The 108,052-nt window shown below is 55.8% G+C and overlaps 1 protein-coding gene across 1 annotated transcript; it reads right to left on the bottom strand.

Moving 5' to 3' along the window:
* Positions 1–6,846: 6,846 nt before the first annotated feature.
* Positions 6,847–83,948, bottom strand: BICRA (BRD4 interacting chromatin remodeling complex associated protein). The gene is made up of 14 exons (XM_075536877.1): positions 83,827–83,948; positions 28,057–28,157; positions 26,118–26,163; positions 25,968–26,010; positions 22,192–24,144; positions 21,433–21,609; positions 14,877–15,476; positions 14,589–14,769; positions 14,294–14,388; positions 13,510–13,571; positions 11,291–11,439; positions 9,984–10,078; positions 9,789–9,891; positions 6,847–8,719 (listed from the first exon to the last, which is right to left on the bottom strand). Exons 3-14 carry the CDS (start codon positions 26,156–26,158, stop codon positions 7,641–7,643), a joined length of 4,578 nt encoding a protein of 1,525 aa, XP_075392992.1. The 5' UTR covers positions 26,159–26,163; positions 28,057–28,157; positions 83,827–83,948; the 3' UTR covers positions 6,847–7,640.
* Positions 83,949–108,052: the final 24,104 nt, after the last annotated feature.

Genomic DNA, 108,052 nt, shown 5'->3' on the forward strand with positions numbered 1-108,052 from the left:
CACCTCCGTGCATGCCTTCCTGATTTTCTGTCTAGTGAACAAGCCCCACCTACCCCTTCTCCCTGTTTTCTTTTCTTTCTTTTTAAGTCATTTTATTAGGGGCTTATAAAACTCTTTTGACAATCCGTCCACACATCATTAGTGTCCAGCACATTCGTACATATGTTGCCATCATCATTCTCAAAACACCTGCTTTCTACTTGAGCCCTTGGTATCAGCTCCTCATTCCCCCCCTCCCCACTCCCCCATCCCCTGAACTCTTGATATTTATAATTATTTTCTCATATCTTACACCATCTGATGTCTCCCTCACCCAGTTCTCCGCTGTCCGTCCTGCAGGGAGGAGGTTACATGTAGACCTTGTCATGTTTCCCCTTTCTCCCTCCCCCTCCCTCCACCTTCCTGATATCGCCACTCTCACCACTGTTCCTGAGAGGTTCATCTGTCCTGGATTCTCCATATTTCCAGTTCCCATTCACGCCAGTGTACGTCCTCCGGTCCAGCCAGTTATGTAAGGTAGAATTGGGATCATGATAGTGGGGGGAAGAAGCATTCAAGAACTAGAAGAAAATTATGTTTCATCATTGCTACACTACACTCTGACTGGTTCGTCACCTCCCAACAGCCCTTCTGCAAGGGGATGTCCAATTGCCCCCAGATGGGCCCTGGGTCCCCACTCTGCACCCCACCTCATTCACAATGCTATGATTGTTTTTTTGTTTTGTCTTTGATGCCTGATACCTGATCCCTTCAATGCCTTGTCATCTCACAGGCTGGTGTGCGTTTTCCATGTGGGCTTTGTTGTTTCTCAGTCAGATGGCCCCTTGTTTATCTTCCAGCCTATGGGACCCCAGATTCTATATATTTTGACAACTGGGCACCATCAGCTTTCTTCACCGCACTTGCCCATGCACCTGCTTTGTCTTCAGTGTTCGCGTCGGTGTAGACTGGTGTGCTTCTTCTTTGTGGGCTTTGTTGTTTCTTAGCTAGATGGCCGCCTGATTGTCCTCAAGCCTTTAAGACCCCTGATGCTATATCATTTGATAGCCGGGCACCATCAGCTTTGTTCACAACTTTTGCTTATGCGCCCACTTTGTCCTCAGCGATCGAGTCGGGACAGGCCGGTGTGCTTCTTCCATGTGGGTTTTGTTGTCTCTCAGCTAGATGGCTGCTTATTTACCTTCAGGTCTGCTTTATCTTTTGGTAGCCGGACACCATCAGCTTTCTTCACATTTGCTTGTGCACCCATTGTCTTCAGTGACTTCAGGTGCTACATCTTTTGGTAGCCGGACACCATCAGCTTTCTTCACCACATTTCTTCACGGTCCCCTCTCCATCCTAGAGAGCTCCCATTTCTGGGCCTGTGTGTTTGGCGGCCTCCTGAGATCAGGGGTCTCACCAGGGCAGGGATTTCTGAGTGTGTTGCTTCCTAGCTGTGTCTTCAAAAATCCCATACTCACTCTTGCTGGATCCTCGGCACCTGGCACAATGCCTGGTCCACCAGAGAGGCTCAGGAAGTGTTTGTGAAAGGACAGCCTAGCATTTAACAGCTTCCTATGAGAAAACACTGCTCTAAGCTGCTTACATGGATTATCCCAGGGAATAGAGACAGATAGATGATTGATAGATAGATAGATAGACAGATAAACTCAAGCCAAACTCAATGCTATCAAGTTAATGTCAACTCATATCAATCCCATTGAACAGGTAGGACTGCACATGAGTTCCCATGACTGTAACTTTACAGCAGTAGAAAGCTGCATCTGTCAGACAGACAGATGGACGATAGATACACTCGAACCAAACACTGCCATCATGTTGATGCCAACTCATATTAATCCTATAGGATGGGGCAGGACAGACCCTGTGAGTTTCCAAGTCTGTAACTTTATGATAGTAGAAAGTCTCTTCTTTCAGATCGATGGATGATAGCTAGATGGACAGACAGACAGCTGCAATCAAGTTGACTCTGATGCAGGGGCAGGGAATTATTCAATGTGGCTCTGCCACCCAGTCTCTTAACTCCTAAATGAGCTTTCCCTGCGTGGGTCTGGTAAGAAGGTGGGGGAAAGAGACGGATAGGATTCACCTGTGAGGAACTGTGAACAGGATTCCCTGGAGTGACATCTGTGTAAAAACGAGTCCTCTGAGAAGCAAGAGGGGGGAAGATCATTACCAGCAGGAGCCAGGAGTGGAGCGTGTCCTCTGGCCCCCAAGATCCCTGCACAGTGAGCCTCCTGGATGCAGAGGCTCCAGGAACCAACACATGGGACAGAGTGATGAGCTTTCCCAACCCTGGAGAACTAAAGCTGAGTGCTTCTGTGTAGGAGCCTGGCTTGGAGAGTAGGTCGCCTCTGGGCACTTAATTGGGGAAGTTGGACTTTCTGACTTGTGTAAGTGGAGCTGAGTGCCTATGGGCTAACACTTACTGGAGAGGGGTGCCGCTGGGTACTTACTTCAGGGAGCTGGGTTTGCTGATCCGAGGAGGAGCTTGAGCTGAATGCCTTCAGGTGGAAGATTACAGCACAGCGGTGTCCTGGTAAACAGCTACCCTGAGCATTTCTCACTGAGATTACTTGTTAACCTCCTTGTGGTAGTTCCATAATCTGGTGTCAACTTGAGACGATTAAGAGCGAAGGGGTGGGGGTTAGCCTGCCAATCAGGTCGCAGCACAATGACCTCATTTGGAGGCACTACAGAGATAAATAGCTCACCGAAGGCCAGATCCAGACTCTCTGCTCTTCTCTTCTGCTGACAAGCCACATGGAGCGACACTGATGGAGCCAGAGCCTTGGAGCTGGAGGAGCCACGTGGAGACCCACGCCAGCACTGCGATGCTCCCACGGTCACTGGATCCACAAGACGTTCCACCCACTGGCCTGTGATCTTCCTGCATTCGGCGTCATTGCATGTGTTGCGTGAGTCTGAAGAGGAATTTGTAGATTGGTATCGGACCTATGGGCTAATATTGGACTTATGGATTTGATCTGGACTGGGCGGGGATGCTGCTCTTTTATATAAAGCTCTTTCTCACACACATATGTCTCTGGATTTATTTCTCTAGTCAAGCCAGACTAACACATTCCTTAATAAACCCTTTCACCATGAATTTTGTCCGTGAGCTTCTGTGTAGCCGCCGCAACAGATATTAGAACCCGGAGAAGTAAAATCAAGAACATCAATTTTTGCCAAAAAGGAGGTGTTGTCAGCAGGTTCAAGGCCATCACTGCAGCTATGTCAGCCTATCACACTGAGGGCCTTCCTCGCCCCCCTGCTCCCCTCTTCCTCCAAAGGACGGCGCAATCCGACAATATTCTGATGTGACCCACTGGGTCTTACCATTAGTTAATTTTTGCAAGCAGCTTGCCAGGCCTTTCTTGGTCCTGAAGCTCCGTGGAAACCCGTCCAGCCTCAGGGCAACATACAAACCTCCCTAGCAGACAGGTGGGGGCTGTGCTTGAGGTGCATAGGCCGGGAATCGAACTGGGAAAAGATCCTACCACTAGGCCACCACGGCTGGCTCTGGAATTAATTAACAAGAGAGCCCACCTGCAACTGTGTTGGGGAGTCAGTTCTGGGGGGTGGCAGGGGGGAACACAAAGAATAAACGTGCTTGACTGCCAACCACGGGAAGGTTGAAGGTCTGAGTCCACTCAGAGGCAATCCACGCCCCAGAAGGTGCCCTTGAAAACCTGAGCTCAGGAGCACGGGTCTCCTCTGTCACAGATGGGGCCACCAGGAGTCCGATTTGTCCAATACCGACCACCATCCTTCAGTGTCATCTGCTCCCTTTGCCACCCCCTGGGTATCATTTTAGGGGTCCAGCCGCTGAGTCAGAACTGACTCAACGGCAGAGAGTGGTTTTATTTTGGGGGTGCACAAAGGTGCCCTGGGGATTAGTCGATTGCATGCCGGGGCTACTTTACTTTCCTCACGTTCGTTCGGCACTTCCAAACCACCAGCTGCTCCGAGTCAGAAAGATGAGGCTTTCAACTCCCGTAAAGAGTTACAGTCTCGGAAAAACGACAGGGACAGTGCTACCTTGTCCGAGGGTCACTTTGTGAGTCAGGATTCCCGACTGGATGCGGAGAGAGTTGAGTTTTGGGGAAGTGCAGAGATTTAAGCATTTGGCTGCTAACGGAAAGGTCGGCAGGTTAGACCCAGGGAGATTAATGGAACCGGCTGCCCCTGTACAGATTTCATCTTGGAACCCCTAGGGGGAAGTTCTAGTCTGTGCCACTAGGCGTTGGTATCACTCACCCCCTACACCAAACAACGCAGTGCTGTAGAGTCGATTCTGAGACGGCCACAGATGATACCTCTTCCGGCCTCAAGTCCTTCCCTCTGGAAAAGTAGGCCTGGCTGACCCTACAAAAGGCCTGCTGTGGACACCAAATGCAGTGATCCAGGGAAGGGTTTGGGGCAGGGCACCTGGTCAAGTGGCTCGATAAAACGTTGGGCGTCTCTTGGGCTGCAGCCAGCCCTTCCAGAACGAGGGTGAAGTCCCTGGGTGTCCTAGGCAATCCCTGCGGCTACACTGCGGGGGGATTCCAAGTCTCCATCTCAGGAAAGGAAGGCTCTGTGGTCTTCCTTCAGCCCCCTCTCTTCCCAGACAGAAGATCCAGAGTGAAGAAGGGTGAGGGGCCATTCCTCTGCGACCCCCTAGGGCAGCTTCTGAAGCACAAACACCCCCAGAGGCCTGCCGAAGCAGAGAAAGGAGACTCAAAGGATTGGCTCAGCCACCCTGCGGGGTGGGGAGGGTGGGGGCTTAGATTTTCATCACAATCAATCCTTCCTGGGTCTCTGGCCTTCTGTCCTCGCTTCCTCCACTCTATCCCCCGCAGGATCGCCAGAGGGCACCAGTGCCCATCGAAGGCCGCTCAGGTCTTGTCTGCTCTCCCAGTTCTCAAGGTGTGTTCGCCCTGGGCTGCCAGAGGATGCGCTGATTAGCACCCCAGTTCGCTCAGTCCTCTGTCCAGAGCCCTCGAGGTCAGGGGGGGCTCCCCGTCGTCTCAGAAGCCAAACCAAGTCCTCACTGTGACTCAAGTGGCCCCACAGGCCCCTCGGTGGCCTCAGCTCCAATCACGGGGTTCTTCACAACTCCAGGCCATCCTCTCTGCCTCGGGACCTTGGCACAAGCCCTTTGGTCCTCATGCGGGGGGAGGTTCTTTCTCCAGGTATCTTCCCGGCTCCCTCATTTCCAGGGGGCCCCAGCGGCACAATGGTTAAGTACTCTGCAGCTACGCAAAAAGGTGGGCGCTTTGAGACTACTCCCACAACAACTCGGGGTTAAACTCGTTCCTTCCTGGGTAGATTACAGTTTAGGAAACTCCGCGGGGCAGCTCTGCTCTGTCACATGGGGTCGTGGTTGAGTAGCAATCCACGCGACGACACACGACAACCTCCTTCACTTTGTGCATGAGTTTCCGCGTTCCTTCTTCAGAGAATTCTTCTCCATCTAGCCGGGGGATGTGCACTGCACAGGCAGGGAGGGGCTAGGACCCCGTTCACGCCCTGCCCTGCAAACCCCATCCTCAGGAGAAAGGGGTGTGTCCCAGAGGCTGCCTTGCCCACCCTTCTCCTTATCAGACATGTTACCACCTCACCTCACACGTGTTTCCTGGTGCACTGTCTGCACCCCCACCTCCATGTGCGGTCAGGGACCCCCAACAGCCTTCTTCATTGGTGTGGTCTGTGTTTGCGCAGCGACCACAGAACGGTGACACCCCCTGTGGGAAACTCACACTGAGGGAAATAGGGCGAGGACCCTAGTCCCTCACTTATCACAGAGGGAATCTGGAAAGCTGGTATTCCACGGCAGGAAAACCTCCACTTTGGTTAAGTCAGAGGCAAAGTTCAAGTACATCAAGTACATTCCTACAGTCTCCCCTCACAGCTATGCTGCCTTAAAGTGAGCACATGATTACATCTCCCTATAGAAGCAGACATGATCCTTTAGCTCTCTTCCCACCGTGTCACTCCCTTCTACCCCCCAATATCTTCCCCCTGTGCAGGTATTAAGTCTCCTCACCTGTGAGCTCAGGGACCTTAATGTAGATTCCACCCACCTTGTGACGCATGTAACCACTGAATATGCGTGTCTGACGGGTACCTGTAAATGTCCCAAGATAGTAAAGGTCCTCTCTCACTTCTCCCAATTCCACGTGGTCCATCAAAAGGAGTTGAGGTGAGCATGCTACCATGACACGTGTGACTCCTTTATTTCACCCTCCCTCTTATCTCTCCTAGCCTTTTGCCTTTAATATCCTCTTTATGTATTACGGCCATACAATTGCGCCTACGGACCCCTCGTTTGTTGAGGGCTGCTTTCCTCTCACCCCTGAAAGAGCAATGCAGAAGTCTTAACCCCTGCACCTGAGAACCTGGCTTTGGTAAGAAACCGTCTTTTCTGTCAAGGGGCTAGTGGGAAAAGGTGACTGAGTACTTTGTAGAAACGGCATCCTATTAAAAAAAAAATGGGCAGGGAGGGAGTGGAAGGACATCGTGCGACACTGCTCCAATCAGCCAAGGAACGGAAAGACCCACTTGAGGCCACCGGAGGCCAGGAAGAGGCCTGGAAGGTTCTGCCTCAGAGCTGGGGGAGGAATCGGCACTGCCCAGACGCTGGTCTTGGCCTCCCATGTCCCAGAGCGGAGACAGACATTTTGGTTGTTAGAAGCCACACACCTTGTGTGGGGGCATTTTGCTATGGTGGCCCCTGGAAACCACTTCGTGGCACCCTCCCCACACAGCATCAGCCCTGGACCCCAGGCTCCCGGCATCCCCCAGACCCCAAAGCAATGGAGCGGAGGGGCCGTGCGTACAGTTTTAAAAAAAGGATTGGTTTTTAATTTACAAGAGTTCTAAATGTACAGAATTCTCCTTTTAAAAAAATCGTTATACACAATAAATACAGTACAAAAAAATTTATCTTACAGTACTAGTTTTGTCTCCGAGATTTCAAAATCTGGCAGGGGGGGGCGGCCGGGGGCCGGAAGAAGAGAGGGAAGACTGGCAGAGGGCGGGAGAGGAGGGGGACCTGGCTCCTGACGTGAGCTGAGCACTCAGAGGCTCGCCTTCCCTTTCTCACGGGTGCGCGCGCAGACGTGACTCCACGTTGGACGCGCGCACGTACTCACGCACGCGCACGCACGGCTGCGCCAGAGGCCAAGGGCCCGGCCAGCACACCTGCACTTCCCCTCTCCGCCTGCAGGGGGCGCGGAAGGCCCCGCCCCCCCAGGCTTGGCCCAGGGCGCCCTCTGGTGGCTTGCTGAAGCCACGACACGCAGAGACCAATTCCCCGGACACAGGTGAGCGTCCTAGTCCCCCCCACCCCACCCCCACCGCCACCACAACGTGCCCTCCACGCAGAGGACGTGGGGCGACACGGGCAGTGACACCGAGGACCGCCCCCTCCTTTCGTGGGGTGACATCTTACATTACAGCCCCCTCCCCTAAATCCACGCGGCTGCTCCTGGCCGCCCCCCAGCTGAGGCAGGAGGCGGGGTGGGGTGGGGGAGGAGGAGGCCTTTGTGACTTAATAACTTAGGCAAGAAACACGTGTCAGGGGTCCCGGCTTGTGTCCCCAGGGGGCTGAGGTCAGAGGCCCCGGCGGGCAGGGCGAGCGGGGCGGCCCGCTGTTATCTGTTCAGCGTCCGGGCGCCCAGGCCCCCGTTGTGACTGGAGGGCGGGTAGGCGTCCGGCCTGTGCAGGGGGGCGGGCGCGGCGGGCCCCGCCGCGGCGCTGTGGCTGTGGGGGTACGGGGGCGCCGGCGTCCGGCCGGGGGCCTGCTGGAGGTTCAGGATGCTGTCGATGGCACTCTGGAGGTGCTCCGTCAGCGTGGCGTCCTGCGGGCTGTCACTGGAGAAGCTGGCCTGGTCCACGTCCGGGGACTCCGACTTGGGCCGCTTGGCGGGGGGCAGCGGGGACGCCTCCCAGCTGGGGTCCCCGCCGCCCCCTCCCTGCCCGGCCCCGGCCGGCGGCTCGGGAGGCGCGCCCTTCAGCATGCGCTGGTACAGCTCGTCCTCCACGGCGGCCAGCTCGCGGATCAGCCCGCTGGTGGCCTCGTCCACTTTGGTGGCCGGCGGCGCTGGGCTGCAGCCCCGGGCCCGGCCTGTGCCCTCGGCGGCCCGGCCGCCCGGCGCGTCCACGTTCTCGCGGTACGTCTTCCGCAGCGGCAGCCGGGGGCAGTGGGGCGCGGGCGGCTTGCGCTCGGGGGCGCTGGGCGGCGGATGGTCCACCGTGCCGTTCATCTGGCTGGTGCTGGGCGGCGGCGGCGGCCGCGGCGGGGGGTCGGGCGCCCGGAGCGCGGCGGGGGGCGGCGGCGGGGGCTGGTGCACTGGGTCCAGAGCCGTGTTGTGCACGACCTTGCTGAGGCCCGCCTCCTGCTTGATCTTGAGCTTCAGGCCGATGCGGCTGCGGGCCTCGTACGTCTTGATGGGCGGGCGGTTGCGGGAGGGCATGGGGCCGTCTTCGTCGGCGTCCAGGGGCGAGGCCGCGGAGGACGAGGACGAGGACGACAGGGACGACGAGGCCCGCGCCCAGGTCACCGAGGGCGAGCCGCCGGCCCCGCCGTGCCGGATCACGAGCTTGGTGGGCAGGTGCGGAGGGGGCTGGGCTGCGGCCAAGGGGGGCGGGCCGTGGGGCGGGAGCCGGTGGCCCTCGGAAGAGGCGGCCGCGATGGGGAGGCCGAGAGAGCGGGAGGAAGACACGTACTCGTCTGCAGAGAGGAAGGGGTGGGAGGCCGAGACGCGAGAGTGAGGCCTGGGGGGAGGGGGGTGGGGGCTGTGCGCTGAGCCCCCCACTGGACCCGCGCCCAACTCTGCATCAGCACCTCTCCAAGCCCATTAGGGCAGCTACTAGCCACCTCGGGCCGGGGGCACAAGAGTAAACGCTCAACTCATAGCTGAAAGGCGGGCAGTTCTAACCCCACCAGAGCTACCTCCTGAGACTGGCCTGGCCCTGGGCTTCTGAAAGGTCAGAGCTTTGAGAACCCTGGGGGGGACAGTTCTGCTCTGCCCAGCACTGGGGTCACAGGAGTCAGAACCGACTCCCACGGGGTGCTTAAACTCCAAATGGACTGCTTGCCACAGTGGGAGGAGTTGAGGCCTTTGGCCGTGCACATAGGAGACGGTTCACCGGGGCACTAAACTCTGGGGCCTTGTGCTAAAAGCCCGCGGAAATGGACGCCGATTTTGTGGCTTGCTGGATGTCAGGATCGGAGCTGAAATGTGCGCTTGCTGCTGGGCACCACTGGTGCGGTCTGAGAAGGGCCGGCTCATGGGGCTGCCTAGGCTGTCGATGTGACAACGGGGGAAGTCACTGGGGCCCTTCTCCTCCAGGAGAAGGGTAGGTTTGAACTACCAACCTTCTAGTTCACCGCTGACAGGTTAATGTCCAAAAGGCCCGCAAAATCATCAATACCAGCTAACATCCCACACCTCACATAAGAACAGCGGTCCCAGCCCGTCACATGAGGGTGAGTCAATTACAATGGCTGACCAGTATGGCCTGTGAATGAGGTGATAAATCTCCAAACGGGGCTCTCACCCGTTCTAGGCCATTCCAACCTACAGCGACCCTACGTGACGGAGCAGAGCGCCCTGTGGGGTTTCAACGGGAAGCAGTCTGCCTCATCTTTCTCCCGAGGGGCGGAGGGTGGGCTTGAACCGCTGACCTCAAAGCAGTTTGCGGCTCCTCTGAGAGCAGTGGGCGCCTCCTCGTGGTGCGGCGAGGTAAGGCGGCGGGGCCAGAGCCCCTTTCCCCTCTCCTCCTTGCTCCCCTCTTACCCGGCTTCTCCTTGGCCAGCTGCTTATCCAGGGCTAGAGTGGTCTTCTCTTCCTGAATGAACATGCGGTCGATCATCACCATTTCGGCCGAGGGGCTCACCCTCTGGGTGGAAGAGGGAAGGTCGGAAGTGAGGAGGGAGGTGGCAGCAGGGTGGGCCTGCCTGGAGCAGGGGCCGGGGCGGGCAGGGCTCTTACCCGGGACTCCTCCAGCAGCAGGAGGCGGTATTTGTTCAGCATGGCCTGGGTGCGCTTCAGCAGCTGCGTGGAGACCGTCTCGAACTCTTCGTCCACTAGATGGGGGAGGAGGAAGGGGACAGGGGCTTGGACTGGGCCCCACTAGGGCCTGTAGCACCCAGTGCTGAGCGAATAGTGCTATGAGACCTGAGAATCCCGTTGTTTTTAGCTTTTATTTATTTTTTTTGGGGGGGGGGGCATCACCGCTGGTCCAGCACCAGCCTCACGGCTTGTGTGTGTGTGTGTGTGTGTGTGTGTGCATGCAAGGTTACAGCTGCTGGGCAATCCACCCAGGGCACATCCAGCCGCGGCTCTAACGCTTTTCGCTGTCCTGACACTTGACAAACAGGAAGTCGTTCCGTCTGGGCGCTGCCCTCTCTGCCCCTTGCCCGCGGTCTCTGCACCCCTCCGTTTACACAGCTCTGAAAGGGCAGCGCTGGCATCCACCAAGGGGCTCCGGTCCCTTCCTCTGAAAAGCTCTTAGGGTTCTGGGGCAGGGGCAGGAGCTCTCCCAGGTAAACCCTCCAAGGGCAGCCCTGGTTACCACTGAGAACTGAGCAGCTAATTGCTGGGAGGAGGCTCCCTTCCTGGCTTTTTACTCACTAAGGCTTTCAATTTTCTTACAACCTCTTTATAATAAGGCCGGTGAGTGGGAGGATCTGTCAAGGTGACTCCTTTGGAAACCGCCCCTCCCCCCAACAGTCAGCCCCTGGGGCCCCCCAGCCACTATCATCTTCTGAGCTTTGAACAGAACTGGCCCAGGAGATCCGCAAGAAGTCCCGGCTTTGCTTGGGCCTGTCTTCTTGAGAGGCACCCAGATAAGACGCCAACAAGTGCGCGATCAGGGGGCTTGCCTGCAGCCGCCCACAGACGGCAGAGGCATGGTCCAACCCGTGTGTGGAACCAGCCTGTGTCTGGAGGAATGGGGACCCTCGTAGCAGTGCTTGTTGAGGGACCCTCTGATATAGGGGTGAGTGTGCATGCACGTGCACATACTCACACACACACACACACACAGTGTTGAGCTCAGGGGGGAGTGTGGACACAGCCGAGTGGGCGTACCTGCCTGTGTGCTACCCACAGTGTGCAGAGTTGAGTGCAGAGCTGAGAGTACACATACAGTGGGTGCACACACGGTGCTGTTTGCTCCCGCATTCAAGCTCACACACGCACAGTCGAGTGTCATCACTTTTTGCCAAATGCCCACCTGGGCTGGCTGTCGCCAGGGCACCTGGGAACCCCGCAGGGCAGCCCTGGGGAGGCCTCACCTTTGTGGTAGTCGCGGGGGGAGGGGAGGGCACCCTGGTAGACGTGGTAGGGCAGGAGGCGATGGAGGGCGTCCTCGAAGGAGGGGAAGGCTGTCTTGTAGTCGGGGTGCAGGACGGAGCCCTGATGTTTGTGCAAATGCTCCAGGAAACTGGGTGCAGGAGAGATACACACACAACAGGGTGGTGAGTTCTGGTCCACATCCTAACCCAACCCTCCGCAGCAGGTGGTGGTGCCTGCCTCTCACCCCAGGCCCCTGCCTCCCCCATGAGACTGGCACTTCCAGAGCAAGTGCTCACGCCTGCTGCTGGGCCTCAATGGATCCCCATGTCACAAATGAGGAAACTAAGGCTTGGAGAAGTGAAGCCCACCCCCGCCCCACCCCCCTTCCCCGGAGAGAACTCAAGGAAGAGACAGAACGGGGAGTGGATGCCAGAGTTTGAAAGTTCGTCTGGGGTGTCCTACTGGCTCCTGCCACTGGGGGTCAGTCTGTCCCCACTCTGCCCCTGGCTGGAGGGAGAAGGCAGGCCAGGAGCTGGCCGGCAGGTCCCCAGCTCTTCCCTGAGGAGGCTGCTTTTCAGGCTCCTGAGGGAAGGGGCCTGGTGCTCATCCCCACCCTTTGCTGAAGGCCAGCAGGTCCCACACGCCTGGGGCAGGGTAGGGCTGGTTGTATTTATTACTCTGTCCTGAACCTCGAACAGGAGGGGTACTGAGGAGTGCTCAATGCTCGTGGTGGGGAAAAGGCAGGGCGGCGGCACAGCCACACCTGCCCACCCAGTCCTGCCCCACCTGCCCGTCCAATCCTCTCTCTACCCATCTGCCCGTCCAACCCTCCCTCCCCCATCTGTCCAACCCTCTCTCTACCCATCTGCCCGTCCAACCCTCCCTCCCCCATCTGCCTGTCCAACCCTCCCTCCCCCATTTGTCCAACCCTCCCCCCATCTTCCCATACAACCCTCCCTCTCCCATCTGCCTGTCCACCCTTTTCTATACCTATCTACCCGTCCAACCCTCCCTCCACCCCTCTCCCCATCTGCCCATCTAACTCTCTCTAGCCATCTGCCAGTTCTTATCTATCCATCTGCTCACCCAGCCCTCTACACTCCATCCATCCAAATACCCATCCATCCCCTCAAACATCCATGTATCCATTCAACTACTCACCCAAATATTTATCCAATATCTTTCCACCTACCCACCCAGACATCTCCCCATCGAAATACTCATCTATCCATTCATCCAAACCCCTTCCATCAACCAAATAGTCTCCTCTATCCATTCACCTCCCAACACTCATCCATTCATCTACCCACACAGTATCCACCCCCCTGCCCATCCAGACATACATCCAACTCACACCCACCCAGATACCATCCCTCCCAATCAAGCCAAACCTCTACCCGCCCAGACCTCTACCTGCCCCAACTTCCACCTACCCATTCACCCAAACACCCATCCCATCATCCTCCCAACATCCATCTGTCCAACCACTCACCCACCCACCCAGTGACCTGACAGGCACCCATCTCCCACCCTACTCACTTGTACTCCTCAAAACATGCCTCTTTCCATCCACCCCGCTCTCCAAACCCGTACCCGCTACTTCAGATGCCCGTTTGTGCTGGATTACTGTTTCACCCATCCCTCCGTGCCCCCACCCGTCCAGTGACACGCGGCCCCGTGTGCTGGCCTGGTTGACATGCTAAGGGGGAGGAGGACAGGGACCAAAGCCCTCTCTCAGCAATAGGGGCGGATATCCCACACAGGCCCCTGTTGCCACCACCAGACCGTTCCGACGTGCGTTGCAGAAAACACACCCAGTAAAGCAGATGACGGCTAAACCACCTCGGTGAGCACGATGCAGTGACACCATCGGTGTGTCCCGCCCTTTCCCACGCCTTCCTCCTGTCCCCATAAACGTGCTGACCCCGTGGCCCAAGGCTTAGGGCACCCACTCCCTGCTTTATAGACTTCAGGGGGTAAAAGTTTAAAGCCAACCCAGGTGATAATCCTGAGGTTTCCACTAGCTCAGAAATGCTGGATTCTGTGAGAAAACTGGTTATGTTCCTCATTCCCCCACCCTTTTGATCAGGCACCTTGGATCAGAAAGTTCAGCGATCATGACCAGCCCGTTTCTGAGAGGGGCCTGCCTGCCTGGTCTCTGAGAAGGCGCTGGCGTGAGGGAGCCTGGGGTAGGGGCCTGCAGTGGGGACCCACTCACCAGGCTTCTTTGCTGGGCTGCAGCGACAGTGGCTTCTTCAAGCTGCTCAGCTTGCTCTCGTACTGGGAGGAGAGAGACAGTCGGGTTGTCGCCGGGAAGCCTTTCTTCCCTCCGTGTCCTGACCAACCCCTTCTCCCTTCAGCCAGGGGTGGGGCAGCAGGGTCCAGGCTGGGAGGGGAGGGGGCTGAGGGCAGACCCTGCTTCATGTGGCTCGCCTTCGTGTGACACCCAGTGGCCTGTCTCCTGCCCCACGGCCCACAGTGCCTGGTCCTGGTTTACAGCCCCACCCCCACCATACAGCCCTGACCATCATCTATTGCCCAAGCCTCTGATGCCCCTGCCGGGCACCCCTCCCCCATCTGCTGTCTCTGTATGACCTCCCCAGACCCTCCTGTCTCTAGTAGACAATGCTCCCTGCCCCTACCCCCTCTCAGGTCCCCTCCCCGTCCGAGCATCTCCCTGCTGTGTCTACCCGTCTCAGCTGCCCTCACTGTCCAGGTCAGGGCCGTCACAGTGCCTGATGGTTGCCATCCCAGAATGCCTGGCGGCTGGCTGTTCTCAGTAGCCCCCATGCCCCCTCCCGCTCTTGGGCGGTCAAATGTGCCACGTGACTCGGATCCACACGTCTCACTGTCCACCGACTATGGCACAGGTCTCAGGAATGTATCCTGGTGCCCCTGAGATGGTCCGTGTGACTGCATCACAAGACCACACGGCTCCCGTGGTGACCGCCTGCCTGGGCACCAGGTCCCCACTTGCCCTGGTGCCTGCAAGGGCCTCTTACCTGCAGCCCGGAGGCCTTCCCTGGAGCGGCCACACTCAGGGCCGGGAGGTTGCTTGCAAAGGCTTTGCCCTCAGCAGGAAGCAGAGGAGGAAGGCCTAGGGGCAGAGGCAGACAACACTCAGGGCTCACTGGACAGACCTCACACGTGACCCCGGCCCTGCAGCACCCTCTCCTCTGGCAGCAGGATGGGAGGGGGGGTTGCCGCAGACCTGCCTGGGGTCCCCATCACCCCATCCTGTGAAGTCAGGCCCGCCACCCACTCAGGGCCCCTCTCCTGAGGGGCTATCTCCCCTACCTGTGGTGGCCATGGGTGCCGGGGCAGGGGCGTGGCTGGGGGTGGCTGGGGTCACAGGTGGGGCTTGCCCGCTGACCAGCACAGAGGCAGTGGGGGTGGCGAGGGGCCCCAGGCTGACGGAGGTCTGCGGGGCTGCGGGGGCTCCCCCGGCCTTGCTCTGGAGAATGATTCCGGACGGCACCTGAGAAGGGGACAGGTGGTGAGGGGGGCCCAGGTGGGGCATAGGGGCGGCCAGGTGGGTCGGGCTCTGGTCAGACTGTGGGGGGAGGGCCAGGCGCCGGCCGTTACCTGGTGGAATCTCTCGAGCAGAGGCTTCGGCTGGGGCAGCGCCGGGAAGGGGGTGGTCACCACCTGGAAGGTCCGAGGAGGCGGTAGGGGGGGCGCTGCGGGCTCGGGGACCAGGTGGAGGGCCAGTGGGGGGCTGGGAGGCTGGGGGGTGCCCTGGCCAGGTGGGAACTGGAGCTGGCAGTCAGGCGGCGTGGGGGCTGGCAGTCGGGCGGGGGTCTCTGAGGAGGAGGCCATGGCGGTGGTGGTTGTGGCATTGGCTGGTGTCAGCGGCCCCTCAGGAGGCTGGGCTGGGCCTGGAGCAGTGGGGGCTTGGGTGCTGGTGGGTGGAGGGACACCCAGCTGGTTCTGAATGACAAAGATGCCAGGCAGAGCTGGGGGGACCTGGGGCAGGGTGCAGGGGTGCAAGGTGGGTTCAGAAGGTGGGCGGGACAGGCTCTGAGGCTGAGAAGGGGGGCGGGAGTGGGGGCGGGAGGGTGGGCGGGAAGGGGGCCGGGCGGGGTGTGGCGAGGGCAGATGGGGGCTATCCCCCAGAGGGGCCTGGTGAGGTAGTGAAGGGGATGAGGAAGGGCCGGGGCCCTTCAGTGGAGCCGCTGCAGGGATCTGGGTTGGGGGGGGGGCGGGGGGGAGGTAGAGGGGAGGGCAGGTCAGAACCAACATTGGCTCCTCACGCCCCAAGCCATGGGGGACCCCAGTCCCCTTCACCCCCTCCCTGTCCCTATCTTGAGAGAAAGGACCACACAGGATTCTCTCTCCCTCCTCCCTGCCTCCCCCTCTCACCACCCCACCACAGCGCCTCCATCCCTCACCGCCTTACCTGTCTGCCCCCGTGCTCCCCTGTACCTGTCCCCTCACTTGTACCCCCCACCTTACCTCCCCTCATCCCTTCCCCCGTCTTCTCTGCTCTGAGCCTGCTTTTCCCTCCACCCCCCATCTGACCCCACCCCACCCCCCAAGAAGGCAGCCCTGCAGGGTAGGGGCAGCAGCAGGGAAGCAGCAGCAGCAGTGACCCCCCCCTCACCCCGCCAGCTAAGCGGAGAAGGCGGAGGGGCAGCAGGGGAGCAGGGGGCTGGGGGGCAGCAGGACCAGTGCCCGCCCTGCCTGGTGTCCCACTAACCAGAGGGAACAACTCCCGGTGCAGATGCTGGTTCTGCTGGTACCCAGCATGGGGATAAGGGGTTTCTCAGTAGCCAGCCAAGGGGCAGGTCAGCTACCCCCCAAGGGTCTCTGGGTCAGTATCCCAGGTCCCTGCCTCCTAGTCTGTGGCTATAGCTGTGGAGCCATGCCAGCCTGCAGTGTGTTGTGTTGTGGGGTGTGTGTATGAGTGAGTGATGCTGGCGGAGGTCTGGGCCAATCTGGCCCACAGAGCCTGGCCCCTGGGTTCGCATGTCCGACCCCAGGGACTGCGCCCGGGGCTCGTGACACTGTAAGCATCATGTCTGTGGTGGGTGGAGCCGTGGCCTTGGGGGAAGACACGAAGGGCTTCGGAAGGGGATGGATACGGGGTCCTCCCACAAGCGTGCCTAAAACCCCTGAGCGTGCCACGCCCTGAGGGGACAGCGTCACTGGGCGAAGAGGCTGTGGGTTAAGGTGAGCTCACACTACAGTGGGGTGGGTGCCTACAGAGGGGACACACGGGAGGGGGGACCCAAAGGGGACGTGCCGGAGAAGACTCAGGGCAGTCTGAGGAACGCCAGCAGACGACGCCTGGGGATAGGACCGACTCCTGGACTGGACGGACAGACGGACTGAGAGAACAAGTCCTGCCTGGCCTCCAGACCTGTCGCCACCACCCGGAGCTGCCCGTCCCAGCCGCTGGGTTTACAGCACTCTGCTGCTCAAAGACAGCCCTGACCAGCCGCGCCTGGACGCCTGGACAGCACGTGCAGGGCCAGAGGGTCAAGCCTGCCACTGCTCCGTGGGAGAAAGACGGGGCTCTCTGCTCCGTAGTCTCAGAAACCCAACATGAAGGTAGCGAGTTGGGGTTCTTAATGGAAAACAAACCAAGCCAAACGGAACAGCCCAACTAAACACAGACCTCTGAAGTGAACGGAAGGGGGTGGGCAGGCAAAAGTGTAAGACACGCGCTCCCATCTCGCCAAGGGCTGCTTCCCTGGGGCTGAGCGGATGACCACCCCTGGTCGGGCGCCCAGGGCTAAGCCATTTTGAGAAGACTGAAACCACGCTTGTGTGGAGCGTTCGGAACATACAGGAGACAGCCGGGATGAGAGGGAGCTGCCCGTCCTGCTTGAGGCGGGCGTGTCACCCTGTCTGCACCACAGGGCTCGCCCTGGGTCTCCCAGTAGATGAGAAACTGAGGCCAGTGAGCCAGAAAGGTCAGGCCCCAGATCTCCATGGAGGAAGGACAGAGGAGTTCTGCCACCTCCCTGCCTCAGGGCCACTCAGGCCGTCCCCTCACGGCTGCTTCTCAGAGCCAATGGGGGGCACTCAGGTTCTGGGGGCCACCCATGGCTGCCAGGGCTCTGCTATGTGGCTCCAGAAGGGGGACATCCTGTGGTGGTGGGGGGGGGGGTGCATGCATGAAGAGCTATTTTCAGCTCCAAGCCCCTGGGCCCTCTAAGCACATCTTTCAAACCTGGCCGGAATACCGTACATAATGTTCAGAGATTACAAAGGAGCCTGGCTACCTGTTGGCACCGCCCCCCTCCTGGACTGGGGGGGGGGGGTTGCCTGTTGCCATCACACTGACCCCAAAAAAACTACCCTCCCCGCCATCGAGTCGATGCCGATGCACAGAGGCCCCCTGGACAGGGTAGAACTGCCCCTGTGGGTTTCGGAGCCTGGAATGCTGTGCGGGGGTAGAAAGCCTCATCTTTCTCCCGTGGAGCGGCTGGTGGTTTTGAACTGCTGACCTTGCAGTTGGCAGGCCAATGAGTAACAAGTTACGCCCCCAGGACGCCCGGGTCACACGGAAACCCCTGGTGTTTCACATGGCCACAGGGCCCCCACTTGGCAGACAAGGTTCAGTGGAGCTTCCAGACTGAGACAGACTGGGAAGCAAGGCCTGGCAAGCCGCTTCTGAAAGTGAGCCGGGCGGGGGGGGGGGGGAGCCGGTGGGACCAGCAGGACGCTGTCCGAGGTGGTAAGGGAAGCCAAGCCCCGGAGTAGAAAGCACCGGGTGGGATGGAGACCCTGCAGGTGGCCCGGGGCTGGGCGAGGTCTGCTGTGTGCAGACAAGTAGCAGTTTGTGAAACTTGTCTTCCTGGTGTGGAAGGCAGCCTCTGGGATGGTCCCTGGTGACCACACCCCAACACACACCACCACCACCCTCATGCAGGCATTTGGTCCTCGCCCACCAGGCGGTACTGGAGCTGGGCTCTGAGACAAGGAGCTTGGATCACGGCAGAAAGACTGGCTGTCCGCATCCGTGTAGACTGATAGCCGCAAAACCCCACGGGGGCAGGCCTTCCCTGTCCTGTGGGGCTGCTAGGAGTCAGGACCGACTCGATGGCCGGGAGGGGGAACAGAAGGATGCTGGCACCTCGGGTGCAGGCCATCCTCGTGAGCGTGGCTGAAGCCCCCGGGCCAGTCGTGCTTGCTGAGGGCCCTTCTTCCGTCTGGCTGCCCTTCTGCTTTCCCAAGCTCGATGGCATCGTCCTTGTGGGGACCGGCCCCTTCTGACCACAGGTCCAGAGTTTGTGTGACGGAGTCTCGCCGTGCTCATGTCTGATGGCTCCCAGGGAAGGTTCCCAAACAGGCGCGTGTGTCCTCTTGGCATGTGTGTGGGGGCACGTACTCTGTGCTTCACCGGCCCCACCATTCAATGGCGTCGCTTTGCCTCCACCCCGAGTTATGGCCTAGCTCTCGCTGGCACACAGCGGCGTGAAATGCCATGGCTTGGGCCAGGCAGGAGCCCTGGTGCCACAGTGGGTGACGTGTTGAGTCTCAGCCCCTGGAAGCCCAGAGTGGCAGTGCCACTCTGCCCCACAGGTCCACAGAGAATCGGAATCGAGTGGGTGGCAGTGGCTCTGGTTTGGCTTTTGGTGTGTGTGTCCACCGGCTAGGCTGTTGGTTGGACACTTGTGGTGGAGAGTGGGGGAAGGGAATCACCGTCCAGAATGGAATATAACATCGAGGACCACCTCACCTGAATGAGGTCGGGGGTCTCGGGGCTGGGCGGGGGTTAAGCTGGGAACCTTGATGGTGTGGTGGTTCCGCGTTGGGCTCCAAGCTGCAAGATCGGCAGTTCAAAACCACCAGCGGCGCCTTGGGAGACAGACAAGGTTTTCTACTCCTGGGAAGATTTACAGTCTGGGCAGTTCCACCCTGTCCCATAGGGTGGCTCTGAGTCGGAACCAACTTGATGGCAGTGCATTTGGTTTGGGTCTCCAAGGGGTGCAAGGAGCCTCAGGGTGCAGCGCATGAAACGTGGGGCTGCTACCCACGGGGTTGGGGGTGCAAGCCCACGGCGGCGGTGCTCCTCTGTGCTGCAGGTCCCGAGGAGCTGGAGTCGACTCCGGGGGCTGTAGGTTTGGGAGCCGCGATGCTCAGCTTCATCGGGTTAGAGGAGAAAGATCCAGGAGAGGTGTCCGGTGGAGGGGAAAGAGGGTGTCTTCCTCGGCCCGACTCTCAGACTCCTGAGGAGCATGCAGGGCACCACGGTGTGCTCTGGCCTCTGAGTGTTAGGAACATAGTGTCTCCCTGCTGCCGGGAGGGGAGCTGGGCTCAGATGCATCCTGCAGTGCCACAGAAGTAAGGCCTGGCAACCTGTCACCCACTCCCGTAATGTCACACAGCAGAGAAAACCCCCTGGAGGGCCGGTTCTACCCTGCCATCCAAGCCACCACCGTGAGTGGGAATCAGGGCCTCGTGGTGGGTCTGATCACAATGACTTGTTCACAAATGGTGTGGGGCCACTTCAGCTGGGGCTGTGTGCTCCTTGCCTGAGCCCCAGTGTACACAGGGGCTGGCCACCGCAGAGTTTTCAGAAGCGGAACGCCAAGTCTTGCTTCCTAGTGCCATCGCAGCCGGGCATCCTAATGATGCATTAGGCCTCTGCTGACAGGACTGGGGTGGGCCGCACATGAGGTACACCGGCTAGGAACTGAACCCACGGGGGGATGAGAGTTCTACCACTGAGCCACCATGCCCCCACCAGGTAGGTCATCGGCAGCAGCTGCTGTAGTTTACACCAGAGTGTGGCCACAGGTCAGAGCCCACCCACCTACCTGTCTGGCCAAGACAAGACAAGCCTGAATTCTAAGGTGGATTTTGATTTTTCTTTTTAAGTGGCTGGAAGAGCCAACATGGGAACAGCCTCCTGTGACTGGGGAGAGGCGCCCGCAGAGGGCCTGGGCCCATCAACACATGGCATCCTTGGAACATGCCCGCTCAGGGCTGCTTTCCGCTCTGAAATCTCAAACATCCACCATCTGGCTCTTGAGAGAAAAATGTTCGCTGGCTGCTGGCTTATTTTTACTCACTTAGCACTTTCAACATTTCAGACCCTGTTTTACCAGCCCTTAAAATCCACCCAGCCGCTTCCAACGGGCGGCTACGGCCAACCTTTCACAGGTAAGGTGGCCCGAGGCATCTCGGAATCTGTCAGAGGACAGCCTGGGATTTGAACCTGAAAAGCTGCCGGGTTCCAGACTCTCTGTGGGTGTCCCTACCCTGCCGAGGGCTCAGGCTGGGGCCAGTGGGCTGTGACCAAAGTCTACAGAGGGAGGGAGAGCCCGGCCAGATGGTGGGGACCATGGCAGTGGCGGCGGCCCATCTGAGACTGAATGCTGCTGGGCCAGACAGAGCAGTGAAGTGTGACACCCAGGGGCCAAAGTCAGTCACAGAAGGACAGGGCTGCGTGCACCCCCTGAAGCAGTCTGCGGTCGTCCCAGGACCACGGGGCGCACATTGGTTATGCGTTTTGGAAAAGGAAAGGAGAGAGAACGTGGGGGCAGGGAGACCAGAGCGTTGGCTCACTCCAGGGGCTACAGTAGCCGCTATCTCCATCGTATCCTGGATCAGGCGCGTTACATAAAGGAGACTGGCAGCAGTTACCTGCAGTTTGAAACTAGCAGCGGCTCCATGGGACAGAGACGGGGCTTTCTACTCTGGTAAAGGTTCACAGCCTCCCACCCAGTGACCCCGCAAGAAACTCTTGGCCATCTGCTCCTGCCCAGGACGGCAGTCTGTCTGCACAAGACCTTCATGCCATCGTCCCGGGCTGTCGGAGTGGAATGCACGCAGCAACACATAAGGAGGCGGAGACAGAGGAAGCTGCTGTGGGCGGGGCCTTCCCTGTACACCCTCCCAGGCTTCCAGAGCAGGGACCCACCGTGCACGCACGTGTGTGTGTGTGTGTGTGTGTGTGTGAGAGAGAGAGAGAGAGCTCTTAGAGCCAGTGAGTGTCCCGTGTGTCTGTGCCCGTGGCCTGGGCTGGCCTCGAGCCCTCACATCTGCCTGGCCGTCTCTGAGGAGGGTGAAGGCAGCGAGACAGGCAGGCGGGCAGGCGGAGCGGGGAGCGGGGAGCAGGGAGGCAGGTACGGGAGCGAGGCTTGGCTCAGCTGAGGAGGGGCTGCGGGGAGAGGGGGGCATCTACCTGGGGGGCCGGAGCCGGGGAGGCCTGGTTGTCGGGGGCCTGAGGACCCAGGCCAGCTCCTTTGGCGGCAGGGGTGGCCAGGGCTGGGTCTTGGGTGGGAGGCGGGGCGCTGACTATGACCGAGGCGGGCACCGAGAGGTGGGGACCCTCTGGGGGGAGGGGCTGCTGGCTCCTCTCCTGCAATGGGCACCCGCACAGGGTCAGCAGGCCACCTCGAGCACTCCCTCCACCCCCCCACCCCACCTTGCACCGATAGTGGCCAGGACTCTCGACCAGCTCCCCAGCACCCTCGACCACCCCTGCTCCACCTGTCTGTCCGTGTCCACGACAGCCCCTCCAACCGCCCAGCAGTCTGTCCATCAGCCTCTCCCCGTCCGTCGCCTGTCAGCCAACCAGGCTGTGTGTCAGCTCTTTCATCCATCTGTCCAGCCAGCCCCTCGCCTCAGCTGTCTTGTGCCTGCCACTCAACACTTTTCTGTTTGTCCATCTGTCCCTCCCAACTGTTGGCCAGCCAGTTCCACTCCATCTAGCTTTCTGCTGTCCGTCAGTCCATCTGCCCATCTGTCACTCACCCAGCCTGTCTGCCTGTCAGCCTCCCTCCCAGCCATGCTGGCAGTCTTTCTCCCTGTCCATCCGTCAGGATCACTGTCCCAGTCTCCCAGTGCCTGGGCCTTCTCTCAGGGACGCCTGCACCTGGAGCACACTCTTCCTCTAGCCCCACCGGCCCAGCAACAATGAGGTCCCCCACCCCCCAGTTACCTGGGGCAGGAACATCTGCATGGAGTCCTGAGGGAGGATGGCAGTGGGGGCGGTGGGGGTCGGCTGTCCCAGGACCATCTTCTCGGGGCTGGATGCCAGGCCCGGGCTGGGCTGGGGGGTGCTGGCCTGAGGGGGGGCCGCCACCTGCGGGGCTGGGGCCTGCGGCTGCACCGGAGGCTGCTGGATGCCCAGAGGCAGCGGCGTGCTGACGGCGGGGGGCCCCTGAGGGGCAGCCTGCGTGGCAAGGACCGATGTGGCTTCCCCAGCAGGGGTGGGAGTAGGCGTGGCTGGTGGCACCAGGCCCTCAGGGGTGTTGAGCATGGCCACGGCGCTGGGTGGCAGGGTGACGCCCTGGAGGACTGTGGTGCCGGCGGCGGCCGGCTGGCTCTGGGTGGGCAGGCTGCTGGCGGCCAGGGACACAGGCATCTGGAAGAGCGCCGGCTGGCCCACCTGGATGGGGGCGGCTGAGAGGATGTGGGCTGCGCTGTGGGCCCCAGAGTGGGGGGCCAGCACGGGCCCCAAGCTCAGTGGGCCGGCCAGGTTCTGGTTGGTGAGGATGGGGTTGGCGATGAGCTGTCCGCCGGCATGGGGTGCTGCAGCCGCCAGGATCTGCCCACCCACATTGGCCGGCAGGGCAGACAGTGACTGGGGCAGCTGGACGGCGGAGGCTCCGGGGAGCAGGAACTGGTTCTGGCCGGGCAGCACGTGCTGAGCAGGGATGACGATGCTGCTGCCCTGGTTCAGCAGGTGGACGCTCATGGGCTTGCTCAGTGCCCCAGGGGGCTGGGGCGGCACCGTGCCTGGCGTGGTGGCGGGGGGCTGCTTGAAGACGTTTGCCTGCAGGGCGGGCGCCGGGAAGCCTGACAGGACCACATTCTGACCCGCCTTGCCTGCCGCGGCCATGAAAGTCAGGTTCTGGGGTGTCTTGGGCTGCTGCGGGAGGCCCCCCGCCTCGCCCTGGATCGTGAGCGTGGCACCTGCTGGCGGGAAGGGCTTGGGCGTCAGCTGGTAGAGCTTGGGGGGCAGCACACCAGCCGGCTTGGGCTGGATGGGCGTGGGCGTCCGGTGCAGGATCACGTTGGGAGCGGGCACCAGAGGCGATGTGCCCAGGCCGGGGGCTACCGCCAGCGGCTGCCCCGAGGGTGCCCCACCGGCCGCTGCCGTGGCGGCCCCCGTGCCCCCGAAGACTGAGTTCCCATTGAGTGTGGTGGCCACGGCGGCTGACAGGTTCTTCTGGATCACCAAGCCGGCCCCCTGTGGGGAGACGCCAGCTGACGCCAGTGTTACTGGTTCCGAGGGGCCAGCTGCCGAGGCTAGGTAGCCGCTGACGGGCACCTGCTTGGCCAGGAGCTGGGAGGTGGGCGGGTTCAGTGCCATGACAGGCTGGCCCACCACCTGGATGGGTGCTAGGCCGAGTGTGGCAGCCGTTGCGCCCCCAGGGCTGCCATTGGGCAGGCCCTGGAGGCCCGGGATCGGCTGCAGCGTCACGTTGCCCAGGCCCACAGGCTGCAGGAATGGCTGCACACTCAGGGCCTTGTTGACCACGTCCTGGGGCGGCACCAGGGCCTGGTGAGTCAGCACGGTGGGTGGTCCCTGCAGCCCCAGCAGGTCAGTGCTGCCTGGGAAGAGGGCCTGGGGCCCCGTAGCCACGGCCGCCCCACCGGCACCCGCCGGGCCTGCCCCGCTGTCCGCTGGCTGCAGGGTGGGCAGCTGGAAGGGCCCCAGGTCCAGCTCGGCCTCGGCCTCGAGCGTCTGCTCGGTGATGTTGGCCTCCTGCAGGCTCTGCTGCAGGATGTCGCAGGGCTGGTCCGCGCCCCCGCCGGCTCCGCCGCCGCCGCCCCCTGCGGCGGGTGAGCCCAGGATGTCATCTTCCAGGAAGTCGAGGTCCACGCTGGGCGCCGGTTGGCTGGGTTCGGGGTTCAGGTGGTTGCCGGAGGCTTCTTGGACATGGAGCTGGGAGTCAGGTGAGCGAAAGAGCAGAGGTTAGCAAAGGGCCCATGGCCAGGTACGACTACCCTGTGAGCAAGGGGCTAGGCCCGGGTTCGATTCCCACCTTGCAGCCTGGGGCTGGCTTAATCTGCCCTCAGTCTCACCACGTGGACAAGCCACACTCCCAAACTCACTGCCACGGAGAACCCGGCCCTATGTACAGGACAGAGCTGCCCCTGTGCCTTTCCGAAACACAAGAGTAGAAAGCCTCCCAAAGGGCCCACATGGAAAACGATGGCAACGTATGTATCAATATGCTTGATACAGTTGCTGCATGGGCTGTAAAATGATCTTTTAAAGAGCAGGAAGCCTCATCCTTCTCCTGTGGCCTGGCTGGTGGTTTCAAACTGCCGACCTTGTGGTTCGCAGCCTAACGTGGAACCCACGAGGCCATCAGGGCTCCAGGGACTAAGGGTGCAAATGCGGAGCCCAGTGCTCTGAGCACCGGAGGGAAAAGGGGCTCCGGGGTTCTCTTGGCAGCAGGGCGTGCCCGGAGCGGGCCTGGTGCTCTTGGTGAAAGGTGATGTGACGACTTTTGAGCCTGGTCACGGAGAGCGGGGTGGTCTCCCTGCCACGGGCACGGGGAGGTGGGGGCAGGGGCAGGGGTATAATTATGAGCTTGAAACAGGTCAGGCCCCAGAAGCTTCCGACAGTAAAAGGGAAAGAAGTCAAACACCGGAGAGGAGGCCCTGCCTGATCCCACTTCTAGGAACTCTGTCGCCCAAATACAGCCTACCCAGAGGCGACTCGGGAGACAGACCGGGGACACATGTCTTCCTGGAAACCCCATGGGGCGCAGTTCCACGCGGACGCACGTGGAGCCACCACGAACTGGGATCCACGAGCTGGGCACGGGGTTTGTTCAGACACCCCCGGTGGTGTGGTGCGTACGCTGGGCTGCTCACCCCAAGGTCAGCAGCGAGAACAAAAGCAAACCAAGCAACCGTCTCCGGAACCACAGGGCAGTTCTCCGTCCGCAGGGCTGCTCGGAGTCAGAACTGCCTCGGTGATAGCAGCGAGCTTGGTTTTAATTTTTCTTTCTTAACTGAGACGTGGTGAGCACATACAAAGGGTGAAAACGGGGTGTGTGTGTGTGTGTGTGTGTCCCCGTCCGTCCCCTTAGGAGCATGAACAACGATCACGGTGAGAATAAGGATCCGGGAAGGTCGGATTGGATGGTATTTTGGCAATGTGAGCAGATCGTGCCGGCCCACCTGCCCTTCTGGGTAGGGAGTGGGGTCGGTAGAAACCCAGCCGCCCCTGACTCACAGGGACCCTCTGGGGCAGGGTCCCAGGGCTGTCCATCTGCAGGGGCTCAGACGGCCACCTCTTTCTCTCAGGGAGCGGCGGGTGGGTTTGAACAGGCAACCTTTTGCGGTTGCCCAGCACTTTAACCACGGCACCGCCAGGCCCTCTGGCTCCCGTGTTCAATGTCACCTCCTTAGAGGGACCTTCTCCGGCCACACTACCCAAAGGAGGTCCTGCCCTTCATTTCCTTTTCAACTCCTTTTGCTGGGCACGTGACTGTGACTTAGCTCACCCCAGGGGTGCTTTCCCACGGCCGCCTGATGAGTTACCGAGGAAATGCACATGGTGGGAGGGCAGGGATTCAACTCCAGCTGCTTCACTCCGGCCCTAAGTCCAGGCAGCGCCTGCCTCACAGGATGTGGTGGGGTGGATGCTACTGAGCTGAGGGACCTCGCTTCTGTCTCTCTTGCTCCCCATCTGACCAGTGCCGCCACGCCCCCCTACCCCAGGGGATGTCTTTCCCTGCCCCCAGCACTTACCTTCTCGGATCCATGTAAAAAATCATTGAGGGCCTGCGGGTCACTGGAAGAGAGAAGGGGAAGAGACGGTGAGGAGTGGGAGGAAGAAGGGGAGGGGGAGGGGAGAGAAGGGGGAGGTGTGAGACAAGACAAGGAAAGCCTGTTACTCACCAAATCACGTCTAGTAAGCATCTCCCATCCTCATCATCCATCGCCACTGAACAGGTGGGCCGGGAAGAGGGCGAGGGAGACAAGGTTAGATGCCTGCAGCGGCCTGACCCCCTCCCTTCAGGGATGACTTCTCTGAGTTCCAGCCCCATCGTGGCTGGAGTTTTGATGTCTTGAGCCGGTGGATCTAGGTGGGGGGGCATGGCGCAACTCCCAGATACCCACCCCCAGTCACCCTGCCCCTAACATCCTCATCTCTCTCCAGCACCGTATTTACGGGGACATCACCCGAGATTCCCGAGCCCTGGCCTCGCCCAGGCACAATGCGCTTAACCCTCGGTCCTCCTCGAGGCAGGTTCCGGCCCAGCTCCCAAGTAGCAGCAGGCGGCAGAGCCTGGCCTTGAGCCCCTGTGGGCTCCCATAACGCTGCCGGGGGAAGTGCGGGGGGAAGAGGGGTGTGTGGCAGACCTACTCTGTGAGTGCAGGGCCTACCGCTGGGAGGGGTGTGTCCCACATGCATGGGTGCAGGAAAGGAGGGGCCGGGGATGGGGAAGAGAAGGTGGCCAGAAGCAGAAGGGTCTCCAGTCCAGTGAGGGAAGGATGAAACCTCAGTAAAACGGGCAGGCTGAGGTCAGCCCGTCTGTGGGGCATCTGCCGCGGATCAGACACTGACCTACTGCTCCACCCGCCTCAGCACATTCCAGCCCTCTGGGAGCCCTGTGGTCCACGTGAGGAAACAAATGCTCCCCACACCAACCCATCCAGTCTCCCTGCCTCCTTCCTACTCACCTAGCTTTCCACCCTTCCACATCTCCATGCATCCTTCCACACAACTCTTTCCACCTTCCACACCTCCATCCACCTTTCCACACCACCATCCACCTCTCCATCCACCTTCCACACCACCCTCCACCCTTCCACACACCTTTCCACCTTCCACACCTCCATCCACCTTCCACACCTCCATGCATCCTTCCACACCCCCATGCATGGTTCCATACCTCCATCTGTCCTTCCACACTCCATTCCTTAGTACATCCAATTATCCCTCTCATTCCAACAATTCTACGCTCCCCTCCGACCATCATCTTTTTCTTCTTCCAAATGCCCCACCAGGCCTCCCTTCTACCCACTCACCCTGCTTCTGGCCCCTGCCTCCTTCGGCCCTCCTCCCCTCCCAGGGATGCAGACAGATGACAACGTGGACAGGGAAGTGACAGTCCAGAGCCATTTATTTATTAACTTGGGTGGGGGATGGGGTGGTGGGCAGGGTCCTGGACTCCCCCACAACACCCATCAGATCTTACTATGCTCTGAAGGTTCATAACTGCTCACCCCAAAGCATTCTCTGACCTATCCTGACAGTGCTCCTCCTGGTGAGCCTGCGGCCAGCTCCGGGCCGGCTGTGACTGAGGAGCACAGCGAGGGCTCCCTGTCGTCGGAGAGCCTGACCCGACGGCAGCGCAGGGCCCTTTCCCTGGACACTTGAACTCGGGCAAAATATTCGACCCGTTTTCCCAAGAAACATGGCTGTTACACACACACACACACACACACACACACACACACCCCTCACACCCACTCGTCACACCTCCTTTCAGACTCGGACGGGGAGCGTCCTCACAGAGCCCCTCCCGGCTCCTAGGCATTCTAGGATGGGGCATGCTCTCTCTGTTCTACACCCCAGCACTCCACCCACTTCCTCTCCCTGGGTGGCCCCGGGCACCAGGTCATTGGCCTACACGCCCTTCCCGACAATGCATGCATACGTGTGTGTGTGTGTGTGTGTGTGTGTGTGGCACCAAGGTCCAACCAAGGGGCAGAAACAGGGAGGTCTGCCCAGAACCTGGGGAGAGGAGAGGACAGCTCAGGTGTCCCAGGCCCCTGCCTAAGTTGTCAGGAAGGAGGAGGGTAGGGGGGTGCCGGGGGTCCTCCTGGTTACCTGTGCTACACACCAATCATGAAGGGAAGGAGGGGTTGTGCGCTCCAGGTCTACGCAGAGCCCCCGGCTGGGGACTTGGGGAGTGTCCTCTCAGGGGCCAGCTGTGAAGAGAGGAGAGAGGGACAGGGTGAGTGTGCTGGAGGGTGGCGTTGAGTGTTGACATAAGCTCCCCCTCCCCCCCAAGCCCACTGCTGCCGAGCAGATTCCAACTCACAGCGACCCTGTACGACCGAACAGAGAACTGCCGTGGGTCCTGGACACTCGCTCTCTGGGGAAGCTGGCAGCCTCCTCCTCCTCCTCCAGCCAGCAGCAGGTGGGCCAGGATCTCTGACCCGCTCAGTTAAGCCCTTAGCACCACCACCAGCCCCCTCAGGGTTGGTGCAGAAACAGAAGGCAGGCATTTAGACCACAAACAACTCTGCCACTGCATGCTCGCTGGGAGAGCCAGGAGGCCTGGCGGTGCCACTGAATCGGATTTGGGGTTTGTTTTTCTTGGGGGGGATTGTTTTGTAGGCAGCTGGACTGGATGGAGGCTCACGAGATACGAGACTCAACTTTACTCTGAACCGCGGCCTCTGAACTTTACTCTGAACCATGACAGGGGCTCTGCGGGTGTCGTGATCAAGCAGCGCTCAGCTGCTGGCAGAAAGGTGGGTGGTTTGAGCCCCATGCCCGGCGGCTCTGCAGGAGAGAGGCGTGGTCACGGCTTCCACAGAGATGGCGAGCCTAGAAGACCCTCCACCACGTGGCACCGCCAAGGGTTGGAATGGACTCGTCAATCTGATTAAGATAGGGCTGATGAAGGCCTTATTTGCCTGGGGGTGGTTTTAGGCTGACGCGACCCGGCTGGGAGGAGGCACACCAAACCGCAGAGGGCTCCGCCCGACTCGGGCTCCCTCCTGGCGGCTAGGGGCCAGGCGGCCAGCGGGCAGCGCTCTGGACAGCGGTGCGTGGTTTGCAGGTTGAAGCTGGTGTTGCTAGTGGCCCTGCAGGCAGTCCTGACTGGGGACAAAGTGTTGCCCGACCTGGGCCTGCCCCACCACTGGTTACCGATTGGACGCTTAGGAGCTGGAGCAGGGGTTCTCAACCTGGGGGCTGCGACCCCTTGAGGGGGGGTGTCGAATGAGCCCTTCACAGGAGCCACCTAAAACCATTGGAAAACACAGATTTCCGATGGTCTTAGGAACCGAGACACCGCTCCTCTATCCGTGTCCAGGTGGGTCCAACCACATGCAGGAACCCCCACATATGTGTCTCCAGGGCGAAGACTGTGACCCATGCTACACCATGCTTCAAGACAAAATCTCAGTGATTTGTCAGTATAAATAAGTGTTTCACAATATATGACATATTGTTCTTGTGATGAATCACGATGCTTTCATGATGTTCAACTTGTCACAGTAAAAATACATCCTGCATGTCAGGTATTTACATAGCGATTCATCACACTAGCAAAATGAGTGACGAAGTAGCAACGGAAATAACGTTATGGCTGGGGGGGGGGGGGTGTGCGGTCACCACAGCACAAGGAAGCGTGTTAAAGGGTCGCGGCATGAGGCAGGTTGAGAACCGCTGGTCTGGAGGGTTGGTACTGGCTGGTTTGGGGAAGCCAATCGCCAGGCCTTGCTTCCTAGTCGGCCTCCCAGCAACACACAAGCCTCCAGGGACAGCCCTGGTGACTAAGCTTGAGGGGCCTCCTCGGAGATGGAGTACTGTGAACACGGCTGACAAGGAAGACAGACCCCTGCCGGGATGGGCTCAGTGCCTGCAACAGTGGGCTCACACCTCACAGTAACGGCGGGGCCGGCACGGGGCAGGGCACAGGTTCTGTCATCTACGGGGTTTCCCAACAGCACCGAATGCCACCGCCACCCCACGTCAAGGTGCTTCGTTGTCAAAGCCTGGTGGGCCATGGCCTTTCCCCACCCTATGGTGAACAAGAAGCCTGAGGCTGGGAGCAAGATCCCCACAGGTGTGGCAGAGGAGGCCAGGCTGGGATGGGAGCCCAGACAAGCTAAGTCTGGTTCCTGCCCTCGACCATGGCCCTCTTCAGAGGCAATCCTCTCCCCAGCTTGGTTTTTCCTTCAAGAGCTGAAGCAAAGATAAAGCAGAGGAACTGCTCTGCTACCACGTCCTGGATGCTTGAAATAGTTCAGACCTGGGAAAGTGATGGACTTCCCTGAAAACTAAACCAACACAAAATAGGTCAGTCCCTCACAGGAGGGTGAGCCAACCCCGGCGTAGTACAGCACCAAACACAACGTTCCTCTGGCTCTTTGAGATTCCTCACCACCACCACCACCACCACCACCATCATGACCCCAGTCCTGCCTCTCAGTCTCGTTAGACCGGAGTCTGTACACTGGCACAGGTAAGAGCTCGCGACACATGGAATCCAGGTCAGATAAACCCCTCAGGAACAGAAAAGGGAGAAGTGATAACAGGAGGGTAGGGAAAGTGGGGACTAAAGGGGAGGAAGTGGGAACTGGTCACAATGATCTACCCATAATTCCCCCCCCCACCAAGGGGACAAACAGAAATGTGGGTGAAGGGAGACAGCGGTCGGTGTAAGATATGAAAGTAGTAATTATAATTTATCCAGGGGTCACCAGGGGGGAGGGAAGGGGAAAAAAAGAGCTGATACCAAGGGCTCAAACAGAAAGTAAACGTTTAGAAAATGATGACGGCAACGTATGTACAAATATGCTGATACAATAAATGTATGGATTGTTCTAAGAATTGTAAGAGCCCCAAATAAAATGATCTTAAGAATAAATCAATAAAAAACTCAGGGTCACTGAGTCGACTCTGACTCGTATTGCGCCTCCAGGACTGAGTTAAACTGCCCCCTGTAGGTTCTCAAGGCTCTAAATCTGTAGGGGAGCAGCCGGCCTCCTCTTCCTCCTGAGGAGTGGCTGGTGGTTTCAAACTGCAGACTCCATAGTCAGCAGCCCAACTCACAACCCACTCTGCCACAAGGGCTCCTCCTGTCAGCTTCCTGGGAAAGATCTACAAAATACTAAGCGTGAAACAGCTGGGAAGATGGAGGCGGGGGTGGGGTTCTGCCCTGCCTGGATCTTAGGCCTGGGCAAGTTGTTCACAGGCAGCCAGCCTTCCCAGGTGGCTTCTCAGGAGCAGCCGACTTCCCCTTCCTCCTTCTCCTCTCTTCCTGGACCCTGGCCTTGGGCTATCCCCAGCAAACCTGGAGGTGAGTGTGTGGACGCTCAGATGGGGGCTTCTCCGTGCAGGGCTGAAGTCAGTGGTCGGGTGGGAAGACCCAGAATTCTCTGTGGCGATTTCTTTGGGTTTTGAGAGGCAGACACAACATGCCAGTTTTGACAGAGAATTCGGTGACTTAGAGATCACGTTCTTCACGTTGGACAAACTTTCTGGTGACCCTTTGCCCCATCATCCCACCACCATTGAACATTCCTTTGCGCCCTCCCTCCGGCCCCCCACCCCCTCGAATGTGCCCTGGTTTCTACCGCCTCTCCTCTTGGTGTGTCGTTGCTACTTCCTGGGAGGGAGAACACAGAATTCACCCTTATGTGACGGCTTATCTGACTCAGCCTGGCTTCCTCACCGTGTCCCCACGCTGGGGTACACATCCAAAAAGCTCTCTCTCTAGACTTGAGGAATAGAACCGAGCCAGGGGCCCTGGAGGCGTCGTTGAGCTGCCAAGTGCAAGGTTAGCAGTTTGAAACCAACAGCCGCTCCTCAGGAAAAGGGTGGGTGAGGCTTCCCACTCCCAGAAAGAGTTCCAGTCACGGAACCTCCAGGGGCAGGCCTACCCTGTCCTCTCGGGTTGCTATGAGTCAGGATGGACTTGGTAGCAGTGGGTTTTTTGTTTTGCTTCTTTCTGTTTTTCCACAGGACTGAGGGATGCTGGGAGAACAAACACATCTGTCTTGGGAGAAGTACAGCCAGAATGCGCCTTAGGAATGAGGATGGTGACACTTGGATTCGCCTACTCACTGGACATGCTATCAGGAGAGACCGGTCCCGGGAAAGGCCAGCGGAGGAGGAGACGGGGGAGACGCTCAAGGTGATGGGTTGACAAGGTGGCTGCAACAATGGCTTCCAACGTCACAGTGGCGAGGATGGCGCAGGGCCCCACCGTGGCCTGGTGTACTGTGCACAGCTAGGGTGGCTGTGGGCTAGAGCCTGTGCACCGGCACCTAGCAGTGACGACAACAGTGCATTGTAGGCATCCCGGGGGCTCGGTGGTTCAGGGCTCGGCTGCCCACTGAAAGACCACCAGCTCCGCTGATCTGCGGCCGGCCTTGCAGACTCGTCCTCGGATCCCCAGGCCGGCTCCGCTCTGCCCGCAGGGGGCGCTGTGGGCCGCATGACCCGTCGGCGCCAGGACGCACCTCACGTCAGTCACGTCACGTCAGTCACGTCACGGGCCGTGGTGGACGGTGGAGGACCGCGGCTGTCAGGCACGTGTATCTGTGTGCTTTCTTTTGCGCACCAGAGCAGTTGGAAGCCGCCGGCCGCTTCACGGGAAAGATGCGGCGGAGGCGGAGGCGGCGTCGGACGCCCCGTGAGGAGTTAGGGTTTCAGGAGCCCACGGGCCGCGGAGCTCAGGGTTTGCGGGGGTCACGAAGCAGCCCGGTGGGGTCGCTCGGAGCCTCCGAGACGCTAGGGGGCGGTGCCGCTCCGTCCCAGAGGGTCGGCGGAGTCGGAATCCACTCGACGGCACCGGGCTCTGCCTGCAAGGGGCGCTGGTGGCACAACGGGCTAAGCGTCGGGCTGGTAGCCAGGAGGCGGGTGTTTCTGAACAGAGGAGCGGGCCTGGAGACCCTGGGAGGCAGCCTCCCCTGTCCAGTGGGGCCCCTATGCGTTGAACTGACGAGGGCATGGGCGCTAGGGGTCTTAGGAGTGAGAGGGGGGTCAGTATGTAACAAGTACGCTGGAATGTTGAGCACCACGCTGGGTCATGGGCTATTCAGTTACTTTGCATGTTGTTTGTCTGTGATATGTATGTGTGTGTGTACAAACACACACACACACGAAATGGCCAGCAGGTCTGGGCCCCTCAGATGGTGCCCAACTGGGTGGCAGGTCGGCATGGATGTCCCCCAGAAGTAGAGGATCAAACTGTGCCTCCCAAATGTGCCAACCTGGAGAGACCCTGATTCCCAGTACTGTGGGGCTACCCTTCATGCAGTGATCTGATGTAATTATCCTCTGTTTGAAGTGTTGGCAATGAGGGCCCGGAGGCTGCTAACCCAGAAGCTCCCAGGGAGAAAGACGAGGTCTCTGTCCCTGTAAAGAGTTATGGACTTAAAATACCCAGCTATATTAAAAAAAAAATGAGGGAGGAGAGGGGTAAGAGTTATAAACCTGGAAAGCCTACAGGGGCAGTTCTACCCTGCCCTATAGGGTTGCTATGCGTCAGCATCCACTTGATGGCAGTGAGGGAGCTCAGAGATTTGCGATGTTAAGGAGGCAGACCTGGGGTGGGGGCCCATCTTGAGTCATAGCCTTCTCGGAGGGTGTGACTCACCTCACTCACCTTTATGCCCTTCTTCAAGTCCCACCTTTTGTCTTACAAGAGAGAGAGGTGCATGGAGAGGAAGCGCCCACCACCACCAAGAAAGACGACCTGGGAGGGGAGTGGGCCCTTTGGTTCAGGGACCCTGAGAACCTCCTAGACCAGAGGTCCTCAAGCTTTTTAAACAGGGGGCCAGTTCACTGTCCCTCAGACCCGTTGGAGGGCCGGACTACAGTTTAAGAAAAAAAAAGTGACCAAATTCCTATACACACCACACATATTTTAAAGTAAAAAACAAAATGGGGCAAGAACACCGGCAGCCCGGATAAACATCCTCGGCGGGCCACAAGTGGCTTGTGGGCTATAGTTTGAGGACCCCTGTCCTAGACCCAGGAGAAAACAGGCAACACGGAGACCTCCAAGGCATGGCAGGTCCACAGATGGGGACGCAGCCCAGAGAGAGAGGGAGTGCCCGCCCCGAGAGCGGGGGCCCCAAATGTGGACTCTCGCCTCCTGTGACAAAGCCACGTGTTTGTTCAAGCACTCTCCTTGGGGCATTTCTGTGAGGGCAGCCCTGGCGAACGGAGACAGTGCCCTTCATGGGATGAGAACACTGGGATGAACGCCTTTCACACCGTGTGTCCTAAAGCACTTGGTAAGCAATTAACGGGCAGGGAGACCCAGGGTGGACACCTCTTTTGGCGGCTCACAGAAAGGCTAGAGGCTCCCATCCGCCCAGAGGCACCTGGGAAGAAAGGCCTAGCTTTCTCCTTCTGAAAGCGAGCCACTGAGAACAGGTCTCCTCTGACACGTGTGGCGTGGTCATGAGTCAGAATCGCCTCGGCCTGAAGCACCTTCATAAAGCAATAAAAAAATTACAATAAACAGTTGTCATTATTTCCACTGCCACTGTCAACACTGCCAAGAGCGGTAACGCCCAGCGCTTCCTGGCCAAGGCCCGTCAGGTTGAACAACACGCCAGGCCCTGGCTTCTCCCGCCTGTCGCCACTCGCTGTGTGCTGCCCTCAGGCTTGTCTGGAAGGGCTAGGTGCGAGGGCAGGACTACCTCACGAACTTGGGCTTGTTATCAGGAGGGGCCAGTCCCGCCAGAAGAACACCAGGCTTGGTAGAGCAGAGACAGAGACAAAGCCCAGGCTCAAGCCTGCAGAGTCCATTCTGACTCAGCCACGCACCAGGTGGGTGAGAGTGGTCCCTGTGCATTTCCGAAACCGGCATGCTCTCCAGGAGGAGCCCCTGCTAGGGACGGACTGCACAGTGGCTGCCAAGATGGGCTCAAACGTGAGAACAATTGGAAAAGTGGCGAGGCAGCAGGCTAATGACAACACAGCCTTTGCGCCCGCCCGGGAACATGGGCACGGCTCGACGGAAAGCACCAGGCACCAAGCCTTGCAGTCCTTCCAACCCCTCGTTTTTATCATCGCCCCATTTTCCAGGTTGCGCAAAGGAGGCTAAAAAGAGATGGAATATAAGGACACTGTGGGCTGAACAAGGCGTCCCGCGGTGCTGCAAGCAGTTAGCCTGCTTGGCTGCTACCAAGAGGTTGCAGGTTCACGCCCACCCAGAGGCATCTCTGAAGGCAGGCCTGGCAACTGGGGGAGGAACAAAAACCAAATAACATACCAACACACCGGGCACTGAGAACTCTATGGGGTTGCCTAGACTCTGAGTCTGCAAGCCCGGCGGGTCTGCCCACGTGCTCCTGGTGAGCCAGGTGTACCACTCTCCACCAACACCCAGAGCATGCAGAAAGCCTCCGAACCCACAAATTACGTAACGGGGGAAAAATGACGTAAACGAAAGATTCACCTCCTCAGACGCACCATTACATGAACTAAAAGATTCACCTCCTCAGACGCACCAGCCACGGTTCAAGTGCACATGGCTGTGCACAAGACTGCCATTGATGCCAGGCCTTCTGCTAGACAGTGGCAGCCTCTCCGAAAGGAGCACTAGTGGAGCAGTGAGTTAAGCATAACGCTGCTTAGCTGCAAGGCCAGCAGTTCAAATCTGCCAGTCACTCCGAAGGAAAGCGATGAGGCTGTCTGCTCCCATTAAGAGTTAGTCTCAGAAACCCACAGGGGCAGCGCGACTCTGTATGGTCATTGCGAGCTACCATTGCCTCAGTAACCATGGGGCTGGTTTCCTGGTTCGAATCTGCATCAAACAAAAATCCAGCTGCTGTTCTGTGGACTCTGACTCCTGGCACCCCGAGAGGAACCGTACTCCACAGGGTTTCCAACGAGATTTTAAAAACTTTAATCAGATCACCGGGCCTGTGTCCGGAGGCTTCCACCCCCAACCTTCCTATGAGCATCCAAGTGAGGGGCTTAACGTCAGCAACACCCAGGGACTGCAAACCAGACAATGGGTGGAGCTGGTTGATGTTGATTTTAGTGGGGTCCAGAGGAGTCTATCTAAAATGCTCCGCAACAGTTTCCCGAGTGTGGGAATCAAGCCTGGGTTGCAGCAAGCCTGCGATCTGGGAGCCGCTCGTTACCGCAGCGTCACTCTGCTGATGCTGACTACCGGTGAACCCCAGCCCCTCTGTGCTGGTTAATTTCACACATCAGCACAGCGGGCTGGGAGTCCCAGTGGTTTGGCTAGACACCGGCCTGGGTGCTGTTCTGTAATGCACAGTACCACATGCTGAATTTGATGGCCACACCCGGTCAGGGTGACCCTGAGGTTCCTGCCAATTGGTTCAAAGGGGCGTCTCCCTGGGAGTGGGGTGGGGGGGGTCTGCTTCCCAGCCATCAGAGGGTGTGCCGACAAAGCTGCGCACGCTCTCAGCCAATCCTGCTCGTCACCTGCACTCCGGTCTGTGGGACGGAGCCCGCAGGGCCACCCGTTTCTTCACGCCCCCCGTGTGTTCGCCATGCTCGCCCCCTGTGCCCGTGGACTTGCTTCTCGGAAGAACCCACACAGAAGCTACCAGTCTGGCAGGAGAATGAGTGCGCATGGCTGCCGTCTCAGGTCCCAGAGGCTGTCTGAGACAGCCAGACGCTTGTTCCAAACCACACACACCAAACAGTGCAGGGTGTGGGGTACGGGGTGGGGACTGGGGGTGGAGGGTGCTGGTTAAGAATTTGAACCCAGGCCCCGTGACTCCGAAGCCCGCCTTCTTAACCACCAAGCTATAAAAAGCCGGCAGCCGGGCCGCAGATCACCACCAGCCCAGAGCTGTGGTGACGCAAGGACGACAGGGTGTCCTTCCAGAATATCACGTGGGCTCCTCCCGCGCCTGTCGTGCCGTCGGAGTTCTGCGCTGTCATCGGGGGCTGTGTGGACGCCAGGCTGCCTGGCAGGATGCGGAGTGACGAGTACCCGCTCAGCTCCAGAAACGGGCTAATTTTAATTCAGCAGCGCCGGGCTCTGTAACCCTTCGCTGGCTTGCCAGAGCTGTGGAACTGGGAGTCGACAGAGCTGCCTGGCTGGCTGAGGAGAAGCGGATTTGGGCTCACGGGTGGCGACAGAAAAAGGGGCTCTGGTGGCCCAGCCACATGGTCCCCAGACCACCTGCTTCCGTGCAGGGCCGGCCTTGGAAACCCCACGGGGCCTTCTGCCCTGTCACCTGGGGTTGCTATGAGTTCAGGACCCACTGGGTGGCACCTGCCAACACTAACCGTCCCACACGTCTGTTTGCAAAAGACACACGGAAAACCCAAACCAAGCAACCGCCCCCAGTGCCTCGCGGCTGGTCCTGACTCACTGCGACCCTATGTGGGGTCTCTGAGGCCGCACGTCTTTATGGGAGCAGGCAGTCTCCTCTTCTCCTGAGGAGAAGAGGGCTTGAACCACCAAACCCTGCGGTGGGCCGTCTGTTTCCCTGCCAGAGCCGCCAGGAAAGGAGAGCCAGGGGCGTGGGGGAGCTATGCATGTGGGTCCCTTGCCCTGCTGGCCAGGCCTTTTCAAAGAGAAATTGCCGTTTTAAGCGCAATTAAAACTGACACCATCTTTATTTCTAGTGACCTCTGGTGTTCTCACGGAATTCCCTTAATGGCAGAAACGGGCGCTCGGTGAAAGCTAGACTGCCGCAGAGCGGCTGGTGCCTCGCTCTTAACAGCCGCGCCAAGGCGGCTGCTGACACCCTTGTACCATTTCCATGGGTCTCTGTCCCCTTCGCGGCCCCTGCTGCTGTTCTGGATGCAGCTGCAGAACACCGCCGGGCTGCCCAAGAATCGGCACCTTGAAAGGCTCTGGACTGTCTTTGAATGCTCGCTGACGAAGCAGGGGAAGCGCTGACCAAGGGGGTGAGGGCTGGGGAAGTGCCAACAGCAGGTGTGTGCAGACGAGACCCTGGGTTTCTCACAGTCCGGGGCCCACTGCCAGCCCAGGGCAACCCCCGTAGTGAGAAGCCAAAGACGGTGCTTCCCACTCAAGAGGATGGTGGCTCTTTGGGGGCTCTGTGACTCCCAAAGGCTCTACTGGACCGTCAACGACCCCATGGGTCTCCAGGCCTGTCTTCAGGGGTCCTGGGTGGGGAAGATGGTCTGTGTTCCACTACAAACCTAAAGGTGGACGGTTCAGAGAGCCAGCCAGCGGCTCTGAGTAGGAAAGGCCCGGCGATCTTAGGTCCTGTCAAGCGATGACGTCCTATTGTCTATCGTGTCCCACACACAATGGGGTCGTCATGGGTAGGAACCGCCTTCCTTCCTTACAGGCCTGACGTTTTTCTTTGCAGAATTTCCTGGAAGGCGCTTCAATACAGACCTCGGAGGTCTGGGGGTGGGACCTAGCGAAGCTTGCTGGCGGAACTGCGTGTCTGCTAGCTGAAAGGGCGGATGTTCAATCCCATCAGTTGCTCGGCAGCAGAAAGATGTGGCTATCTGTTTCTGCACAGACTAACCCCACTGTCTCCAACTTGAACTTGTGCTACTGGCCCTTGGTGGTGGCTGCGTACCAGGGTGAGTGTAATTCGGGTGTCACGTACCAATGGGGTTTTTTTGGTGGTTCGCTGCAGAGGAGCCAGCCCCCTCCCGACTCATCACCACCACCCCATGCACACCCATGTCGGTCAGCTCCCAACCAGACGGTCCTGCACCTGCTCCTGCTCCTGGCTACAGATCTGTAAGGTCTCCCCTGGCCGGTTTTCTTCAGGAGCACACCCCCACCAGGCCTGTCTTCTGCTGTAACCCGCGATAGGCGAGAATCACGGCCAACGGAGCCACCAATAAAAATAGAAGAGTAAAAACGGAAACACCGACACAGAAGCTTGCAAACGGGATGACTGTTTACCCCGGCTCCCACCTCCAACTCGAAAGACTCCTGTGAAACGTGCTGGCAATGGCCGGGGCTGCAGCAGGCACTCTGCATTCCAAGGGGGAAGGTCAAGGGAATCGGAGACACACACCCACTGGCCTGGCATTCTTGAGCGGCCACAGATCCCTGGAATGGCTTTCTACTGGGCATCTTGTTCCAGAAAAGAATGAGAAACCTGGCTGAAGGGAAGCCAAACAAACACATACCTCCTGAGTAGAACCCAGCAGTGTCATCCCCATGTCCTGTTACTCCAGAGACGCGGACAAACTGTGACCGTCACACAATGCGGTTTGGTAACAAAAAGGAAAACGGGCTAGACACACACAGGAACGTGGCCGGATCGCAGGGGCATTTGTGCAGAGCCAGAGAAGCCTGGTGTGAAACAGACCAGAGGTACAGACGCCTCTAGGACGTGCTGACGGAAAACGCCAAAGTACGGCCATCCCTTGCCCTGCGTGATCTGGATCGCACACAAGGTTAACGTGCTCAGCCACCACGACACAAAAGGCTCCACTCTAGGCCCACGGGTGCCCCGGGAGAAAGGCCTGGCCACCGGCTCCCAGAAAACCCGCCATGGCACACGCAATGGAGAAGCCACCAGTCAGTCCGACAGCCCACTGCTCGGTGATTGTGTGTGCGAGCCGGCCGGAGGGGTGAGGGCACCACTGGGGCAAAACTCAAGACGTGGGGTTTTGGATAGACTTTGAGTCCCGGGAGTGTGAGCCTTGAACTGAAGAACGGACCAGTCTCAGATGTGGTGTCAGCGTGCAAGACCTCCCATGGCCTCGCTCTTCCACTTAGCGGGCAGCCTGGCTTGTCTCGGGAGGTGCTGCCGGGAGGCTGGCCTCACGTGAGATCTAAGTAAAGGGAAGCTGTTGGCAGGAAGAGGAAGAGGGGGATAATGTCTTTCAAGATTGCTTCCACGTGATAATGGCTTGGGGTGTTTTTCCTCGGGGTTTTGTCAGTGCTTGGTAGCAAGCGTTGTGGGTGTGGTTCTACTTGGACACACAAGGGGGCGCCACAGACGCACTGGTCTCCGGCCACCTCCGGGCCGATGGCCATGGGCTCTGTCTCTCCAGATCGGGGTCATGACAGGTCAGTCACGCTTCTGCGTTGGGCTGCTGACAGCGAGGCCATTGGTTCAAAACCACCAGCCTGGCTCCGTGGGAGAGAAGGTTTCCTACCAGGAAGAAGAAAATGTTCTAGAGTGGAATATGGTGACAACCGTACTTGATGTGACTGAATTATTGAATTGTACGACATGTGGATGAAGTGCTAATAAAACTGTTAAAAAAACTTAATTTAAAAAAGGACACTGCATGCGCAGACGGGTACAAGATGAGGAACTTTTGCTTATTGGAATAAATAGGATTTCATTTGCATGCCCCCCCCCCAAAAAAATAAAATAGGTAAGGCTCTGGTAACCCAGAGGGCAGTTTTACTCTGCTGTCCTGTAACAGTGGCTCTCAACCGCCCTTTCATCCAGTTCCCAACCATGAAGTTATCTTTGTGGCTACTTCATCACTGTCATTTTGCTACCGTTATGAAGGGCCGTGCGACTCCCAAAGGGGTCGCGACCCACAGGTTGAGAACCACTGTCCTATGGGGTCACGGTGAACCTGAACCAATTTGATGGCAAGTAGGTTTTGATGTAGCTGCTGTTTTCATGAGTTAGAATCAACTGGATGACAGGGAGTTTGGGATTGGTTTGGTGTTTTTTTGGGGGTGGTGGTTCATGGTTGTGTAGTGTAGACTTTTTAATGGTTGATGCTATGCTGTTGAGAAGAGTCTGGGGGGGGTGTGTCACAGTGGTTAAGGGCTCAGCTGCTCACCAAAGGAAGCTGATCTGAGGAAGAAACCCGTTGGGGCCAGTTCTTGTGACCGTTAGATACCATCGAGTCGGTTCCGACCCATAGTGGCCCAGTGCGCAACAGAATGAAACACCGCCCGGCCTGCTCCGTCCTGTCCTCACAATCCTTCCTGTGCCCAAGTGCACTGTTGCACCCACGGTGCCAATCCTTGTTGTTGGGCCCCCCCCTTTCACTGCACCTCCACTTTCCCAGGCACTGGCCCCTACTCAGTCCTAGCCCACCCAGTTGCCAAAAATTATAATCCCACTGTGTGTGTGTGTGTGGGGGGTAATCTCTTTGTTATGTTTGCGGGACGGGGCTAGCGGAGGGCGTGTCTGGCTCAATCTAAAAAGTCCAGATCAGACACTGAAGCCAGCTAAGACTGACGGGGGCAGACACCAGGCCACATGACTGTCACTGAGGAGTCAAATGGAGAGACCAGGACCTTCTCCCAGAGCCGACAGGGCGAGCAGGCCTTCTCCTCTGGTCGGCGCCCTGAATGCTGACTCTTCGCCTCCTCCACTATGAGAGAACCAATGCTCGCGGACGCCGGTGGTATTTCTGCTAGAACCATCCGTCGGGGCTCCAGGGCAGAGCTGTGTGGTCCTCCTAGGGGTCGTGCCCTGTCCCACTGAGGCTGCTCTGGTCTCACCCAGTCCAGGCAACATCCCCCCTAATCCTTCTCTGCCTTCATCCCCAAGCTCCCTGCTCTTCCTCAGGCACTGGCACGTGTAGGGGCCTGAAGCCCACTCTCTACAATTACAAGGGGCTGGGGGGCGACAGGGAGTGCGGGCTGCCAAAGGAAAGGTTGGGGGCGGGAACTCACTCAGCAGGTAGCTTCACTGAAGCAAGACCCGCTGGGTGTGGGTCCTGTAAAGGAGAGCCCAAGCACTATCTGTGACAGCCAAGTCCGAGCGCACTCAACAGCGGCCAGCTGGCAGCACAGAGCAGAACTGCCCGGTCCGGTTCCTGAGGCTGTGATGGTTCCAGAGAGCAGCCCTGGTGACACTGTGGCCAAACTACCCTGAAGCCAAGCCCGAGGGCAGCGGTTAGGCCCCACCAGCTGCTCCAGGCATGGCGGTGTGCTTTCCATAAGGATCCACAGTTGTGCTGCATCCTTACAGGGTCGCTCCGAGTTGGAATCAACTCAACGGCAGTGGGTTTGGCATTCTGGGGAATCTTAGGAGAGCAGACTGCCACCTCTTTCTCTCCCAACGTGGCCTGGCATTGCAGGTTGCACTGGGTGCTTGGCTGCTGTGACCCCTGGACTCCGACGGTACAGATGGCAGCCTGGACCACGCAACGGGGCTGTGCTACGCTCACGTGGGGTCACTTAAGTCAGAACTGACTTCAGGGCATCTAACAACGGTGATGCCCCTCCCCCCTTTACACGCTGCTGGGCTTCAAAGCTAGACTCCTCAAACGGGCTCAACTCTGGCTACCAAGTAGCCCTGCTGGCACGGTGGGTTAAATGTTGGGCTGCTAACCACAGTCAGCAGTTTGAACCCACCAGCTGCTCCTCTGGGGAAACATGAGGTAAAGCCTCGGAAACCCACAGGGGCAATGAATTCTACTCTGTCCCATAGGATTACGGTGAGCTGGTGTCGACTCGACAGCACGGAGCTTCTTTTGGACTCCAGCTACTACTGCCACCTGCCTCGCTGGGCTTGCTGCTCTGTGGGTTTTGCTGGCTGGCCGACGGCTGACAGGGACAGTTCTCAAGGCCTGTTGTGGACACTGCTGGGACTGGGGCCTGAGGCAAGACTCCAGGGTGAGTTGGGAGGAAGAGGCTCGTCTCTGAGCAGTAGGGGCAGCCACTGGAATGGCAGTGCGAGGGAAGGGGGCTCAGCTGGATGCAGCAGCAGAGGCATGCCAGCCGGGCCATCCTCTGTGGGAGTGTGGTGGTTCACACCCACTGGGCAGCTCCGTGGCAAAAAGGCCCACTTGTTCCTATGAGTGGAGCGCGACATGGGGTTGCCAGGGGGGTGTGAGCTACTTGCTGACAATGTTTCTGTTTTATTTTGCTAAATGTAGGGAAGTGGTGATGGTGGATACCAATCAGGACAGAGCTGATTTGGAGAAAGGGGAACTGAGCTGAGAAGCTACTGATCAGAGCAGAGATGCCCAGAGGGAAAGAGACGTCCATGAGAGGCAGAGAGGTGCAGCAGGATGAGGAAAGCTGGGCCCTACAAGATACAGCTGTTGGTTCCTACTCATCAGCGAAGAAAGTGACCACGTTTCAGAGAAGAAACACGTCTACAGGCAGCTGGGCAGAGCGAGCCGCAGCCACATCTAGCCCGGGACCAGAAGAACTAGATGGTGCCCGACTACCACCACCAACTGTCCTAACAGGCAGCCTGGGAGAGAAATAAAGAACAAGCCTGCAACAAAGAAAGCCAGACTAACGGGGCCACCAGAGGCCAGGAGTGACGGAGACCATCCTCCCGAGACACTCTTGAATCTCGGAACCCTAAGGAGCCTGAGGTGACCTTTGGTAAGAAAATCAGAGGGAGACATACAATGAATGGTATCCCCCATGAGTATGGTGCTCTATATATTAAAAAACAAACAAACAAAAAAACCCGTCTGCAGGAGACCAACTCAGAGCAAAGACGAGACAATCAAGGGGCAGGGAAACTAGATTGCTGGAAAAGGAGCCACCAGAATGCAATGAAGGAGAAATTCGACACGTGGTGGACAGTGTCCCTCGTGTCACTGATCAGGCTGTGTGGAAATTGTCACTCGCTAAATAGGCTTTCACAACCAAGGGCTCAAGTAGATAGAAAATGTTTTGAGAATCGTGATGGTAACAAATGTACAGATGTGCTCGACAAAATGGATGGATGGATGGATGGATGGTGATAAGAGCTGTACGAGCCCCTAATAACATGATTAAATAAATAAGCTCTTACTGAAAACACAATGAAACGCTGACGACAACAAAAGTAGGGTCACAGGGGTTGGGGGAGGGGTGGATGAGCCTGCACACCTTGAACAGGAGGCCGGCCAGCCCACTCACTTCCTCCAAATGCTCGGAGCACCCCGTTACCGCCAACTCCCGGGTGAGAGTTCAAGAAGCCTCCTTGGGCCGACAGCAGCCTCTGGGAGCCATGGCCTCCAAATCTGACAGGGCCCCTAGTCAATGTGCATGAGGACGTGGCCCTCTCCAGTCCTGGGGTGACCAGGTGGACTGCTCATCTGGGCAGCACAGAAGGGGCCCATGGATCAGTTCCACAGCGTCCAGACTGCTTGCTATCCGGTCGGCTCTGACTCAGGGCACCTCCGGGATGGGCCAGGACAGAAATGTGCTGCACAGGGTTCTTAAGGGCTGGTTTGTGGACGGCAGGTCACCAAGCCTTTCTTCCAAGGCACCTCTGGATGGGCCGAACCACCAGTCTTTCGGTTCCTGCCAGTCCTTCCTAAGCGGCAGCAGGGCCTGTACTCGTGGACTGCAGCCCTCCTGCGGGAACAAGTGTTCCAGGGTCAAAGGGAACGGGCCACACACAGGCCAAGGAAGGAGGGACGCTTGGGAATTATGTGTGCCTTTGTGCCTGGGGTCTCAGACCTACGCTCAGTGCAATATAATCCTATCCTTAAGGCCAAGTGGACAGATATGGACCAAAGACCAAGTGTCCACCAACAGATCTATCAACCCCCACAAGTGTCCATCAAGAGATCTATCAACAACCCCTCGAGTGTCCATCAACAGATCCATCAACAAGTCAACAAGCCCAAGTGTCCATCACCAGATCTGTCAAACCCAAGTGTCCATCACCAGGATCATCAACCCCCAAAGGTCCCTCAATCTCTTGATGGGTCAGCAACACGTGGATGCTCCCCGCCATGGACTATTATTAGTCAGCCTTGAAGAGAAATAAAGTCCTGAAGCAATCCACCACAAGACTGGCCCTAGGAAACGTGAGCTGGGCGGAGCGGAAATCCATCTGGCACAAGAGAACCAATATTGTACGATACTGGTGCTGAGACCTCGGCTACCGGGGCGCAGGGGCGGGAGGGAGCGTGAACGGGAGGCGTGGTGGAGGCACCTGGGAGTATCGGCTTTGGGGACGGGAAATTTGGCAATGGTGCAGGTTGTGCAACGGGACTGCGGTCGCCGCGGCCACTGAGTTAGACATGAAAGATGCTGCTGTGGTAAAATGCCATGTTATCTAGAGATCCCGTTCCACAACCACACAAACCTGACACCGAACCTTCCAGAAACCCCTATGAAGAGGCTTCGTTCTCTCTGGCAGCTCCAGGCTGCGGAACATGGTGGGGGGTCGGGACCACCTCCGTGGAGAAGGAGCAGGCCTCGCTTCCAACAATGAGCTCCCCCACAGACAGGGGAACAGAAAGCGCAAACAGCCAGCAGCAGGAGAAATAAAAAGGTTCCACGTTTGCTCACTTTCCACAAAAAAGTGACAAGACAAGGTGCTGACTGGGCGACTGCCGGCGACAAGACTCTAATAAACAAAGTGTGTTCAGAACTTTGAACGCATACAACACAGGCGATGCAGTGTTTTTTTAAAAAGTGGGGGGGGGCAAAGGACTCCCATAAACATTTAATCAAAGAGGACACTGAAATGGCCCCCAAGTCCCTGGAAGGACGTGCAGCGTCATGAGTCATCAGAGAGATGCCGGTCCAAACCACAGTGAGATCCCGTTTCAGCCTCATGAGAATGGCGAAAAGAGGCCTGGTGGTGTAGTGGGCGGTGCGCTGGGCTGCAATCCCCATGGTCGGCAGTTTGAAACCACCAGCAGCTCCTTGCGAGAAACGCTGGGCTTTCTACTCTCAGAAACTGTTACAGTCTTGGGAACCGAAAGGGGGTCACCATGAGGAGACCCCTGCTGGCATGGTGGTGACATGCTGGGCTGTGAACCACAAGGTTGGCCGTTCGAAACCACTAGCTGCTCTGCAGGAGAGAGAGGAGACTTTCTACTCCCGTACAGAGTTTCTGTTTGGGAAACTCACAGGGTCAGATCTACCCTGACCCCTTAGGGGGTCGCTTTGGGTCAGCATTGACTGGATGGCAGTGAGGGAGTCTGGGTAAGATGACACAGACAATAACAAATGGTGGTGTGGGTATGGGGAAAGTGGAGGACTTATTCACGGCTGGTGGGATTGCAAAACTAGGACTTATTCACGGCTGGTGGGCTGCTCAAAGAACTGAAAATAGACCCAGGGATTCCACTCCTAGGTCTGCACCCCCAAAGACTTGAACACAGAGACTCAGACACTGGAGCACCGTCACCCACAGGAGCCAAACATCCTAAACGCCACTGACAGATGAAGGGACACACCGAGCTACATAGCTGTAACGGACGACTTCTCAGCCAGGAAGAGAAACAGGGCGGGATGCAGGCTAGCCTGTGAGTGGGGCTGGAAGACCGTAGGTGGAGCAGAGTCAGTCACCCACGAAAGCAGACGTTACAGGACCGCCCTGACAGATGAGGCGAGCAAAGGCTCAGACCCCAAAGCTTGGGAGCGGTCACAGGGGCTGACTAAATGAACAGTTGGAGCCAAGATTCCAAGGGAGAATCCTGATCAAAAGTTGGGAGGGGAAATGCACATTTCCGGGCAAATCTCTATTTTCTGGAGCCATGGAGGCTGGATAAACCTCTGACAAAAATCTGGAAACCAAAAATCTACCTGAAGTCTTCTTTACACCAAACAACAGCCAAGCTACATCATCATCATCATCATCATAAAAAGTCAGCTTTGAGCAGTATGCTTCCTAAAGAACCATCGAGATGGGAAGGGCCCCGGTGACGCTATGGGGTAGGGCACTGTTCTGCAAACCACAAGGCTGATGGTTCAAACCCCCAGCTGATCCTCGGGAAAAGACAGGCTGCCTGCTCCTGGGAAGCTGTGCGCAGCCTCAGAAACCAGCATAAAGGGCTGGCGTGAGTTGGGATTGACTAGATGGTGGGGGTGCGGTAGGGGGTGGGTTTTTTTTTTAATCTGTATGTGAAAACAGCCATTCAAAAGATGAGATGGGAAGCTTAGGGGGCAATCTGCTTATATGAGGAAGGGGAGGGGCAGCTCGGGGAAGGAGGGGGAGACTGGCCACACAGCTGAAAGATAGAATCAGGGTCACTGCTGTGCTGGGATGTGCTGGGCTGTGTCCCTTCTCACCCAAGTTCAGGTGACTCCCGGCAAGTGCTCCGGTCGTGCAGGGTGATTTGGGGAGGGACCTGGCCTGCCCCCCCCACCCACCTGAGGCCTGGCTCCCTGAGCCCTCACAGGGGCTCTGGGCCACCCTGACGGCCACACTGGTTCTCCTCGCCTCGAGCCTGCCTGGTTTGGACTCATGGGGATCCGTGAGTATCGGAGTAGATCCGGTTCCAATGGCTTATTCGGGGGGGGGGACTAAACGGGGGGGGGCTTTCCTACGAAGGGCCTCTGGCCAGGCGTGTTAACTCTTTGCACTACCCCAGGGCTTCCAACCCTGCTCCACCTCCCCTGATTTTCCCGCTTGTCTTCAGCTCTCCAGATGCGTCTCCCTCCCAAGCATTCCTGCCCCTGGGGGGAGAGGAAAAGCAGACAAATGATTGGGAGGAAAAGTTCCCAAACACTCCTGGGGCGGTGGGATCTTGAGTCACATTCGTGGTTTCTCTGCATTCCCCCCCCCCAATTGTGTGTAGTCCCCTCCCTCCCTCCTTTCTAAAATCCCCTTTCCTTTCTGTTCCCCTCGAATGATCTTGTGTTACTGCTTGATGTCCAGAGACTGTGTTTCTTTAACTCCCTGTTGAAATTCTGAACTGCACACATGCCTGTGGTGGACACAGTGGATTGTCCCACACGGGGCGCCCCCTGCCCCTCCCATGTGGCAGAGTAAAATTAGGCTCCTTACAGTTTTCAAGGGCTGATTTTTTTTACCCGAAGTCCCCGAGGTGCCTCTGGGTGAACTTGGACCGCCACCTCTCTTTCTCGGTTAGTGACTGAGCACCACCGTTCACTATTTGCCCTGTCCAGGGACTGTGGATGAGAACACAGGCGCTAACAAGAATGGGAGTAATGATACCACAAGGGTAGGGAGAAAGGGGAAACTGATCACAACGATCCGTGTATAACTGGCCGCCCCCAAGGTGGGGTGAACAACAGAAACGTGGGTGGTCGGTGTAAGATATGAACAATTTTTTAATAAATTATCAAGGGTTCAGGAGGGAGAGAGAGTGGGGGAGAAAGGAAGGGAAAAAATTGAGGAGCTGATCCCAAGGGCTCAAGTAGAAAGAAATTGCTTTGAAAAGGATGATGGCAGCATATGTACCAATGTGCTTGACACGATGGATGGATGGATGGATGGATGGATGGATGGATGGATGGATGGATGGATGGATGGATGGATGGATGGTGATGAGAGCTGTCAGAGCCCCTGGCAAAAGGATTTTTTTAAAAAAGAACACAGGCTCTGTGACTTGGGTCTTTAATGCTCTTGAGTGGAGCGAGGTCATTTAAGGGGCAGCTATAGGCCCCCACCTGGAGGAAAGAGGAGGGACAGAAACTGCAGGCACATGGATGCACTAAGGGACCGTGCAAACATCAGTCCCTACGACCCTGAGACCAGAAGAACTAGATGGTGCCCAGCCACCCGACCCACTGCTCTGAAGGGAAACACTGAGAAGGTCCTGGGTAGGGTGGGAGACCCACGTGGACCCAAGAGAGAACAGGCCGACTGGTCGGAGAGAGACTGGGGGAACCTGGGAGACTATGTCCCTTCAGGCCTGGAACTAAAGTCACCCCCATGATGCAGTCTATTGGAGAGCAAGAAAACCAGCCAGGAAGACACTCTTTAGAATAATCAATCATTCGAGAGCAGAAGGGCAGCTTTTACCCACAAGGGCCAAGTTCAAGCGAGTTAGGACGGAAGGAATGAGGGAAGCAGGAACCACAAGGAGGCAGTGGACGGAGCGGGGATACAGAGACGGCGGAGGAGGTGACACACGAGGTATACGGCCAACTGAGGATCTGCTCTGTCAACGTTCGCTCAGCTCACAGTCCAAGTTGTTTTTGTTTTAAAAACAACAACAACAAGAAAACGAACAGCGCCCCACACAGGCTCGGGAAATCCTTGCCAGGGATCCAGCATTTATTTGGATCTCATCGAGAGGAAGGGGCAGAGAAACACCAACTGAGAAGCATCCTACCCAAGAACTGGCCCAGACTCTTCCACACTGTCGCCGTCACCAAACACAGAGAGGCTGGACGGAGGGGAGACGGAGGGAATGACAATGAGGGTGACGTGAGATGGTTAACTGGGACTGCTGCTGAGGAGACAGCTGGTAAGGACAGGACAGGTACAAGGGGAGAAGCTGTAACCCTGGCCTAGACCAGGACGATGGTGTTGGGGGAACTACCCCATGATCGTCCATCAGAGCACACGCGATGAAGATCAGGGGGGTGGGGAATTGGGGGGGTCAAATGTCCAAGAGGGATGGAAACTGCGAGCTGGAAACCATTCAGTGTGGGGGAGGGTGGGGAACAGCACAGGGCTATCGTTTGGCTCACCAATGCTGCCCCAGGCACATGCCCCAAGCCCACTGCCACGGCCACAACTGGCCTCTGACTCCTTATAGGGTGACCTCACCCCTGCGGAGTTTCATGGGAGCAGATAACCTCATCTTCCTCCCGTGAAGAGGCTGCTGGATTTGAACTCTCAACTTGCTGTTAGCAGCTCAATGCCTAAGCTATGGCAACCAACCGAGCTGGGGCAGGTACAGACCCAGCCCGCAGAATGCAGGGATCACACAAACACTCGTTTCCCGGCAGCACGATTCCCACGAGCCCCAAGCTGGAAATTCCACTAGGGCCATCAGCAGGCGAAGAGATCAACAAAACGTGGTTCACACTACGCTGCGGTATCTATCGCTCGGCCGCAAAGTGAAAGGAAGTTCCGACCCGTGTTCCTGCGGCTCACTCATCCCGACTCCGAGCGACCCTATAGGACAAGGTAGCACTGACCCCGTGGGTCCCCGAGGCTGTAAACCCCTCTGAGAACTGAAAGCCTCGTCTGTGTCCTGTGGGCAGCTAGCGTGGGTTCTAAGGTAGGTAACCACACACCCTCGGGGTGTGGTGTGTGTGTGTGTTTATAAAAGGTTTGCCACATGTTTTTTGCAACCTTTCTGTACCTTTGAAATTATTCTGAAACATGGAGCCAGGCAGGCGCTGCGGCCACGATGCCTAGGTTTGAACCCAGGCCGGTGGAGGCTGGTTCCTGACGCTGGGGTGCTACCTGGGCGGCCTCAGTGAAGAGACCTGGAGGGGGGAGAGGGGATCAGACAGCTCCCAGATAAGGCCGGAGACACTGCAATGGCCCTGTCGTGGGTTAGACTGTGCCCACCCACCCCCCAAGTCAAACAAACAACAACCACAGCATGGATCCCTAACCCCAAGCCCAGGGAGGAGTCCCTGTGGGGGGACAATAGGGAAGAAGCGCTGGCCCACTCACAGAAAGACTGGCAGACTGTGGAGCAGCCCCGCTCTGTCACAGACGGGCGCTGTGAGTCAGAGCGGTCTGGGTGGCTCCTGGAGCTTGGGTTACGGAGAGGCCCCCCAGCTGAGGTTCAGCGGGAGCATGCGCTCCTTCCCCCTGGGTCGCCAGTCTATCTGCCCCCCCAACCCCCCGTCTGTCAGAGGGGGCTGTGTGCCGCTCTGGTGCGGAAACAAATACAGACGAGGAATGGCGGTGGCTAGAATCCCGCCATGGCTAGAAGCCTCAACCGTGTGAGACCAAAGCGGCAGCCCCTGCCCAGGGACCAGGCACAGAGGGTAGGAAGGGAGGGGGGAGGGGAAAGGGAAACAGGCAGGAAGTGGGACGAGGGGAGTGGCCTTGGGGGGTTAGTGGGGGTGGGGGGAGAGAGAGATGGCAGTCAAGGAGACCAAATAAAATGTCTGAGCCCTTGAATGGACAACTGACCTGCGCCGTCAACCACCCTCCTACCCACAACCCACTGTGCCCAGCGCTGCTGGGATCTGACAGAAGCTTTGGGGGCTTGTGGAGGGCCAGTAGAAAACTGGGAGGATTTACTTTCTCTGTTCTTTTTTTACAAAGCATCCGGGTGTCTAGCTTAGGTTGAAAGCAGATAAATAAAAACGAAAAAGAAACCAGCAGCAGAACTAACAGCTGCGGTTACAGACCGAACCCGCTCCCCGCCCCCCCCCCCCCCCCCCCCGCTCCCAAGAGGTGCGGACATGGCATCCTGACACCTGTGACCAGGGGGCCCTGTTTGGGGAGACAAGCTGCAAGCTGGAGCTGGCCGTGTCCTGGTCCTAATCCCAAGTGGCCTCTTACAAAAGACCTGGAGAAGGGTCACCCACGGGGCAGACATGTGAGGATCCCTCATCCAGCCAAGGAGCTCGGGGGGCTGCCAAGGCTGGAAGGGGACGGCAGGGATATGTGGAGCCAGCAGGGCCGGGTGAATGCCAGCCCGGGTGCTGGCTGCCTGCCCACCCCCAGAGGCTCTGGGGAAGTGAGAGGCTCTGGGCCACCGCCCCAACTAGACTGTGACCATGGGCCCGCTCTGGGTACACCTGGCCACCACAGTAGTTTCCTGCTGCTAGTTCTCCGTGCACTTTATCAGTTTCCGAGGGGGCAGAAGTCCAAGTCAGGGCTGCAGAGAGCGGATTCTCTTGGAGGCCCTGGAGTTGAGGGGCCTCACCCCTGTGGCTCAACTTTCAGCCAAACAGTGGCTGGGCGGTGTTGGGCAGAGGGTGCCCGTGAGGCACAGACTCACAACTCGCAGCAACCAACAGCAACAACACAAAGCGATGCAACAACCAGAGCGGGGCACGTCTGGGAACAACCCACCATTCGGCATGGAAAGGGCAGCTTTTACCCACGGGCACCTGGAGAGGGTTTAGGCAGGGAGGGGGGATGGAAACTGGAAACACTGGGGGGAAGCAGGTGAGCAGACGCTCCCCTGTGGGGACTGCAATCAATGTCATGAAACAAACCAAGCAGGGACTGCTGAATGGAAAACTGATTTGCTCAGTAACTTTCACCCCAAACCAAACCATACTCGCTGCCACTGAGTGGATTCCGAATCACGGGGACCTCCCACAGGGCAGAGCCTCCCGCTGTGAGTTTCGGAGACTGTAACTCTTTATGGGTAAAGATGGCAGTTAAGGTAAACTGCGGAGCCGGGAGGAGAGTCCATGGGTCAGACAACGTGTGTGTACCTGGAATACAGAAAGACGTCCCACAATTCATTAGCCCCTCCAACAACTCAAAACAAGAGCTCTGGACAGGGGGCAGGGGAGGAGTAGAAAGCCTCGTCTTTCTCCCGAGGAGCAGCTGGTGGTTTCAAACTGCTGACTTTGTGGTTGGCAAACCAACTCCTAACCTGGGCTCAGATGACAACCTACGAGCAGGTATCCAGCCGGCGAGGGGTTCAGTGAAATGAAAACCCCAGTTGAGGTCCCCTCAGGCCTGTGCCACGGTGGTGGTGGTGGTGGTTAGCTGCCACCCACTTGGGGTGGCCCCACACAATACTGAACAGAGGCCCGCCCAGTCCTGCCCTGTCCCATTGGTCGGTCCGCCTGGGCCATCGTGATCCTGGCAGTTTCCAGCCGTTGCCAGGCCTTCCTTGCCACCCTGTCTCCGTCCAAAAGCTCCGATGAAGCCCGTTCAGCCTCACAGTCACCCAAGCGTCTAGGGACAGAGCGGTAGTGCTGGGCTTGAGGTGCGTGCCCTGGCGGGGCACGGAAGGTGAGATTCTTCCCTGAAGCACCACTGCGCTGTCTCTCATCCTGTCACTATTCTCATTGTTGCTACTTGTGTGGTTGTGGGCCCTCGAGTGGGTTCCACCTCTCGGTTGCCCCCGGTGATGGAGGAGAACCAGACAGCGGAGTCTTTCTCCCTCTGACCCCCCCCCCCCCGTGGGTTCAGAACCCCAGCTGGATGGGTTAGCTGCTGCGTGCTTAGCTGTTGGGCTACCGGGGCTTCTTATTCTGCCTTAAAAACAAAAATAGAGGTAGTGTGTGTGTGTGTGTGTGTGTGTGTGTGTGTGTGTGATGCAAGAAACAGAGAGAGAGAGAGATGCTGAGACTTGTACAGAACATCCCGTCCTGCCAGCGCTGCCTCTGGGCAGAGGCCATGGGTGGGGTTGGCAGGGAGACAACTCAGTTTTACACCTGCACTTGACTTCCCTCACCCAAAAGGGGGAAAAAAAAAGAATGTACATGTTTTCAAAAGCCCCGAGCACACACGGAAAAGCTGTTTGCCCAGCGAGGCCCTGTCCCACCTCTCCCCTGGGGCTGGATGCAAAGTGTCTGGCTGTCCTGGGATGAGGGGGCCTCCCAGTGGGGAGAGCCAAGATGCCCAGGAGGCTCCCAGGATATCAATACTCTGGCTCCCTGGAGGACAGCTAGGGAAGAGGGGTGGGGTGTGAGAGAGGAGGGAGGGAGAATGGGTGAGGGAGGGGAGAGGGGAAGAAGGAAGACCAGAGACGGGGGCACAACAAAAGAACCCCAAGGCCGGGTCTGAGCAGAGCAGTGGGCACAGGCACCCGACAGGGGGATCGGCCCGCACAAACTGTGGTAGGCCTGCGCCACGGAATATTACTCAGCCACGAAAGGGCGTGAAGCACTGCACCACGCTGGTGGAAGGAGCCAGGCACGTGCGCACACACACACACACACACACACACACACACACAAAAGGGCAAACGCTGCCTGCCGTCTACCACGGGCAAGTTCACAGAGACAGGAAGGAGATTAGTGGTTACCTAGGGGATGGGGTGTGGTGGTGACGACGGCTTTGATAGCAGGGTTCCTTTGGGGGTGATGAAATGTGCTAGGGTTACATCATGACGGTTGTACAACCTCATGATTACGCAAACAAAACAAAACAAACCGATCAGACCTGAACTGTACCATGTGACACAAGTGAAACTTCCGGTCATGTTTCTCTATTTTTAAAAAGACAGTAAGAATAACTTTTTTACAGGGACGAAGCACTGATAGAGTCTTTCACGTAGATGACCCTCCAGCACCCACCCACTGCCTTCAGTCCGTCCTGACTCATAGCAACCCTACAGGACAGGACTGCCCCGGAAGCTGTAAATCTGTATTAGGAGCAGAGAGCCTCGTCTTTCTCTGGGGAAGCACCAGGTGTGTTTAAACCACTGACCTTGTGGTTGGCAGTCCGGTGAGCGGCTAGCTCACTATGCCACGAGACACAAGAAGGCCATGTACTAGCTGACTGCACTTAGGGAAGGGGGAGACTCCACTCGTGGTTTCTTTGTGGGGGGAGAGGACGATGCAGTGTTCCACAACTGGATGGGGTGAGGATTGTACAACTCCATGGACATAATACACACCACTGACAGGTGCCCTCCAAGCGGGTGAGCTGTGTGGTATGCATTTTTAAGGGGGTTTAAACGAGAAATGAAGGATTGGAAGCAGCCCTGAAGCTACTGCCCAGATTTCACCTTTACACTTGAAACCACAAAACCCGCGGAAGCCTCCTTCAAACAACCGTTCAAGTTCAACTCCACTAGTCAAAGCCTGTCCGCCTGGAGAGCTGGGTTCCTGTGAAGAGCTCGGGACATGGGCTCACGGCCACAAGAGCAGCTGCAGGCATAGGGGAGCCGAGGGGTGCAGGTTCGGGCTAGCTCAGGGAGGAGGAACCGGTGGCGTCCTGAGAAGGGAGGCGCGCAGGGCCCCACAACTTGGAGAATGGCATCCACCACGGTGCAGAGGAACGAGGGACTTGGGGTCAGTTCTGCTGCACTTATATCTCAACCACCACAATGGTGTTGCCTTTTTTTCCCTCTTCCTTTTAATAAGAGGCCAAAGCAAGCAGCAAACCAACAAAAACCCACTGAAGCCTTTATGCTGTGATCAAAGGAAAACAGATGCTGAGAGACCCACACTCTAGGGAGCGAGGGCACGGGGGCCAGAGGGGCCCTGGGCTTCATGGTCCCGAGGGAGGGCAAGTCAAAGCTGCCATCGCCACACTCTCGATGCTGGCTCACTGCAACCTGGGACAGGATTTCCAAAGCCATCCACCTTACAGAAAGACAACCTCGTCTTTCTCCCAAGGAGCATCTGGGCGGTTTGAACCTCCAACCCTGTGGTTAGCAGCCCGATGCTTCATCCAGCGTGTCAGCAGAACACCTGAGAACAAGCCGAGAAGGGCGCAGAGACACTCTGCTCCTGAGAAACTCTTTCAATGGGCCTACACCTCCACAGGCACGCGAGATCTCTGAACATCAGAGGATTCCCTTTGGGTACCTTCCGTGGCTCTCTTTTCTCTCCAGCCCACCAACCAACACTTGGTACACAATCCACCTTCCCAAAGGACAAGGTGGGGAAGGGAGCAGGACAAACAAACAAACAAACAACAATACCGTGATTCGCCCGCTCAACAAATAGTCAGAGAACACCCACGATGCTTTGTGGGTCGGTGGTAGGACCTTCACCTTTCCCGTGGGAGACCCAGGTTCGGTTCCCAGCCAATGCGCCTCATGTGTGCTACCACCCATCTGTCAGTGGAGGCTGGTGTGCCGTTACGATGTCAAGGTCTAAGACCAAGGCAGACTAGGAAGAAAGACCTGGCCATCTACTTTCCAAACACACCTGATGAGAACCTGATGGCTCACCAGGTCTGACCCCGAATCGGTTCCGGGGCTGGCGCAGGACTGGGCAGCCTTTCATTTTGCTGTGCCGGGAGTCAACACACACTGAGAGGCAGGTCTACAGCAGTGAGAGACGTGGCTGAGAGAGACCTCGATTTGGACTCCAGGACGGAGGAGACAGAAGTCTCTGTTCTTCGAAGCTACCCGCTGGCATGTCTGCGGCAGCGGCACAAGGGAACTACGACAGAACAGTCTGCGTGTCCATTCGGGGGCCCCTGAGAAATACACGTCGGCAGCAGGGGTTAGGAACTAAATAAAAGGCCAGAGAATCCTGGACCCTGATGCCGTCTCGGGAAGCGAGCACCCACCACCTGTTCCCCTGGGCGTGCCAGCGCCGGCACGGTCGTGCTCACGGGGTATTCGGTACGCTGGGCTGCGACCAAAGGTTGGTGGTTCCAGACTGCCTACCCAGCAGCATTTCCTTAAAAAGGCCTGGTCATCTTCGGGAGACTCGGTGCGGCAGATGCGACAGTCCCCCTCTAACACGTGTGGGGGCGCGGTGAGCCGGGCGGGGCGCCTGCGGAACCCGGTGTAATGGTACGGACACGCAGTCTTCCAGGTGCCGCAAAGGTGATGGGGGGTGTTTGTCTCTCACAGCACACCCCCAGCAGGTTCTGAGGCAATGCCCCGGTAATTAGAGTATTTCCGCAGCCAGACACATGAATATTCACGTGAAACCCACTATAAATAGCCCCGCCCCGCGCCAGGTCGGCTCTCCTGGCAGAGTTGGAGCCCGGATCGTTGCTAATGACCGTGAGGCTCATCGCCTGCTGTTTGGGTTTCCCTTGGTTCTTTCGGATTGCTGGTCTCCTGTTTGTCTCCCTCCACAGCACGCCGCTCGTGGCAGGTGTAGTTGGAGGCTCTTTGTTCGGCTGACCGGGAAGATTCCCAGGGGCACGCCATGGGAAGTCCACGAGGTCTGGGTCACAAGAGCCTGCTGGCTTCAAATCCCAGCCCTGCTTGTTGTTCCTGACCCCAAGCGACTGACCTCCCCTCTCTGGGCCCTGAGCCCTGGGGGAGAGTAGGATCACAACATTGCCCAGAGAATGCTAGAGAACAAAGGACACGGGGAGGAAGAACCGCGGTCCAGCGGAACCCCGAGTGTCTCAGAAAGAACAGCTCTCTGCGGGGTTTCAGGGCCGTTTCCAGACGCAGCTCACCAGGCCTTTCTTCCAAGGCTCCTATGAGTGGCGTGCATTTCCAATCTGTCGGTGAGGTTCACACCACCAACCCCCAGGGCTCAGTGTTGGGCAGTCTCGTCCTCAGTGTACACTGACCCTTGGTGACCCTGAGCAGAGCAGCCGCATGGGGTTTTCAAGGCTGTGACCGACCAGAAGCGGATGGCCAGGCCTGCGTTGAGGGGCCTCTGGGTGGATTTGAACTCCCAACCCCTCTAGTCAGTGGTCAAGCACTTAAGCATGTGGACTACTCAGGGACTCACGAGCCCCAAACCAAATCCATTCCGACTCCCGGTGATCCTGTCAGACAAAGTACAACTTCCCTGCAGGGTTTCCAAGACTGTAGAGCAGGGGTCCTCAAGCTTTTTAAAAAGGGGACTGTTCACTGTTGGAGGGCCGGACTATAGTTTTAAGAAAAACTATGAACAAATTCCTATGCACACTGCACATATCTTATTTTGAAGTGATACAACAAACGGGGCAACAACACCCAGCTGGCCGGATAAATGTCCTCGATGGGCTGCATGTGGCCCGGGGGCCGGAGTTTGAGGGCCCCTGTTGTAGAGCTTTAGAGAAGCAGACAGCCTCGTCTTTCTCCTGCGGAGCTTGCTGGTGGGTTTGAACTGCTGACCTTGTGGTTAGCAGCCCGGCACTTAACCCATAGCACCACCAGGGCTCTTTAATGCTCACTCACTCTGACTCATAGAAACCCCACAGAACAGACTAGAGCCGCCCTGTGGGTGTCCAAGGCTTTAACTGTTTGCGGGAGTAGAAAGCCTCACCTTTTTCCCACAGAGCGGCTGGTGGGTTCGAACTGGTGACCTTGCCATTGTCAGGCCTAATACGTACTCCTCACTAGAGGCCTTAAATTAACAACAGTAATAGCATCCAACTTTATCGTGCCTTAGTAGGTCCCCCAAAAATAAACAGAACAAACGCAGTACCACTGAGTGGTTCTGACTCACAGCAACTCTTTATAGAGACTTCCCGAGAACCGGCAGCTCTTTATGGCAGCAGATGGTCACGTCTCTCTCTGAGGAGCACCTGGTGACTTGAACGGCTGACCTTGCCGTCAGCAGCCCAGTGCTTCTCCCACACCGCCAATGGGGAAAGCGCTGCAGTCTCTGCCGCTATCGCCTCACTGAATTAGCCTTGGTGACACTCGGGGGAGCCACAGCCTCCTGATATTCTCAGAGGTCCAGAACAACTTGCCCGAGGGAGGGCAGGGTGGGCTCTGGCCCAGACGTCTGCCTCTGGGTCAGGTCGTTCTGTACCTCAAGGTGATCCCACTCCCACCACCGCGCCGGTACAGATTCTAACCACACACACCTCACGTTCTAGTTGGATCATCACCCACAATCCCCCTGCGAGGGGGACGGTTATTTTACCCCTCAGCTGTAAGCTGTATGCCAGTGTTCCACAAGGATGGGGCGGCCACCTGCCTGCTCCCCTAAACCAACCCAGTCTACCCCCTTATTCCACTCCCTGGAGTCAGGGCAGTGGACCCAGCCAGGCTGCTGCCTTCCACTAGTGGAAATAACCTTCTTGCCTTTTAAAAAAAGTTTTCCTGAAATCCTTGCCGTCCTATGAGATCCAGAGCAGCTCCTGAGACTAGATGGGGCCTGAGGGATTGAGAGTTAATAGGCAGCCATGACTCGGGCTGGTTCCTACCAGCGTCCCCAGTGTCCGGGATAAGCCTGGCACTGAGCAGCTGCTCAATAAATCCTGGCTGCTGCTTACAAGGGGTGAGGCTGGTGAAGCCGTTTATGGAAGGGCATTTGGCAGGGCTTCCCCAAAACTGAAATGCACGCTCCCCCCTGCTTTAACAATTCCACTTCCAGGAATATGCCCACCAGGATCACTCGTGCACAAGAGACCCAAAAGATGCGGGTACGAAAATGTCCAGTCGGGTCATTCCTCAGCTCGAAAGCCTTCCATAGCTTCCAGCCCACTTGGAATCAACGCCAAAGTCCAAGCTGAAAATGCACAATGGAAACTCGGGAGCACGAATCAGTGGTGGTGAAAAAACGGAGCGCCAAACAATCGATTAACTTAAAGGAGACAGGAAATGAAGGAAGGGAAAAAAGAAAAGTGAAATAAATAAGACAACAACAAATCACACGAAACAACAACAATAATATCTAACCGATCGAGGATGCACGAGGCGGAGGTAAAAAGAGGAGCTGACACAAAGGGCTCGAGTAGAAAGGAAATGTTTCGGAAATGTTGATGGCAACATATGTACAAGCATGCTTAACATAACTGAATGATGGATTGTCATAAGATTTGCAAGAACAGATTAATTAAAAAATAAAATAATATTTATGAAATAATTTATTTTATTTTACTAAACCAGTTTTACTAAATCAATGTATTTAAATTTATTTTAATAAAATTAATCCATTTTATTTATTAAAGCCCCCACAACAAATAGCAAGATGGATGATTTTAACCTGACCGCATCACTAAGGCAATAAACGTAAATAAATGGTCTAGACCAGGAGTCCTCAAATACAGCCCGCGGGCCACATGCAGCCCGCTGTCCGAGGACATTTATCCGGCCCGCAGGGTGGTTTTGCCCCATTTGGTTTTTTTTTATTTATTTCAAAATAAGATATGTGCAATAAGCATAGGAATTTGTTCATAGCTTTTTTAAAAACTATAGTCTGGCCCTCCAATGGATATGAGGGACAGTGAACTGGCCCCTGTTTTAAAAGTTTGAGGACCCCTGGTCTAGACCATGCCTAGTCTGACATGACTAGTAGACACCCTGAATGGAGCCGTACCGTATCGAGATGTGTACTGAGTGTAAAATACACACTGAATTGTTAAGTCTTTGTAAAAGGGTGGGGGGGCGGGTAAGAACGCAAAATCTCACTAGTCATGTTAGTCACACGCGGAAATGATCACACTTTGGACGTACCAATTGATATAAAATACGTTAACTCATTTCCTGCTTCTTTTCTGCAATGGCTACTCATAAACGTCAAAAAACATATCACAACGGGACTCACGTTAGATTTCTACCAAATAGTCCTGGTCTGAATGAACACTGCTTATCGTAAGCTCACAGGTCATCCAGACTCACGAGGAAGCAGCGGCGGTGAAGGCTTCGCAAGAAAAATCCATGGTCCTTCCATTCCATTTCCCTACAAACTTTTAAAAGCCAACTTGTATGTATACTCGACCACATGCTATCAACAAAATACACACTTTAAGTACAAGCATACATATACATTATGAGAGGGGGAAAAAATCCTGGACCCAAACCTACATAAACATCAAAAATGTGATACTGAAATAAAGATTATATGCCTCAGCTGTTAAAAAAAAATAAGGTTCTAACATGTGCAACAGAATTTCAGATTCTTAAAAGAAAACCAGGCTTACTAGAAGGTTCCCCAAGACAACGACTGCCTGAGATTCTCTTTAAGCCCTAAACCAAAAACTACCCACTGAAATAAACCACCTTTTTAACTGAATAAAACATTGGCGCATAAAATAGCACACATCGCCTGTTGAGTATGTACTCCTTAAAGACACGATCTTTTGTATGAGGCCAGGCCGACTACAATTACTTTCAAACGAAGGTGAGAGGCAGGGGAGGGCGAGAGGTGGGTTGTTAGGGAAACAAGATTAAAGAAAAGGGACCGACCAGAATGGATGAGAGCGCTCACACCTTGGGAAGGCTGTCACTAGTGACAGCAACGGCTGAGTCCCTGGAACCTAAGTTTGACCCAAAACAGGATAAGACACTGAAGGGGGAGCAGGAGAAGGTGGTGCTAGAGGACGGACATGGAACTAATGCCAACACATTTGTCAAATCAGAGGAGTGAGTTATAGAATCCCTATCGTACACTGTGTGATCCAGAGGGAAAGGCATCCTCACAGGAAAGGGGGATTGGGGGGAACCGATGACAAGGATCTACATATGACCTCCTCCCTGGGGGATGGACAACAGAGAAGGGGGTGAAGGGAGCCATCGGACAGGACAAGATAGGACAAAATAATAATTTATAAATTATCAAGGGCTCATGAGTGAGGGGGAGCGGGGAGGGAGGGGAAAAATGAGGAGCTGATGCCAGCGGCTTGGGTGGAGAGCAAATGTTTAGAGAATGAAGAGGGCAATGAATGTACAAATGTGCTTCGCCCAATTGATGTACGTATGGATTGTGATAAGAGTTGTATGAGCCCTTAATAAAATGATAAAAAAGGGGGGAATTGACAGAATGCACCCCAAAATTCAGACGAGTCGCCGCCTCTGGATAGCAGCTTGAGGGGACACTAAAGACTTCCGCGGTACGCCCTACTTAGTGTTTTCCCACATCGACTGATTTACAGAGACCTGCCCCTGAGATGCTCTGCAGAAGATGAGGTGGTCTGCCCCCGTAAAGACCGACAGTTTTGGAAGCCCTATAAAACAGGCGTCCTCAAACTGCGGCCCGCCAAGGACATTTATCCAGGCCGCCGGGTGTTTTTGCCCCATTATGCTTTTTTACTTCAAAATAAGATATGTGCAGTGTGCACAAGAATTCATTCATAGTTTTTTTTTTTAAAAAACTATAGTCCGGCCCTCCAACGGTCTGAGGGACAGTGAACTGGCCCCGTTTAAAGTCTGAGGACCCCTGCTCTAGGGTCGCGATGAACCTGCGTTTGAAGTGACTGGGTGGCAGCCGCGACAGCATCTTCCTGCAGCCTCAGCAGCAAGCCGGAATGGCCGGAAAACCGACCCACCCCCAGCTATTCTAAGGAGGGTCCCCAGACGGGCGGCAGCCTCCGCCTCACCTTGAGAACATGTGAGAAATGCCCTGTGGGGTCAGACCCCACATCTTAACAGGCGCTCCAAGTACTTAAGCTGTACAACCAGAATGCTCCTTAGGAGCAGGAATGGTTGAGACTTCGGCTCACGGACGTCAGACATCTCTTCCAGGAGAGACAGTGCCTGGAGGAGCAGCGTGTGGTTGGTAAAGGGGAGGGGCGGCGAAAAAGCGGGGGCCTCAGCAAGATGGACGGACAGTGGCGTCAACAATGTGGGGACGGTGCGGCACCAGGCAGGGTTCTGTTCTGCTGTGCATCGGGTCGCTCCGAGTCGGAACCGACAGGACGACACCTCGCCACAGCAAGGATTTCGCAGGACCCGCCGCGTGGAGCTTCTGTGCTCATGAAAGCCGGAGAAACTCTGCCCACAGAACCAGCCCCATCATCCAGCCCGGCTGCCTTGTCAAGCCGGGATCAGGGGTGGGATCCGTCCACCGTCTGATTTTCAGACGTAGAGCACCAGGCTTTTCTTCCTCGTCTATTTTCGCCTGGAGGCTCTGCTGGCATCTGTTCAGAATCTCCAGGATGGATAGGTGGTAGCTGCTTGTGAGGTACACTGGCCAGGAAGGGAACCTGGGTTTCCTGCCTGGGAGCCAAGAATTCCACTACTGTCCCACCCCTGTTCTCCGTCTGCTCGAGCAGGTGTGGCCTGAAGACTGGTCAGTACTATCAGCAGCAACAGTGACCATCAGAGCAGCAGGGGTGCTAAGAATTGCAAACGGCATTGCATGGTGCTCCTGCCTTCCACAAGGCTGGCGGTTCAAACCCACCCATTACTCCTTGGCTATCAGCCTGGTAACCCTAGGGGGCAGGCCTGGCCTGTACGGTCACTGCGATTCGGAATCAACTCGACAGCAGCGGGTTGTTATGAACCACCACTGAGTACTGAAGAGGGCTTGGTGGTGCAGTGGGTTAAGCATCGGGCTGCTAACTACAGAGTTGGCAAGTTGAAACCATTAGCGCCTTCCTAACCCGACAAAGATGAGGCTGTCTGCTCCTGTGAAGATTTAGTCTCCGAAACCCACGGGGATGATGAATCCTCCTCTGTCCAATAGGGTTGCTATGAGTCAGTCAACTCAATTAGCAGTGAGCTGTATTTTATCTTAATCATGCACTTGAGGACCCAGCATCTCAACTGCATTCCACAGCAATCCCCCCATGTAAGTGCTGGTTTGCGGGAAGAGGAGTTCTTGGGTCATGTTGGGGGGGGGGGAGGTGTTTCTGCTCTGAGGGCACAAGCCTTTCCCCACATAACCACACTCCTGGCTTGACAACACAAGATTTGGCGAAAGATTTGAAGGGGAGGGCTTGTGGCGATGTGGAGGGCTTGTGCCAGCAGAGGGTCACTGTGAGTCCAGAGCTGGCTTAGTGGCAGTGGGTTTGGGGTGGCAAGATCAGATGGGATCCCTAGGGACGCCATGGGTCACAGGTCAGCCCTTAGCCACAGGGTGAGCCCTTCAGACAGAGCCGCAGCAGCGCTATGGAAGAAAGCTTCGGCAAGGACAACAGCCTCGGAAAGTATGGGGCAGTTCTACCTCGTCCTACAGGGTTGTCTGTCCTGAGTCGGAATCCACTCCATGGTGCTGGGCGTGGGTGCGTCTGTTTAAGGCCCTTCGCACAGACCCTGTAACAGCGGCCATAAACGGGTCAGCCAGCAAGGACGCTGGCTCCCCTCCCACCGGAACTGACGTCGGCGTCTGGCAAGTGTATATTGATTCCCAGCGGGGTCTAAGTAGGAGGTGGATACAGTGACCCATTGTCCGGATGAAAAAGACAAAACAAAACAAAAACCTAAGACCCCAACAGATCAGTACAGCGAGATGACTTTCAAAATAGGCTCTCACACCTACTAAGTGGCAGCGCCGGGGCTAGATCTGGCCAGTGTGTGCCCAGCTCCCTGAGCTTTCACCATGGAACCTCACTGCACATGGCCCTGAGAGCATGGCCGGGGCTGAACAGTGAATTGTGGGAGTCCTCTGGGAAGCCGCCTGCCTTCACTTTCCCTTCTCACCCTTTCTTTGTGGCGCGTAAGGAGCGAGCCTTGGGTGGCATAGTGGGCTACCGGTTACCCTGCTAACCACACAATAGGTAGTTCAAACCCAATCTTCCCTGTCACTCCCTGCCCCCACCCCCACTTCCCCCTTGCTGGTAAGATGCTCAGGCAAAAAAAGACAAAAGGGGCCAGTTGGGGGGGGGCACTGTGGCCACACCCAGCACCTGCAGGCCCCACCCTCCTCCTGCTTCTCCACTGAGGTCCAAACTGGTGGCCTGGGTGCCTCCTCAGTTGCATAAGCATCTGCCGCCTCCTCCTCACTTGACCGGTGAAGAAGTGTCACTGCTGGGCTGCGAGCCACAGGGTCAGTAGTTTGAAACCACAAGCCCATCTGAGGGAGAAAGACGAGGCTTCCGGCTCTCGTGAAGACTGTGTCCGTGGATTCAGAGCCTGGAGGAAATCCTGTGTCAAACCAGAGTGCCCGGATGGCAGCGGGCCTGGTTCGGATAGGATTATGTCGAGGGGCGGCCAAAAAGCGAGAGCCACCTCAGCGAGATAGACTGACACGGTGTGCGCAACAGTGGGCTCGTCCGTAAAGAGAGCTGTAAGCGTGGCTCTGGGTCGGGCAGCCTTTCACTCCGCTGGACCCGGGTCACTGTGAGTGGGAACAGAGGCGGCGGCACCCACAGCAGCACCCGTGCAGGTCCTCGGACGTGCGGACATGCTCCGGAGAGCCGAGCCCAGGACAACGTGCCAACGAACAGACAGGCAAGGAGAAGCGAGGCCGCGGGTGCAAGCCCAGTTCAGACAACTCCGTGTTCTACAGGAAGAAGTCAGGGGTTAGCAGTTGACCTATGGACTCCCAGGGGCCCCCAAGGACAGACGGATCATTTCTTAAATCCCTGGCTGCCTGTTTTCAGTATTTCCTCAAAAAGTCAAGCACGAAGAGTTAGCCTCAAAGATACCACGCTGACTACCATCGAATCCATTCCGACTCACAGCGACCCTGGCAGGACAGGGCAGAACGGCCCCTGTGGGTTTCTGAGGTGGTAGCTCTTTTGAGGAGAAGAAGGCCTCCTCTTTCTCTCTAAGAGCGGCCGGTGGTTTCAAACCGCTGACCTTGTGGTCAGCAGCCCAACACGTCACCCACGAGGCCCCTTTTCTGAGAGTCCCCTCAAGATCGGGTGGCCTCACCCCTGGGTCTGCGACCAATGGACTCGAAGACAGAGACTCGGACAGAGCCTTGCACACCCGTGCCCCCAAGAGGGGGGAATCAACACCCACCCCCAAACATGCTGGTTTTTTTCCCCCCCAAACATGCTGTTTTATTGAGGCTTCTTGAAACATGGGCCCTCCCAAAGGGACACAGCCCCGGGACAAAGTGAGTCCAGCCCCTGGTTTTCCAAGGGGAGGCCAGGCCCCGAAGGCAGCCTCTTGGGGGCACCGGGGGATTCACACCAGCTGCTGCCCCAGTGCCCTGAGTCTGCATCCTCAGTGTTAAAGGGATGTGTGTCCCCCCTTCCCAGATCAGCTTCGATGGTTAGATGAAACGGTGTCCCTAAAGTCCCTGGAACACAGTGGGTACCCCACAAAGGCCAGTCTTTGTCCCCACAAAAGAGGAAAACAAAAGCTATTTCTCACAGCTCTGTCAAAAACTTTTAGCAGCCTGCCGCCCCACGAGTTTAGGAGCCACATGCGATGACTTCTGTGTGTGTCCATCAAGGGATGGATGGATCCACCAAACGTGGCCTGGGTGTGACGCAGCCACCCCGAGTGACAGGGGCAGAGCAATAACTACTTTATGGCCCCACTTAGAGGGACTACCCAGCAAGGGGAAAGGTGTCGGCAGGAAGCGAGGGAGGAGGCGGTCCACTGCTTAGTGGCACCGAGTTTCAGTCTGGGGTGGTGACAAGATCTGGAGACGGAGTTCGGCGATGGCCACGTCCCTCGTGGCTGCCTATGGGGAAATGGAGGAGGTGGCCAGGTCTGTGTAATCCCCCTCCACTGTACCTCTGAGTAATAAATACGCAGTGTCCACCGGGGTCATCTTTCCTACAAGCTCCTTGCGTCCGGTCAAGTCTGACTCGGGGGCCCCCGTGTTACAGAGCAGGGTTTGCCAGAGGATCTTTTTGGCTGGCGTCTTATGGAAGCAGCCCCGCAGGCCTCTCTTCCTGGGCACTGCTCAGTGGGATCAAACCACCGCCAGCCTTCAGGTTAGCAGTCGCCGGGCAAACTGGATATGCCACCTGGGGACTAGACTCCCTGCTGTCGAGTCTAAGCTGACTCCCAGAGACACGACCCCTGAGAGTTTCCGAGACTACAACTCTCCGGGGAGTAGAAAGCCCCGCCTTTCTCCCTGCCGTAGGATGCAAGGGGGGGGGGGGTGTCCATTTTTCCCAAGGACTTCATTCCTTCCCTCCTCCTTCCACGCACACAGCCCCCTTCTCCAAGGCTCCTGGCTGCATTCTCTCACACCTCTCTTGGAAGCCCTGCTCCCTGGACAACCTGCAGCGGATCCAGGAGCCTGACCTCCGGCCCGGCTCAGCGAAGCCTATTCAGAAACAGCCCCCTTTGCCCTGGAGACACTGCCATGGCCCATCCTCCTCCTCCTCCTCCTCCTCACGCATCTCCCTTCTTTCTACTGCTTTTGCTTCTGCCCTACACATGGGCGGCCACCAAGACTGAGTCTTAATTCTCTCCTGTCCTCTCTCTGGGGGATCATCCTCAACCCGGAGACTTCAGAAACCTCCCAGGGGCCCGCCTTCTGAGACATTTCCACTCAGAACCTCATCCAGTCATCCGTTCTTTCCTCTCTCCTCTCCGCATCCGTCTACCAGCCCAGTAAGCGCTAGGACTTGATTCTCTGGGGTCAGAGCCCCCACCCACAGACATGGCTGCCTCCCGCCATCGCTCAGTGTGCCTACCGCTGGTGGCATGCGTGTTGCTGGGATGCTGGAAGCTGGGACACCCCCATTTCAGACACCAGCGAGGTCACCTTTGGTGGGGAGGCTTCGGGGGAGCCTCCAGACGCAGCCGGGCTAGGAAGAAAGGCCTGGTGATCTACTTCTGGAAAAAACTTGCGGGGTCACGACAGAAGACTGCCCGTGCTGAGCTGGGAGGCGAGCCCCGGCCTGGCGTGGTCAGGACGCCCTGCTGACACCTGCTGAGCAGAAGGTGGCTAGCTTGCGCTCATTGGACTCTGAGGTCACCATCATTGCGGAATCAAGCCTGATCGACACACAGAGGATGGGTTCCTGGGAGCCCCTGGTCACAGCATTTCCACCGACTGATTAACGCATCCCTGCATTCGGTGTGCGTCTGCTCTGAGACACCACGTAACAAACCCAGACGGGTTGCCTGGAGCACTGGCACTCGTGCCCACAGGGGCCTCCTCGAACGGCCGTGCAAGTTCAGGCCCGCCTCCTTTCATTGGGCTTTCCTGCCCACCGCATCGCGGACCCTGCAGTTTCCCACAACGGGGCGGCTGGTGGATACCCTGCGTGCAAAAGCTGTGGGCGCCGTTTCCCCCAAGCCTGCGCTCCCTTCGTGGTTCTGTGCCATGCTGGGCAGTCTCACAGTATTTCCCACTGTCGCGTAGCTCCATGCACATGAAGTTAAGACAACAAACACAAAGCAAACTCATGGCCATCAAGTCACTCTGGCTCACAGCGACCCCTGGAGACAGGACAGAACTGCCCCTGTGGGTTTCCCAGACTGTAACTCCTTCCGGGAGTGGAAAGCCTCGTCTCTCTCCTGAGGAGTGGCTGGTGGCTTCAAACTGCTCACCTTGTGGGTGGCCGCCCAAAGCATAACCACTAGGGCACCAGGGCTCCTCTATCCAAAGCACAAAGGTGCACAAACTGAACAAGTGCTCTGGTGGCCAAGTGGTCATGTCCTCGGTTACCCACCAGAAGGTTGCTGGTTCTAATGCACACTCTAAGAGAAAAAGACGGGTCTGTCTGGTCCTGTGAGGGTGATGGCCCAGAGAGCCCACTGGCCCAGTTCCACGCGGCCCCTCACCTGGGTCCCCCAGGAGTTAGATCAACTCAGCCTTTTGGTGAGGAGCCAAAAGCAGACTGATTGTGGCCCCCAGGGTGCTGATGTTATTGTGTTAAACCTGACACTGAAACATGACACAATGTAACAATAATGAATTACAAAGCCACGCCATTGTTTTCTTTAGGCAGCTCTGATAAAAGTTCTAAGCGAAAATAAAACGCTCCCTTCTGGTTGTCTGTCCGAGGGTTCTTTGGGCTCCCTGCCCCTCCGTGACAACGTGACACATTTCTTGAGGCTGCAAACTGAAACAGTGGGCTGTGGATGGGGGTAGGCTGCGCAGGAGGAGAAGTCTCCCCTCACTCATCTAACCCCGACTGCCTGCCTCCCCAGGGTGACCCTCAAGCACAGGGCAGCATGATCCCGCAGGGTTCCTGAGGCTGCCAGTCTCTACAGTAGCAGAGCGCCCCAACTTTCTCCCTTGGAGCTCCCGGGGGTGAACTGCCAACCATTCAGTTAGCAGCTGAGCCCTTCACCACAACACTGCCAGGGCTCTTCTGGTAAAGACACGGAGAGAGAAATGCGTTGCAAACAGCCCCTCACAAAGCCTCCCTGAGATGGGTGTGTCACGCCGGAGACAGCCTGGTAATGCCACTGAGGCCAGGGTGGGAAGGCCGGGGCCTGCCATGGCACTGAACCCCTCCCAGAGGACCTGCCACGACACTGCATGCCCTGCCACGGCACTGCACCCCTGCCAGAGGACCTGCCACGGCACCGCACCCTGCCAGAGGACCTGCCACAGAACTTCATCCCCTGCCACGGCACTGCACCCCCTGCCAGAGGACCTGCCACGGCACTGCACCCCTGCCAGAGGACCTGCCACAGAACTGCATCCCCTGCCAGAGAACCTGCCACAGCACTACATCCCGTCACGGCACTGCACCCCTGCCAGAGAACCTGCCATGGCACTGAACCCCACAGAGGACCTGCCATGGCACTGCACGCACCCTGCCACGGCACTGAACCCCCGCCAGGGCACTGCATCCCCTGCCACATCACTGCACCCCTGCCAGAGGACCTGCCACGGCACTGCATCCCCTGCCACATCACTGCACCCCTGCCAGAGGACCTGCCACTGCACTGCATCCCCTGCCACATCACTGCACCCCTGCCAGAGGACCTGCCACTGCACTGCATACCCTGACACGTCACTGAACATCCGCCAGAGGACCTGCCACGGCACTGCATCCCCTGCCACATCACTGCACCCCTGCCAGAGGACCTGCCACTGCACTGCATACCCTGACACGTCACTGAACATCCGTCAGAGGACCTGCCACGGCACTGCATACCCTGCCACATCACTGCACCCCTGCCAGAGGACCTGCCACTGCACTGCATACCCTGACACGTCACTGAACATCCACCAGAGGACCTGCCACGGCACTGCATCCCCTACCACATCACTGCACCCCTGCCAGAGGACCTGCCACTGCACTGCATCCCCTGCCACATCACTGCACCCCTGCCAGAGGACCTGCCACTGCACTGCATACCCTGACACGTCACTGAACATCCGTCAGAGGACCTGCCACGGCACTGCATCCCCTGCCACATCACTGCACCCCTGCCAGAGGACCTGCCACTGCACTGCATACCCTGACACGTCACTGAACATCCGTCAGAGGACCTGCCACGGCACTGCATACCCTACCACATCACTGCACCCCTGCCAGAGGACCTGCCATGGCACTGCACCCCTGCCACGGCACTGTACCCCACAGAGAACCTGCCACTGCAAACACCCCCTGCCACGGCACTGCCCCCTGCCAGAGGACCTGCCACGGCACTGTATCCCCTGCCACGGCACTGCCCCCTGCCAGAGGACCTGCCGTGGCACTGCATCCACCCCAGAGGACCTGCCACAGCACTGCATTCCCTGCCACAGCACTGCACCCCTACCACTATACCACACTCCCTCCCAGAGGCCCTGCCGTGGCACTGCATCCCTCCCAGAGGCAGGCATTTCTCCTTTACTCAAGCCTGTGAGGGGTTCACCTTACAACCTGAAGAGGGCACTCTGCTGCTGGGTGAATTCGGACTCGCTGAGACCCTGTGTGCTATGGGGCAGACCGCTCTGGGCTTTCTGTGGCTGTTGTCTTTACAGAAGCAGATAGAGCCCCAGGCCTTTCTTCCACAGCACCGCTGAGTAAATGAGACATGCTGACCTTTAGGTTAGTGAGCAAACTCGGTCAATTTCAACTCACACGAACCCTGCCCTACAGGACAGGGCTGTTCCACTGGCCCCACGGGGTTCACAAGGCTGTAAACTTCACAGAAGCATCTTTCTCCCTTGGAGAGGCTGGTGAGTTTGAACCCCTGACCTTTGGCTAGCAGCCGAGCAGGGCCTTTTTTATGTTAGTGGCTGAGTACTACCCGAAGGTGACTCGATGGCTGCTTAACCTAACCCAACCCCACTGCCATGGGGGGCTGAACTCACGGCACCCTCCATGAGGTTTCCGAGACTGAAACCCTTTGTGAGAGCAGACAACCTCAAAAGTTGTAAGTTCAAAGCCACCCAGCGGTACAAGGAAGAAGAGCCTGGTGGTTGGATTTCCTTATAACAATGGCTGAGAAAACCCCACGGAATTCGGTTCTACCCCGAAACCCACGAGGTCACCGTGAGTGGGAATCAACGCAATGGCAACATCGTAACAACAAAACGGGGAGGTCATGTTTGGGGTGGGGGGGTGGGGAGGGGAACAAACTCAGGATGCCCAATGCCAGTGCTTAGCGTCCCTATTTCCACCCTGTGGCACGGGGCATCAGACACTCAGTCAACAAACATCTGTGGGGCCCCTATGGCGTGCCAGGAGCTGAGAACGCAGGGTCGAGGCTCACACGGCCCCCATTCCTCGTTGCAGTTTAGGGTCTAATGGATCTGGGTTCCCCTGCAACAGCCAATGCACCCCTCGCACAGCCGCCACCGCCTGTGTCTGTCAACGGGAGCTGTCGTGTAGCTGTGATGCTGGGCAGGCTACTAAGACCGACAAGGAGGAAAGGCCCGGTCACCTACTTCTGGAAACCAGCCCCTGAAAGCCTGAGGTGTGGGCACAACGATAGGGGCACTGGTGGCGTAGTGGTTCCTCATCCGGCTGTTAGCCACCCGGTGAGCGGTTCAAAAACACCAGTCGCTCGCTCTTTGCGAGCAAGATGAGGGGGCAGTTCTCCCTGGTCCTGTGGGGTCACTGTGAGTTCGCATCGACCTGATGGCGACCGGTTTGTTTTTTGATCAGAGACACGTGGAAGACCACGTGAACCAGAGACCACGAGAGCAGAACGACATGGTGCCCGGCTGCCACTACCAACTTCTCTGAAAGGAATCGCAGAGAAAGTCCTGGCTAGAATGGGGCAGAAAATGCAGACCAGCGCTCAAAATCTGCAAAAGAAAACAGACCAAGCTTGCTAGCTGGAGGGAGACCTGTGGGACGCCGACCCTACGGCCCTCCGTCACCCTTCGGGCCCGGGACTGAGCTTACTCCCTCTCCCCGTGCTCCCACCTCTCCTCGTACAGCGCAGTGATCAGCTGAACAACGGGCATGTCTGTCTATAAAGGCCGGAATCACAGTAGGGAGGTCCACACACCTTAGAATACTCAGCCATCTGAGACGATGAGGGCAGCTTGGGGGGGACAGGAGAGGGGACGACCTGCCAAGAGGAAACACGGGGAGGACGGGCAAGCCATGATACACCGTGTGGGGGCCGCAATCAGCGAAAAGGACGAGTAAATGGGTTTGCTCTGTAAATCTTCGCCGGATTTTCTTTTCACAGCCAGTGGGAAAGGGAAAAAACCGAAACCAAATCCTACGGGCCAAAAGGGTTGGATCAGCAACGACTGTAGGGATGGTGTCAGGAGTAGGCAGTCTGCTAGCCTTCTGGCCTGTGGGACCTGCCGTCGCCATGAGTCAGGGGCTCGCCACAGCCAAGAGCTGACGACTCTCCCTCCCTCCCTCCCTCCCTCCGCACCTGCTACTGTGTGTCAGCAAGAAGACAACTAACAATAGCAGCTACTGGGCGCCCGCTATGAACAGAGCCCCATTAGGTGTGGACTCGGGGAGGGAGGCCAGGGAGACACAGGCTGCTGGGGCCGAGCCGGCCGAGGGGTGGGAGGGAAGGCACCAGGGCCAACGGGTGATCACAAGTGTCCTGTGGGGCAGGGGCCCACCCAGGGGCAACAACAGACGTTGGCAAGGCACCTAACCTCAGATGCATCCACCGCCCCACTGAGGTGGTCCTTGGGGACTCAAGCGCCCTGCACCTCCCAGGCTCCTCCGAGCCCCAAGGCTCACGTAACTAGGGTCCCTCAGCCCCCAACCAAGCTGGAACTCAGGGGGGTGGGGGAGGCAAGGTCACCTAGAAGTCAGCCAGTCTCCCCCTGCCCCTCCGGACACTGCGGAAGGTTCCAAAGGAGAAATGCAGGGGGTGGGGCAGGGCAGGGGCTGAAGGCAGCTGCGCCTGGCTGGTGGGGGTCGGGGTGATCCAGGGGCCTCCTCCCTTCCTCTGATCCCACGTGTGAGCCTGCCTGAGGCGCACGGCTCCAGGGGGGTTTTCTTGGGTGCCATCTTTCAGATGCACAGCTCAGGCCTTTCTTCCACGACACTGCTGGGTGGGCTTGAACGGGCAACCTTTAGTGGTGGAGGGCATTTCATGCCCCTTGCCCCGAGGCTGGCAGATCCCGAAGGACTAACTAACGAGCGGTGTGACCGCCGCCATCTGAGGGCGGGCGCGCTCTGAGCAGGGACCTGCCACATATTTGTCCACGTGGGAGCTGCTGTAAAGAGCACAGGGGCCAGTTCCTCACCTGGACTCGGAGAAGTGACAATAACGTTCTCCAAACCCCAGGTGAGCGAGGGACACCGGGGACACGCCCAGGCCTCGGTGACCGCTCACCTCCAGGCCATCCAGTCCAAGCCTCTGCCTTGGGCCTCACGACTCGGACTCCCCCTCTAGGTATACGACTTTTGCATGCCTTCCCCACCCCAAGCCTGCTAGCAAGTAGGGGTGAGTTCCCAAACCCTGCTCAACAGGGACAGACACGCGGGGGGGCAGGAAGATGGGGGGGCATGGCAAGCGGGAGACGGGGGTGGGGGGCGGCTGAGCCCCAGAACTCCCAAGGAGGGGGGCCCTGGTGATGCTGCAGGTAAGCGCTCAGCTGTCAACCAAAAGAACAGCAGTTCAAATCCACCGACCACTCGGCAAGAGAAAGATGACTGTATTGGGAACTGGGGGGGGGGGGAAGCCACGGGGGGGGGCATCCTACTCTGAAACCCGAGGGCTGCCATGAGCGGGAATGGGGGACACCACCAAGAGCCTCTGGCTCGCCGCTGTGGGTTGCCACTGAGTATCTGCTAGTGTTCTGACGCCCAGCGACCCTGTAGGGCAGGCTAGAACTGCGCTTGTGGGTTTCTGAGACTGTTGCTCTTTACAGGAGTAGAAAGCCCAGGTCTTTTCCTCTAAGGAGCGGCTGGTGGTTTCAAACCACTGACCTTGTGGTTAGCAGCCCAATGCGTTACCATCAAGCCACCAGGGTTCTCTTAAGTCCTTGCTACAAGACCTGCTTCCAGTGTGGCCTGACTGGTCTGTGCTCTATCACTAGCCTAGAGGCCGGCAGTTCAAGCCCACCTGATGGTCCCGAGGAAGAGAGGCCTGGCCATCTGCTCCCCAAAGGGGACAGCTTTGAAAGCCTGCTGGAGTGCAGTTCTACTCTGTGCAATCCACGAGGTTGCCAGGAGTCGGAGTCGCCGCCCTCCGCCACCCACAGCTGTGAGCACGCCCGTGGTGGGCCGCCTGCTAGTCACGGTTCTTCCAGTTGGAGAAACTGAGGCACTGAGTGGGAGAGTCCTAGGTCAGGCCGGTTGGGCTTGCCCCGGGCCCTCTGCTGCCATGCAGTTGAGAATGCCAGCATTGTTCGCCGTGCGCCTGGGCGGAGGACAATGGGGAGCTTTCAGATGAGTGTGCGCGTGGCCTCCTGGGAGGGAATGCAGCAGCAGCAGTCTGGGCCACTTCTCCCAGTCTCCCGATGCCCGGCTCCTCCTGGGTGGGGCCCCAGGGAGAAGACACTGAGCCCTGGAAAGGGAACTGCTTGCCTGGATTGGGAGGAAAAGCGAGTATTCCGATCCCTGTCCGGGCCCCAAACCAAGCCCACTGCCACCTGACACAGGGCAACCCCATGGGGCAGAGTAGAATTGCTCTGGAGGCCATGAATCATTATGGGACCATAAAGCCCCATCCTTATCCTGAGGAACGGCAGGTGGGTTTAAACCACTGACACTGGGGCTAACAAGCCCCTGGCTTGATCACTTCACCACCGAGACTCCTCATGCATGGCCTAGTGGGGTGGAAAGGCCCCCACAGAGAGACAGAGAACTGCCGGAGAAGGTCAACCGGTCCTGCTGATGGACAAAGCCAACCATGTGTTCCCAAGAACTCACTGCCGCCGAGTGCAATCAGACTCAAAGCCACTCGATAAGGCAGGTAGCGCTCTCCCAGTGGGTTTCTGAGACTAACTCATCTTTCTCCCTCTGGGCAGCTGGTGGTTTTGAACAGCTGACCTTGTGGTTAGCAGCCCCATCGAGGAACCACTACGCCATGGTTATGCCCACCCCCTGCAGGACTGTGGGTATTAATGACTTCTCACGACATGTTTACGGATCTGGGGTTGGGAGGAGAGTTAGATGGAGGTCCAGAGCAAGCAAACTGTCTGGGCCAGTCACTGGGCTCCAGATCCCAGCCCTGATTTCTTCCTCAAGTGGCACAGCGCAGGCCACCAAATGGGAGGACCAGACAAGGAGGTCACTAGGAACAAAGGTTCCTGGTGACCTCCAGATGCAGCCCGATGTCCAGGTGGGATGAGACTGGCGAGGACGGACAACAAAATCATTCGGGATGCAGCTCCTGAGAAGCCTCGCACGAGCAGCCAAGATAGGAATCTCGCTCAAACACTCACTGCCACGAGGTGACTCCAACTCACAGCAACCCTATGGGACCCGGGAGAGCTGCCCGTGGTTTTCCCAGGCTGTGGATCTTTAGACGAGCAAAGAGCCTCATCTCTCTCCTGAGGACGAGGTGGTGGGTTTGAACCACAGACTTTGCCCCATCCACTGTGCCTGCCACAGGGCTCCTGGAGATAAGGATCCAGCAAGCGAGCTCCTAGGAATTCAGCCCCAGGCAGAGCTACCACGTCCCCTGATAAGAGCCCAGTCTCCTGATTAGGCCCACACCCCTTCCTGGTTCACCTAGAAAAAAAGACTTAGAAACACCTCCTGGTCCCAGGATGCCGCAGTCTGGGAGCCAAGAAAAAAATAATGAACAAGAGAGTGTGTATGAATTGTCAGATGGCCCCGGAGATGACATGGCGCGATCTGTAAGAAAGGTAGCTTAAAAGGAAGGACCGTTTACGCGCTGGTGGTGGTGTGGCTACGTGTTGGGCTGCTGACCACAAGGTCAGCCGTTCAAAACCACAGACCACTCCACAGGAGAAGGACAGACGGGGCTTGCTATTCCCACAAAGAGTGACAGTCCCAGAACTCACGGGGGCCACTCTGCTCTGCCCTGGGGGTCAGCATCAACTCAAGAGCAGTAGTCTGTTGCCTGGTGTGAAAAATAAGCAACTGTCTATTTTTAAAAGATACAGGCGTGGTTGTGAGAAAATAATTTTATCAATGACCTACCTGCCCAGAGCTTGATCTCTAAATTTTATAAAAACTGCCAACGCCTCAAACACACACAAGCAGTCCAACTGAAAAAAAAAAAAATAGGCAGACCTCCAGACTGAACTCACTGCCATGGAGTCAATTCTGACTCTCAGTGACCCTGTAGGACAGGGAACTGGCCCTGTGAGTTTCCGAGAGTGTCAATTTTCTGAGCAGCATGAGCTTTCCACGTTCCACTGAGGAGTCTTGAACTCAGAGCTCCGCACTCACTACCATCGATTCTGACTCACAGTCACCCTTCACGACAGGGCTGAACTGCCCCTGTGGGTTCCGGAGAGGCTTTATAGGGGCAGAGAGCCCCATCTGTGGAGTGTTGTCTGGTGGTTTCGAACTGCTGACGCTGGGCTTAGCAGCCCGCCACGGAATCCATTATGCCAGCAGGGCTCCTTGCTGACTCGCTGGGAAGCCGGTTAGTAACTTGCTGCTAGGCTGGCGCTGCACGGCCCGCTCCTGCGCCATCTTCACAACTGTTCTCACGTTGGAGCCCGTGGCTGCAGCCACCGTGGCCATCATCTTGTTGAAGGTCTTCCTCTCCTTCGCTGCCCCTCTGCTTCACCCAGCAGGATGTCCTTGAAGGACTGGTCTCTCCTGAGAACGTGTCCAAAGTACGCGAGATAAAGGGCCATCATACTTGGCTCTAGGGAGCATTCGGGCGGTACCTTCTCCCAAGACAGAGCTGTCCGTTCTTTTGGAGGTCCATGTCCTTCCGGCACTCTTCACCAGCATTCAAATGTGTTGACTCTTTGGCCTCCTTGTTCCATGTCCACTTCCACGTGCACAGGAGGTGACTGAAAATACCAGGGCTCGGGCTTGCTTTCCGTCACTTGAAAGCGGCGGATGGAGGGGAAGGCAGTAGAGTAGGAGGGAGGTCACCACAAGGGGACCAAGGCACAGGAGGACATGGGGGGGGGAGGGTACAAGCAAGAGAGAGTTAAAGAGATCACGCCCACATTCCTGCAAGAACAGTAGGAACAAACGTGAATTCACAAGTGGCTAAAGAGATAGGTACTCACTTGAACCGGCAGGGAGTGGCAGCAAATGGGGACACACCCACCAGCACCCACAGAGCTGGCTGAAGGGCTCCTACACGCTGCCGTGTTCGCACGGGCTGCAAATCGTGTGGTGCAGCACGAGAGGGGAAAGTGAGGCAAACTTCGGAGCCATAAGCCAGCACCTGGAGGGACTGAGTCACTGGGCTCCTGGGGCTTAGGGCCAGAGTCTTGGGGGACAGCTAGGTCAACAGAGTCCACAGGGACAATGTCCGACATCCTATTCTACTAAGCAGCAGAGGCCTGGTGGCGTAGTGGGGGAGCAAATCCCACTGCTGGTGGCCAGGTCAGCAGCTTTAAACCATCAGCTACTCCGTGGGAGAGAGTTGAGGCTTTCTACTCTCATGAAGATTTACAGTCTAGGACACCCACGGGCAAGTTCGACTCTGTCCTATGAGGTCGCTCTGAGTCAGGAGGCAATGAGTTTTGGGTGAGTAATAAATGGAGTCTTAAAAAGCTTGACAGCAGGCCATTGAAGATACAACTCCTTTTTCTCTTCCTGCCTGAAGCAAAAAAGTATGAAGAAGATCAAAGACTGGAGGCAAGAGTGAGCCCACTGGGCTAACAGTGGATCACATGAACCTGTGAAAGGGTCCATGACCCTGAGAGCAGAACCAGATGGTATCTGGCTACCAAGCTACCAAGACCGACTTCTCTGATCACAATTAACAGAAAGCGATTCCTGGATAGGGTGGGAGAAAAATGTACACCAAACAAACAAACCAAAAAAAACTATTTTAAAAAAAAGACCAGATTGACTGGTCTGATACTGGAGGAACCCTGAGGCTATGTCCCTATGACACGGCTTGGAGAACCTGGAGCAGAGCCGCTCTCAGACCTTTCTGCCTAACAATAGCTGGGCCTGTCCAGTGAGTAACCAGGGAGAAATGTTCGCCGAACTGTCAACCTGAGCAGAGCTAAAGGGCAGCAGTTGCCCCAGAACCGAGCACGGAAGGCAAGAACCGGCAGGAAAGAGGGGCGAATGGCACAGAAACAGGCGACCCAGGGCGGGAGAGGGAAGAATGCTGGGACGCTGGGGCAACTGCAATGGAGGCCACGAAACAGAATGCTGCGTAGAAACCACACAGTATGAAAGTTTCACACAAGACGAACGCGATTTGCGCTGCAAATGCTCACCCTAAGCACAGTGAGGTTCAGGGATGGCTGGTCTCCCACATGGGGACGCGGCCGGGGGGTGGGGTCTTTCCATTCCCGCCTGCCTGATACAGCTCATGCACAAGCACAGCCGCAATGCTAGGCTGCTGAACCAATGCTAGGCTGCTGAACGGGTCACAGGCTCCACAGAGCTTCCAGGCTAGGCTAGGAAGGCTAGGAAGAAAGGCCTGGCAAGCTACTTCTGAAAACAAAACAAAAACAAACAGCCGATGGAAATCCTGCAGATCGCCACAGTCCAAGCCAGGCAGCGTTTTGTTCCTTGGTGCCCGGGGTCACCGAGTATCATGGTTGACTTGACAGCAGACAACATACATGCATCCATCACTCACTGCTCTCCAGCCGGTGCCGACCCACAGCCGCCCTGTAGGAGGGCAGAACTGCCCCTGTGAGGCTCTGGGACGGTGACGCCCAGAGAGCCCCATCCAGCTGACAGCGAGGCTTCCACCTCTAACCCCTCCCCCCCGAGATCCTGGTCTTGGATCCAAATCACGTCAGGCCGGCGGTTTGGGCAAGCCACCAGGGACTCAGACCGTCCTCCTTCCAAAATGGGCTCTGAGTTTGCGGAAGAGAAAGATGTCTGACGGGGTAAAAGGCTGGAGGGGTGTAGGGCAGGCGGGGTAAGGTTTCCCAGGGAGATCCCCGCAGGACGGCCCCGGCTCCCCTCGCAGGACGAACAGGGTGCATTATCGCAACAGAAAACAATTCCCCGGAGTGGCTTTCCTGGCCCATGAAGTTTTCCATGTTCTGAAAACTTCTTTCTACTACAAAGTCTGATCACACCTAGTGTGATCATCTGGCATCCTGGATCTACCAGGACGCCCTCTGGAAAATGCCCCACACCATCCCTGTCACCTCCCGAGCTGGCCTCCCTGCTCCAAACGGAGTTGGCAATGGACCTAGTTTTTGAGGGCACGCTCACAAGACAAACCGAACCCCGGGCTCTGCCCTATGGGACAGGGTATGACAGTCTCTGAGGGACTTTGGAAGCTGGAACTCTGTGTGGGAGCGGACAGCCTCAGTGTTCTCCTGCAGAGCGGCTGGTGGGCTTGAACCGGTAAGCACTCGGACAGGAGCCCAAGCCAAGTGTGTGACTGAGAGATCGCGACCGCAGGCAGCCCTGGATCTCGGGGACGCGTCTCAGCACATTCTGTGTGGCACCAACCGAAGCCCCAGCAGCAACCGGTAGCCCATTGGGGCTGAAGAGTGGTCTCGTGATCTCTGGGACTCGGCATCAGCCCCTGTGTGTGTCTATGTCACTTAGAGAGAGAAGGAGCCTCCTCCTCGGGGCCTGCTCAGACCACCCAGCCCAAATTAATCAACTCCACAGCCCTCGATGACAACCCTTATCTCTATTCCCATCCTCCGGGCCGGGACCCACCAGCCCTGGGTGGCACAGCACTTGGCTACTGGCCCTGGGCTGCCAACCTGGCAGCTTAAGCCCACTGAAAGGCACTGTGAAAGAAAGGTCTGGCAATCCTTGTTGCTTTTCCAGAGCCAAGGATCACCGCCACGTGAACCCTGTGGCGGCCGGGCAGTCCTACTGACAGGCGGCGTCACTTGGAGTGCACGTTGATCCCTTGGCAGCTGGTTTTGTCTGGGACGGTGTTCCCATTTCCTCACCCCCTCACTTCTGAAGGCTGGGGGCACACAGTAGGCCCTCAGGAAGTACACTGTGAACAGACCCACCGCCAATGCACACACTCTTCCCGGAGAGTCACCGTCAGCAAAATAGAGATGCCTGGAAAACCTCTCCCCAGTGGGGGAAGTAGTCCCCGGGGAAGACACTCCAACAGCGGTGTTCCAAGCAGGGGGGACGCCAAGGGAAGGAATGAGGGGGGAACCTTGGGGATAATTAGCCCACCCGTCCCCAGGGGGGTCTGTGCTGCATCCATGCTGGGGACTTAGCTCTAGCATGTCCTCGGACCCGGTGAGGAGACTGGGAGAGAAATAGGGGAATGGGGTGGGGGTGGGAATGGGGGGCAACTTATTCTAATGGGAGGGGTGGGGAAGCAGCTAACATCTTGGGCTGGAAGCTAGAGAGTGAAAGGTGGTAAGTGAGGGGGAAGGGCTGGAAGATAACCCACCCCCTACCCTCCACCTCCCCCCACCCCTAGTGCTGGCCAGGAGGGGGGAAAGGCCGCCCGCCCCTCACAGCTTTCCAAGCCCAGGCCCAGGCAGCCCAGAAAGGAATGCCATGTTTTCCTGTTTCCAATTAACTTCCCCCTACCAGCAGCCCTCGGCATTCTTGAGACCAAGAGTCCAGGCAGCACCCCCCTGCCCCAGGGGGTGGGGGTGGGGGGAAGCTGGGTAGGCTTGGGGGCTCTGCTGGCAGTCAGACCTGGGGCTCAAAGGTAGCCCCTGGGAACCTTGGGGGGGGGGCCCACACAAAGATATCTGCACACTGAAGGTGGAGGCTGGGGGGTAGGGGATCCTCTGGGCCCCTGAGATCAGAACTCATAGGGGGTGCACCCACCCAGCTCTGCAGAGCAACAGAGCCCCTCCTCCCTCACTCCAGCTCCTATAACCTTGAGCTCGGTCACAGACCCTGATGAGGGCCTCAGTTTACCCATCTGTCCAATGGCACCCTCGGTTCCGACTCGGGGCAACTCTGCTGTGTCACAGGGTGGAATGCTGCACAGGGTTTCCTAGGCAGTCGTCTTTACCAAAGGTGGCAAAATGTGTAAGCCCTCAGGTGGGAACGCAAAGGTTAGTGGTTCAAACCTACCCCCCCCCCCGCCGTCTCCAGGGTACAAAGTCCAGGCCGTCTGCTTGAGCAGTCTAGAAATCCATGGTGGGGTGGGGGGACAAAAACCCAAACCCAAACCCAAAGCCTTGAGGTAGGATGGAGCAGAGGGGGCCCAAAGGTTTCCAAGGCTGTCATCTTTAGAGAAGCAGAGTCGTTCTCTTCCCGAGCAGCGGCTGATGGACTTGAACCACCGACCTTCCCGTTAGCAGCTGAGCATCTCACGACTGGGCTACAGGAACTCTGAGAAACCCTGCAGGGCAGTTCTACTCCGTCCCGGGGGTGGCTAGGAGTGGAGAAATCGGCTTGGCAGCACCCAACAACAAGTCTTTACAGGAGCAGATTGCTAGACCTTTCCACCGTGGCACCATACCAGGTGGGTTCAAAGGACAACTTCCAGGTTTAGCAGCTGCCTGAACGTCACCTGCACCTCCCAGGGACCAGTGCAAGAGGAGCACCTGCACTACTACCTCCTTCACTGGGTGAGCCGGGCCCTTTCCAGTCCAGCTTTTAGCCCCCGCCTTCCCTGCAGTGACACACCCAAGGAGCGGAGGCAGCTGGCTCCTGGTCCGGCAGGCTCCCTGGGGTGCTGGCACTGGAAGATGACCCCTATACCGCTCTGCCTTTCCCAAGACAGGGACCTCCTCCAGACACAGGGTGTCTTTACCTGCCAGCACCCAACATCCCTCCTCCCTCCGCCCCTGCAGGCACTCAGTGAGCAGCCTGCTGAGTCAGCAGGGCCCAGGGGCCTGTGGTAAACTAACTGGCCAGTTACATGGTGCTTCCCAGCCCGCCCCAAACTCCCCAGCCCACGCGAGCCCTCCGCAAGCAGGAGCCCTCCGCAAGCACGCACGGTCTATTAGCATACGCTCCCAGGCTATTTCCACAGTTCAAGGAGCGCTTCATCAACACCACTTGCGGAAGACAAAACTGAGGAGAGTAACTCAGATGACCCCGCCTAACCTGACAGGAGCCCCGATGGCCCACTGGGCTAAGCACTGGGCGATTAATGGGAAGGTTGGCCGCTCAAACCCCACCATGGTTCTGGGGGAGAAAGATGAGGCTGTCTGCTCCTCTGGTCCTGATTTACAGAGCCTCAGCAAATGACCCAGGGCTGCCAAGAGTCCAAATCTACTCGAAGGCAATGGGGCAGAAAGGGGACAGAAGAAGGAGCCCTTAGTGGTGCAGCGGTTAAGCCTTGAAACGGCAGCACTCAGACTCACGGGAGTGGGGGGCGCTTTGTGGGAGAATCCACGCTCCCCGAAAGTTAACAACCGAGAAAAATCACAGGGGTCAGTTGTACTCTGACCCAAGGGGTCACTCAAACCAAAGTCACTGTCCTAGTGACCCTACAGGGCAGGGTAGATCTGCCCCCAACATCAGCATCAACATCCATGCGATAGCAGGTTCGGGGCCACTACAGGGCCAACGGAGAGAATGGAGCGGGGGAGGTTCCCAGCCAGCTGTATCAGGGATCCTTGGCAGGTCACAGGAGGGCGGGTCACAAGATAGAGAAGTCCCTCAGGACTGGGCTCCTCTCCCAGCAGTGTTGAGTGGTCGCAAGTGGGGCCAAGTTCCAGCCCAGGTGACAGTGGGGGAGGGTGATTGTCTGGCTGGCTCCCGGGTGGCCCCAAGCCCCAGGCCACCTGTCTAGACAGGCTTCTCTTGGGCAGCAATGGACCCTCCCCTCAGCCCAGGGCTCTCTGGTGGCTTCCCCAGGGGTGGGAGAGGTGCAGTCAATGGTCTAAGTGGTGGGGGCAGGAATATTATCTAGATTCAGGACCTCCAGGTGAAAGGAAGTCAAGGGGCCAACCAGGAGGGCAAGGTCAAAGGCCTAATAGTTTGGAACAGCGAAACTTGACTCAAGTATGACCCCAGGCTGTGTGACCCTGAGCAAGCAGCTTAACCTCTCTGAGTCTCCATTTGTCTGTCAGGAGTTGTACTGTGGACTACACTTAGTGGAAGCCAATCCCATCATACTCCCTGAGTAGGGAGCTGTTGTTATTTCCGGCTTCTGGGAGTCGGGGAGCCATGGGGGAGATGGGGGGTAGGAGGTAAACACGCCCGAGTCCCACCGGTGGGTGCCTGGGAAGAGGAGAGTGTTTCTGAGCTGTTTGCCTTTCTCTCCCATCACCCAGGGGTGGGTCAGGACTCACTTGGTCCCCCTTGGCCACCCACCCCTAGGTCAGGGGGCGAGGCTGAAAAGCACAAAGAAGTTCTCCTACATCCCCAGCCTGGGTGTCAGGGTAAACTGTCTCTCTGAGAAAGGTCGCGGGAGAGAAATGCAAACACATCCCTGGATTCTTATTATAATATTGGAGAGGCGGGGGCGGGGGGTACCAAAGAGGGTGATTACTGGACAAGGGGTTGGGCAGGGGCTGCAGTCCACAGGCGGAGGACACCAGAGGGCTGGGACCTGTCACCATGGCATCCTGGGGAGAGCTGACAAGGTAGCCTCTGACCTCACCTCCGAGGAAGTTCAGGCAGCTCAGAACGACAAAGCAAAACAAAGGGGGCGCAGAGACCAGGGAGCCGCCGAGCCTTGCAATCAGGGCCGGAGCCCGAGCCCGCACCTTCCCAGCCGAGCCCGCACCTTTCCCAGCTATAGACCGACCGACCGAAGCCTGGACTGCCCCCCACCCCCCAGCCCTTGTGTCCCCGTGGCCGTCCGTGACAGGAGCCCGGGGCGGCAGCGAGGGGCGGCCAGGGATGGGAAACCAGATGGCTGCATCCCTCCCTCCCTCCGGGGGCTCGGGCCCAACCGCCCTCCGCAGGAGCCCGGGCTCGGCTGGCTCACCCCAGGCAAAGAGCTGCCTTTGTCTAAAGGTCAACTCCCGAGCGCGGTGCCTGGGCTGGGCCTGGAGCCCCCCTTCCCAGGGCCGAAGGGTGGACTTGGTGGAAGGGGGGGGTGGGCGCCTGCGACCTCGGGAGGTGACAGGGGGTGAGGTTCCAGCCCTCCCCCCGTGCCAGCCCCCTCCAGAATAAGCCAGCTGCGTGGGGAGCAGAGAAAGGTTTTGGGGGGACAAGTCAACTCCGTCCATTGCTGGGGGCGGGGGGTCCAATCAACTCCCTTTCATTGTTTAGGGGCATGGTAGCAGGGGAGACCTGGTGGGCTTCTGGCCTGTCGCCTTACCAGCTTGGCCCCCGGCACCCTGGGGAGAGGTTGGGGGGGGGAGGGAGGCGTAGCAGAGGACCGGCAAGTGGGGGAAGGCTAAAGGCTCCGGACATCATCACCCGCTGTCCCATTGCCCTCCTCCCGAAAAGCAGGGCGCAGCGCTGGGGTAGGAGCCCCGGGGTGCTGGGAAGGGGGGGTCTCGCCCCTCCCCCCGTGGAATGTTAGCTCCCGTCTCTCCACCGCCCCATTGTATCCCCGGCAGCCGGCAGGAGGGCCGGGCAGGCAGCGGGCGCCGGGCTGGGGCAGGGGCGCTAGGGGCGCGGGGGTCCCCGCGGGGTCGCGGCGGCGGCGGCGGCGGCGGTGAGAGCGGCGGGGCGGGGGGGTGGGGACCGGGTCGGCGGCGGCGGTGGGCGCCGCGCAGCGAAGGAGGCGGCGGGCGCTGTGCCCCGGCTGGGGGGCTGAGTGTGTGTGTGTGTGTGAGTGTGTGTGTGAGTGTGTGTGTCGGGGGGGTGGGTTCGGCCCCGGCTCGCCCCCCCGCGTACACCCCCTCGCCGCCCAGCCCCACTCCCCCCTCGCTTCGGCGCCCTGTCACAGCCCCGACTCGCAGGTAGAGAGAGTTAAGAGATTTAAAGAGAAATTGCTACATTGTGAGAAACTCACCCTGATGTTTGAGCAGCCGTCGGCGCGGGGTCTCCGGGACGGCCCCGCACGGGCTGCACAGGGAGGACCCAGAAGGGGCCGGCCGGCCGGGCCGGTCAGCGCACTGCCTGATCGCATGGCGGCCCGCGCGGCAGCGGCAGCCGGCCCGCCGCCCCGCGCCGCCGCCCGCCCGCCCGACCCGCGCCGCGCCGCCGAGGACCCCGCGGGCCGGGGCGGGGGGGGCGCAAATTAATGAAATGCAAAAGACCAAGGGGTAAAAAAAAAAAAGCCTTGCAGGTTTTGTGTTCCGCCCCCCCCTCCTCCTTCCTCCTCCTCCTCGTCCCTCCGCCCTCGCCGGGGGACGGGCTCCGGGAAGCCCCGCCCCTCACCGAGCGGCGGGCACGACGGCCAATGGGAAGCCGCGCACGCCCTGCGTCGCGGCGCCGGCCCCACCCCCAGCTCCCGGTCCCGAGGTGGGGGAGGGAGGGGGCGCCTTCCAGCACGGGCTGCTGCGGAGTTTGCTTGCACCCTGGATCCTTAGGTGCGGGGCGGCTTTGGGGTCCCTTCTCAGGCTGCGGGGTCCTCCAGGGGAGAGACCCGGAAGGGTGTCGGGGGAGCGAGACTAGAGGCTAAAGGTGGCGGAGGAAGCGCCGGAGATGGAAGCGTGGAGTGATAGGAGTGGCAAAGGGAGTGAGATGTTAGATCGGGGATTTGGGGGCGACCGGTGAGGACCTCCCTCCCCGCCGGACACGCCTGAGCACTCACCGGCTACTTTCCTCGCCGCCTCGGACCTCCCAGCCGCGCTTATGGGAATCCCAGCAGCCCCAGAACGCTGCTTCCGCCTTGCCTGGGCTGCATTTAGCAAGAGCCTGTTGTGTACCGGAAGGTCGGCAGTTCGAAGCCACCAGCCACTCTTCGGGAGGAAAAGGCGGCTTTCTACTTCAGTGAGGAGACACGTCTTGGGAACCCACAGGGGCAGGTCTACCCTATCCTGTTGGGGCACTGTGAGTCAGAACTCGATGTCAGTGAGTTTGGTGTTTGCTACCGTTTGCCAGTTCCCTACGGGGGATCCCATTGATGACACTGACAGCCCCAGGGGAACTGACACTGGGGTCTCATACTTGTCTGCCTCCTCCGTGTTCTAGCAAAGCACCGCGCACCCAGTAAGTGCCTAATAAATGTTTCGTGAGGATCAGCGTGTACCCTTGTGGTCCCATTATTACCGTGGCCTTCTCTGGATCCCGACTCAGCGATACTATAGGGAGGGAGGGAGGGATGGGTGGAATTGCCCTCTCCAGGTGCTGCAGCGATTAAAATGCTCAGCTATCAACTGAGGTCAGAAGTAAAGGCATCCTATTATCTTTCTCCTGCTGAGTTGCTGGTGGTTTACCATTTAGTTAGGGGGGCCCTCTTGGTGTAGTGATTACACTTTGGGCCCGGAAACCACCAGCGACCGGCTTTGTACTGCCACAAAGTACAGTCCTGTGAAACCAGGTGAAGGGCCCCGGTTTCCACCAATCAGCCTCTTACATCCATATCCCACCTTTGCTACTTCCTTGCTGTGTGACCTGGGGCAGATGACAGCCTCTGTTGTGTGGGGGGAGCGGGGACAGGGCATTTCCTGGTCTGTATAGGGTGCGGGGGCTGGTGAGGCTAGGGTCATTAGAGGGAAATGAGTTATCAATGTACCATCTGCCAGGAAGTGCCAGGTAACTGCTGGCTGCTGTTGTTGATTACACAAAAAGGAAACTCTTTTCCATTTCGGAGAGCAAGCAGAACCAGAGTAACCGACACTGTTGCCATCCACAGCCCATCAAAGGCAACAGTCACGGACGCTTGCATAGATGGTGACTTTGTACAACCTGCCCCTTCCACACTGCCCAGACCCCCATCTGTCCTGAGTGAGTGAACCACACCCTGAGCCATCACCACGGAGCCCTGGTGGTGCCTGGTCCTGTAATGGAAACATCAGCGGTCGGGACTCACAAGCTGCTTGCTCCGAGGGAGCAAGCTGTGGCAGTATGCTGCCTTAAACATTGACAGCCTCAGAAGCCCTGTAAGGCAGTTCAGCTCTGCCCTCTAGGTTGCTTTGAGTCAGAATCCTCTCCAGGGCAGTGGGTTGGAGCATGAGAGGTAGGTTTATTGTGCCAACCTGGCCATTCAACACGTGGGATCAATGGAAGGCCGGAGAGATAAATGGCTCCTTCCTTTCTGGTCTCTTGCTCTTTGATGATCAGACCAGTGTGCGGCTGCCTTAGCTGGTTCTCTGACTCAATTTGCAAGCTACACTACCTATGGGACCCCCTAACCGGTGGACTGTGTCGCTGTAGTTTGAGGTTCCTTCAAGGCCTGCTTCGCCAAGGCACTGGAGTATACATCACTTTAGCTGGGGACTGTCAGACCCTGTCATCTGGCTGACTGTGGGTGACCTGCCTTGTTCCTGCCTGTGTCTGGATAGCCTGAATTGCTCTACAGAGGACTCAGCTGTCTGCTTCCTTGACTTGTACCCGGCAGCCCTCAAGATTTGAAGGACTGCCAGGATGTTAACTGTCTCACGGAAGTGAGTTGCACTGAGCCATTTGTACTGCTCTATAGACTGATTAGCTGTTTGTTGCTTATGTTATATCTATCTATCTATCTATCTATCTATCTATATATATATATAATATCCTAAGTGTCCTGGTTTTGTTTCGTCCTCAGAGCTACCTCTTGGTGTGTCCTGCCAAGTCCATTCTGACTCACAGCCGCCTATGTGACCAGAGAACCACTTCCACAGGGTTTTCGGTCCTCCTTACTGAAGTTGACTGCTGCTGCTTTCTGCTGCAGAGGGGTCTATGGACTCAGACCACCAGCCTTCCGGTTAGCGGCCCAGAGATTAACCAGGGCCCTACCAGGGCTGTCAGCCCTGTCCTACAGGGTGTAAACAAACTGACTCAGAGAAGAGGATTGTTTTGCTCATGGTCACACACCAGGAAGTAGGCGGGGCTCCACCCCTGCCTTAAGACGTTGCTGGGTGGCACTTTGGTATCCCTCATAGCTGCCAGCCCCGGGTATTCTGGCTGGATGACAATCCAGAAAGACTTGAGGAATTGGAGGTGGCTTTGTCCAAGATTACTCATTCACACAGGAAGTTGGGTTTGTTTGTTTGTTTGTTTTGGGACCTGGCAGCGTATGCCACTGAGCCTGGGTGACACGCGTGTGAGGTTGGTAATTCGTGGATAACCTAAGGGTTCATGGTTCAAACCCACCCAGAGGTACTCCGGAAGAAAAGTGCTGGCAACTTGCTTCCATTAAGAGTACAAGCAAGCTCTAAAGAGCAGTTCTGCTCCGTATCACACGGGGTTGAGGACGGATGGCAGCTAGCAAGTGTCTGCAGGGAGTGTCTTGACCCTAGACTCTCCGGTTCCTACCCCCAGATAGACATGCAGCTGACAGCCAATCAGGGGACAAGGGCAATAAGTTCCTTGGCCCTCAGCGGCAGCCTCCTGGCAGGCTCCAGTGCTGGTGTTGTGTTTGACACTTGGGTCCTCAAAGTCACAAACACACCTCTGACCTCTTAGGGAAATGGTCTTGAGGCCACAGGACACTACTTGGGACAGGCGGCCCGGCCCAGGTATGAAGTAAACAAACAAAAAGCCTGCTCCAAACTTAGCCACAGCAGGCTGGGCGGAAGAGACTCCCAGAGACAAAAGACAGATGTCTACGCCTTCTGGGCAGCAGTGGCCAAAGTCAGAGAAAGGCCTCAAGGTCAAAGTCACCCCAAAACAATAAAACGAACTCTCTTCCATCCAGTTGATGCTGCATCCTCGTGGAGCCCACAGGACAACGTAGGACTGCCCCCTGGTAGTTTCTGAGACTGCAAGTCTTGACAGGAGCCAAAAGCCCTATACCCCCCCCCCATGGTTTCAAACTGCTGACCTGGGGGTTATCAACCAGAATTGTAACCACTGCACCACCAGAGTTCCTCGGGCACCCAAAGGCCAGGTCAAAGGTGGACCTAAGGAAACACTTGCTGTCCGGTGCAACCTGCGAACACTGGGTTGAGACCCGAGTTGCACCAGGGAGACCAGACTAGTTCAGCGCCGTACCCCTAGGCCTACCTCTCCAGACCCATGAGCTTTGAGTCAGTCCTGACAGCAGGGAAGCAGTGCCGCCCCCCCCCCAATAGCTTCTGAGAGGGACCCCTCCCCATACCCCACCCCCATCCCAGGGGAATGATCCGACCATCTTCCTCCATGGACAGGTCTCTATTTTCTACGGCAGGAGGTTGGCAAACTTTTGACATGGAAGAGCCGATCCTGTCCCACACAATAATTTAAACATTACTCAGAAAAAAAAATTATTTGAGAGCCATAATTAGATTTTACCAGAAAAAATAAAAATCACCATGATCTGAATAATAGCCTTTAAATTTGTTCAATTTGACTTCAAAGCCACGTGGATGTGCCGAAAGAGCCCCATATGGTCAGCCGCAGTGTGCCAAGCCCCTGCTCCAGGGCGTGGGTTCCCAAACTTAGTTGGCGGACAAACAAACGAAATTACTCCATGCCCCACCCTCAGCAATGAAAAAAGCCTTTGTAGCCCAGAATCTAGGAGAAAGTGTAAGTTTCTGCCATTGTTTCTATGTAACTGTTTTTTATTGTTAGTGGGGGAGGTCTCTACTGCTACAGACCCTCCTCCCAGAGAGATTTAAACCCCAAAGGGCAGTTGTCTCTTTCCTGTAGGGTCGCAGCGGGTCAGAGTGGACTCTATGGCAGTGACTTGGGTTTTTTTTAAACCGTCCAGCGCCCCTCAAGGTCAGTATCGGCCACTTTGGGAAGCACTGGTCTACGGTGTCTGCCTAGGAGCCCCAGTGGCTTCGTGGGTTATGAGTTTGGCTGCTCATCACAAGGTCAACAGTTCCAAACCACCAGCTGCTCCAAGGAGAGAAAGCTGAGACTTTCTACTTCTGTAAAGAATCAGTCTCAGAATCCCACAGCAGGGGCGGTATCACAGTAGTATCACTGAGTCGGGATCAACTCCATCAAATCCAGGGCCATGGGCTCATCCTTACAGGAGCACAGTGACAAACCTGTGCTCCTGGTGGCTTTGCAGCTGAGAGTGTTGAAGCACCGGGCCACCAGGGCTCCTACGACTCCTGTGGACTAATCCTGCATGCCCGGGGTGTGCCGTCACGAACTTGGTTGCTGGTAAGTCACAGAGGAGCCAGGAACAAGCCACTTCCCCTCCAGCCCCTCTGTTTTCTCATCGGTTTAATGGAAGCATATCGTTCACGCACCCTAATGCACACGCTCCTCCAACAATATGCAACAGCAGCGCCCACGGGTTGAAAACCCCACGTTCGCCCTTTGGGGGAGCGAACGACCCTTTCACAGGAGTCACCTGATTCAGAAGTAGAAAGTCTCAGCTTTCTCCCCTTGGAGCAGCTGGTGGTTTGGAACTGTTGACCTTGTGATGAGCAGCCAAACTCATAACCCACGAAGCCACTGGGGCTCCTAGCAAAATGACAGTGATGAAGTAGCCACGGAAATGATTTTATGGTTGGGCAGGGGGGGGGTCCCCACCACATAAGGAACTGTTTTAAAAGGGTCGCGGCAGGAGAAAGGTTGAGAACCACTGCTCTATGGCAAAAAATGTTCAAAAGTGGAAGAAATCCTTTGGTGGACACCCAAATCCCTTAAGTATGCTGACCAAAAGGTCAGAGGTTTGAGTCTACCCTGAGGTGCATCAGAAGAATGGCCTGGCAAGCTACTTTAGAAAAATCAGCCACTGAAAACCGTACGCACGCAGCTGTTCTCTGACACACACACGGGGTCACCAGGAGTGGGAGCCCATTTGCTGGTAAATACCCCAAACCAAGCAGACCCACAGCCACCGTACAGGGCAGAATAAAACTTGTTCCCAAGGGTTTCTCAGGCTGTAAACCTTGATGAGAGCAGAAAGCCTCATCTTTCTCCCTCAGAGGGGCTGGTGGATTTGAACTTCCGACAGTGCAGTTAGTAGCCCAAAGTGTACCGGACTAGGCTGCCACCTTAACTGCCTGGCTGGCACAATGGTGAAGCAGCACTCAGCGGACAACGGAAAGGTTGTCCGTTCAAACCTGTCCATTGGAGGCAGACTTGGCGACAGCCTTGAACACCCTATGGGGCAGCTCTGCACTGTCATGCGGAGTCAGAATCAGGGTGAAAGGAAGCCCCCACTCACATTCAACCATCAACATGTTACTCTACTGACTTTACTGTGCACCTATTCATCCAGCAAGAAGCTCTGGGGCTGTAGTGGGTTCCTCGTCGGGCTGTGGACCACAAGGTTGGTGGTTCAAACCCACCAGCTGCTCCGTGGGAGAAAGACAAGGTTTTCTATTCCCATAAAGAGTTAGCGTCTCAGAAGCCCTCAGGGGGAATTCTACCCTGTCCTATAGGCTTGCTAGGAGTCATCAGAATTGACTCGATGGCGGTGAGTGGCACCTCATGGTTGTCAAGTGAAAAACCACATAATATTGTGTCAGGTTGACTCCAAGCCATGGTGGGATCCAACCCAGGGCTGTGCTAACCTAAAGCAATAGGGAGGAAAAGTAACGAACGACATGTCCTGCTTGTGCTGGAAAGGTCCAGTACATTCTAGACTTCGCTTTTTCACCTCCAGGCCACCGGGGACGCTCCCTTCCCACCCATAGCCTTTTCTGTCACATTTATCCCCTTTCCCGATCATTTCCAGAGCTTTCCTAAAGGGGGACCTAACAACCCCTTCTGCCAAACTACATTCTGCTCTTCCTACCCACCCAGCCAGCCAGCTCCTCTCCAGCAAGACCGATCAATATCTTGTGGTTGCCAGCTAGCTACAGAAATGGTTTCTTTTTCTTTCATTCGTTCTTTTTTTTTAAACATACTGTAAGTGGTTTTGTGCCTCCGAAAGTCAAAACAATACCCTTCGCGGCTCCTCCCCTCCCACTGGCAGCTGTGAAATTAAGAAACCTTGCCAACCCAGCTTTTCTGCTTCTGGGTCTGGGAGGATGCTGGTGCCCCGGTTGTTTTCAGCTGAGCAACACACTGATGATGTGTGCACTTTTGCTGACCCCTTGGGACACTTCAGTGACGTCATGATGCCCCCCCCCACCCCTCAATTCCGACTCGGTGACCCAGTGCAGACCTCATGTGATACAGCAGAACCGCTCCCGAGGATTTTGCCTGTAATCCTAGCAGGAATATTTGGCCAGGCCTTTACTCCGTGGCGCCGGTCGGGTTTGAACCCCAGTCCTTGAGGTTGGGGGGGGGCAAGTGCTTAACCCATTGAGTCACCAGGACTCGTTAACATTTCAATCGTAAGGTGAAGACAAAGTTAAAAAACCAAAACAAAACGAAAAACGCCTCGCCCAATCCTAAAACACATCTCCAGGCCCTCCAGGTATCTATCACTGGACTGGTGGCGGGACAGAGGGGAAAGTTTTCTTCAGAGAACTTCCCTGGCTCAAAGGCTTCCGTCTCCAGGCTGAGGGAGCAGGTGGAGGCGCGACAGGAAAGCTCCGATTCCCGGACGACCTCCGCCCTCTGGCCGCGCCCTTTAAACATGGCTCGTGCCGGGTCGGCTCCCAGCACCGAAACTGCGGCGCGCAAATCAGGCAGCTGCGAGCCCAGCCCCATCTCGGGTCCTTCGCGCGGCAAGTGCGGGGGGCGGGACCTCAACACCCATTGGCCGGCGGCGAAGGCGTGGCCACGGCTCCGTCCCGCCCCCGGCTCCCGCTGGGTTAAATGGGCTTCACGCCGGCCGGGGAAATTATTCATCAGGGGGCGGGGCCTGGGTTTGTTTACACGCTGCCATTGGCTGGATTTGAATCGGCCCGACTGCCGGCCGGCGGCGGGGCGGGGCTCCCGAAGGCCCCCCGGGGCCCGGAGGCTGACAGCTTGGAGTCGGCTGGGCCCGCGGGCAGCGTGCGGACGGCGCTGCGACCCGCGAGCTCGGGGTTTCCCCCGGGGAACATGGGGGGGCGGGGAGCGGCTGGGGCAGCCACCCATTTCTTGAGAACTTCCGAGGAGGGCGGGTGGTGGGGCTGGTTTCTGTTTGTTTTCCGAAACGCGTCAGGAAAAACAAAAACAAAAAAAAAGCCGGAAGCGACCGAGATGTCCCTCGGCGGGGGCAGGGGGGGGGGGACTTCTTCAATACGCAGTGGTCCAGGCCCCAATCGAAAGCTAAGGGGCCTTGTAATGAGGAAGTGATACTGACTTTGACGGGAGCTCTGAGGATGTAAAAATGACAAGCAGAAGTCACCCGCCCGGGCTTCCTGTCAAGTAAGTGTCATGGCGACCCATCTGAACCCGAACTGACTGTGCCCTGTCGGGGTGGGGGGAGGGTGTTGTTTTTCAGATCGCCAGGTCCCAGGTGTGTACCTCAACCCCCCAGCTTTTTGTTAGAAGCAGATTGTCCATCAGGGGTCCTCAAACTTTTTAAAAAGGGGGCCAGTTCACTGTCCCTCAGACCTTTGGAGGGCCGGACTATAGTTTTTTTTTAAAACTATGAACAAATTTCATATGCACCCTGGACGAGCGCTGTCTGCTAAGCAGGACAGGCAGAGGCGGCAAAAACACCCGGCTGGCCGCACGTGGCCCGCGGGCCGTAGTTTGAGGACCCCTGGTTGCACCCGCAAGATAAACCAGAAGCAAACTCACTGCCATCGAGTGGATTCTGACTCATAATGACCCTACAGGATCGGATAGAACTGACCCTATGGCTTTTCCAAGATGAACTTTTCACAGGAGTGGAAAGCCTCGTCTTGCTCCGCCCACAGATGGTTTCAGAATGTGATCAGCCTAATGGGTAACCACTAGGCCACTAGGAAGTGGCTTTATTTATGCGTTTGATTTGATCACCTTGGTGATCATAGTTAAAATGAACCCCCGGTGGTGGCACAGCAAGTTAAGCTTCGGCTGCTAAGTGAAAAGTCCAATGGTTCAAACCTACCAACCACCGTGACAGAAAGAAATGAGGCAGTCTGTGCCCCCAGAGATGTACAGCCTCAGAAACCCTGGGGGAGGGGGGAGACTGGGGCAGTCCTGCTCTATCCATCAGGGTCACTGGGAGTCCGAATGGACTGAGGACCTGAGCTCTTACAGGAATGACTGTCAAGTTTCACATTTCAATTGGGTGGAGATGCGCTGGGCAGGGGGGCGGAGGGGGGTGCTCTGTGGAGATGTTCCATGAGACTGTGAAAAGTTGAAAAACGGTGCCAGGTTCTCTTTGGAAAAGTAGACAGGACTAGGAAAGCCTTTTTAGGGAGGGATGCCAGGATAAGACTTCCTCTCAGAGCTGAAGAGCTGAGGAGAGGCTTGACTGGGTTTGACCTTCGATTAGTTTGCCTATTTCCCCAGAACTGCAGGCAGAGATGACAGTGACCTCCAGGGGCCAAAGGAGGTAGTTAGGATTTGGGGCTGGAAAGAAAGCTTACTGTAAACACACACACACACACACACACACACACACACACACACACATCTCTTTTTGGGTCATCTACCCTCTGAAATCTACCCACTGCTATTGAGTCCTTTCTGATTTATATTGAACCTATAGGACCTTTAGGAGTAGAACTGCCTCATAGGGTTTCCATACTGTAATCTTTAGGGGAGTCAATGGTTCAACGTCTCCCATAGAGCAGCTTCTGGGTTCAAACTGCTGACCTTTCAGTTAGCAGTGGAGCATTTAATCACTGTGATATCCATAAAAGAAATCCAAACCCACTGCCATTACGCTGATCCCCATACATCTCCACCCTATCTAGGGTTTTCTGAGGCAAAACTTTATGGGTGCAAGAGAGCCTCCTCTTTCTCCCATGGAGTGGTTGGTGGATTTGAACCACCACCACACCCTTTTTTCCCCCAAATACTTTTATTGGGGGCTCTTACATCTCTTATCACAATCCATACATTCATCCAGTGTGTTAAGCACATTTTCATATAGGCTGCCATCAACATTTTCAAAGCATTCTCTTCCCACTTGAGCCCCTGATATCAGCTCCCCATTTCTTCCTCCCTGCACCCATCCTTTCTCACAAACCCGTGATAAGTTGTAGATTATTATTTCCATATCTTACATCGGCCTCCATCGCCCCTCACCCACTTTTCTGTTATTGATCCCCATGGAAGGGTGGTTCTAGATCGATCCTTGTGATCAATTTGCCCTTTCTCCCCTCACCTTCCCCTAATCCTCCTGGTATCTCTACTCTCCTTGTTGGCCCTGAGGGGCTTATTTATCCTGGATTCCCTGTGTTTCTCGGGCTCTGTCGGTAGCAGTGTGCATTCTCTGGTCTAATCCAATTTTTAAGGTAGAATTGAGGTCATGATAATGGTGGGGTGGGGAAGGACCAGAGAACTAGAGGAAAGTTGTGTTTTTCATCGGTGCTATTCAAACCCACCAACTGTTCCTTGGGAGGAAGATGAGGTTACCTGCTTCTAAAGATTGACAGGGGAAGTTCTCTGTCCTGTGGCTCACTGTAAGTTGGAATCCACTCCACAGTAATGAATTTATACGTTGGGCTGTTAACCACAGGTCGTTATTTGAAACCACCAGCTCCCCCTCGGGAGAAGAATGGGGTTTTTCTACTCCTGTAAAGAGTTACCCACAGGGACTCCACTCTGAGAGAGAGAGACGGGTCTGTCTACTCCCATCAATGTTGACCGTCTTGGAAACCCACAGGGACAGTTCTGTCCTGCCCTGTAAGGTTACTACAAGTCGACATCAACTCCTTGGAAGTGTTTCTTTTGGTTTAGTTTTCAATATAATCGAGGGACCCTTGTTGGCACAGGGGTTATGTACCTCTCTGCTAACTGATAGGTCTGCAGTTCGAACCCACCAGCCACTCACACGAAAACATGGGCAGTTTTTACCTTCGGTAAAGATGACGGTCCTGCTCTGTCTTGTAGGGTCACTCTGAATTGGAATGGACTTAATTCACTGGTAGTGGATTTGGTATTTATGGAAAAAATTTTTCTAGAAAGAAAGGTAAAGCCAGAACAAACTAACTCTCATCGAGTCGATTCTGACAGGGTGCATCTGCCCCTGTGGGTTTCTGAGACCGTAGTTTTTTATGGGAGTAGAAAGCTTCATTTCGCTCATAGTTTTGAACTGTCAGCATTGCACTTGGCAGCTGCATCCTACCCCACTACTCCACAGGGTTGCTTACTGGGTGCTGCTGCTGTTGGGTGACGTCCAGTCGGTTCCGGCTCACAGTGACCCATGTACAACAGAACAAAACACCACCCAGTCCTGCGCCCTCCTCGCAAATTGTCTTATGTGTGAGCCCATCGATGCAGCCTCCCGGGCAACCCATCTTGTCGTAGGTCTTCCTCCTTTGTTGCTGCCCCTCTACCGTATGCTCACACCAAACCAACTCACTGCCACTGAGCCGAGGTCAACTCACAGCAACCCTGTTGGATAGGGTAGAACTGCCCCTGTGAGTTTCCAAGACGGTCACTGTTGACGGGAGTAGACAGCCCTGTCTCGCTCCCACAGAGTGGCTGGTGGTTTTGAACTGCCGACCATGCAGCTCTCAGCTCAACTTGGGACCACCATGCCACCAGGGCTTTTAAAGCTCTGTATACACGTTAGCTCAAGGTCAATGGGTGGTTAGAAGAGCTGACCCTTTCTAGCAAAAGGTGGGTGATTTGAATACCACCCCCCGCCCGGCCCGAGGTGACTTGGAAGAAAGGTCTTGAGGGGTGGTCCACTTCTGGAAAGACACGGCTCGAAAAAGCCAAGGGGGCAGTTCTACTCTGATGTCCACGTGACTGCCTTGACATCAACTAATGAGAAGCTCCAAACCCAACCCAGCCCACGGCCATCAGGTTGGTTCCTACGCACAGTGACCCAAGAGAGAGATAGACCCGCCCTCCAGAGTTCAACTTTACTGACTTAGACAGCCTCGTCTGTCTCCCTTGGAGTGGCTGATGGATTTGACCTACTGACCTTGCAGTTAGTAACCCACTGCAACCTGTAACCCCCGGCGGCGGCACAAGGGCTCCCAATAAGGAACCCAAAGGCTGGTTATTCTAACTCACCCAACATGCCTCGGAAGAAAGGTCTGGTCATCTGCTTCCAGCCAAGAAACCCTCACGGAGGCCAGTTGACCCTCACACACAGGGTTGTCGTGACTTGGGGCCGACTCCGTAGCAACAGGTTTGGTTATCACAGCAGGTCTGTTATGCTCATTTCTAGGATGAACAGCCAAGGGCCCAGAGAAGTTCAACAACTGGCCAAAGGTCCCACCACCCTTTCTAGAAAAGCAAGGGAAGACTGAGAGTGGGCAGACTCAAAGCAAACACTGCCATCGAGTCTCTGTCCACTCCTAGTGACCCTAGAGGGCAGGGGAGGACTGCCCCCATGAGTGTCTGAAACGAACTCTTTACAGGAGTAGAAAGCCTCCTCTTTCCCCCAAGGAACAGCTGGTGGTTTTGAACTGCCAATCTTGTGGATTGCAACTCAACTCAATGCCTATGCCACCAGGACTCCTAAGTGTGAGCAGGCCAGCGCTCACCCAGACTGAACCTACTGCCATCAGGTCCATTCTGACTCATGGCAATCCTACAAGGAGCTCTGGCGATGTAGTGGGCTACCCACCACAAGATCGGCGGTTCAAACCCACCAGCCACTCCATGGGAGAGACCTGAGACCTGAGGCTTTCTATCCCATGAAGGCTTACAGGATTGGAAAGCCTATCTTTCTCCCAGGAAGCACCTCGTGATTTTCTTTTTTTTTTTTAAACAATTTATTGGGGCTCATACAATTCTTATCACAGTTCATACATATAATACATCAATTGTATAAAGCACATCTGTACAGTCTTTGCCCTAATCATTTTTTTCTCCTCTTTTCTTTTTTTACATTTTATTAGGGGCTCATACAACTCTTATCACCATCCATACATATACATACATCAATTGTATAAAGCACATCCATACATTCCCTGCCCCAATCATTCTCAAGGCATTTGCTCTCCACTTAAGCCCCTTGTATCAGGTCCTCTTTTTTTTTCCCCTCCCTCCCCTTTCCCCCCTCCCTCATGTGCCCTTGGTAATTTATACATCGTTATTTTGACATATCTTGCCCTATCCGGAGTAAGCACCTGGTGATTTTCAAACTGCTGACCTTGAGGTGAGCAATCACATGCTTGACCCACTATGCCACCAGGGTTCCTACAGGGCAGGGTAGAACAACGGTCAAGAATCATGCCACACTTCCTGGTGGCTATATTCCTCCTGTTAACTACTTAGATTTACTCCTTAAGCCCGGCCTAGTATTATCTTCAGATGGGTTTTCACAGCGAGGAGGATTGACACCAGGCAAACACAGTCATTAGATCACAGGTCATTAGCTTAGTCACTGTGGTAGTTACATAATCTGATGTCAATTTAAGGATTCAGAGTATAGGGGTGGGGTCGAGCCTGTCAATCTGACATAGCCAGTGAGACCTCTGTGTGGGCATGGCCTTCTTCTGAGAATTCTGGGAAAGGCGGTGTTTCCTCCTTGGAAGACAGGAGTCTCTTTCTTGGCTCACTCCCTGGGAGACATCGCAGCTGACAAGACACATGGAACTTCGCTAGTGCCCTGAGCTGGAGAAGCCACATGGACCTACCCTGATGCAACCAGACCTCTGGAGCCGGAGAAGCCACGTAGAGACCCCAGCCAGTGCTGAGATGCTTACGACGCCACTGGATCCACAAGACTTCCTACCCACTGGCCTGTGATCTTCCTGCATTTGGCATCATTGTATGTGTTTCATGAGTCTGAAGAGGGCTTTATAGATTGATATCGGACATATGAGCTAATATCGGACTTATGGGTTTGGACTGGGTTGGGATGTTTGCTTAATGTACAATGAACCTTTATGTAAAACTCTCTCTGACTCATGTGCGTGTCTATGGATTTGTTTCTCCAGTCTACCTGTATTCACACAGTTACTTTTTTGTCTAGTCTTTACAAAACTATGGCGATATACTTAAAACCAAACGCACTGCCACCTAGTCAATTCCAACTCATGGCGATGCTATAGGACAGGATGCAATTGTTGCCACATGTTCCCAAGACTGAAAGCCTTTATGGGAGTAGAAAGTCTCATCTTTCCCTTGTGGAATGGCTGGTGGTTTCAAACTGCCAACCTCCAGGTTAGCAGCCCAATTCGTAACCACCACACCAGCAGTGCTCCTCTTGAGATTGTACGTAGTTGATACCGAGTCCCTTCTGACTCAGGAGGATCCACGGTGTGTCACAGTAGAACGCTGCTCCGTAGGTTTTTCAGTGGCAGCTTTTTTCAGAAGTAGGTCCTATGAGTCAGGATTGACTTGATGGCAGTGAGAAATCACCAGGCCTTTCTTCTGAGGCACCTCGGTAAAATAGATATAATGAAGAGGCTTGGTTAGGTTTCTGGAGTCGGTAATACCTCAGTTCTTGGCTTTGCACAATAAAAATATTCACACCGAAGCCCGTTTCGTGGTCCAAGTGGGTTTCTATGAAGGACAGGAGAAGCTTCAGGTTTTACAGTCTCAAAGGGATTCACAACTGGGCCCAAACAACCAGCTGGGAAAGAACACCCACGTGTGTGGATCTTGGGGGGATCCCGGGAGGCCAGAGCCCAAGGACTCTACAAGCTGAGAGCATGTGGGCCAAGAGGCTGTGGGCCCCAAGTAGTCCCGCAGAGTGGGGGCATGTGTGCCTGCTTGGGGGAGGGAGACTCTCCCCCTCTACCTGCCTCTGACCAGGAGCAGGGTCAGAGAGCGACTCAGAGTGTGCTCCCTGCCTTTATTCTAGCTCACCCCTCGGCTGGGGGAAGGCGTGGTTGATGGGATTGGTTGACCCCGTTGGTTGGCTGAGTTAGGCCCACCTAGGTGATGTCATGAGCCTGGGCCTAGTTTGACCCGCCCAGGTGTACCTCCCACCTGGCTCAGGGGCTTGAGTAGGAGCATGCTCAGTTTGGGGTCTTCCTAGGTGTCTAAGGGTTGGCTGATTTCTAGTCATGGGAGGGATAACCTCCTGCCCTGAGCTAGCTCCCTAACAGTATGTTTTTGTTTGTTTGTTTTTCATTTGGGCCATTTTTAGGCCATGTGATTCAGCGTCTTTGATTCCACTCACCACATTCTACTGCCATCTTGGTTCATCTCCAAAGGGTACCATCACCCCAAAGAGAAGCTTAAACTTAACCTTCAACAGTAACTCTCCCCTCCCCTAAGCCTCTCAAATCCCACTGTCATTGACTCCATTCTCACTCATGGCAACCCAGAGGACAGAGTAGACCTGCCCCATGGGGATTCTGTCATATGTACATCGGTCCTAGGCCTCATCTTTCTCCCGAGCAGCGGCTGTCAGCCTCTCAACTATCAGTCCGAGTCTTAACATGTGCTGTGAGCACCCGGGGGTCTTTCCTGTAAGGCCCTCCCCAAAACCCAACCCTCTGCCATCCAGTCAATTCTAACCCACAGTGACCCAATAGAGCAGGGTGACGCAGCCTCTGTGGGTGTCTGAGATGGTAACTCTTTGCAGGATTGAAAAATCTTGTCTTTCTCCCCCTAAGCCTCTTTCTTGTTGTTGTTAGGTACAGTCAAGTCAGTTGAGGCCCATAGCAACCCTGTGCACGGCAGAATGAAACACTGCACGGTCCTGCGCCATTCCTCACCGAAGTTCCCGTGCCCGAGCCCACTGTTGAAGCCAAAGTGTCCAGACTCCAGTTACCAAAAACACATTTGTCCCCAAAGGCCTGCTCCAGATATCTCGTATGAATGCTATCACCCACATACGGCCTTTTGTGCCTGACAGCGGGTCTTCGTGGTTCACCCACGTCATAACATGCATCAGATTTTTAAAAGAAGGTATTTGGAAATTAATCCACTAAAAATAAACATGTTTATTGTAAACGGGGTGACGGATTATAGCACAGATCAGTTATCCAGACCACAATTCACACACGTTTTATTTCATCTCATTCACAGCCTTCCCTGTGATGGAAGTGATGTTGCTCACCTCGTCCCATGTTCCCGGTTTCTACTTCTTCTTGCCTGCCCTTATCAATTCAGCCCTTGGGGAAATGCTGTTCTTTTAAATCTCCAATGGTGGGTTGTGCTGAGGTGTGCCCATCTCCCTGGTGTTCTTATGAACCGGAGACACCCGTCTACTGTTGGCTGAAAATTGAGCCATGAGCGAAAATTCATTTCCAGATCTGAAAGGTGATTAACGGACATGGTCTCAAGGGTTCCCCTCGACTCTTTCTGTCCAGTAAGTCTGTTTTTTGTTTTCTAAATGATTTTGAGTTTTCTTTTTTTTTATAAATATTTTATTAGGGACTCATACAACTCATCACAATCCATACATACATCAATTGCATAAGCACATCTGTATATTCTTTGCCCTCACCATTTCCAAAGCATTTGCTCTTCACTTAAGCCCTTTGCATCAAGTGCTCTTTTTATCCCCTCCCTCCCCACTCCCCTCTCCCTCATGAACCCTTGATAATTTATAAATTGTTATTTTGTCATATCTTTCCCTGTCTGGCGTCTCCCTTCACCCCCTTTTCTGTTGTCATCCCCCAGGGAGGAGGTCACATGTAGATCCTTATAATCAGTCCCCCCCCTTTTCTTTAAACAATTTATTAGGGGCTCATACAACTCTTATCACAGTCCATACATATACATATATCAATTGTATAAAGCACATCTGCACATTCTTTGCCCTAATCATTTTCTTTTTTTTCTCCTCTTTTCTTTTTTTACATTTTATTAGGGACTCATACAACTCTTATCACAATCCATACATATACATACATCAATTGTATAAAGCACATCTGCACATTCCCTGCCCCAATCATTCTCACAGCATTTACTCTCCACTTAAGCCCTTTGCATCAGGTCCTCTTTTTTTCCCTCCCTCCCCACTCCCCTCTCCCTCATGTGCCCTTGGTAATTTATACATCGTTATTTTGTCATATATTGCCCTATCCGGAGTCTCCCTTCCCCCCCTTCTTTGCCGTCCCTCTCCCAGAGAGGAGGTCACATGTGGATCCTTGTAATCAGTTCCCCCTTTCCAACCCACTCACCCTCCACTCTCCCAGCATCGCCCCTCACACCCTTGGTCCTGAAGGTATCATCCACCCTGGATTCCCTGTGCCTCCAGCCCTCATATGTACCAGTGTACAACCTCTGCCCTATCCAGCCCTGCAAGGTAGAATTCGGATCATGGTAGTTGGGGGGAGGAAGCATCCAGGATCTGGGGGAAAGCTGTGTTCTTCATCGGACTACCTCGTACCTTAATTAACCCATCTCCTCTCCTAAACCCCTCTATGAGGGGATCTCCATTGGCCGACACTTGGGCCTTGGGTCTCCACTCTGCACTTCCCCCTTCATTCAATATGGTATATATATATATACACACACACATATATCTTTTTTTTTTGCATGATGCCTTATACCTGGTCCCTTTGGCACCTCATGATCGCACAGGCTGGTATACTTCTTCCATGTGGGCTTCTTTGCTTCTGAGCTAGATGGCCGCTTGTTCACCTTCAAGCCTTTCTAACCCACCCTCCCTCTACCCTCCCAGTATTGCCCCTCACACCCCTGGTCCTGAAGGTATCATCCACCCTGGATTCCCTGTGCCTCCAGCTCCTATCTGTGCCAGTGTACATCTGATTTTGAGTTTTTTTCCACATGTTTTTGTGGTAAACTGAGGACTTGGTAGAGTATATTTGGCCTTATTGCTATGCTAGAAACCATGGGCATGGAAAACTAGCCCTATTTTGAGAAAAATCTCCATTGTTCTGAGATAGAAGTATTTTCAAATACATGTTCTCCAGGCCGAAGATGCCCCTTCCCCCCAACCCCAATAGCCCTCCATTCAGGAGCAGTTATAACGTAGTTACCATAAAAGATGTCTCATACCCGCTTTTGGCTATTCCCTGTTATCTGTAGATAAGCGCAATCAGGTTCTATAGACCAACCCACTGTAAAAAGGTAGCAAAACACTTTTCTGAAGTTTGTTGCTGATACTGATCAGAGGTTACTCCCCTGGGGAAGGCTCAGGGGTGTGCGAGGTCAACTAGCACCAGGTCAAGACACTGACTCGTGTTATTGCCTGTTCATTTCTGCTACCCGTTTATGATTGTACCCATTGACCATGTCATATGTTCGATGTAAGGTGTGTGTATGCCTTTTGAAAGATCCGTAAGTGCCGTTGGAAAATACATTCACTCTCCTGGTCCTGACAGAGGGACAAAGAGCCCCTGTGCCCCGCTGTCTGTCTATCTTTAATATTTTCCACAATCACAAAGTAGCTCCTGAGGACCCGTTTGAGTGTTGGGGAACCCTCGTGCCCCAACAATTCCATACTTTCCTCCTACTTTATCCATAGCTTTATAATGCGATCCTTTTCATGAAAGAGCAGTGTCTCCACCGTCCTGAGTGCGGTGGTGTTCCGGCCACAATGTCATCTCATAAGACATTCAGGATCAAGCGATTCCTGGCTAAGAAACAGAAGCAGAATTGGTCCATTCTCCGATGAATTTGTAAGGTTGCTCATGGGGGTAAGATCTCGGTTCTTGGCTTTGCACAAGAAAAAATTCACAAAGAAGCCGGTTTTGTAATCCAAGTGGGTTTTTATGAAGGACGGGAGAGGCTTCAGGTTTTACAGTCGCAAAAGCATACACGCTATTTCAGGGAAGCGTGCCGAGTTGCCCCGAAGCCGCGCTGGGGTTCACAACTGGACAGTAGCAACCTCGCAGAACAGCTCACCCCCATGTGTGGAACTGAGGCCCGAGGGGCTGAGGCACTGCACCAGCAGGGCAAGAGAGCCCCAGGGCTGGGGCAAGAGAGCATGCCAGCGTGTGATTCCTGCCTTTATTTTAGCCCACCCCCTGGCTGGGGAGGCGGGGTTGAAGGTATTGGTTGACCCCATTGGCTGGGTTGAACCCACCTGGGTGATGTCTTGAGCCCTGGGGCTAGTTTGGGCAGCCCAGGTGTGCCTCCCACCTGGCTGGGGGCTGGAGGTGGAGCGTGCTCAGTTATAGGTCTTCATAGGTGTTTAAATGGTCACCTGATTTTGTCCTCAACCTCTTCTAGGGCCCGTGCAGGCATGGGAGGGACAACTCCCTTGTCCCTGAATCTGGCTACCTAAGAGATTCCAGTGAAAATCGGTAATAAGATCAGGTGCAACTCCAAGAGAAGACATATTGGAGAAGAACCAAACTGGGTCGGCAAAGAGGCTCCTGAGGGACGGCACGCAGGGCCACATTTGCCCAGGCTCACTGGCGGTCCCTCATGCTGAGTTGGATTAAGACTTTTGCCACCAGCTGATCTATTGAACTTGTCGTGGCAAATCATCTGGTTTCTTCCCTCGTTTTTATGCTTCTGCATTGAGAGTTTAACAATAAATCATGTAAGGCCATTGGCTTGGAGAGAGAGAGAGAAAGAGAGAGAGAGGGGAGTTGGTAGCTGGGCACCATTTAGATGGTAGAAATGGATGTTAGAGTGGTTCATTAGTCCATAGGACTAATTGCTTCCATGCATCTTTGATGTTCTTTACTCTTCTTTGATTTAGAACAGCAGTTTTCAACCTGTGGGTCTTGACAACCCCTTTGGAGGTCGAACAACACTTTCACAGGGGTCACCTAAGACCATTGGAAAACACATTTCTGATGGTCTTAGGAACCAAGACACTGCTCCTCTATCCATGTCCAGGCGGGTCCACCCACATATGAGTACCTGGTGTGATGACATCATCGTGCCAACCCCATCACAAAGACCCTGTACAAATACAGGTGTACGTGACAGGGTTGGCACTATAATGTACTTATGCGGGCCAGTCACACATGTAGAGAGCAGCTGCTGTGTAGGAAGCAGCTGCTGTGTTGAAGCAGCAGTATTGGAGGGAAAACGACACTTCATGGATTATAATTACTGGGTAAAAGTCAAATGATGTTCTGTAAAATCATCAACTACTGCAAAACAATATATATCTGTACCATGGGAACTTAATCTGGATGCTGATTGGTCTTTTTATATTCAGCTGTGGTTATGTTCAATTGATAACAATGAAAACACACCTGGCATATCAGATATTTACATGATGATTCATAACAGTAGCAAAATAATAGTTAGGAAGTAGCAACGAAAGTAATTTTATGGTTGGGGCAGGGTCACCACAACATGAGGAACTGTATGAAAGGGTCGCGGCATGAGGAAGATTTGAGAACCACTGCTTTAGAAGGCGAGAGACCAATGGCTGCACCTTAGATGGCTGCTCATGAACTTAGGAAAACATTTTAAAATCTTTTCATTGTGATTTAGGTGAGGGCTTACACACGGATCATGAAGTTTACATGCAACAATATGCACACATTTTGTTTCAACTCATGGCTTACCGCATTTCCTGTTTATTGTCCCCATGCCTTCTTCGTTCCTGACCCGGTGTCCCTAGGAAAATGCTGCCCCTTTGATGTGCAGTGGTTCACTATTCTAACATGGGCACGAGCTCAGTTCTAGACCTGCAGGGCACTAAGGGCCATAGTCTCAGGGGTTCCACCAGCCACTCTGACCAGTGAGCTTGATCTCATGATTCTGAGTGCTGTCCCACTGTGTGCGACCACTCTATCCAGGACCTTCTAATGCGACGCTTGTCAGAGCAGTGGGTAGTGGGAGCCAGGTGCCATCGAGCTCTTCTGGCCTCAGGTGTGTGGAGCCTGTTGTCTGCATGGTCCACTAGTCTCCTGGACTAATGGTTTTCATGTGTCCTTTGATTTCCATCTATCTTCTTTCCCCCAGATAGGGAGAGACCAATAGTTGTATCTTCGATGTCGCCACTCAGAGCTATAAAGATGCAAGACACCAAGGTAGGATGCAGACTCTTGTGAACTATGTTATGCCAGTTGACCTTGGTGTCCCCTGGGTCTGTGGTCCTGGGCCCTCGGGAGCAGCTCCTCATTCCCTCAAGGCGTTTGGTTGTGCCTAAGAAGGGTTCATAGTTGTGTCCCCTGTATGCCCCACTTAACTCATGGATTTCGTTGCAGCAAAGGTAAACACAGATATGTAAATAGGCCCTGTAAAACCTATACATATTCATAGATATATTCCCACTCTGTCTCCCACACCTCTTCAGCCTGCATGTCTAGCCATGCATCTGCTTGTAGATCATCCTCCTGAAAGGATTGTGTCTATCACCGTGTTCACCATGTTGCCTTTAACTCTTGCATTCCTGCCAGGGCTTTCCTCCTCCCCCATCATTTCTCACTGACCTCCTTCCTATCATCAATTGCCTTCTCGTTCACCCTGTGTCCTAGTTAACCTATGTCCACCCGCTAGTCAGTATTTTGTCCTCACGTCTCCTCCACCCGTGGTAGCCATCAAACAATATCTTAGTGTGAAACTTTTCCATGACGTTTTACCATCCTGGCATCATAACCACCTTTGCTCTTTTGTGACAGATTAATGTCATTCAGGGTGATGTCCTCCAGGCTCGACCATGCTATGCGACATTTGACAGATTCCACTCTCATTCTTTCTTTTTGATTAGTAGTTTTCTTGATATAATATTCACATATCATACACTTCCATAGTTAAATTACTTTTAAAAAGTTGTATGTACATCATCACAATCAAATCTCTCTTTTTTTTGAAGGGAAAGAAAAATTCGGCATTTTGTTTATTTTATCATCTGTCTTTTTTATCATTTTATTAGGGGCTCATACAACTTTTATCACAATCCATACCTACATCAATTGTGTAAAGCACATTTGTACATTCATTGCCCTCATCATTCTCAAAACATCCGCTCTCCACCCAATCCCTGGTATCAGCTCCTCATTTTCTCCTCCCTCGCTGCTCCCCACTCCCTCATGAACCCTTTATAATTTACAAAATGTTATTTTGTCATATTTTGCACTGTCTGACGTCTCCCTTCACCCACTTTTCTGTTGTCTATCCCCAGGGAGGGGGTTATATGTAGATCCTTGAAATTGGTTCCCCCTTTCCAACCCACACTCCCTCCACCCTCCCGGTATAGCCACTCACACCAGTGGTCCTGAAGGGATCATCTGTCCTGGATTCCTTGTTTCCAGTTCCTATCTGTACCAGTGTACATCCTCTGGTCTAGCCATATTTGTAAGGTAGAATTGGAATCATGATAGTGGGGTATGGGAGGAAGCATTTAGGAACTAGAGGAAAGTTGTATGTTTCATCGTTGCTACATCGCACCCTGACTGGCTCGTCTCCTCCCTGAGACCCTTCTATACAGGGATGTCCAGTAGCCTACAAATGGGCTTTGTGTCTCTACTCTGCACTCCCCCCTCATTCACAATGATGTGAATTTTTTGTTCTGATGATGCCTGATCCCTGATCCCTTTGACATCTCATGATCGCACAGGCTGGTGTGCTTCTTCCATGTGGGCTTTGTTACTTCTGAGCTAGATGGCCACTTGTTTACCTTCAAGCCTTTAAGACCCCAGATGCTATACCTTTTGATAGCCAGGCACCATCAGCTTCCTTCACCACTTTTGCCTACGTACCCATTTGTCCTCAGCAATCGTATCAGGGAGGTGAGCACACATGATATGATTTTATGTTCTTTGATGCCTGATAACTGACCCCTTCGGCACCTCGTGATCACGCAGGCTGGTGTGCTTCTTTCATGTGGGCTTCTGAGCTAGATAGCTGCTTGTTTACCTTCAAGCCTTTAAGACTCCAGACTATATCTTTTGATAGCCAGGCACCATCAGCTTTCTTCACCACATTTGCTTGTGCACCCTCTTTGTATTCAGTGATTGTGTCGGGAAGGTGAACATCATAGAATGCCACTTTAATAGAACAAACTATTCTTGCATTGAGGGAGTACGTGAGTGGAGGCCCAATGTCCATCTGCTACCTTAATACTAAACCTATAAGTATATGCACATAGATCTATTTTCCCATCCTCATATATAAATATATTTACATATGTACATGTCTTTATTTAGACCTCTATAAATGCCCTTTGCCTCCTAGCTCTTTCCTCTATTTCCTTTGACTTTCCTCTTGTCCCACTAGTCCCACTATCATGCTCAGTCTTCATTTGGGTTTCAGTAATTCCTCTCGGTTACATTACCCTTGATCAATCATGCCCTACCTGGCCTCCTATACCCTCCTCACCACCGATTTGGATCACTTGTTCCCTTGTTCCTGGGTTTGTTAACACCATTACCTTTCTCCCCACCTCCCCATCTCCCATATCCCCCTGGAAATGTCAGCCCCGTTGTTTTCTCCTCCAGATTGTTCATCCAGCCTATCTTATTTAGACAGACCTACAGAGATAATAACATGCACAAAAACAAGACAGAAAAATACCAAGCAACAATATACAACAAAACAACAACAAGCCAAAGACAGAAAGCAAAACAAAACACAAGAAAAGCTTGTAGTTAGTTCACAGACTGTTTGTTGGTCATCTCTCATTCTTTAACATTGTTTAGTATTCCACCTGTGTGTATGGACCATAGTTGAGAATTTAGGTTGCTTCGATCTTTTTGCTATTGTGAAGTATGTGCACATACCCATTTTGGCTCTGACTTTTATTTCTGAATGTATACTGAAGGTAGTGGGATTGCTGGGTAGTAGGTTTAGATAGGAGGAAATGTGAGGTGTCCTTACTTGATTCTTTTTCATTAGTAGTGCTTGGCTTATCCTGGGTCTTGTTCCTTTCCATATAAAGTTGGTGATTACTTTAAAGAATGCTGTTGGAATCTGGACGGGGACCACTGTATATGTTGACCGCTTTGGGTAAGACTGACATTTTCACAATGTTAAGTCTTACTATCCATGAGCATGGTATATATATTCTTTTATATATATATATATATATATATATATATATATATATATATATATATATATATATATATATATATATATATATTCTTTTTTTTAATGTTTTATTAGGGGCTCATACAACTCTTATCACAGTTCATACATATACATACATCAATTGTATAAAGCACATCCATACATTCCCTGCCCCAATCATTCTCAAAGCATTGCTCTCCACTTAAACCCTTTGCATCAGGTCCTCTTTTTTTTCCCCCTCCTTCCCCGCTCCCCCCTCCCTCATGTGCCCTTGGTAATTTATATATCGTTATTTTGTCACATCTTGCCCTATCCGGAATCTCCCTTTCCCCCCCCTTCTCTGCCGTCCCTCTCCCAGGGAGGAGGTCACATGTGGAACCTTGTAATCAGTTCCCCCTTTCCAACCCACTCACCCT

Source organism: Tenrec ecaudatus, chromosome 18 (assembly GCF_050624435.1).
Source record: "Tenrec ecaudatus isolate mTenEca1 chromosome 18, mTenEca1.hap1, whole genome shotgun sequence".
In the NCBI taxonomy this organism is placed as follows: Eukaryota; Metazoa; Chordata; class Mammalia; order Afrosoricida; family Tenrecidae; genus Tenrec; species Tenrec ecaudatus.

Coding starts and splice junctions, on each gene's coding strand:
- BICRA (XM_075536877.1), bottom strand. CDS start 26,158: ATGGATGATGAGGATGGGAGATGCTTACTAGACGTGATTTG. Junction 24,145..25,967: donor TTTTACATGGATCCGAGAAG/GTAAGTGCTGGG, acceptor CCTGACTCCCAG/CTCCATGTCCAAGAAGCCTC. Junction 8,720..9,788: donor GCTGGCCAAGGAGAAGCCGG/GTAAGAGGGGAG, acceptor TCCTCTCTGCAG/ACGAGTACGTGTCTTCCTCC.